The 144,179-nt window shown below is 46.8% G+C and overlaps 2 protein-coding genes and 1 long non-coding RNA gene across 17 annotated transcripts in view; 1 reads left to right on the top strand and 2 right to left on the bottom strand.

Annotated features, from left to right (window-relative positions):
* The window catches only part of Smco4 (single-pass membrane protein with coiled-coil domains 4), a 53,797-nt gene extending 7,510 nt beyond the window's left edge, over positions 1-46,287 (top strand). For 3 of the 11 annotated variants that reach the window (XM_052189075.1, XM_052189065.1, XM_052189071.1), the window contains exons 2-3: positions 25,951-26,027; positions 45,577-46,287. In XM_052189075.1, coding sequence (XP_052045035.1) covers positions 45,654-45,833 — 180 coding nt within the window. In that variant the 5' untranslated portion in view covers positions 25,951-26,027; positions 45,577-45,653 and the 3' untranslated portion in view covers positions 45,834-46,287. The other 8 variants (XM_052189066.1, XM_052189070.1, XM_052189067.1 and 5 more) reach the window with 8 other exon arrangements.
* Positions 46,288-63,530: 17,243 nt separating this feature from the next.
* Deup1 (deuterosome assembly protein 1) lies at positions 63,531-118,131 on the bottom strand. 5 transcript variants are annotated; one of them, XM_052189060.1, is made up of 12 exons: positions 117,967-118,131; positions 116,310-116,405; positions 114,571-114,702; positions 108,850-108,963; positions 103,854-104,096; positions 96,537-96,682; positions 90,439-90,544; positions 85,476-85,670; positions 83,910-83,996; positions 75,890-76,086; positions 67,120-67,231; positions 63,531-64,339 (listed from the first exon to the last, which is right to left on the bottom strand). In XM_052189060.1, the coding sequence occupies exons 1-12, from the start codon at positions 118,102-118,104 to the stop codon at positions 64,163-64,165; spliced, it is 1,743 nt and encodes a 580-aa protein (XP_052045020.1). In that variant the 5' UTR covers positions 118,105-118,131; the 3' UTR covers positions 63,531-64,162. The 5 variants fall into 5 exon arrangements, with proteins under 5 accessions (XP_052045020.1, XP_052045022.1, XP_052045021.1 ...); XM_052189062.1 differs by lacking the exon at positions 85,476-85,670; XM_052189061.1 differs by lacking the exon at positions 116,310-116,405.
* LOC127689413 (uncharacterized) lies at positions 67,404-67,776 on the bottom strand. The gene is made up of 3 exons (XR_007978906.1): positions 67,707-67,776; positions 67,547-67,626; positions 67,404-67,506 (listed from the first exon to the last, which is right to left on the bottom strand). It is a non-coding gene; the product is annotated as an uncharacterized LOC127689413 (long non-coding RNA).
* Positions 118,132-144,179: the final 26,048 nt, after the last annotated feature.

The raw sequence follows: 144,179 nt of genomic DNA, 5'->3' as shown, positions 1-144,179 counted from the left end.
GATAGGCCCAGAACTGGTGCATCCAGGGATGGCAGGTTGAGGGTAGGAAAGGCCACAGCTCTCCTTAACCCTGTCAATCCCAATTTGACTTGTTGTCAAGGCTCAGATATTAGGCAAGGATCTCTTTAGTTTCTCCTTGAGTACAGTGTGGAAACATGCGCTGCCTTGGGGTGCAAGTCGACAGAGGGGGAGTCTGTCTGTCTGGAGCTGTTTACAGGAGGCCACTTGCTTTCATGGATGACCCAGGTGGTCTGTGCGAGTCTGCTCCCATCCTCCACCCCTTCCCATGTGGAAGGAAGAGCCACCGTGTTGACACTGCAACCCTCTCCAGGTGTCCCCTCCCCCTCCAGCGGTCCGTCTGCCGTAACTGGTTTTAGCAGTTAGGTGAGGAGCTTGAAGCTGTTTGTCTGCCTATTTAGACACGTGGGCATAAGAATTTCTACGTTTTACAAGCCTAGATCTGATCAGATGCACCGGCCCACCATCTTCCTTATTTTTATATTGCGAAGTTGTTTACAATGTAGCTAGTTTCTGTTCTTTTGCCTACAACATATGATACAGGTGTATCGTTTCCGAATTGGTTTCCTGTTGATGGACAGGCAGATGAACTAGCTCATGAGGTTTCCACTTACCCATGTCTCTGCATCAGGGTGCCTGCGTTTCTCTGTTCTGATTCGTCAGACATTTACGTTAATCCAGCCCCTCGGAGCAGCTGTACCCGTGGTGATCTTAGATGTCCTGATCTCTACTACAGTTTACGAGTTTGCCCATTTTCCTACTGGCTGACATGCTGATCGGAAGAAGTAGATTGTGTTTTGTAAGCATTCTGTCGGTTGCCAGTTAAGCCGGGACACCCATTGCTTAGCTTTGGATCTTAGTGCTGAGATCTCAACTTGCAGAGTAGGCGGGCCTGTAGGAATCGCTGTGGGAAGCCCAGAAAGACTTGGAGTAGGCACCGTGTCACCAGGGGTGGCAGTGTGGCACCTGGGAGCCAGACCTGGTTTCACATTCCTTCCATTTCTGCTAGAGGCTAGGTATGGTGACAGGGACACTTGGAACTTGGTGTAGGGCCCCTGGGTGTGTCTTGAAGTGTTCCCCTGAGGAACTGGGTTTGTGTAAGTACCAAATGAGACGGGTCTTTCCGGAGACTGTGCATCCGAAAACCAGATGCTGTGGCGTTCATAAAGCCTGGTGGTGGAGAGTCTGTGTGAGGCAGATGGCTTTCTACCTGTGTGGCTATCTTCCCTGCTACTGGCTTGCTATGGCGTGTTGTGACAGTTTGCCATGTACTGGGGTCTTTGGGAGACACTGGAGTCTTAACAGGTAGCCGGCAGGCTGATGGATGAGATGATTGGTACCCGAGTTTGACTCCTCTGGGCTGTCCCCACAGCCTGGGCCCTGGACTTTAGAGACTTTGGCTTACTGGAACATTTCAATCTTCTGCTGCTGAAAGAGGTTTGGAGTAGGGGTGGCGGGGGCAGAGGGGTGGGAAAGGGACTCTAGAGCCCAGATTTTTTGCAACCCAGTTCCTGCTCAGTCTTCATCAAGTGGGAGGGCTAAGTCTATTATATCCTAGTACTAGAGCAAAGTTAGTTCTCTTTCTGGCCTCAGTTTCCTCACTGGGGATCCGGGCTTACCTAGGTCGTAAGTTGCAGGGTCATTGAGGATTCTCTGTGTTCGTTCATAGAGCTTTGACATCTCCCCAGCAGGTACTCAGTGACCGAAGCCACTTCTTCTGTGTGTAGACTCCTTTCTTAGCAACGGTTTTAAAATCTTAATTGTGTGTGTATGCGTGTGCATGCGTGGGTCCCATGGTGCTTGCGTGGAGCTAAGAGTAAAACTGTGTGGAGTTGGTTTTCTCTTTCCATCTTTGTATTGGTTTCAGGAATCGAAACTCAGGATGTCAGGCTTGTGTGGCCAGCGCCTCTACCTCCTGAGCCATCTCAAGTAAGTGCCCAGTAAATGCTTTTAAGTGAATGAGTGTACATTTGGTTGGTTCCATATGAAAATATATACGGCCTGCTAGCATTGAAAGGGCTAGGACTGAAGATGTCTGCCGAGAGGCAGATGGGAGCAGCGAGGGGTGCAGGTGGGAGGGTGTCTGTGAGACTTGGCAGGAGAGGAACGCAGGCATCTCTCTGCAACCCATCGGTTACCAGCAAACAACTCCTCTGTGTACATCAGTGCCCCAGGTGCAAGGGCCTTTTCACTTTCGTTTAGAGAGACTGGGTGTTGGAAGGCCCAGAACAAGCTCTCTAGTTTGTTTTGAGGTGACTGGTAGAACCTCTGAATGGTGACGAGTCTCATGTCACACAGCTGGCCAGACTGAGACTGAGTAGGGACTTTCCACATCTTCTGCTTGCGTCCACATGTTACCTGTTTCCAGATGTAGACGGTATTGGCTGTGTCATTTATTGCCCGAGGCTCTAGTGCTCTGGGTCTACTTGTGCCTTGAGGTTACTGAAGTCCCAGGGAGAAAATTGTCCCTGGTGTTGGAATTCCAGCTCATATCTGCCTGATTATCACACTCACACTTCCACCAGCAGTCCCCAGTCAGCCACCATGTCCGTAATGTTTGCACCACTCTGTGTGTGCATGTGCACGCGTGCAGACAGGTTCATGCAAAGCCCCTCATTTGTTTGCTGATTTTTATCCCCCCCAACCGGATATCTGAGGCCTGCAGGGTGAATGTGGAGAAGGCGGTACCTAAGGCCAGCATTCCACCGTGCAGCTAGTGTCTCCATGGGAAAATGACAGCCCTGCTGAAGGTCCTGCTTAGTGTGTGGGCCTGTGAGGTCCTAGTGTTCCCTGCACAGATGGAGAGGTCCTCTGGAGGAGGCAGAGTTTCAGTCACAGAGACTGTGACATGACTGCACGTGCATGATAGTTAATGCTACAGGAGGAATAAGATGGTGTACACCTTTAAGCCCAGCACTCCAGAGGTAGAGGCGGGTGTTCTCTGAGTTCAAGGTCAGCCTTGTTTCTAGTCTACTGTGTGAGTTTCTGGACAGCCAGAAACCTATCTCCCTCCCCCACCCACAGCCTTAGACCTAAACGGAATAATAGTGGCCTGCGGCTCGAGAGAGACTTGAGAGCAAAGTGCAGGAGGTGTCAAAGGTATTGCCCTAAATAATAGTCTGCGGAATCAAGGCCTCCCCTTGGCGCGGGCTCCTCTGAACGAGCACAGATTAAAATGGCTAACCTGTAGAGAGAGAGCAGATTCACTCTGCTTTTCTTACACACTGCATTTGACAGATAAAGACACTGAGCCGCCCAGGGCAAGGTGCCTATTCAAGGTCACGGTATAACGGAAGGAGAGGCCAGCTGGATCCTGCCCTCGACCCACTGCAGTCTTTACTGAGACAGCCCTCAGGGAGGAAGGAGGTGGCTGCTTGTGGGAAGTGAGTGTTGTGAATCGGATGAATGAGTTCCTGGTCCAGTTCCTGACCTGTCTGTCTGTCTCTGAGGGGCATTAGAACATTAGCCTCGCCGCATGGACCCGCTTCCTGTTAGACAGATTGTGTTTCACCCAACACCCAGCAAGTTTTTACGGAGTCTTCACTGTGCTTGCCATAGGGAATCTAGAGCGCAGGAAGGAAGCCAAGGTCCTGGTCCTGCTGACGGCTGCCTAGGGGAATCTTGTAAGTGTGCTGGTGTCCTACAGCTGCTGTGACACGGCACCGTGGTGGTTGCTTAAGCAACATAGGTTTATTCCGCCTCAGTTCTCAGGCTCAGGGTATCTGCTCCTTGTTCCTTCTCCTGGCCTTTGTCATCTGCTGTCACCTGAGGTTCTCCCGGCCTCTCGGGTGTGAGGGTCTCCAGAGGCACAGAATGGGCAGTTAGTACGGGGTTAGTCTTGCCGTATGAGGGCTCTTCCTTAGAGCTAGAGACTGTGTGTGTGTGTGTGTGTACTGTGTATGGATGCACTTATGCACTTAGGTATTTTTGCCTATAGGGAGAAGTTAGATTTTTCTTCACCACAGATCCACGCTCTTCCTGACTCTCGCCTGCCCACCTCCCCTCACATACGCTATGTGCGCGAGGATGCGGCTTGGCTGGCATGTATGCGTGGACAGAGCTTGCAGGGTGTTGCACTGAGGGTTTGGTGGCCATACCCTCCCCTGCCCTACAGGCTACAGGAGGAAATTCCTTGTCAGTTAGACACAGCGCCTTCCCTTCAGCTCTGAGTTAAGTCCTCAGCACATACACAAACTGACCAGTCCATTTTAGAGCGGCGGGCACTGTCCTTAGAGTTCAGGTGGTCAGTGTCTCAGGCAGAAGTCGGAAATGCTGCACTCAGTGTGCAAATTCAGTTCAGCATCCAGATCTTTGCAAGCTGAAAAGCCAAGATGCAGCAAACTCCAGTCGTCTCCCTTGGTTAGTGGGCCGTGTTTAGCCTTGACCATCCAGGGATGTTCGTAGAGACCCGTGGAAAGAGCAGAAATGTCCTGTGTTCTTCGCTCATGAGCCTAGGACCGTCTCACTTTGTAACTCATATAGTTTTTATAAAACAAACAAAACAAACAACCAGTTTGTGTCATTAAAAAGAAGAGCCTGAGGTGAGGTTTGGCTTGGCCTGCTTGAGGCCTGTGGGGTCAGTTTGTGTATGTGCTGAGGACTTAACTCAGAGCTGAAGGGAAGGCGCTGTGTCTAACTGACAAGGAATTTCCTCCTGTAGCCTCGGAAGGAAAGGGCGGCCTGGCGCTGTGTGAGGAAGGCCCCTGAGCGGTGGGCTGTGGCTGGGCCTGCTTCCTGCACTCACAGAGGGGGCTCCCCGTGTTTGGAGGCTATCTGCATGGTGCTTCTGCCCAGGCCCCTGTGGAGAACATGGTTTTAGAGGATAATTACGTATAAGTGGGGATGGAAATAGAATTGCCTGTGTCGGGAGCAGCTGCCTTTGGGGAGATACACACTCATTCCCCAACTCCCTCCGGAGCACAGCACTCTAAAGAGTCAACGTTGTCGACTACCCATGCGCGCTGTGAGAGGGTTATTTTGGGGTGTGTTCTCCTAGCATATCCAGAGGGCTTTCGTAGAACTGCTTTTTTAAAACGCATTATTTCTCTGCTAGAGGCACTCAGGAAACTAGACTTGGCGGTGTCCTGTAGATGCTACTGGGCCAGTGTTGTTTCTGTGTTATGTATACAGTGAGGACCCTTGTCTCAGCACCAGATGATGATTCATTGTGCCTCTGAATCAGCTCCGGATGGCTCCTGGTTCTGTCCTGAGCTCCTAGTAAATAAGTAACTTTTGTTGGCCAAGATAGGATTGGGAGCGGGCTCTAATATGCTTGTGGGGCTTAGTGCATGCTGTGAGATCAGAGATCAGGGTCCCAGCTTCGGGCTGAAGGACTGACGTCTGCCCTCATTCCTGCTGCTCTGGGGAAGCCACTTGCTGCTCTGCCTTGGAGACATTGTTGGGGGCTACTTGCCAGAGCATGGGTGACGCGGGGACACCACCCTGCCATGGGTGACAGCACAGAACTTAATCCTGGAGCTCAGTGCACGACTGGCAGACAGCTTCCCCATAGAGCCTCTCCCAAGCTTACCGCTTTTATAGTTTTCTCACCTTTAACCTGCAGGACATGAAGAGACTAGAGTGGTCCTCTCTGTTCCGAGTGGTCCTCTCTGTTCCTCGTGCTCCTCTCTCCTGACTGGGCAAGCCCTGGGCCTCCTCACCTAAGTGGGAACCCATTGACACCTATACATTCAGACTCCTTAGAAGTCAGCGTCTCTCCTCCATGCTGTCCCCTGCTGTCCGGCCTCCCAGGCAGGGAGGGAGGCCAGGTCACAGGTCAGGAGGCCTTGGCTGAGCCTCCACTCTGCCCCTGGGCGCAGGGGCATCAGTTGCTCAGCTGGGCCCTGCGTTCTCCCAGATTGCACTCGCGCTCTGTACCTGCCTTCAGCAAAGGCCCCTTACTCCTGGGGATTGTTTTCGTAAAACAAGTACGGGAAAGAAAAAAGGGTCATGACTACAAGATTGTATACATATTACATTGTAAATTTTTTTTAAGAAATAGTATTTACATGGAGAAATACTAAAAAGTTATTTCCCCAGTTATCTCTGTATTTTGTCTTCTTGGAAGTTTTCATCTTTATTTTCTTTTTGAGGCAGGGTCTCGTGTATGCCAGGCTGGTCTCACACTTCCTGTGTAGCTGAAGTTGACTTCCATCTTCTGTTCCTCCTGCCTCCTCCTACCAAGGGCAGGCCTTACAGGGTGTGCTATCATGTTGTGCATGCTGGGCCGCACTCTACCAACCAACACACATCTCAGGCCCAGACAGGGTTTCTTCTGTACACGGTAAAAACATCAGCGCTAATAATAATTTACTACTTACTAGAGAATTCAGCAGGTACCAGACATTGTCTGACAAGCCTTAAAATATCTTATGGAATCCTACTACTAACATTATTTATAAAAATATAAACCTTAACTTATTTTTATTATTGTGATAAAGTATAAATAGCATGAAACTCATCCTTTTAAACTTTTTTTTTTTTGCAAACAGTCCAGCCTGGCCTTGAACTTTTGATTCTCTAAGGTAGGTGTATCCCACTAGCAGCCGTTTATTTACTTTCTTTATCTCTCTGTGTGTACACGGCTGTGAGAGTCCCTGGGACTAAGGCTATAGGTGCTTGTCTGCTGCCTGATACAAGGCTGAGAACTAAATTTAAGTCCTCTGGCAGAGCAGGGAGTGCTCTTAACCACTGAGCCATCTCTCCTTCCTGGGTGCTCCGGGCTGTGGCTGTGGAGCCCCCGAGTCCTGTGCTTGCCCAGACTGGCTCTGCAGAGCCATTCGCTTGTGTGTTTCTCTTGAGGCTTCCAGCATTGGGGTAGCAGGTCAGGCTGTGCTGGTCAGCCTGGCTGTGTGGGGGTGAAGCTGGTGATCACTGTATTTCTGCTGTGGCCGAGAAGGTGGAAATGTGTAGGCTGCCCACCAGGATGCTGTTTGCACAATGATCTAGCAGGCAGAGGGGCCTGGGGCATCAGGTGACTGCCGTGTGTAGAGATGTGAACCTAGTAAGTGGGTGACCAGAGAGCAAGCGTTGAACTTGGCGTCTGCGCCTTAGTCCTCTTGCTTGGGCTCTTTTCTTCTCTCCCAACCTTATCTTTATCTTTAGATAAATATCTCAAAATCTCCCCATAGCCCAGGAGATGAGGAGTCAGGAGGTGAGAAGGAAGCTGGCTGGGAAGGGTGCTCGGCCCAGAGGCAGAGGTGGGCGGTAGATCAGAAGGGTTGGGAAAGTGAGGTGCTGGCCTCCCTCTGCGCTGCCTTGGCGGGCTCCTCCTACCCTTGCTTCGCTAGGGAGGTGAAGCATTCTTCTGTGCACCCGCCCGCGTTGTGCACCTTGTGCTCAAGGCTGCTGTTTACTTCCTCAGACCCACTCTGCAAGACTCACCTTCCTCTGTTGACTGAATTGTCGTTTAGATCCATCCCTGCAGCCTTGTATGCTTGGCAGTTGTAGTATACGGTGCCTTACTCTGGCTACCTGTCTTGTTTCAAGCCCAATCCTGCTTTGTTCTCTAACAGCCTTTGAGTGTCTGGGAGCTGTGCTGTTTCTCTCTCTCTCTCTCCCTCTGTCTCTCTGTCTGTCTGTCTCTGTCTGTCTCTGTCTCTGTCTCCCCTCTCCCCGTGTGTCCGTGTGTTCACCTTGGTAGACTCTCTGTGTGCAAGACAGTGAAGATCAAGCGGAGAGAAGACAAGCTAGCTCTCATAGCAGCCTTGGTTTTGTGAGGGAAATCCTAGTTAGGAGGGCTGAGCGTCGGTAGCATGAGCAGGCACTGCAGAAGAATGATGACCCCTGGTCATCATCGATGAAATATGTGCGGGGGTCAAAGGGCACGAGGAATTGACAGCCTCTGCCCCTCTGCTTCTCAGCAACTCTCCGCTTCAGCAGTTTGTAGCTGAGTGCCTGTCTCAGCACCTTGAGCTGACTTTGGAGTCATCTCTTCTGTATGCTTTATGTGACACAGGGGACAGTCTCTGTACAAGCTCTGCTGAAGTCACCTCATCTCACCATCCACTGGTTTCTGGTTTGAGACTGCTTTGCTGCTGGAAGACTAAGTAGGCCATGATACCTGTTTGGAACTGACTGTGGCTGTGCTCCATGGGTTCTTAATTTCCAGAAAAAATCCAGCCCGCCTCTTTGGCCCAGGAGACTGTCCGAAAGCACTCTGGTTGGTTTCAGGGTTTATTTATAGAGTGTGAAGATGCTGGAGTAGGAGACACTGTGACCCTCCGGGCCTTCTGGGGAGCAACCGCTAGAGGCCTTGGAACCCTTCAGGAAGTGGGGTGGTGGGCGGGGTCTTCCTCCTCTACTTTGCTGAGTTTTCTGAGGATCCTCTGTCCTCGTGGATTTCCCCATGCACTAACTGGGTGAGATCTTCTCCGGAGAAGTCGAATTTATTTGGTAGGGACTTACCGTGCTAAGTCAGTGGCTGCAGCTGTTGGTTGTTGCTTTGCTACGTGCTGAGCTTTTCCTGGGGTTTCTCTCACAACCGCCCACCCCCAACCCCCCAGCCATCTTGGAAGGCGAGGGCTTTCTCCTTTCCGTGGAGGAATGACTGGGGATCGAAGTGGAGCAGTCATTGGCTCACATTCTGTGTGGAAACAGGGGAGTCGAGGACCCACACAGGCCTGCTAGTCAGAGGCTAGCTTCTTTTTTTTTTTTTTTTTAATAACAGTTTTGAGCTTGGAAGGCCGGTACCCGGTGTGGGATGTCTACTTGGCTGAGGCATTGTGGCCTGTTTTGACCTTCCTTGAAGGAAGGGTGGCTCTGGGTACCGGGGACCTGCTGGCAGGTCCTGCTGGCTGGAGGTAGTGTGAGGTCCCGACGCCTTGTCACACACGGTTCCTTGACTTTTCTCTTGCTTTGGTATTTTGCCTGGTGCACGACCCTGAAGCCCCTGAGTGTGGCGGTGAGGGTTAAGACCAACACACGCACGCGCACACACACACACACACACACACGCACACACACACACACACGCACACACACACTGTTCAGATGTGATGTCATTGCTCCCCGCTAGCCCGGTGTGTGCTCCAGCTGTTAACAAGCATTCCTCAGAGCCACTACCATCTGTCCCCAGTTTACGAATGCATTTCTTGGTAAGTCGGAACTTAAACGGCCTGCTTTCTTTATGTCGTGGTTTCTTCTAAAAGAGTTTTTAGGTTCAGTACACAGCAAGTCAGCTATGAGCAGCTACTACTAACTTGAAACAGAAGCAAAGTAACAGCCGTAACAAACAAAACTGAGCAAAGCAAACAAACAAAACAAAACAAAACAACTCCTAAAACAAAACAAAGCAAAACTGAGGAGATGTCTGTTTTAAGCCGACTTGAGTTGTCGGTGGGAAGCTGCCTGGGTCTGTTGGTAGCAGCAAGGGTCTCCGTCAGGGGCAGCACCCCTCTGACCCCCACAGCATTTCCTGGCTTTGTGACCAGGGGCTGGCTGTATACCTTTGCTTTATTTATCCTAAAGATTTCCAATGATAACATGCACAAGAAGCAGTGGTTAGATACAAGTGGGACTGTGTGGCTGAGTCACAGGACTCGTGGGTTGCCATTTGTCTGTAGTCTTCCACTGTCTTACAAAAGTCACCGATCTTTCTATCTTAGCTGAGACATGAGGCCTTCTCCTTTCCCAACTGAGAGCGGGAGGAATCTGCTGCAGACTTCTGCCGTGAGATGTCTGTGGAGAACCCTGACTTCAGGACCAGCTGTAGGATGATAGGAAACTGTGGGAGTCACACGGGTGAATGAAGGGACAGGGGAGAAATACATAATGATTTTTATTTTAAACAGTTATGGGTGTTTTGCCTGCATGTATGTCTGTGCATCATGGGTGCAGGATGTGCAGAAGCCAGGATCCCCCGGAACTGGGTTATAGACTAAGCTGCCAAGTGTGTGTTAGGACTCGAACCCAGGTCCTCCAGGAGTGTAGCCATTGCTGAGCCATCTTGCAGGCCTCTGTTTATTTATTCTTTGACACAGGTTCTTACTTTGTAGCTCAGGTTGGCCTTGAACTCACGATGATCCTCCTGTCTCAGTCTCCCGAGTGCCAGGATTACAGACCTGATTACATGCCAGGCCAAACAGCATTTTAGAAATAGTGTTTTAAACGTGCATGCTGGCCACCTGCACTTTGAACAGTCATTTACTAAGTGGTCGTCATGAGCTCACTTTAAAAGCTCCCTGGCCTCCGCTCCGATTCCTCCCACACAGCTAGTAAGTAGGTTTATTCGTACACTTCCTGCCATCGAGTGAGAGCCTCCTCCCCCCACTCACCTTCCTTTCGTCTCTATTGTTTATAAATGTTAGTTCAGGGAGCCGAGAAACCAGCGTGTAGTGTTTAGTCTTCGAGGCTCCAGGACTGTATACATTTGCCGTGTGGTCACCTTAATTCAAGGAGCTCGCAATCCAGAGGGCGGAGAGGCTTCAGGTCCTGATTATGCTCACAAGCCGAGAGGCACACTGGGGTTCTTGCCCAGAGGTTGGGCCCCGTGGGCATGGCAGTGGCAGTGGAGTCGCATTCACTGTGAAGGAGGCCGTCGGCAGGCGTGGGCTTCTGTGGAGACAATTGCAGCAGATGAAGGGCTGTGTGTCTCAGTATAAAACAGTCCCTCGTTTGACCCAGAAACTTCTGTTACCCACCTGTGCCCAGCAGCTGCCCAGCTGATGCGTGGGTCTGTCTGGGAAAACTCCTTACAGCTGAAATAACAGCCAGAGAAACATTCAGGTCAGTTTGTGGAATGGTGTTTCCACAAGGGACCAGAAAGACGCTGCTCTTGCCTTATGAATAAGGAAAGCGGGGGAAAAATGGTGGGGTCTGGAACTACCACCTCAAGCATGTCAATGTGGACTGCGCGTGTGTGTGCGTGCGTGCGTGCATGCATGCGTCTGTGTGTGTGTTTGTGTGCACATGCACGCATGTGTGGGCTTGAGGAGGTAACAGTGGCACATGCTGAGAATTAGGCAACGATAGGCAGTTTCTCCCTTGAAGTTTAGTTGCAATAGTATCTCTTCCGCATGCTGGGAAGCAACATAGTGTCTGTGCAGTAAAGCTTAGGGGTTAGGTTTGCAAACTTTCAGCCAGTCTAAGACTCTGAACGCAGTATATGATTTGGGTGAGTACTTTACTACTGTCTTTTCTTTCCCCGTGTGTGTGTGTGTGTGTGTGTGTGTGTGTGTGTATGTGTGTGTGTGTGTGTGTGTGCGTGTGTGCATGTGAGTGTTCATAAATCTGGAAGCCTGAGATTGATGGTGGGAGCCATTCCCGATCATCTTGAACTGTGTTCATGAGGCAGGTCTCTCTGACACGGCTGCTCTTGCTGGCCGCCTTGCTGGCCAGCCTGTGCACGGTCACACCCACCTGGCATTTACTCAGGCTCCACAGATCCTAACTCTGGTCCCATTTGGTGGCAGGAGATGTAACCACTGAGCCATCTCCTCCGGTTCCCTGTCAGGTCCTCAGGGAACTCCATTTCTCCAGATCATGGTGGTGGTTAGACAAAAGCCAGCATTCTTCTGGGACTTGTAAAGTCCCCTCTACCAAACGAACCATTTCCCCTACCATTGTCAGAGGGGACAGATGTCTATCTGTGGAGGTGATGATTGTTAGCATACCAAAGGCGTCCTGGCCGCAGGCTCCCTTAGAAGCTGTGGCACTTTTCAAAGGCCTTGCTGACGTCCTGAGTCTTCTCAGCTCTGCTAACTAACTCATCATCCCTGAACCTTTCTAGCTCACGGCTTCTGTCCTCAGCTCCTCATTCTCCTTGTGGCCCTCCTGGTTGGGCTGTGCGCCCACCCTCCGGGCCCGCCCTCCGGGGCGTGTCTTCATCTTGTCCCACCCCTCTGCTCTGCCCCTGCTTCTCTCCTGGCCAGGCCCAGTCTGCTGGCCATGCGCAGTCCACACTTTCTCTCCCTGCTCTGGACTTTTCTCTGGCTGCTCTCACCCTCCGATCCACAGTAACCTTCCCCCAGCACGTCCTGGAGTGCCCATGCCTCCTGTTGACATACCCTTTTTGCACCTTTTCTGTGACACAAGGTGTTGTCCATCTGCTGTGGGCCTGCTTGTCCCTGCCAGTGTCTTGCTTTTTTTGAGATTGAGTGGCTTGGCACCAGCCGCAGCGCTGTGGGGGTCCCCTCTCTAGAAAGGACTTGTAGCTACTTTGTCACAGGTTGGCCCTCATCCCCCTTCTCTTTTCTTGCCTCAGTTTAACTCCACAGTATCTTTCTCTTTTCTCGGCTATGTGGAGGGAGGCACCTCTTGTACGCGCTTTCTGCTGACGTGTTCTGATGCTTGGCTGGCCTCGTGTGTTTGTGTCAAGTCTCAGCTTGGCGGAGTTTACAAGTGAGGGCGAGCCCACGGCCGTGCTGTCGGCTTTTCCATCTTGCCTCTTTCCCCTGTGCCTCCTTGGAGGAGCCCCTGATTAGGATTTTGTGATCTGCAGTCTATTGCTCTCTTCTGTGGTTGCGCCTGGGCCTCCAGTTGGAAAGAGCTTGCAGAGTCAGTCTTGTGTGATCTTCTCCTTTATATGCGTTTCTCTGTCAGCCCGCGCGTCTGCAGAGTCGGTCTCTGGCCCGTCGTCGGTATTTCAGGCTTATCTCCGGCTCTGCTGGACAGGAATGCACAATGAATTAATTGAGTTGTTTTCACCCCGCTTACTGCCTCACTGAACACCTGCATGGTGGATGCTGCCAACTCCCCTGCCTGCTACCTGATTGGCCAGCTCTCCCTGCCGCGTTAGTTTCTTGCTTATATCAGAAATGTCAGCCTTGTCTTTGAAGTCACTCGACCGTGTTGCTTTTCATTTAAAGACGCACAGCATGCTCTTTGGTGCCATCCCTGTGTCCCCACCATGCTGTCGGCTCTAGGATCACTGGTGACCACAGCCCTGTGACAGCTGCTGAGGGCTACAGATGCAGGTGCGACTGTGCGCCATGCTGGTTTCCAGCCCTGCTCTTCCTTCCTGTGGCCTCTGTCTGACCCTGTCTTACCTAATCTGCTGTCGCTGCTCCAGGTGTGACCTCTGAAGAGATGCGGCAGATGTGGCTTTAAAGACTGAAGATGCATCTTGATCAATAGTTGGGGTTCGTATTATTCCACAGGCAAATGTGGTTTTACCAAGAACGAGAGAATGTGGACAAGGAATGAAGACCACAGATGTTGTCCTTGTCTGTGTCCTGTGCTGTCCCTTGTTGGTTTTCTTCTGTTGAAATGTCCCAGAGCCTGCTTTGTGGTTCCTGTAGTAGTTCTAGTTTTATTTTTTTCAGAGGCATCCTGTGGTGGTTTAAATCAGAATGGCCCTCATATTCTCATTTGTTTGGTTTCTTGGTCCCCAGTTAGTGGACCTCTTGGGGGAAGGACTAGAAGGTGTGGCATTGTTGGAGAGTGTGGCCTTCATGGAGGAGGTGTGTCCATGAGGGTGTGGTTTGAGGTTTCAAAAGACCAGGCCAGGCCCAGTTTCATCCTCCCTTTGCCTTTGGATCAGGGCGTAAGGTCTCAGCCACTGCCCAGCACCAGGCCTGCCTGGTGCCATGCTCCCACCATGATGACGATGATGGCCTAACCTCTGCAACCGGAAGCAAGCCCCCAGCTAAATGCTTCCTTTTAGAAGTTGCCTTGGCCACGGTATCTCTTCACAGCAATAGAACAGTAACTGGGAGACCTCCACTCTTTCTTCCATAACGGCTACACTGGGTTACACTCCTGCTAGCAGTAAATGGGGTTCTTATCTTGCCTCAGTTGAAAAAATTCAGAGAGATCGCTCCACATGTGTTCATGGAGGTGAGATTTTGCAAGGCCTCACAAGGATTGCCCTGGTGAGGCTCTTGATTCTGGGTGCAGGAAGGAAGTTTGGAGTTGGTTGGCCGGCTGGGGTCCTGACTCATCCCCCTGTGCCATAGGCAAATTAAGGAAGGCCTGAAGTTAGTGTGTACCACTGGGACTGCCAGGAGAGAGTGGGTGGGAGTCTCTGGGAATGCTGCAAGTGCTCTTCAGATGATGGCCATCTTTATCTACGGTTGTGAGGAGGGAACAGGCTCTATCTGGAGAGATGCAAAAGCCAGAGACCTAGGGACGGCATTAGCCATCCACCATTAGCCACCCACCACGGCCAAGGTTAGTCCTTGGAGAAAAAGGTTTCTAGACTTCTAGAAGCCTCCATAGTCCTGTGACATCGCGAAGGACTATCTGTAAGACACTGTACCTGGCACAGCCGGTTCTCCAGAGTGATGAAGTCAAATGAAAAGCCAGACAGGTCTCAGTTAAGGGAGCAGGGAGTCAGGCATGGAGGCACATACCTGTTTGCCTGTCACCTGGGAGACCGAGGCAGGAGGATTCAGAGATCAAGGTTGGCCTGGTTCTATACTTACAAAAGGAGGGAGAAACCCAAGAAAGGAAGAGGAGGGGCCAAGAGCCTTGCTTGGTCTCTCTTCCCAAGGAGCTCAGCTCTTACAGCCTGCCCACCACAGTTAGGCAGATACACACACCCCTCGCTCCCTCCCCACATACACATACACTCCCCCCCCACACACAAGCATATACACACACACATGCAAACACATAGACACATTCACCCATATTCACCCCTCCTCTTCCCCTACTGTTCTCACAGATCCTGCAGCTTACTCAGGCCTAAGGAAGGTTCCCTTGGTCCGTGGTGAGGGGAGGGGTGAAGGTGACAGGGTGGAGTCTACTTGCATGGGCAAAGACATAGTTTTGCCTTGTCTAAGGTCTGCCACACTGGTGGAGTGGGCGGTCTCATTCTGGGATATTGTTGTTCGCAGCTGAGTCCACTGAGCCTTTCCTCTCACCTCGTTTGTGCCAGACCTCCCAGCTGCTGTCTTGTGGAAGGCTAAGTGGTTACCATCACTGCTTTATGGTTAGTGCCTACCTGTTGGATCTGGTAAAGGAGGACTTCAGTGGGGACTTCAAGGGTTATCAGGAAGGGTATGGCTTTCGCTACTTCTTCTCTTTCAGCTATATCCTTTCTTTTTGCCCCAGCTGAACATAGTTTTTTCGTCTGTGACTTACACACACAAGGGTTGTAGACAGTAAGCACTGTGGCCTTTAGTGACTCCCTGGGCTTGCCTTTCTTTTAGTGACTACAGCAGGAGATGAGGGGCATTTCAACTTTCACGATTATTTTATTAACTGCCTGGCACTAATGAATCCACTGTCCTGAATATCATTAATTTTCTAAACAAATTGTGCTGTGAGCACAGTTAATCTTTCAAGTTGTAATCCCGGAGTTGCTTGACCTGACCTGTGTATTTGTAGGAAGTGAATGAGTGGCTCTTGATGAATTGTGGCCTTTTGTGAGCGTAAAGAGGGTGTTTTTCTGGTTAATTATGTCCTGGGGAGCAGAGAGTGCCATCTCTAAGTCAGACAGGGTGCTCTCCATGTCTCTGTAACAAGGATAATGGCGCTAAGATTTCAGAAGAATTGCATGTGGATCTGGCTTTGGGGTTAAATGGGTTTGGTTTGAGTGCTGGCCTGACTGCTTACTCAAGTGCATTGTTCTGGGTGTCATTGTGTCACTAGCACAGTGGGAATGGCTGATGATGACAGGAACTGACATAGGATGGGGGATGGGTAAGTCAGTGTTCCCAAAGCCCTCGCCAACGTCAGCCCAGGTTTACAAAACCACTGCTACCCTTGAGTCTCACCTTCTAAGTCAGCCTCACTGCGTGCAGAGCCACTGTTACCCTTGAGCGGTAACAGTGCAGCAGTGCTTAACAGTTGTAACCCCTGCTGTAAAAATGGTGGCTTCAGGAGCAACATAAGGTTGCGACTGTAGAAACTGCATCTGAATGTGGTCTTTAGAACCCAATCAATTAGTTTTTGTGAGTCAGCCTCTTCCTGCTGGATACTGTGCAGGTGACAGAGTGTGGGGGAAGAACCTTCTTCTTCTGATCCCACAGGCTAACTTGCTCATCCTTCTTGGACCGCCCACTGATGGTAGCACCACTGCTGCAGACACTTGAGAGGGTCTTTCCGGTCCCTCACTAGTGCTCACCGAGTGAGTCCTGTGGGCTCCGCTGCTCTTGGTCACCCCGGCTTCAAACCAGCATCTCAAAACTTAGGTCACTGCACTTGTCACTAGATTCTGAAATCAGCTTTTCAAAGACACAGGAAGGAAGAGGTGTGATGGAAAGTGTTGGAGGTTCTGCACGCAGTGAGGCTGACTTAGATGGTGAGACTCAAGGGTAACAGTGGTTTTGTAAACCAGGGCTGACGTTGGCGAGGGCTTTGGGAGCACTGACTTACCCATCCCCAGCGACAGCACAGAGGACGGTGCTGTTAGGGTTGCCAGTGTTGGACAGTTGGTAAAATCATCTCAGAACCTTAAGGCTGGCCCAGGGTCACTGGCAAAGCCACCGTTCTGGTGCAGGCTGTGTGTGCTTGTGAGTGTGTCCTGTGTGAATGCTGCTATTAAGTACCGATTGGAATGGCTCTGTGTGACAGAGCCCTGTGCATCCATACACACTTTTGAAAAGTTCAGATTGAGCAGAGCCTTCCTTCAGGGACTCTCGAAAGAGCCGTTCACGTCAAACAGTAGGAAGTCTGTAGTGATGAGGCCCCAGATGTATCTATACAGATGAGGCCCCGTGCCTCTGGTCTCTACCTGCTTCCTAGATTCTCCGCTATCTTTCTTAGCACTGTTGTTTTTTTATTTATTTTTTTAGTACCTAGATAAACTACCCTTTGAAGGACCTTGGGGCCTTTGCATCTGTACTGGTGACCTCCGACTTGGACCTCTTTGTGACTTGCCACCATTACAATTTGGCTTAAAACAGCCATAAAGAAAGTTCCCTGCTCACTTACTGTCTGTCTGAAGGCACTGGGGCAAAAGCATGCCAAGGAAATACAAGAAATATTCCAGAGCTGAGGAAGGAGGGAACAGCTAAATAGATCATTTCTGTCGAAACAGTCTTTGATCATCTTCCTGCCTGGCTTTTCTTTATCTTGTTGACTCGGTCAAAGTCTTTTGGGTTTTATCCATTTGTTTACAGGCCTTTCAACACCTACCCTAACTGGATGCTGGCCCACACCCATTGGGCATGATTTCCACTTTGCTGGGCTCTGGGGAAAGTCTTAGACCTTAGCTCAAGAGAGCAGTTCGGATCTGGGGAGATGGCTCAGCTGGTAAAGTGTTTGCTATGTGGTCATGAGGACTTGAGTTTGGATTCTAGTACCAACATAAAAAAGGCAGATTTCTGTGGTACACTCTGGGTAAGACATAGGAGACCATGTATCAGAAAACAAGGTGTAGATTGACTGAGGAAGACACCTGAGATTTACCTGGCCTCTCATACACATGTATGTACACATGTGCACACACACACACACAGCCGTTTGCTCCTTAAGCCAGCAGGTAGTAATAGCTGGCAGCTCACATCTAGGTGATCCTGACACGGGAGTGAGTGGGGCCCGAGTGACGCCTGGCTAATGCCATCCTGTTGTCCAGGAAGCCAGTTATTTCTTTAACCTTTCCTGTCTTGGGTCTCTTGCTAGGCAGAGTGGCCTTGTGACGCAGGCTGCCTGGCACCACAAAGGCCACGTAGACTCAGGCCTTGGTCAAGGGCAGCTCTCTCAACTGGCATGTACGATCCTGGCCAAACCCATTCAAATTCCTTCTCTGTATCTAAGATTTTAGTGACTTTCAAAACCTTGACAGTTGGCCTTGGGGAGTCCTCTGGCCTACAATCAGGTTGACGGGGAAACCTAGATTCTGCTTTGGCCCTGAAGAAGAAGCAAAAGTGATAATCTCAGGCATGCTTCCGTTGCGCCAGACTGGGCTCACAGTGCCATCCTGCTATGACATCTCCGTCCGCCCTCCTACAAGAGGTAATGGAGCCCTCATTGTGAGAAGAAGAAATGGAGTCCCAGGAACCTTGAAGAAGTTGCCATTGTGTTCCATCAGTAGCCTTTGCGCGTTAGCAGAGAGCTGTTGTGAGCTGCTTCAGAGAGTTTGTCCCATGCACTCTAGGTTGGAGTAAGCAGATAGTTCCCAGGGGACATTCTTGCTCAGGAGGTCAGCCAGACCTGGCTCTGTGGAGCAATCCTTCATGCTGAAAATGTTCCCTCTCCATTCCTCCTCCCTCTTCCTCAGCAGTGGGTGCAGTGTGTGGAGCCTGGCTGCCGCCCACAGCCAAGCTCTGCCACAGAGGCCGGTGTCCTCTCCTCACTGTCTGTCCTTCCCATTCGTCTCCTTTGGTTAGGTCTGTCTGTCTGTCTGTCTGTCTGTCTGTCTGCGTGTGTGTGCATACTGATCTACTCACCTATCCTTTGTCTGGCTTTGTTCTTGAAGCAGTGTCACTCTGAAGGCCAGGTTAGCCTCTAGCTCTCAGTGTTCCCACTGCCCGCCTCCTGAGAGCTGGCTTTGCAGCAGTGAGCTTTCTTGTCCACTGTGCTGCTCCTTGCTCACTCGCTCCTGTAATTTTGTTTCGCAGACATGCCTGAAATGCATCTTGATTTGGACATCTTGAGACAGTTGAAGCCCTGTGTTTTGTTGGCACGATTTCTTTCACTTTGCAGGATTTTATTTGGATACAGTCTGTTTTGCAAGACCTGGCTTTTCTTATTTCTTCCATCATTAAACTTTAATATTTCCCCCATTTCTGCTCTTTTATAGAAATTTATATTTCATTTTCTAGGGTGTAATAACGGGCCTTCGGTGCCCTGCAGTTTGACTTCCCGTCAGATCTGTTCTTAGAATCATGCATCTGTGGGCCACAACGCACCTTTGTTTTCTTCTCTAAGGCGTCTGCCAGTGGCAGTGCGGGAGTTAGCACTCCTCTGTTGCTTGCCTCTGGGAAGATCAGTGGTGAGTGTCCCCCCCTCCCCGCCCCGCCCCCCCCCCATCCCGCCCCCAGTGTCAGCCTCTGTTCTTCCATTCCCCAACCTTTACAGCACCGGACTGTTTGGTTTTAGGACTCTTCTACCTAAGTCTCAGAGATTGCTGAGATTTTCTTGAACAATGTGTGTGTGTATGTGTGTGTGTGTGTGTGTGTGTGTGTGTGTGTGAGAGAGAGAGAGAGAGAGAGAGAGAGAGAGAGAGAGAATGAATATATATGGCAGGGGTCTCTGTATTGAGAATGCCTGAGGATAACCTTGGCTATTGATCGTCAGGTTCCTGCTAACCTTTAGTTTAAGATCGTCTGTCATTGGCCCGGACTTGGCCATGGCGGTCGGGCTGCCCCACCCGCAGGCCTCCAGGGATCAGCTCGTCTGCCACTCAGTCTTGCACTGTACCCAGCTTTGTACTTGAGTTCTGAGAATCCAAGCCAGCCCTTCTGTTTTCAAGGGTTCTCCCCGACTAAGCCATCTGAGGACCTCTGGTTTATACAGACCATTCTAGAAACACTTATGTATTAGAATTTGAAGTGATTTAGAATATTGATTAAGTTAAGTTTAAAAACAAGCAAATTTCATAATATCAAGACATCCACTGTGTAGTTTTGCATGGGTGGTACGCATGTTTGCACATCTGTGTCTATTCATGGTCATACTTGCATGTGTGTTGTACGTGTATGTTGTATGTGTATGAACAGGCATGCACGTAGAGGCTTGAAGTTGATGGTGGGTATTTGCCTCCATCTTGCTCCACTATGTTCACTCAGGCAGAATGTCGTACTGCAGCTCACCAGTCCCAGCGAGCCCAGCCAGCTTGCCAGTCTTCGCTTTATCAGGGCTGGGATCTCAGGATCATGGCTGACAAGCTTCGTGTGGGCTTTTGGGATGGAAACTCCTGTTCTTGTGCTTGTGTGGCAAGAGTTTTATTCCGCAAGGTGGCTCTCCAGCCTGATGTCACATTCCTAAAGCAATAACTGTTTCCAGCACAGAGCACTTAGTACAAGGAGTGGCTTTGTTTACTTCCCTGGAATCTGTGGTGGTCGCAAGGCTTCTGTGTTCATCCTGCTTCAGGGTCGCCTGACGACCGACTGTTTGTGGGGTGGCGCTTCTTCTCAGCTGCCAGCCTGACACACTGGGGAGAGAGGACCTCAGCTGAGAAATTATCCCCATCAGATTGCACGGTGGGCATGTCTGTGGAGAACTGCCTTGATTAAGGATTGCTGTGGGAGGGCCCGGCCCACTGTGGGCAGCACCATGCCCAGGCACGTGGGCCTGGGCTATGTAAGAAAGTAAGATGTCGACCTCCTCCTGCTGCTCCACCACCCCCTCCATCACCACCTTCTCTTCTTCATGGTAAAGGCTAATAGCTGGGTTTGGATGAAACACTTAGTATGGTATGCCAGGGCTCCGGGAGCCTTTTTTTTTTTCTTTTTTCTTTTTTCTTTTGGTCATACCACCAGGTGTTAAGCACAGAAGGATTTGGGAATGCTCAAATAGGTTGTTAGTTCACGAATGTATGTGGTTTTTGTTTTGTAAAACTTTGGTGGCGTAAGAAAGCTGTGGAATGAAACATATCTCAAGCTGTGTGCACAACTAACCTGTGAAACTTGTTTTGATGGCATGGCTCATAGGATTAGGGTCCTTAGGATGTTCTTCAGGTAGTAATCATGGACCCTGGATTTTCTCTTGAATCCCTGCATCTGGAGTCACAGGTAGTTGTGAACCTGATGTGGGTGCTGGGAACTGAACTCAGTCCTCTGGAGGAAGTCTTTCCGGCTCTGGCCTTTCCTTTTTACCAGATGGTAAAATTGACTGCTCGTGTTTGTTCTTGCTTCACCCCGTGTGTTTAGCCACCTCTAAGTTCTATACACCGTGAAGTGTGTGTGTGTGGGGGGGTGAGTTGGAGACACCAACACACACTGGCCAGTCACTGAGACTGCAGACTGTCCGAGACTGCAGACACTGAGACTGTCTGGGGATTGCTTTGAGGGAGGTGTACCACACTAGCTATCTGTTCTCGGCTGCCCTGCCTCTGAAGCTCTGGCTTGCCCGTAGGCCCCTCTCCTGATCCTGCTGCTGCCATGCTTGTGATCCAGATAAGGACCCAGGCTGAGCCAGCCTCCAGGGCAGCATGTTGAATTTGACTTTTTGGCATGTGAGACAGTATAGGTGATCTACTCATTGACTGGTCAGTCAAAATATTCATAATTTCGCTTAGGAAAACCTGGACTCTAGGGTGCTCCCCTGCCCCTCTGAAGTCATGTAGCATGCGTGGCGTGTTCTGTGAACCTGGACTGGCCTCAGTCAGGAGGGAACCAGCAACTCTTGGTTTCCCCTTCTTGTGAGGAAATGCAGATCAGAAAGACACATCTTCCTGTCTGGTTTGGTCCAGTGCTGCCTACACTTCGGGGTAGGGGGTGACAGGGGGAAGGACAGTCTGTCATGTACAAAGCACAGGTGTTGTGCAGTGAAGTTGGCCGTGGCTGTTGTGACTGCACACCTGGCAGCAGGAGCCTTGTGAGAGTAACCTTGGACTGGGGATGGGTGAGGAGATTAGGGTGGCATTTACTGTTTCCTTCTGTGACGTAATCTACGGGGAAATTAAACATTTACATTACATTTACTGGTGCTTTCTGTCCTTGGCATGTGGCCGCAGACTTTGGCAGACCTAACTCTGTGAATGAGTCTCTCTCCCCCACATTACAGGTCTGGTTAGATGCAGGCAAGGCCTAGTCTATCCTTTGCTACCTTGTTTCCAAAGCCTGAAACTTCCTCAGTTACAGTTTGCTTCCATTAGAGTCCCAAACATTAGGTTTTGAAAAACTGAGGGCTGGTGGTTCTCACAGCATGGTGGACCTTGGCTGATGATTTTCTTTTTCAGGTAGTGGCCTGAGATTGAATTAAGATGATAATTAGGGAATTTTGGACCTCTTGATTTTTAGTCTTTGTGGTTGAGTTAGATTTTGCAGAAATATCATGAATTGCTAATTTAAAAACCTTTCTTTTCTTTGTGAAAATGACTCAGGCTAATTATGGAAATTGAAAAAGTATAAGAAAGCATAATGCTAAGCATTATCAGGGACAATCGCTGACAACAGTTTGTGGTGTTTGCATGTATTTTGTATACATAATTAAGATCGTTGTGTGTAAATTTTGATCTCTGTTTTCTCTCCTGCATTGGCTGCAGCACACTACAGGGGTCTGCGTGGGTTTCTTGTAACTGCTGTGACTGTCTTCCCACTCGTCAGAGTGGCTCTAAACAGAGTGGCATGTACGGCTAGGGAGCAGAGAACCAGATCAAGGCGCAGCGTCTGGGCCTCAGCTGCCGAAGGGCTGCTTGTGGGCCCCTTGCTTCTGTCAGCTGTGACAGTCAAGACTCATCCAGATTATTGCTGTTTTTATTATTATTATTATTATTATTATTATTTGCAGCATTGGGATTTGAACCCATATCCTGGTTTCAAGCATGCTAGGCAAGCACTCTTTCTGAGCTGTGACCCCAGACTCCTTTTTTTAAAAACTGTGTTTCTGATATTGAGTAAGGCTCTCACTAAGTTACACAGACTTGGTTTACTCCCGTTCCCTGGCCTCTGTTGGCCTTGAGTCTGTTCTGGCTTGATCTCAAGGTTATTGATGATATCTGCAGAGTGCTAGTTCACAGAAGGTCCCATTACCACTTTCAGGTTGGGGCCTGCCATCCTCGGGGCTCTCGCTCAGGTCTGTAAGAAGGGCTCTGAGGCGGGACTGTGGGCTCCAAGCCCAGAGCTGCCTCACACAGGCCAGATCACCTTGGGCAAGAACCTTGATTCTCTGCCAGTCATTTTCTGATTGAGAAGTTGAAATGAAATACCTGCATGTCTGAGTTGGCATAGTGTGTGTGTGTGTGTTACACTACTTTACATGCTTAGTGTAGTGCCTAGCTCAATTAAGTATTAGCTGTTATTGCAGTTGTTTTTATTAAAAATTCTGCATAACATGATTTTTTATTTTAATAGCTTAATATTTTTTATGAGTCAACCACATTTATTTATCCAGTGATTTCCTTTTGTTGGCAAGAAGCCTTTCTGATTTTCACCTCACGCATAAGGCCGCCGTGGATATCCTTGACTGTCTAGTTTTGTTTTGTCTCAGGTCTGTTGTCTACTGTAGAATTTGGGAAATGGAATTGTGGTTTGAAAGGGTGTGTGCGATATTTTAGCTTTTTAATCAGTGTGGTGAGCGGCCTTCCAGAAGGCTCACACCTGCTGAGTTCCCGTGGTGGCTGAGAGATGAGAGAGGCCAGCCGTCCTGTCAGGGGTGGAACACTAGCCCTTCCCAGGCTAAAATGTAGACACTCCTGGTTCTTCTGAAGCTGTCTGCAGTTAGGGCTGGGGTGTGAGTTTGCAAAGGGACCAGTGGCCTTCTGTTCTGACGTGCAGTCTTGTTCTGCTGTCTCCGAGTTCCTTTTCCATTCCATTCAAAGCCTGAAGGCTTCCGGAGAGCGGGTGAAGCCAGGGAGGATGAGTGTTTGTGAGATCACATGCTAGCAGCAGGGTGACTGCAGTCTACAGCCTTGTTCTTGTTTTCAGACTTGGACATTTAAAACTCTGCTTGGTGGTATCGAACAGAGAACCAAGTGATTTAGCTCTGTGGCTAAAGCCGTGTGAGGTCCCGAGGGATGGATGGGTGAGAGGGCAGCTGTGCAAACCTAGAACCTACCTAGAACCTACCTCCTTCCCTTTCCTGAAGTGAGAGCTGTAGCCTGGGCCACCCTCACCCTGGCTTCTGGGTCATCGAGGAAGAGTGGGGCTCTGAGCATGAGTCCAGGGCCCGCCTCAGAGGCCCATTTGCCCCAGTGCTGCTTGGGCTATCGAAACTGGAGTGGGCTTATTCTCACCGGGCGTGATTAATATGAATGTACAGTAAATCAACAACTTTCCTAAGAGGAATTCAGTAATAACCAAGCCACTTGGGGGCGAAATGGGAGTCTTTGCCAGCATGAAGACCTTGGGGTAGAATCACCATGGCTTAGTCAGGAGACCCCATAGGCCAGCTCGCAGACTCAGGATGCCTAGGAGAAAGCAGTGAGAAGATGGACGCAGAGGTGCCAAGGAACGCCTCTGTCCGTCAGCGCTGGCCCAGAGGAAGAAGCCTGTAGGGAATGTGTGCCCGCTGACTGCTTGCTTTCAGACATCCTGTCTCAACACTGAGAATAAATCTCTGTTTGGAACTCCTCGTTTGGTGGCAGTCTGTGTTCTATACAACACAGTGACTCTGATGTAGTGCCAGCCTGGTAGCAAGAAAGCTTCTATCCACTCCATGCTTGCTTTGTCACACTGTCACACGGGGTTGGTGGCGGATAGTGCTGGTTTGAGCATTATTTGTTCCATGTGTAAACCTTTTCATCCTCTTGTTTTTTGGCTAGGGAAACTGAGTCCTGGGCAGAAGCAGTGGCAGGACAGAGTCTTTGCTTCTTGGGATAAGTTAGGCAAGGGTGGGCAGACAGCAGAGCTACCCCAGGGCTTACTCTTGCAGGCCAGCTGCTGTCCCTGTCCACCAGCATCTGCTCACGAGAGCTGAATACCGGAAATCATTGGGCCACTGAGCTGTCCCCAGGCACATTAGCTGGGCACACGGTAGCCAGTGAGCCAACTTCAGTAGAAAGTGGCCCTGCTGAGGCTGAAGACCAATCAGGCCTCTTCCTTCGGATTTCCAGCCCACTCTTCTGACCTGGCAGTTTTGGCGATATCTTCTTTTTGGAGCCGATGTGAACTACATGTTTTCTGATGGTCATTGTGTTAGAACAGTGAGGTCACTCCAGTTCTTATAGTGCCCAGTAGAGTGCGGATGCCTTGATGTGACGTTTGCGGCTGTCGGAAGAGTCGATTGCCTTCTCTTTCCTAGTCTTTCTAGTCTTGCTTCCTAATCCTGCCTTCAGTATCTTAATCTCGGAGCCTTACCAGTCTGCCCCACAACATATGGCAGTTTGGGTTCTTGAAGTGTGTGTGATCCTGAGTGCCCAGCGCTACAACTAAAGGGGAAATATGTCAAGTGGTAGAAATTGGCCAAAAGTCTGGGATGTTCTTATGTGTGTATTTGTGTGTAAGTGTGCGTGTGTTTGTACATATGTGTATATGTATGTGTGTATATGTGCATGCATCTGTATATGCATGGCTGTGTATAGACATTCAATAAAATGGAAAGTATATAAAGTAGTGTTGTTTACCATTAGGTCAGTGAATTCACGTTAGACCGTCCTTCCTGGCTGAGCAGCCGAAAGACTGACAGCCACATCAGTAAGCCAGGCTACACCAGAAACAGAATTAGCCATAGCCGAACCATAACCCTAGAGGCAAATCAATGTTTATTCCTTAAGACAGAACATCGATTAGGCAGGAAAGGCGGTACATTAAGTCAAGGTTTAGCTTTGAGACCGGGGGGGGGGGGGGGGGGGGGGGGCTCTGTTTGGTTCCATTACTTAGTTACTCTTCTCAGGTTCTCCTGACCGTGTTCGCAGTGGAACCCTTCCATTGGTGTTTTACAGGCCCCGCCCCTATTATAATTCCCCCTCCCCCCCCCACCCCCGTCTTCCCTGAAGTCGGGCGGGGGTGGTGGTGGGGTAGGGGTTAGGGGGGTGCAGAGCATACTAATATCGAATGTTTCTGGGGTTTTAGGAACCATTTTTGAATACTCTTGAGACAGTGGTGTGAGACCCAAGCCATTGCCCCCTCTTTTCTTCTCCCCATCTTTACTTCAGAAGCTCCTGTTTTCTCACTCTCTGCTTCTATTTCCTTTCCGGCCCAGCCCTGGGTCTCTTACAATAGTGACTGCTGGTCACAGGAAACGGGAATGGTCTCATGCCAGTGTAAGTTGGCAGAAGGTTGCTGAGGATTCTCTGGAATGCAGGGAACAGTCTCACCAGTCTGCTGGGAGTGCTGGTAGGAGGCCTCCTTGGGCGCATCTCTGTGACAGGGAAACTCACTGGTCACCCGTCACCTGTTGCTTAGGGGAGGAAGCCTGTGTTTGCCTTCTCAACACTGGGAGCCAGGTCGGATAGCTCATCTCCAGACATCTCTTACACTTTCCCTTCTAATTTCCCAACAGGAATAACTCAGGTCACGCTGACTGGAAATCGGTTGACTGACATCAGTGAAACGGTGGTTCCTGAATTTGAAGAAAAGGTAAAACCTCTACTCATTCTTGGGGAGATGGCAAACATGGCCCCTCTGCTGGGCCTCATCTTGCTTTATCAGAGACCTCCCTCAGATGTCTGCCCAGGCGCTAGTTTTGAATTCAGGTTGCACAGGGGTCAAAGGTGAGGCTTTAAGCTCACTGGTTGCGCTGGCACCCCTGTCCACGTGGGCCTCTAGGCAGCTCAGTAAGCAGCTGCATATAACTGTCTCCCTAACAAAACATTTTACTTTAAACCGTCCAGATGGTTCCTTTTCTCAGACTGTTTATGCGCCTGCTACTTACTCGAGAGAACCTTCTGATGCCTCCGGCCATTTTCGTGGTTGTGTGCCTTGGTAGACAAGTCCTAGCTCTTCCGTGGTGACCACAGCCACAGCAGCCTCTTGGGTCTAGAGTTCTTACCTGCTTGCTTGCAGGTAATTGTACACATACATCCATTTTCCTTCTCCCAGCAGTCTTGGGACACAGGCAGGCAGATGGTAGCCTTTTGCTGTGAGCGAGCAAACAGGTTCAGAACCTCAACGTTTGCTCTGAGGCCACGCTTCAATGTGGAGATAGTCTGTTTCTCGGTTCCCTGCAGGCTGCCTATGTCAAACCCTGGAGTCCCACCCTTAACCACTTCAGGTTCCTTTCAGGGCGAGTTGCCCTTCTGCAGACCCTGCTGTTTCTCCACCACGGCTTGGTACCTTTCCTCCACATCCAGTGTCCTTCTCCTGATCCCTCCCAATCAGCATTGAAAGTGGGCTTGTTTAAACGCTAGAAGTAGAGTTGTTTCATATGAGTGCTGCGTGGGTGACACTTCTTAAGTCAACTCGAAGACAGTGTCAAATCAACTTGATCCTGCTGCATCTGATGATGTTTTCTTAAAAAATAATTGCAAATGATCCTGTCAATCGCTGCACACTGAATTTGCCACGTGGTATTGTTCACTTACATGGAATTTCTAAAAAAAGAAAATCAACTTTTAATTAGAAAGCAGATTGCCCACTGACATTTGATTTGTCCTTTGATGGGGCAGTGGGAAAGCAGCCGCCACAGTGCGAGGCCAGGTTGTGGTCCAGAAGGAGGCAGATTAGCTTGGGAGCAGGACGCAGCTTCAGTGAGCCATTGTTTCCTGAAATAGGCTGGCCTTTCCGGTCTTCTCTCGGAAGGCCTTCCTCTGTTTTTGATACAGTTGCCCACGGGGACTGAGCAGGAGTCCTCTAAACAGGCCATACCCTGAAGGTGTAGCTGAGTGGCGGGGAGGAATACCAACGCTCTCCTCCTGGGAGGGTTTGCAGTGAGAAGTCTCACACACACACACACACACACACACACACACACACACACACACACACACACACCGTGATGCCGGAACTGAGAATGTATGAATGTATCAGACTGTGTATTTCCAGCTGTCGCATAAAGCACATTTTAAAAAGTTTTCGTTGTTCTTTCCACTGTGTACTGTGCTGTCACGTGAGGCTTTTTCATATATATATGACTCTTCCCCACATCTCTCCACCCTCCCCTTCCGCCCCTCCTACCCATCATTCCCTTCTTCCCCTAAGCAGTCCTACTTCACGTTTATGTCATATATACACACACTGCTTTATGTATCTCCGTAAAATCTAGGAAGCACAAATGAGAGCAAACTGAAATTTGTCTTTCTCAGACTTTTTTAACCATAAATTTGCTTAATATGATTATCTCTGGTGGCATTTATTTCCTCGCAAATGATATAATTTTGTCTTTGATGGATGGAAAAATTCCATATCAGTTTTTTTCTATCCATTTCTCTTGTTGTTAGATACCTATAGGTTTTGGTTTCTAACCTTAAAGGTCTAGTATCTGTGATGCTGAGGCCGCCCGAGGCAGCCTGTGCTCCTAGTTGACTGGGTCTCATTGGCTGCACCCCCACCTCGAGCTGGCACAGCAGCAGGGACAATTCAGTCACTGTCAGATGAAAGGACCAGAGAAAGGGGGTAGTCATGAGACAACCTTGGGGTGCCCATCATTTCCCGGGGCTCCTTTGGGCTCTGTGGCCTTTTCTGTTTCCTGTTCAGCAGATAGCAACGTGGGTATCACAGATCCCTTCTCTCCCCACCGTCTCAGCCAGGCGCACAGTAGTTAACTTGTTTTTCTTTTCAAACCAACACTCAGAGGGTCTTGGTCTGGACACCTTCTCTCATTTTCTTCCTTCGCAATCTGGAGGCCTCAGCGCGTCTCTCCAAGCTGGCTCAAACTGACCTACCACCGTCCCAATCCAAACCAGCTTCCTGTTGGCCCAGCCGACTGCCCAGATCTGTCAGTGTCAGCCTGGCACCTGTCTGTCTCTACTCTGCCCCGCCCTTTGGCTGAGGGTTAAGTGACAATGCATCCATTGTCCCCGTCCCCCTTGCAGCCTGTCATGGCATCCTCCTGCTTGGATTGTATCTCTAAACCTGTGAAAAGGGCTGTGCAGACTGAAGATACACTGTGACCCATTTTCAGATGTAGTAAAAGAACTGCCAGACTCTCAAGGATGTATTGTGTGGGATGGCTGTTGTTCTGGGACATGGATCAAGGGGTGGCTTGCTTCCAACAACCCCAGAACTTCAATTCCTAGAAGTCAGAGGTGAATCATTATTTCATTTGGAACCTTCCTAAGTTCACAAGAAATAACATCCTGACACCTTTTCCATTCCTGAGTGACCCTCTTCCCCAAATTTTTGGCATAAGAATGTTCAGTAGTGTTTTAACTCAGGAACTCATCAACAATTCTAAGCTGGTGACTGAAAAGCCGGACACCCTCCAGGGGAGAAAGAAAAGCAAAGCTAGCAGTGTGCAGTCCTCCTGTCCCCAGCGTGGTGGCAGCCCTCCTGTCCCCTGCAAGGCTCTTTATATCTTGACCTTGACCTTTCTCTGATGAGTGTTTACACACACAGCACAAATCTGAAGCACCCCTCCCCCTTCTTGATCTAACACCCCATCTTCACAGGCTTCCTGTTCAAAGCAATGAACAGAAATAGTAAAATTCCAGCTGTAGTTTTGGTGGCCTGTAAGGAACACGGCTGATATATGATCTTAAATTTGACATGTGACTGGTGAATTACAGCAAAACCACCATGACATGCTGTACAAGGAAATCTATGGGTGTCACGGGCACTGAGGTCGAGTTTATGACCAGCATCCCTAAGGGCTCAGAGATGGCCCTCTTCTTCGTCTTTAGAGTAGAAAGTCATGTGACCTTTCTGGTGGGTCTTAGAGAGAACTCCCGAGTGGGTTAGACAGTCAGAGGAATAGGTCTGTCAAGATGGCAAAAGAGATAGTTGTGGGGCATGCGGGGTGGGGCATGAGCTCTCTCTCTCCAAGGTGGGTAGGAGCTAGACCATGGAGGTCTTACTTAGGGACAGTGTTATTTATATAGGAATCTGGCTTCTTTAATTCTGTAGCTAGAGGAACACTGTTGTGGAATTTATGCTAGTGAGTCCTGGGTCAGATTTTTCTCTTTGGAATGTGACTGCCTTCCTAAGACCCCCTGGAAGGCAGCAGTGTCCTTTTTTTTTTAATATAGAGTTTATTCAGGGCATGGGGAGAGGTGTTAAGAGGGTAGTAGAGGCAGAGAAAGGCAGAGAGAGCAGAGAAGTGGAGGAGTGTGTGGCCTTGAGCATGTGGAGAGAGGGGGGGGAAGGGAATGGGGTGAGGGGGCAGGGAAGCCGGGAGAGAGAAGTGAGGAACTAGAGACCAGGAGCCCATCCTGCGTCCTTTAATCTGTTGTTTATTTTACTGTGTGTGTTTGCACTGGGATGGGGATGTGCTGTGGGAGGACAGTGAGGGGGCTGGTTTTCCCCAGCACGCACTTCCTGGGGATCAAATTCAGGTCGCCTGGCTTGGTGAAAAGCACCTTTATCTGTGGAGCCATTTCTCCATCTCTCAGTCCTTTCTCATGGGTGTGAGACTCAAAATTCTAGACTCCGGGGTTGTGAGGCCTGGCTCCGGTTTAGCGCTTAACCAGATGACATGCTGCAGTGCTCCAGTGGCCTGCAGTGCTCCAGTGGCCTGCAGTGCTCCAGTGGCCTGCAGTGCTCCAGTGGCGCTCTCCCTCTTGGGCCTGCCAGGCGGGGACATTCTAGCTTCTAATTTCCTCAGATCTTAGAAACTGTACTCTAATGACGCTGTGTCGGCAAAATCTCGAATTCTTAACAGATTCTAACTGCTGGGAATCTAGATGTTTAACGATCAGTTACTGCTCGCTTGGCTTTCTCATTATTAGTCTGATGGGTTGGTTTTTGACCCTGCATATCGAGTAATGCATATTTACGCCAGTAATATTTTCGTGCTGAAAAAGTTTCCAGTGGCTATACTTTCTAACGGGAATGAGGTTTAGATGAGTCATCTGTACCTTCTGCTGAAGACATTCGCATCTCCCACATCTGCTGCTGTAGTGATTTTGAAGTTTGCCGAATGTTTTTGCCGGTAAGGGGAAAGGAGGGGGATGGGGGTACCGCAGGCTTTACCCTGCCCAGGTGAGCCGGGCTCCAGAAGGGTTTGGGTGCGCTTTCACACCTCAGGCTTGACAGAGTCGTGAGTTTAGGAGAATTCACAGCTTAGGCACCTGGTCCGGCAATCTTCAAGATCAAAGGTCAAGCCAGAATCCAAGGCTGTGGAGATAGAGAGAGAGGGCAGAAGCTGTGTCGGGAGGCAGTGAGGAGCAGCAAGGACAGAGCCTCGTGTGTGGGGGGCGCAGAGGGGAGGTCGGGGCGCGCAGTGCTTTCTGCTACAGCAGTATTAACCAGAGGAACAGGCTGACACCCGTCCGATGGGAAGGCTCGAAGTAGCTGTGTTCTCCCACTCCTGCAGACGGGCGTGAGCTGCGGGTGAGCTGCTCCCGGGCCGGGCCGCACTCAACACACCAGCATCGTGCAGCACTGGCGTGGGCGTCCCGAGCCAATCGGCTGAATGCTAAGCCAGGCCTGGGCTCTGCTGGGTTCTGACATCTGGGATTCGAGGGCGTGGGAGGCAGGTCAGAGCTGCATTGAAGTCAGTGGGGACTTCTGCTTTCCCTTATGTGGGGTGCAGTGAATTCGGCTTCTAGGCTTAGTACTGGAGGAACCTGATCATCCCCCTCAGGAGGCAGCCAGCAGCAGGGGTGGCTGTGACAAGGCCAGGGACCTTACAGCTCTCCCTGACTTCGGCTGTTGGCACGTCCTTATTGACAGAGACTCCCAGAGGTCTGCATGGATAGAGGCCATGGCTAGCGTGGAACGTAGGGAAGTCGGAGATGGGGGGAAGCCACCTTCCTTGCTCTGAAGGCCCTTTGTTCTATAGTTCACTCAAGCTCTCCACCCAGTGTTCACTCCAGTAAGTCAACTTAAAGTTTAAACCAACCGAGCACTAAGTTCAAGACCAGATATGTATCAGTGTGTTAATGACGTGAGCTTTAGTAGCCCAAGGTCGCTTTCCGATGGGGCCATTTTCCTTCTCCCACTCCAAGACCCACGCTTAGGAAATCCCCGTGAACACGCACCACTTGGTAAATGTTTATTATACCCAGTTCACTGCCTGTCTTCAGGAGCCTGGGGCTACAGTGAAGCCAGATAATAGGCCTCAAAATGCCCGCAGTCGGCTTTGGAGGTGTTTTGAACTGATCGCTCTGGTCCTGCTGCTTTCTGGGCCGCTGACCGCATCAGCCCCTCTGCTCTGACTGCCGTGGCCATCTTTCTGAACTTGATACATTTCAGGCTGCTCCTGCCTCAGGACCTCCTCCTCACTGCACAGTACCCTTCACACAGCACATGGTTACTCACTGCCGTCTTCCTCGGTTAGAACTCCAGTGCCAAGAGGCCAGGTTCCACCGCCAGGGTCAGACATTTGCACACCAAGGCTGCCTTGTGTGTGGTGAATAGTGACTGTTTCCTAGGTCTGCCGGGTCAGTCCTCATGGTGCCACAGTGGCTCCGCCCTGCTCTGAGGGATGCCGCTGGGAACCAGCTCATTCAGGTTCCGCGAAGTGAATTCTACTCTGTCTTCATCTCCAGGTCCAGCCCTGAAGGTGGCCTGAGTGCCAGTTTCTTTAGCGAGAAGGGCCCACGTATAATTTTGGGGATAAGCAGTTGCTATTCTTTAAAAAAACAAACAAACCACAGGCAGCCCATCCCCCCCCCCCCCCCCCCCCCCGTCTCCTTTTTAATGTATCTGCACCATCCGGTGCTATAATTTACTTACTATACTTTAGCTTAGAGGTGGCTTTTCATTTTAGAGGGTCTACTGATACTTGTGGTATTTTAGTTGTTAATGAAGTCTATGCCTGTAAGAACATGAGGGCTGTAGTCATGTCTAAGAAGGAGGGGGAATGTGCCCAAATCTTGTTGCAAGGACAGGCTAGCAAGTCTGGTCAAATGACATTTTCCTTTTTTTAAAAAAAAGATTTATTTATTATATGTAAGTACACTGTAGCTGTCTTCAGACACCACAGCTGGGATCTGAACTCAGGACTTTTGGAAGAGCAGTCAGTGCTCTTAACCACTGAGCCATCTCTCTAGCCCCCCACCTTTTTTAAAATTTAAACTAATAGTATCTATTTTATTTTATTTATTTATATTTTTTATTTATATGAGTATACTGCAGCTGTCCTCACACACACACTAGAAGAGTGCATCAGATCCCATTACAGATGGTTGTAAGTCACCATGTGGTTGCTGGGAATTGAACTCAGGACCTCTGCAGAGCAGTCAGTGCTCTTAACCGCTGAGCCATCTCTCCAGCCCAAAACTAATAGTCTTTGTGACATTTTCTTGTTGGGGGTACAACATAATGCATCAGCCACAGGCAAGGCAGAGCCACAGGGTGATGTGCCAGGTCCTCTCGGGGACCACAATTCCCTCTGTGGGAGATGACGTATAAAAAATGTTAAACGCTGATAGTTGTTGGATGAGAATGTAATGGGCTTACTAGTGAAGAGCAGGCTGGAGCCAGACCGCTCAAGTCTGACACCCACACATTACCTACCTGTGTTCTGGACCCGGGCCAACCCCAGAACCTTGCCTTCCTTTCTCCGGGATGAGGGCCTAGTGACCAGAGAGAGCTGGGGGCCTGAGGACGTGGTCAGGGGTCCATGAGAGCCACAGGAGGCCTCTTCATGATCTGTGACAATATGCACAACGAGGCTGACGCTGCAGAAGGCTCCCTGAGGTCTGATGCCTCAGAACAGAGAAGAATGAAGTTTTACTATTAGACTGATTGTGCCCAAACCTAGCCCAAAAGGAGATGATCACCCCATTCTGTCTATTTCAGATGGAGAAATTAGAGAAATGACTTAAATTAAATATATGTAGTTTGGTCTACACTTATTAGTGAATTCTCCCCTGAACCTTGCCTTAGTCCTAAGCGGATATATCGTTAACCAAGAGACGATTTGGTCTTGCTTTGGCATGCCTGCTGTCTTCAAGTGTCTAACTGAATAGCAGATGAAGTTGAGGACACCTATGGCTTTGAATAGGGTAGGGGCTGGGGAGTGCCAGCCAGGAGGGCCCAGTCACAGGAGGGACTGAGGGGTAGCAGGGATCCTCTTGATATGTTAAATAGGCACCTCACGTAATCATCCAGGGGGTCTCTGGGTCAGGCTAAAATACTCCAGACATGCCCACCAGGGCTGACCCTGCTCTGCTATCCACGCGGAAGGTCACCCCAGACATCTTAACGGGCTATTCCTTACCTTCTTCCAGACTGGTCCACAGTCACTTTCTCCACCATTCACCACAAGGTTAGCAGCCTCCTGGAGGCTGGTGTCAACTCTCTCACATTCCCGTGAGTGTGAGAGAAGACAGTGCCCTACCTAGGGCAACATTTCTTCCCGCTTCGCTCACAGCCGGGCCTTGCCCTAGTGTATAGAGATAGTTGAGTGAGAGGTATTTTTATCTCTAATTTACAATGGAATAATTGAAGGTCTAAGAGGCCAGTGGTCTACAGGGTCCCTGTCCCCGCTATGCCCCGAATTGCTCTGTTGTGCTGTCTGTTCTGTAAGTAGGTGCCATGCAGAGCGACTGTGAGGAGAAATGAATAATGTGCAGCAGCCATGCACCCTGCAGACCTCAGGTGCTAGGAAATGTTATCCACCGAAGTCACTGAGACCCTGGGATTGCCGGTCAGCCCCCGCTCTGTTGTGTTCTTGGATATCTTCTTACACATGACTGATCCTGGTTTTCTTGATTCTTCTGCCCTCACTGTGAGGTGTGCTTCTGTCTGTAGTTCTGTCCGCAGTCCTCTGGTTGTGCTTGCCAGGTACAGCCAGAGGACCAAGGACAGAGGAGCCCTGCGTGCCTGCCAGTGTTCCTGTGTGTGTTTCCAGGAAAGCACTTCTGTTAGCAGCAGGTGTTCAGCGGGAGGCAGGCTCCCCATCTTTCTCAGTCTCCCGAGTAGCCTGCCTGTCCCTTCCCCCTACTCCGTGGCAGAGTGGAGCAAAGTGACCTCAGCAGGAGAAAAGGGCTCTGGAGACTCTTCTCTGGTGCAAGAAGTGAGGTCTACATGGAGAACAGGCAGGCTTTCTGCCCTGGGCCTGGTTCCTGACTCTCCACGTGTTGAGTGGTCATATTTAATTTCCAGTCCTCAGCAACTTAACGTGGCCCCTACGCCAGGCCGATCTGTGCTTGCTGGGCACGCCTCCACGTCCTGACTGACCACCTTCATGCTCTCACTCCTGGGCAAGTGTAGTGCTGGGCAGAGAAACCTGCGCTGACCCTGGGGCTTGTCAGAGCTGCCCAGCCCCCACTCAATCCGACGGGATGCAGCCCCATCTTTTTGCCTCCCTCAACTGTGCAGTCTACGCACCAACACGAAAAGCTAGGGTTTTCAATGAACTAAGTAACATTTCCTTAGTAGCCAAAGTTTGCAAAAAGCTTTCTGGCACATTATTTTAGACACCAGGGCAAGCCTGGGTTGAGATGGACTCTGCCAGTAGCACGTAAGATAGCCTGAAGGTCTCACACTCTTCCTGCGGCTTCGGATTCTAAAGCAGGAGCAGGAACTGTTGTCCAGAGTGTTCCCTAGACGATGGTTCGTTCTGGTTGGTTCTGGCCGTTTGGGAGCAGATGTGTGGAGCAGCACCTGAGCGGAGGAGCTAGGCTGGAAACACAGCTGGCTTCTCACTCCGGGCCTGGGGCCTGCAGCTCCCAGCCTCAGTTTCCATTTTCATAGTACAATTGCCTGCACAGTAGAGTGGCAGGAGTGGGTGCGTCTGGGAAGCCGTAGCTTCTGTTCTTAGTTGTGGGTGGTGGGCGGCTCTGTGGAGTAGCAGAGAGGATTGGGTGCTTTATATCAGGTCCGAGTGCGGATCCTCAGCCGTTATTCCCTCGTTAACTGTTTCCTATGTGTTTATTGTGGATTCCACTGCAGTTGACTTCGTTCTTGCCCCTTACAGTCTCTGACCCTGGAAGACTCCTTGTACTTATCTGACTGCCTCTCATCATCTACAGAGTAAAAGGCAATCCTGCAGGACTGTGGCGAACCCAAAACGAGTGCCTGTAGGCGGAGCACAGTGCGTTCAGAGGGTGCTGGGGAAGTTCTGGGTTACTTGTGCTATAGTGTTATAGCTGCTCCAGTGTGCCAAGGGTTATGCTGTCTGAGGGGGCTTAGGAGAGCCAGTGGCACCGGGCAGTGAAAGGCTGAGGAGTGCTGACTGTGGTGGGTGGAGCCTGTGCTGCTGATGCCCCAGGAGAGCCTGGAACTCTTTATAGCAGCATTCAAGCAGAGCAGTGTCTATGGTTAGTGTTATTCAAGCTACTAGGAAATGAAAATGTTTCTAGGAGACAAAGACAGAAAACAGGTAAAGTTAACTTTATTTAAGCCCAAGTATCCAAAATATTATCATTTCAACATGTAACCGGTATATAAACTTTTTAGTGAGGTATTTTACATTCCTCATTTTGGCATTAATCTGTCAAACTGTAGCCTATATTAAACACAGCTTGTTTTGGAAATCAGGCACGTTTAAGGGTTTGTGTTATGTCTGCGTGGGTATATGCAGGGGAGTACAGACATCTGTGGAGGCCAGAAGAGGGCATTGCATTCCCTGGAGAGGGGCTTGCAGGCCGCTAGAGCTGCGCTGTGTGAGTACTGTCAATGGAACTCAGTCTGCAAGAGCACTGCTCGCTCTTACCCATCGGTTACCCTGGCAGCATTTAAATGCTTGGGCTTCGGTGCTAGGCAGCCCGAAGTTTACAGGCCTGGGATGGACGGAGCTGGGAGTAAGCTTTGTTGTCCTTGCCTGCCCTCGATGGCAGGAGCCAGTGTTCGAACACATCTTCCTAGCAGCTGATGTCTTACTAAGGGAAAGGGAAACGGGAGGATTCTGTCTCACATAGCTATGCAGTCCATTTAAAAACAATCAAAGCAGCAGATGTGTTCAGAATTTCCAACCTTGTATACAAAGACAGCCAGTCCCCTCTGGGTAGTCAGCTTCTGTGTGCTCCCCTCTGGGCAGTCAGCTTCTCAGTGCTCCCACCGGGCAGTCAGCTTCTGTGTGTGTGCTCCCCTCTGGGCAGTCAGCTTCTGTGTGTGTGCTCCCCATTGTGCAGTCAGCTTCTCAGTGCTCCCACCGGGAAGTCAGCTTCTGTGTGTGTGCTCCCCTCTGGGCAGTCAGCTTCTCAGTGCTCCCACCGGGCAGTCAGCTTCTGTGTGTGTGCTCCCCTCTGGGCAGTCAGCTTCTGTGTGTGTGCTCCCCTCTGGGCAGTCAGCTTCTGTGTGTGTGCTCCCCATTGTGCAGTCAGCTTCTCAGTGCTCCCACCGGGAAGTCAGTTTCTGTGTGTGTGCTCCCCTCTGGGCAGTCAGCTTCTCAGTGCTCCCACCGGGCAGTCAGCTTCTGTGTGTGTGCTCCCCTCTGGGCAGTCAGCTTCTGTGTATGTGTTCCCCTCTGGGCAGTCAGCTTCTCAGTGCTCCCACCGGGCAGTCAGCTTCTGTGTGTGTGCTCCCCACTGGGCAGTCAGCTTCTGTGTGTGTGCTCCCCACTGGGCAGTCAGCTTCTGTGTGTGTGCTCCCCACTGGGCAGTCAGCTTCTGTGTGTGTGCTCCCCACTGGGCAGTCAGCTTCTATGTGTGTGCTCCCCACTGTGCAGTCAGCTTCTGTGTGCTCCCCACCGGGAAGTCAGCTTCTGTATGTGTGCTCCCCTCTGGGCAGTCAGCTTCTGTGTGTGTGCTCCCCACTGTGTGTGTGCTCCCCACTGGGCAGTCAGCTTGTGTGCTCCCTCTGGGCAGTCAGCTTCTGTGTGTGTGCTCCCCACTGGGCAGTCAGCTTCTGTGTGTGTGCTCCCCACTGGGCAGTCAGCTTGTGTGCTCCCCTCTGGGCAGTCAGCTTCTGTGTGTGTGCTCCCCACTGGGCAGTCAGCTTCTGTGTGTGTGCTCCCCACTGGGCAGTCAGCTTCTGTGTGCTCCCCACTGTGCAGTCAGCTTCTGTGTGCTCCCCACTGGGCAGTCAGCTTCTATGTGTGTGCTCCCCTCTGGGCAGTCAGCTTCTGTGTGCTCCCCACTGGGCAGTCAGCTTCTGTGTGCTCCCCACTGGGCAGTCAGCTTCTGTGTGCTCCCCACTGGGCAGTCAGCTTCTGTGTGCTCCCACTGGGCAGTCAGCTTCTGGGTGCTCCCCACTGGGCAGTCAACTTCTGTATGTGCTCCCCACTGTGTGTGTGCTCCCCACTGGGCAGTCAGCTTGTGTGCTCCCTCTGGGCAGTCAGCTTCTGGGTGCTCCCCACTGTGTATGTGTGCTCCCCACTGGGCAGTCAGCTTGTGGGTGCTCCCCACTGTATGTGTGTGCTCCCCTCCGGGCAGTCAGTGTGCCCCTTCTGGGCTCTGCTTTGGCCCAGTGAGTACACTGGGTACTACATGTAGCAGGTTGGCTTTGGTGTTTCCGTAACTCAACAAAGCAGCCTTCCTACCTGATCTACAGAGGAAAGTCAGGTCATGAAAAATGTAATGCCTCGCCTGGGGTCTCGTAACTGCGTGTGGCAGAGCTGAGGCTGCCTTCAGCCAGGCTCTTGCCTCCAGCGCTTTCCCTGCTAGGAGTCAGTGCCGTATACATTATGATTTCTAAAGTGGGGGAAAGGAGGTCATTTTAGAACATTACACACATACACAATGTCTCTATATGTATATATATATATCTATGTGTGTATGTGTGTGTGTCCATCGGTGTGCACACGTGTGAGAGAATAACGTTATAATCACAACCATAGCGGTTCCTCATCTCCCTGATCCACCCACCCCTACCTCTAGTCTCCACCCACTGGCCACTTGGAAGGTTCTAGAGTTGACCAGTTTCCACAGGCTTCCATTGGTGGGGGTGGGACCTAGCCTGTGAAGTCACTTTAGAATCAGGAAGAACTCCATGTTTGTGATGTTTCTGGTTCTTTGGGTAGGGGAGCTAGAGGCTGTGGTGACCAGCTGGTGGCGTCAGTTTCCTGCCATCTTACTGGGTTTATCAGGTATGCCCATGGGGGTCTCCGAACTGGGGACAAGGTCCGTGAAAGAATGTGACAGTTGTATGTGTAGGGAATCCATTGGGGGAGCAGTTACAAGTAAGAACATGGGCTGGGCATAGCTGCTGGGGAAAGTCTGATGAAATGGCCAGCTCAGCCTCTTTTCCTCTCCGCAAGGGGCTGACTGGTGAACCCGTCAGTTGTGGCCCAAAGGCAGCCGAGGGCAGGAAGGTGTGTGTGGTTTGCCCAGAGGGTGGTGGTGTTCTATAGTCAGCACTGCGGGCTGGCAGTGCATTGTGCTGCTCCGTCCTTGAGTATGCTGGGGTTCTGGAGGAATCCCTAAATTCTGGCTCTGTTCCATGTTCAGTGCAGAGAACATCAGAGCCAGCGTGAGGCATTTATCACCATGGAAACAGCTATCGGTAACCTAAGAACACAGGCCTTGGTAGAGCTGGGTCCTTCCAGAGTTGAAGGCTGCCTCTCTGTTCCTGATTGCCACCACATCCTGGTCCCTGCTGTTGTCACACAGGACACTGAGTAGCTTCTGCAGTTCCTTCTTCTGCGTGCCTCAAGGGAAGCGCTGCTCATTTTTGTGCAGACGCTTGTCCAACCGCAGTGGCTCCCCAGTGCTTCTCAGGCCAGCTGGCTCAGATGCTTTTGGAAGAAAGCTACCCATTCCCAAAGATGTCTGCAAGGTTCAGCTCTGGCCCGGAAGAACACCTGAGTCAGTCTCTCAGATCTGGGGTCGAGCGTGCGCACTCACAGAGCAGTGCCCAACATGTGGACCATTTCTCCCTGTTGGGTCTTTTTCCTTTTACTATAATTTTTTCAAGCCTTGCTCGCCTTTGGCCAGTTTCCTAGTCAGCTAACTTTCCAGTTCACTCCCCGAACAAACAAACCCCTAGAACTTTCTTTCCAGTTTGATCTTCCCCTCCTATGTCCCACCCAGATGGGTGGAGCCATCCCTCCTCTCTCCTTCAGCTTGACTGCGCACCCCCTCCTTCCCCCAGCTCCCACCCCCATGCTTCCCTGTGTCTCCTCCAGGTCTTATCCAGTGCTGACGGACCCTGTGTCTGTTCCTGTGTGGACCAGGAGGCCCTCCTGTGTCTGCTCCTGTGTAGACCAGGTGCTCCCATATCCGCTCCTGTGTAGACCAGGCCCTCCTGTGTCTGCTCCTGTGTAGACCAGGCCCTCCCGTGTCTGCTCCTGTGTAGACCAGGCCCTCCCGTGTCTGCTCCTGTGTAGACCAGGCCCTCCCGTGTCTGCTCCTGTGTAGACCAGGTGCTCCCATATCTGCTCCTGTGTAGACCAGGCCCTCCCATGTCTGTTCCTGTGTAGACCAGGCCCTCCCGTGTCCGCTCCTCTGTAGACCAGGAAGCCCTCCCGTGTCTGCTCCCGTGTAGACCAGGCCCTCCTGTTCCCCTTCATCAGTTTCTTCCCTGTTCTCTTTCCATTGCAAGTGCATTTCAGTTCTGTTCCTCCTCATATTCATCTTTAGCAACAGGGTTCCTTCTGCTAGACCCTCAAACACTCTCTGACATTTTCTGGTTACCCTCATCCTTAAAGTCAGAAAACCCTTTCTGGCTGTACAGGCTAACAGCAGAAACTCAAGCCAGCTCTCTGCACTTTGCTTTTCAAAATGGATGCAGTCTTTACAGTTTGGGAGACGGTGAAGGTGCTCATGTCAACATGGAAATCAGCTGTGTCTTGAGTGTGTTTAGCCAATTTTTTTTTTCATGACAGAATTCTCTCAAAGAAAGTAGCATGCTCAATCGCATTCTGAAGTATGCTCTTACGAGACAAGTAAGAAATCCTTTAGGGCGTTGGCAGATGCATGCATTTGTTGGTCACATCCAGCCTCTGACTAACAGGTGCAGCTCGTGTCGTCTTACCTGTCGTCTTAGCCGTGACCTTGGCTTTCCTGGGTCCCGTGATGAACATTCGCTTCAGTTTCTTTTCCCCTTCTCCACGTCTACTGACCCACAGCTTCCAGGCTGCAGGTGTGCAAGCAGGTTCAGTCGTGTGTCTGCCTTGCTCTGGTGACCTCCCTAGTCCCACTGAAGGTCTGCAGGCAGACTCAGCTCCAGACTCTCAGCTGTCTCCTGGATATTTCCACAGCAGCACCCATTCGACATCCTTACACATGGGCAGGTGTGAGCAGAGAGTTAATGTCTTCCTGGTCTCCCCAGTACCAGGCCTTCCTCCTGTCTTCATGGTGTTTCTCACGATGGTGTCACTAGACAGCTGGTGGCCCACCCAGTGTCTCCAGACCTTGGATTCCTCTTTGTTGTCGCTGCCAAGTCCTCCCTGGGCCGCATGTGACCTGACAGTGAGGCCTACCCACTGGACGGACTCCTGGCGAGCAGACCCAACCTCTTCATCGTGTCGATGCCCTGTGTCTAAGACTCCGACACCTACTAGACCATTCCACTATGCCTCTCACAGGACACGCTACTCACCGTGCCTCCCTGTGCGTGCTGGGGTATTTTATTTTATTTTATTTTTGCCAACTTGGCACCACAAAGGCCAGTTTGGGAAGAGACAACCTCAGTTGAGAAAATGTCTCCATCAGATTGGCCTGAAGGAAGATGGGCATTTTCTTGATCAGTGATTGTTATGGAAGGACCAGCATTGTGGGTGCTGGCACCGCTGCACGGGTGGTCCCTGAATTACATTCTAAAGGCAGGCTGAGCCAGCTGTGAGAGCAGTCCAGTAAGCCGCGCTCCTCTGCGGTCTGTGCTTCAGTGTGTGCCCCTGCCCATGCCCCTGCCCTGACTTCCTCGGTGATGGGTAATGGTCAGGACACATAAGTCATAGCCCCTCCTCTTCAGGTTGCGTTTGGTCACGGTGTTCATCAGAGCGGTAGGCAGCAAACAGCACACAGTGTTAAGCCGTCAAGGGCCTTTGCTGCCCTGGAATGAAGCCCCGCCTCACTAAGACCCTGGGAGGAGCTGACTTGGTAGCCCAGCGCCCCACCCACCCGCTCCTCCCCCACCTCCCTCCTGGCCCATGCTCCTCTTTTGCCCCTTCCCTGTGCGCACACAGGGTTTCCCTTCCAGTTACAACTTCCGGGTTGCTCTCTCTATCTGCCTGCATTACAGGTGCACCGGAGGCATCCGTAACCTGGTAAGATGCCCAGAATTTGGACTGTGCGTCCTGTGAATACAGACTGAGCTGGTGCTATCCCTGGGGTCTCAGCCTCAGGGAGCTTCTCAGTACGTCTGAAGAGTGTCAAGAGCTGGTCATGGGGGCTGGTGCCTTTGATTATTAGCTGCACATGTGTGGGAGGACCAGCAGCCGTTGAAAGATCAGGACGGGAAGTCAGGCACTGTACTGTTGCCTAGAGTGGCTACTTAATGCAGGGACTCAAGGTGCTCTTAGCCAGCCTGGGAGAACTCTGTGGGAGGGAACAGCTGTGGGGTTAGTCTAGGTCGCTTTACAGTGAAGTGCCCACACTCGGGGTACTGCTTGTTCAGGTACAGGATGGACCCTGGGTGCTGCCCCTTATGTAGCCACAGGCTACTGTCTACAGGTACTGTCTACAGACTGGGTGACTGCCGGAGGATATTTTTCCTCTTTAGTCCATGGTGTTCTTTCAACGGTAGAGAAACTAAAGCCTGTTGGGGAACAGCGCAGTTCAGATCTAATTACTCCAGCCTGGGTTTCACTGAGTCTTGTTTGCCCTCGAGCAAGCCACATCTGAGAATCCCCAGATAGCAGACGGGGCTCCGGAAAGTTCTACCTGCTCTGCCTGAGCCTGGAGCAGTTCTGCGGTAGAGCCGTCTCAGCCAGCCAGTGCCACCCCTGGTCCAGTGGGCAGGCAGAGCCTGGCCTGGACCATGCGCTTTTCCCCTTCAGACCCCTGTGGTTCTCACTGTTCAGATGATGGTGTCAGGGCCCGGGGAGGTGACCTGACGGTGGCGAACACGGTGTCAGGAAGCCCAGTCTGGAATGCCTTGGCTTTCTGAGCTTCGTGCCTTCCTCCTAATTAGCAGTGATGAGAAGTTCTACCTCAGAATCCTCCAGGAACAGATGGCCTATATAGTTACTCCACAAGAGAAAGGGGCTTATGTTGACGCACAGTTTGAAAGTTTCAGTTAGATCTCTGGATGGACACCAAAACACGAGAGGGAGAAGGAGGGAATGCCTGCAGTGACCTCAGCTCTGCCTTTTAGAGGCTCCAGCACCCTCGGCAGCACCCTCGGCTGGATACTAGGCTTGTCACAGCTGGGCCACTGAGAAGAATCGCGTGGCTGAAGCAAGCATTACTTGGTTGTGGCTGATGTCGTGCGACCTTAGCGCAGTGATGCTAGTTACCTCACACAGTACGGAGCTGCCTGATTGGAGGAAGCATGCTTTCAGGATTCCTAAGAGAGTAGGATACCTTACACTGGAAAAGAATTTAGCCTCTGCCACCTCACAGGATCACTGAGGTGTGGATGTCTGCTTCCTTGTTAAGATGATATTAAGATACCAGAGGCCACACACAGCCCCAGATGATAAGAGTGCATGGTCTCTGGCATAAGAGCCCTTGTCAGAGGAGCCCTGGGGAATAGCTCTTCCTAACCTGGTGTTTGCTTCCTGATTGCTGTCTGGCCATTGTCTTGGTTATTCTGTCCCTGCCTAGTAGCTGACTCTGACTCCTTCCCATGTTGGAGATTGCTTGCTATGAGAGCTGGAAGGTGGACCGCGGACATACTGAGCCTGAGTGTGGGCCGGAGAGTGTGGAGTTGGTCCTGGCAATCAGCATTATAGCTGCTTCTAGTGCCACGTGGAGAAGACATGGTGACACTGTGGCTGATGGAGAAGTCACAGACTGGTTCCCGTGCATTGGGAACTGAATCTGAGGAAGGACTATGGCTCCTTGGCACCCCTTCCTTCCAATGCCCATTTCCCGAGCTGACCCTCTCAGGTTTGGAGGAATCTGAGGTGTCAAAAGTTCTAGGTGAAGTTCTCAATTAGAATCAGCCAAAGTATATTTCTGTTGCTTGAAACGAAGAAGTGGAGTTCTATAGAGAGGTTGTGCTATAGTTATTTATGGGTGTTACTCATTTTTAGGTACTTGAGTATCTCCAGGAGTCTCAGAATTCAACACAAGACAGAAGCCAGTTGAGGGGTGGTGAGACCATAGCCTCGTCCAATTTCCCTTCATCGTGGATCTGAGCAGACCATGGGGTGTGGTCCCTAGAAGACAGAATCAGCCCCACTTATAGCCTAGGCTTTGGAGGGTGCCTAACACTAGTCAGGAGAGTGTGGGTGAAGTTGTCTTGCCATGACCTCTACTGTTTCTTTGCCCTTAACTTACAAGTTGCAAATATAATATGCATCCTAATTTTACTTGAACTATCCGTGTGTGTGTGTGTGTGTGTGTGTGTGTGTGTATTGGTGTGGTATGTATGTATTGGATGCATGTGAGTGAACAGGTGTGCGTTCCCATGTGGGCAGGTTGGGTAAGTGACTTCCTGGGGCGGCATGTGTCTATTTTATCTCAAATAGGAAGCCAATGACAAACAAAAGTATTGATACCATTGAAAACCAACTCAGTGATCTACTAAGTTCAGGGTCAGTTCAGGGTCATTTACAGGGACAGCAAGGTGCAAAGGAGGCTGCCTCTCCGAAATCCCACTCATTCCCAGCATGGGCGATGCCTAGAAACCACAGCCCTGGAGCCGTCTGCACAACTTACAGGCAGATCTGCTGATTAGAGCCCCTTCAGGCATCTGGTCTGAGTCTCCTCAGAAGCCCTTACTGCTCATGTAACTTTGGGGAGGGGACAGCCGTACCCATCTGGTCAATTTCTGGGACTGCCTGACAAAGTTTTTATGAATCTCCCTTTAGAACTTCCTGAGTCTTTTTATTTTATTTTAATGTTTTTATTGGATATTTTCGTTATTTACATTTCAAATGTCATCCCCTTTCTCAGCTTCCCCCCTCCCAGAAACCTCCTATCCCATCTTCCCTCCCCCTGCTTCTATGAGGTTGCTCCTCCACCCACCTCACTCCTACCTCCTCTCGCTCAATTCCCCTACTCTGGGGCATTTATCAAGCCTTCATAGGACCAAGGCCTTCTCCTCCCATTGATGCCTGACAAGGCCATCCTCTGCTACATAATGCAGCTGGAGCCATGTGTACCCCTTGGTTGGTTTAGTCCCTGGGAGGTCTGGAGGGTCTGGTTGGTTGATATTGTTGTTCTTCCTATGAGGTTGCAAACCCCTTCAGCTCCTTCAGTCCTTTCTCTAACTCCTCCATTGGGGACCCTGCACTCAGTCCAATGGTTGGCTGCGAGAATCCGCCTCTGTATTTGCAAGGCTCTGGCAGGGCCTCTTGGGAGACAGCCATATCAGGCTCTTTTCAGCAAGCATTTCTTGGCATCCACAGTAGTGTTGGGGTTTGGTGACTGTGTATGGGATGAATCCCCAGGTGGGACAGTCTCTGGATGGCCTTTCCTTCAGTCTCTGCTCTACACTTTATCTCCATATTTACTTCTCTGAGTATTTTGTTCCCCTTCTCAGAAGAACCTAAGCACCCACACTTTGGTCTTCCTTCTTCTTAAGCTTGAGAACCCAGATGTCCCTCAACAGAGGAATGGAAGCAGAAACTGTGGGACATTTACACAGTGGAGTACTACTCAGCTATTAAAAATGATGAATTCATGAAATTCTTAGGCAAATGGGTAGAACTAGAAAATATCCTGAGTGAGTTAACCCAGTCACAAAAGAACACACACGGTATGAACTCACTGATAAGTGGTTAGTAGCCCAGAAGCTTGGAATACCCAAGACACAACTCACAGAGCACATGGAGAACTTCCCGAGTCTTACAAGGAGCTTCCCTCCAGGATGGTGTGTTTGCTACACAAAAGGAGACCAGAGCAGGGTGTAGGGTGTCTTCATCTGCTGCTGTCCCGTACTGACTTGAAGCTCACTGCTGACTTGGCTGCCTGTCTCTGCTCCCCAGTGCTGGGGTGTGGGGCATGTTCAGGGGTGCCCAGCCTAGTATGTGAGTGCTGGGAGTCTGACCACAAGCCTCACGTCTGTGGCATTGCTCACACACTGAGCCTCTCCCGGCCCTGAGATTTCTTTTGTTTGATCCTTCCTGATCACATTTGTTCTCTTGCAGAGGTCTCTTGCCTGGACGGAGTAGTTTGGCCCTTCAAGCCCTCTCTGGACATATCTTCCCAGCATCTTCTAACAAAGATGCGTCAGCTCAAAGGGAAGCCAAAGAAAGAGACGTCCAAGGACAAAAAGGAGCGGAAGCAGGCCATGCAGGAGGCCCGGCAGCAGATCACCACTGTGGTGCTGCCTACCTTGGCTGTGGTGGTGCTCCTCATTGTCGTGTTCGTGTATGTGGCCACTCGCCCCACCGTCACCGAGTGAGCGCCTCCGTGCCGGCTTTCCTCGACAGAGATGTCCGCGATGCCAAGCTCTGAGCAGGAGTGCCCTGTCTCCTCTGGTCTTTGACTTGATCAATATTTCTCTACTTTTTTTGGTGGGGGGAGGGAATAGGGAACATTTTATCAGTGAATGTGCCATTTACCTGATGGTCCACTTCATGTGCCTTTCAGACTTCAAAGCAGTGTGTGTGTGTGTGCGCGCGTGTGTGTGTGTGTGTGTGTGTGTGTGTGTGTGTGTGTGCACTTGGGGAGCTCACCGCATCTCTGGGTGATGCTGCTGGGATCACAGCCGCCCTCCCTCCCAGCAGCATGCTTCCTTGCTCCAGGTCACAGCTTTCTAAGGGACAGCCTTTCCTCTCTGTGCTTGATGGGCTTTGAAATATGTCGACTCAAAGTGAAATATTTATTTTTTGAATAAAGGAGATAATAGTCTTCAACTGGGTGTTTCTGTGTTTGTGTCCCTTGTCCCAGCCTTGCCCGTGGTCTGCCCCTCTCTCCCTGGCTGCTGCTCTTTTCACTTGCTGCTAGGCTATGCTCGCAGGAAGTGATGTATTTTGACTGAGTAAGTCCAGAGAGGGACAGAGTGAGTGCTGATGACCTTTGGTCTCTTTGGTATGACCACACAGGCTTCCTTGCTGGTGAGCCTTTTCTGCTGGATGCTGCATTTGCAATGGCAACACACCACAGTCCATGGGTAAAGGGTCTGGCTAGCGTTTGTTCTTAGTGGATGGATGCAGGCTTCTCTCATTCCAGGTGGGTTTTAAATGCAAATTGGCCGAGCCTCATTTTCTTTGGGCAGCAGGCTTCCCAGTTTCTGGTGCCTGATGGAGCTGCCTCCTTGAAATCCTGTTCCTGGTAGCTGTGCCGTGGGCACCCCTCCGCTCTGTCCTGCTGAGTACAGAGAGGTTTGCTAGGAGAGAAGGCTTTTCCAAATGCAGTGCTGGTCCCATGACTTGCTGACAGCATGGGTGTTACTGGGTATTTGGAGAGATCTTGGAGAGATCCTTTCCTGGAGAGAAAATGGAAGATTCTAGCTGATGTCTGCGGATGCTGACTTGGGTGAGCGGTTGGTGCAGCCTCCTGCCTGAGTGTCAATGGCCCTGTATAGATATTTACTAACAACTTTGTCATTTAGGGTTGACAAAGTATGTGGCAAAATTTCTCAAGTGTGGGGAACTCAGGGTTCTGTTTTGAGCCTGTTCCCAATTGGTTCAGCCTCTTTCTGGGAACTGTAGTTTCTAGAGGTGGCAGAAAATATTTTTTACCTGGATCTGTTTCTTCAGTAACATACCATGGTTTCTCAAGAATTCACATACGACCCACAGTGTACCTCAGAAGATGGGAAAGGTTACTACAAAGGGGGCTTTTTCTAGAAGGGATGGTGGTCAGTGGCCAAGGGACTGCTCTACTAAAACTTGATGCTGAGGTAGGCTTTCCTGAGGGATGTTTTTCCTAGTCAGGTGATTGACAGGCTGATGTGGATTAACTCTCTAGAGGGAACAATGACATGATACGCATTTGCTCTTCACCAGAAAAAGCTTCCTGCACAACAGTAACTATGAACTTCCTTGTAGTGCAGATTGAAGCGCAGATTGATCTCTCTACTCTGGCCCAGATATCTGACTCACATCACCTTTAGGCCGCAACCAGAGTCCTGAAGTGTAAGTTCCCAATTTGACAAGCTGTGCATTCTGAGGAAAGGGCTCATGCTAATGACCTTCAAGCTGCTACCCTCAAAGGAGGTAAACCCGGGAAGACCAGCCCCAGAGGCCACTGTCTCCACAAGTGTGTTGGGTTTCAATGGATTCTCCCAACTCTGCATTGCCCACGTGTATAGGCGCAGGCCTTGCCTGCTGAGATCACTGCAGCATCTTAGATGCTGTTAGTAGATGAATCCAGCTTCCACTACAGGGTACCTAACAGGCATACTCACAAGCCTTCGTCCAGGTGAAGAGGAACCTTGCTCAGGAGACATAGAGAGAGATGTCTGTCCTGTGGGCTCCTTATGGAAGCATTTCGGGGTTCTTTGGTCTTGCAGGTTTTGAGTTATCTAAAAGTATGAGTTTGGGACAGCAAATCTCTTTGGCTTTCTAACTTAGCAGTCTCAGGCTCCCAAACCTGACCTGTGGGAGCCACATCTGTTCATTTTACCATTGAGATGGGAAGAGGATAAACTGAAATACAAAACTAGCATGGCATCTTAGCCAGTGCGACCAGGGAGCTCAATAATGCCCGTTTCTGCCATTGTCAGTGTGCGCAGACCCTCACAGGACACACGTGGAGCCCTGCCCTGTCAGCGTGAGCAGACCCTCACAGGACACACGTGGAGCCCTGCCCTGTCAGCGTGAGCAGACCCTCACAGGACACACATGGAGCCCTGCCCTGTCAGTGTGTGCGGACCCTCACAGGACACGCATGGAGCCCTGCCCTGTCAGCGTGCCCTGACCCTCACAGGACACGTGGAGCCCTGCCCTGTCAGTGTGCGCAGACCCTCACAGGACACGCAGACCCTCACAGGACACACGTGGAGCCCTGCCCTGTCAGTGTGTGCAGACCCTCACAGGACACACGTGGAGTCCTGTCCTTGTCAGTGTGCGCAGACCCTCACAGGACACACATGCAGCCCTGCCCTGTCAGCGTGAGCAGACCCTCACAGGACACGCAGACCCTCACAGGACACACATGGAGCCCTGCCCTGTCAGCGTGCGCGGACCCTCACAGGACACGCAGACCCTCACAGGACACACATGGAGCCCTGCCCTGTCAGCGTGCGCAGACCCTCACAGGACACGCAGACCCTCACAGGACACACGTGGAGCCCTGCCCTGTCAGCGTGTGCAGACCCTCACAGGACACGCAGACCCTCACAGGACATGCAGACCCTCACAGGACACATGTGGAGCCCTGCCCTGTCAGTGTGCGCAGACCCTCACAGGACACACATGCAGCCCTGCCCTGTCAGCGTGCGCAGACCCTCACAGGACACACATGCAGCCCTGCCCTGTCAGCGTGCGCAGACCCTCACAGGACACACATGCAGCCCTGCCCTGTCAGCGTGTGCAGACCCTCACAGGACACACAGACCCTCACAGGACACACGTGGAGCCCTGCCCTGTCAGTGTGTGCAGACCCTCACAGAACACACATGCAGCCCTGCCCCCAGGCTTTTCTCAGCAGCTTAGATCCCAGGATGCACATGCGATGACTTTTAAGTCCTGTTTGACTTGCTGTTTTCTTCTTGTTCTGTGGAAGCATACATGGATTTGAAATGGCTTCCCAGAGTCACCGACTAGGCGTGCTCGGGGAGTGTGGCTGGAAGTGGACTTTTGAAGTTAATATAATCTTGTGAGCAACCCCTGGCCTGCATGGAATGCTGGTTCACTGTGGGTCTGCTCAGTGGAAGTTTGCCGGTTCTCAGGGTAAATTGTGCTCACTCATGTGGCTGCACTTGATGATTCTAAATTATCCCCAGTGACTCAGTGGTTTCATGAGGGAATCAAATTATTTATTAGGAGTGTCAGATTCATGCTGATGTTTCTACAGTGGGACATGGGACTCTTGGTGCTCTGTCCTTATTACTGAGCATGTTCCAGAAGAGAAATCAGGTTGGAAATAGGAATAGGACCCATAAATGGTGTCATTATTATTATTATTTTTTTTTGTCTTTAAATCAATGCTTCTCTGTGTGTTTGCTTACCTATTTTTTTGGCTAAGTAAAATCACAATGACCCATCAGTATAGTTGCTGGTGTGTGAAACTAAGTGTGAAGAATTCAGACCCAGTCTTTTCTCAGTGTGACACTGGCAAGGTGCCTGTGTGAGTATGTATGCCTGGCTATAGATTCTCATATCACCTCAGGCACCCCACCCCCCACCCCCGTGCCAGACTTTCAGGAGTAAAATGTCATGCCGAACTCAGAGACCTGGGATCTCTGAAGATAGAAGCTTCCAGAGCCTGGCCACCTGTTCTGTGCTGTGTGACTGTGGTGGTTACTTACAAGGCTGCACTGAGAGAGCAAGGCTCAGCATGATGAGTCTGAGGCTGCCTCCTCTTACCCCTCCCTGGCTAGTTGAGAGTCGATGGCATGTTCCCCTTTGCTTCCTGGGGCAGCCAGGCTCACCTGTGAATCGGAGATGCTGACACTTGTCTTGGGTTGTTGGCAAGATTAAACAGATGGCTTCCCTCCACCCCCACCCTCCACTCCCACCCCCCTCCCCCGACTTCCAGAGGGTCTTATGTCATCATTTACTTGCTAAAGGAGAGAATAAAGGAAGCGGCTTGGCTATGTTTGCTGTCATCTGTGTCTGCATTCTGCAGCTATTTCTCGATGCTGTCTCTTGCGGCAAGTTGCTGATGTTACCAGCAATGTGGTTTCTGTCTGCAGGAGCTGTGCCGATTCTGGCTTCTCTATGGTATTTGCCACAGACCACTGTCCAAGCATCAGATATGAAATACGGTATCTTCAGATTAAGAGAAAAATACGAGAGCTGCCTTTTAAATCCTTCTCGAATGTCTAAAGAGTGGAGTGTGCAGGGTTTGTAGGTGACTGTCCCTGCCCTCACCTTCTGATATTACGGAGAGCAAGTGTGCTGGGCCCGCCTGCCCGCCTGCCCGCTTGCCCACCTCGGCTGGGCCCGCCTGCCCGCCTGCCCACCTGCCCACCTTCTCGGCTGGGCCCGCCTGCCCGCCTGCCCACCTGCCCACCTTCTCGGCTGGGCCCGCCTGCCCGCCTGCCCACCTTCTCGGCTGGGCCCTGCTCTCTTCTGACGAGTCTTTATGTCAGTATCTTGCCTTTCACAGTAAACTTCTTTGACATTAGTACGTACCAGGTGCTGGCCTGAGTTACTTCTCTGCCTGTCAGTTCTTTGGGAAAGAACAGTCTTTTCAAAAAGCTTTTATGACCAACCCCACTCAGTCAATCAGCAGGGTCTCCGGCATAAGCTCAGTCAGTCAGCATGTTCTCCAGCACAGGAGTGAGGATTAAAAAGGAAAAAGACAATTAGACAACATTGTAGCATGACCCCAGTCAGTTCTGAGGCCGAGGCAGGTTTTTTTTTTCCCCAGTCCACTTTTATACCATTTTAATTACATGTAAGCTATAGGGCCAACAGTACAATAAACACAAATAGTCAAGGAACAAGGAAGGCAGTAAGTCAAGTCCCACGATCACTGTTTCTAAGGCTTATCAGGATGACCAAGAATCTGAGCTCCCCATCCAAGCCCAATATCAGGTTCTTGCTTGAAGCTGACTTCTTTTATTCCACCCTAAAATTAAGATTCCTGTCTGAACTTACTTCCCTGCTCTAGCCTAAAATCCGATTCCTGACAGGGCTTACTTCCTTGTCATGGCCTAAAGTCAGATTCCTGCCTGAAGCCCATTTCCTTGTCCTTGGCCAATGTCAGATTCCTGCCAAGCAGCCCTCAAAGCTCCCCACACTTTTAATGACTTCAGCTGCTAAATCATAATCACGGTGAATCCCAGAGAGCTCCTGAAGGCTTGGTAAAAAAAAATGGCAAGACCCTGGCTAAGCTTCTCTACTTCCCTTGGCATTTTCCTTCCCACGCTATCGTGAAAGTTGTCTGTCTTTTAACGCTGCCAGCAAGAACACTGTTTTCAACTTTTGAATATTCCTTTTCCAGTATGGGTCACCTGACTCTTTCAGAAGGCCTGAAATCAAGTCTGGGATCAGACCTGGCTCTCATGTTGGCAAGTAGTTCAGAATGGAATAAATTAAGTAGACAGCCTGGTCTACAGAGTGAGTTCCAGGACAGCCCGGGCTATACAGAGAAACTGTCTTGAAAAACAAAAACCAACAACAAAAAGGAGTGAAATTCTTTTGCAAACCCCTCCCTTTTGAAACACATCGACTTCAGCTTTGTCCCTGGCTGCTTGATCGCCTGGCTGGCCTGTCTCAGTCTCTGCCCTTGGAAGCAGCGGACTTTAAATGCCTGCTTCACACAATTCTCCCAGATTGGACTTCCAAAGACACAGTCACATCTACAAAGACATACGTAAAGCAGAAGTGTACAACAAATGGAGACCAAGAAGATGGGGGGAGATGAGGCAGGCATACACAAACAAAACCCATGGTGACAGTTGTAAGAGCAATGAAATAAAAGGTGGATACGTGCGTCACAGGTGGCAGGTGGCAGACACGCGGCAGACAGCAAAAGCATGATGGGATTGGAAATGGCTGGGCTGATAGCCTGGCCTCAAACGAGTGTGAGGTGAGTGACAACTGAAGCAACTGGAGATCAGACTAATAAAAATAGTAGTTTTGATCTGGTAGATAAATAGACATGGCAAAGCAGCATTTCCTCAGCAGGAAATGTACAGTCTGAAGAACACACCTGGAAACATTAATGCACATTGGCTTAGTTTCCAAGTTGGCTGAAAAATATAAATCTACTGACTTCAAAAGTTTCAGCAAGAGCTGAGCAAGACAAACACAGGGAACCACACAGAGTTACCTCCATCGGTTCATTGCAACCCAAAAGTTGTGGTGGGTGTGGAAAGCACACTGACGTGGCCAAGAGCTCTGTGTCTCTTTCCTGGCCGAGCTCTTCCGTCTCAGGTGCTCACGGTGTGGGAGCCTTGTGCTGGCTACGGAGCTTGGCTTTGGCCACCTACCAGTGAGAAGACTACAGTTCCTGTTTTTCTGTGATGTGCATTCTGGTGAGTGACTGTTGACATATGACAGTCCCCTTTGTGAAGGGGACGGTGCGATTAGAGACTATTTTCTTATGTACATTTTATTGAGAAACTGTAAGATTATGAAGTTCAAACATCCAAGGAAGAAATAGCGCAAATATAGCAAAAGAATTTTCACTGGGATTTAGAATCACCTGCTCCGTCCTTGGTCATGTTTCTGAGATTACGCCTTTAGAAAAGCCGGCACCAAGAACTGTGTAAAAGGCCCTTGAAGCCTGGAGTGTGGGTTGTTCTGTCTCCATGTGCTGGGCTGCCCCAGCATGCTGGATAATAAATAAAAATCCTCTTGCTTTTTGCATCGATAAACAACCAAACAACCAAACAAAGCTGACACAAGTTGTAAGTGGGAGGAGGAAGAGGAGAGGTATCAGAAGCCTTTCTCACGTTAGGATTTTATATTATTTAAAGCTCACAGTATATACTGAATGGTAGCTACTGAAAGACAAATAGAAATGTAAACGGCTAATGGGGTGTATGAGGAGGTGAGGAGTCATGTTCAGGTGTGTGTGTGTGTGTGTGTGTGTGTGTGTGTGTGTGTGTGTGCCGGGAGGGAGCAAGAGGAGAAACGGGGTTACCAGACAAAGCTTCAAGGAACCCAGGGAGCTGCGATTGATTTGGACAAGGAGGCTTCAATTTTTGTTTGTTTGCTTGTTTGTTTGTTTTCCTTAGAGTAAGGACCTCAGTATTACAATCCACAAATTGGGGTTACAGAAATCACATGCACAGATCAGGAAACAATGAATGGCCTAAATAAACAAAATGAGAGAATATTTGCAAATTTTACCTCTGATAATGGGTTTATATCCCAAATATGTAGGGGGCACAACTCAAAAGTGAAACAGATGAGTCAGTTAGAAAGAAGACAGAGGATCTGAGCAGAAAGCCCACCCCCCAAATAAACAAAGACCCTACCGAAGGTCACTGGGCATATTGAAACCACCCCGCAGGGAATGTGACTGATTGCGAGCCACGCCACACACCTGTTGGAGCAGGACATTGTCCAAAGGATTAGGATGACAGATTATGGGGACTATGCAGCCATTTTGCTGAGAAAGTCGGTAAGCGAGGCTGGCGGCAGTGAGCCCAGGCCATCTCTCTGTCTCCCCACAGTGGTGTGGCTGTCAGCCACACTTAGCTCTTCAAGTGAGTGCTGAGCTTCTGACTTTTGTCATCACGCTTGTAGGGCAAGCACTGCCCGCCATCCAGCTCTCTCTCCCATGTCTAAACACAGATCTTTGTAACTGACTTAAAACCTTTGTCTGCTTGACTGTGGTCAAAATGACTGGATGGAAAGGCTGGAAGTGGAGACAATTCACAGTGCAAATATTAAACCACAGGGTGATTACGAGGAGCCGGAAGACTGCAAATCTTATCTACAGGAGCTTGGGTGAGCACTCAGTTACAGGAACGTGAGCAACTTCTCTGTGGCTGCCGCCCTGAAGAAGTGTCTCTCTGAAAGGCCTCATGAATCCCTCACTGTCCGGAAGGGAACATCAGTGGGTGTGGTCCTGAGTGGGTCTCAGTGGGTCATCACAGCGTCTGAGCAATCCAGAGGGCCATGGCCCACTGTACCCAGGGGCCAGCTTTCTTCAGCAGTATTGTTTGGTGAGCATGGCCTTTCCTGTTTGTACAGAGCTCTACAGAATAAACCACAGCTCATGGAGCAAATCCAGCTTGCCACCTGTTTGAACAGATGGGGGGCTCTGAGAATAGTTTGTTTTTTAAAAGTAAATCTTTATTTTGAGATAGCTATAAATTCACATGGAACTGAGGGAAATGATGCAGGGGTCCTGTGGACCCCTTACCTAGTTCCCACAGATGAGAAGATTAACTTCCTCACACCTATCCCGAGTGTCTGATACCCTGCCACTGTGCACAGAGATGATTTGCAGGTCCTCACAGGGTTTCCCTCTCCCTCTGTTCCTGATAGCTGTCACGTTATCTCTTCCCCCATTTTCACTCTTCTTTTTAAATCTGATTATTTGAATACTTTTTTGAAATATTTTTGAAGGTTTATTATTTTATGTATATTAATGTTTTACCTGTACGTATATATGTGTGCCACATACTTACCTGGTCTGGTGCCCATGGAAGTCAGAAGAGGACATTAGGTTCCCTGGACTGTAGTTACTCCGTGGGGGGTTGTGAGCCCCTATGGGGGTGCTGGGAATTGAACCTGGGTCCTCTGCAAGAGCAGCCTGCGCTGTAGCCTGCTGGGCCTCCTGTCTAGCCTTGCTTGAGGATTTTCAGCTTTTGCGTTTTGGACGCCAGTATCCTGATTCTTATCACCGTTTACTTTGCATCCCCGAGAGGCTAAAGCTCGGCCTTTTCCCTGGGTGCCTATTTGCCACCCCGTTTTCTCCCTGGTGAAGTGGGGTGAATGGGGTCTCCAGGTCTTTTAACCGCATTCTAACTAGACTGTTGGCTGTTTTGCTGTTGCGTTTGGAAAGGTCTTTATACATTCTAGACACTGGTTCTCCTCAGCCGTGTGATTTGCATGTTTCCCAGGAGATTTTCTTTTCGTCCTCCTAACAGGGCCTTTAGCTGAGCAAATGTTTTTGGTTTTGGTTGCTCCCCATTTGCCAATTTGACTTTTTATGCATCTTGATTCTTCTCTCTCATCTCTGAACCCTGCCTAGCTACAAATTCCACAGTTTTTAATCCTAGGATTTTTTTTCCTAAAAAAATGATCTATGGCTTCACATTTATTTTTATGATCTGTGTTTGTATATGTGTGACATATGCATGTCTGGAGGTCAAAGGTCAATATTTAATATTTTTTCTCTATTCTACGTAATTTGGGGAAACAGAGCCTCTCACAGAACTTGACGGTTGCGGATTGCCTGGATTGGCTGGCTGGCGGCTCTAGGCTTCTGCTCATTTCCACGCAGACATCAGGCACGTGCCACAATGCCTGGCTTTACGTGGATCCTGGAGAGCTGAATTCAGGTCTCCGTACTTTCCTGGCAAACACCTTGCTACCTGAGCCATTCCCCCAGCCCCCGGTTGTTGCTTTTTGGGAGGGTCCCACAGAGTAGTTCAGGATGACTTTGGTCAAGCTTCTCAGAATCTTGGCCTGAGCATTTCAAGTGATAGGATTATAGGCTTCTGCCATCACACCTGACACAATCTATTTTGCACAATTAATTGTATTATTTATTCATTTCGAAATTAATTTGTCCATAAGGTGCATATTTTCCCTTTTATGTCCACTCCCTACAACATTTGTTGAAAGGCTGTCTGTCCCTCCTCTGTATTCAGAATGCTTGGGCAATTTGTGCGGGAATATCCCGAGGGTCCTTATCAGTACCTGTGACGGTCCCTCTTGACTGTTAAATCACCCAGGAGAAGGGCCTCTGGGCAGGCCTGGGGGGGGGGGGGTCGTCCTGATGAGGTGGATGGAGGCAGGAAGACCTGGCCCTGTGGGTGAGCTCCTTCCCTGGGCTGAGATAAAAAAAGAAAGATGAACACAGATACCTGTCACTGCTTTGTGACTGAGGATACAATGTGAGCGGCTGCCGAGCTCCTGGTGCTGTCTGGGCCTCCCCGCCATGGTGGACACGGACTGAAATGACCATCTCTCCAGTGAGAGCCCCTGGTGCTGTGGACTGAAACCACCTTCTCTCTAGTGAGAGCCCCTGGTGCTGTCTGGGCCTCCCCGCCACGGTGGACGTGCTCCAGTCAGTCGCTTCTATCGGGCATTTTATCACGTGGCCTGCTGCCGGGAGCCATCCTCAGAACTCAATGCCAAGAACTCTCCATACCAGGAGCCATCCCCACCTGGCTCTCAATGCCAGGAGACTTCGATACCAGGAGTCATTCTCACTTAGATCTCCATGCCAAGAACTGTTCCTACATAAGTCTCAGAACCCCCTCCTTTTGACGTTCATCTGTAGATAGGTTACTGTAGCAACCCCTTTCCACTTCACCGCCTCATGACCCCTCTTTTATCATGCCAACATTCCAATAGCAATAACTAGCTTTACCAGAAATTATGAGAAACTGTTTCTTAGAAATGATGCCAACCCCCTGAGATTGTTCCCCCCTTTACCCCTCCCAAACCTTGTATGCTTCCCTTTATATTGACTTGTCTGGAAAATAAAGTTTGACAGCTTGATCAGAACTAGACAGGCTGTCCTGCCTCTCTCTTGTGTCTTGTCGCCCCATCGCCTTTCCTCTAGGTGGCTTAAAGGAACCCTGTTGACTGTCCTGCGGGTCGGGACAGCCTGCCTTGTGGTCTCTGTCATGGTGTCAAGCACTGTTCGTGAGGCTGCTGATCTCCTCTCTCAGCACAGAATCCCTTGATGTGCGTACAATATCGTTTGTCTTTATTGTAAGTAGTCGTGTGCTTGGTAATTTTGCTCGTTGCAGGACAAGGTATAAACATGTGTAAGAGAGATGTAGCTAAGCTTCCGTGGTCGGAAGGTTCAGCATATCGCCTGCATCTTCAACTCAGGCTATTTTAAATTTACAGTGAATCAGGATCTAACGCTACGGTGTCTCACAAGTTGAAAGACAGCTGTATATCGTCTTGAAACTAGACACACTCACTTCTCTTTTGTGACTTCATAGTTTTCAATTTTAAAAACCCTATAATTTCTTTATCTTTCTATCTAATCTTTAGAATGATCTTGTTCCTCTCAACCGAAATCTCTTGGGATTTTGAAATTGTGTTAGGATAGATTATCAATTTGGGGGAAATTGAGCCCTTTGCTGAGTCCTTTGCTCTGCCGCCATCCAATGCATAGTGTGGTGTAGTGGGAAAAGGTTATAATATAGCACCGCACCGCCAGGCCTCTGCCCCAAGTCCCTGCGGGTCTCTCTCTCCTGCCCAGCACCCACTCTTTTCAAGTATTCGGCAAAGCGTGACTCTTAAACTTGAGTTGTTAACCAAATATATTTATGTATATGAAACTCCCAATTTCATAAAGCCAAACTACAATGATAAAGTTTTATCCCAGTATTTCTGACCTCCCAGCACACCAGAAACACACCTGATGCCATCTGGATCTGTCTCCTCCTCTGCTCCCTCCTGTAGTTCCCAGGCTACCTCTCTCTCCGCCCCTCCTTCCCTTAGCTCCTCCTCCTCTCTCCCCTTCAATCACTGGCCTCTCACTGCCTCTCTCTCCGCCCCTCCTTCCCTTAGCTCCTCCTCCTCTCTCCCCTTCAATCACTGGCCTCTCACTGCCTCTCTCTCCGCCCCTCCTTCCCTTAGCTCCTCCTCCTCTCTCCCCTCCAATCACTGGCCTCTCACTGCCTCTCTCTCCGCCCCTCCTTCCCTTAGCTCCTCCTCCTCTCTCCCCTCCAATCACTGGCCTCTCACTCTCTCTCTCTCTCTCTCTCTCTCTCTCTCTCTCTCTCTCTCTCTCTCTCTCTCTCTCTCCGCCCCTCCTTCCCTTAGTTCCTCCTCCTCTCCCCCCTCCAATAACTGGCCTCTCACTGCCTCTCTCTCCGCCCCTCCTTCCCTTAGTTCCTCCTCTTCTCTCCCTTCCAATCACTGGCCGCTCACTGCCTCTATGTGAATGGCTAGGAAATATCTTGCATCAGCGTGGCTCCTACCACTCTTCCTGTTTTAAATAAAAAAATTGTGATTTCTGTGATTTCAGTTTTCAATCGCTTTATTGAATCCAGCTTCTACACGTATTTGTTAGGATTCTAGTAGGCCTTTCACTGATGTGATCACAAGAGGAGTATTTTTTTCTGTCAACACATTCATTATTGCTATATACAGAAGCAGTCAAATTTTGTGCGGTCATCTTGTATCCTGAAGGCTTACCCCGATGGCTTATTAGTACTAAGAATTTCAAAAATAGATTCCTTGTGACTTCCTATTATGGAATTGTATAATCTCAGATAAATGGTTTTATTTTTTCTTTCTGTCTGTCACACTCCCCTCTTACATGACTTAAAAAAAAAATAACCCATTGGGTTTGATTAGGGTTGCTGCCCTGAGTATGGACATGGGGCTACTTGCTGTAGTGGGGGAATAATCAGTGGCTACACTCCGCGGGCCCTCCCCACCCCCCACCCCCGCCCCCGGCAGCCATTAACTGGCCGTAGCATCTGTCTCACCTAGGAATGGGACCTTGCGCACCTCTCCTGCTCAGTTTGGTGCAGGTCTCACTTGTATAGGTAGCCATAGCCACTGCGAGTCGATGAATACATCAGCCACTCGACCTTAAGAAGCCAGTGTTTCACATAACTCTTTCTTTCTAGCACATCTTCTGTGATGTCCGGAGCCTTCAGAGGGTAGGTAGTAGGCCTCATTTAAGGCCGAGCATTCAACAGTCTCTTGCTCTCAGCACTGCCCACACAGAAAGAAGCCTCTCTGACTCACAGTAGTGGTATAAAGCAGCGATTCTCAACCTGTGGGCCGTGACCTTGTAGGGCTTGAACAACCCTTTCCCTGGGGTTGCCAAAGGCCATCTGCGTATCAGATTTATGCTGCAATTCATAGCAGCAGCCAAATTACAGTTACGAAGTAGCAAAGAAAATTATTGTATGTTTGTGGGTCACCACATGAGGAACTGTATTAAGGGGTTGCAGCGTTAGGACGATTGAGAGTCACTGGGATCAACATAGATATTTTAGAAGGCAGTTTGACAGCATGTCCATTTACCAAAACAACCATGGTGCCACTCTAGAGCCTAGAGCCTTCTCCAACCACGAGCTTTCGGCCAGGTTTATGGTACCAGGCATGAACTGAGCAGGGTCTAAGCCCCCTTATAAAGTTGTTGGTTATCCTTTTAACAGCCATGCCACTGTCGGAGCAGTGGACACATCTTGCCTGTTGTCGTCAGTCAGTATTGCAGCGCGCAGTCCTATGCTGGGTAAGGCCATTGATAACTTTTCTCTTCTTGCAGTCTCCACAGCACCTGCCTGCTAGCACAGTGGAAGCTGGCCCACCGGGATCGAATTTTCAGGTCAATTCTAGCCTGATTGATTCTGGTCTTCCAACCTAAGTGTGTGTTATCTTCAAGCCTGACCACCTAGCTTGGGTGGTCACACAGATAATGACAATAGCCTATATTGTTTTGAGGCCCTCTGAGGCCTCTCTGAGCAGCAGATCCTGGGGAGGATCCCACACCTGACAATGGGGTTTTCACGTAATAACCAACAGATTCTAGGAGCAGTAACATTTGCCCACGTAGACTAGCGCTGTTCAAATGCCCCCTTTTAAAAGTTATATTTCTAGTTAGCTTACAAATTGTGACTTTCTGAAAGGCCTTTCATATTGATTTGCTTTACGGACTTTGTACATTTCAAGTTGGGTTTCTGATAACAATTGTGTTTGTAACTGTACTGTTCTCATGTTGGTAATTTAGACCCTTAGACTCAACTTCTTTCTTGCTTTTATTTTATTTTATTTTATTTTATTTTTTGGTAAGTCAATTTCATTGATTTATTTTTCAGAGACATCTCTCCTTTTCTCTACATTCTTCACTTTGCTTTCTAGGCCTCATTGTTCCTATGAGTTTGGCGGCATATCTCTCTCTCTCTCTCTCTCTCTCTCTCTCTTTCTCTCCCTTTCTCTCTTTCTCTTTCTCTCTCTCCCTTTCTCTCTCTCTCCCTTGCTTTCTCTCCTCCCTCTCCTTCTTTCTCTCTCTCTTTCTCTCTCTCTCTCTCTCTCTCTCTCTCTCTCTTTCTCTCCTCCCTCTCCCTCTCTCTCTTTCTCTCTCTCTCTTTTTCTCTCTCACTCACTTTAGGCTCCTAGATTCTGGAGAGATTTGAGCCTTTTCCTATTTGCTAATGTATGCATTTAGTTACTAAATTTTCCTTTTAGCACTGCTTAAGCCTGCTTTTGAGGAAGTCCTCCTCACTGAGCCAAGGTGTGTGTCCTGGCTCTCAGGGTGCATAGCCTATTAAAGCCTCAGCTGTTTGTGATCTCTGACAGGATTAGGCTTTTCTTTTCCTGGAGAGAGGGCGGTTTTTGCTTTGATTCTTTGACAGATTTTCCAGCTCTAGTTCACAGGTATGGGGGGAAGCATTGGGTCTCTGGGGCCACCCCAACAGTGTATCACAGACTGGAGGCTCAGGTAGCTGGAATACACTGTCTCATGGGTCTGGAGGCTGAAAAGTCTGAAATCAAGGTGTTGACTGGGTTCCCACTGAATTCTGTGAAGAACCACCTGGGGTCAAGGCCTCCTTCCTAGCGGCCTGCAGTTAGCTGTCAGTCTTTGGCATTCCTTGGCTGACAGAAAGAAGCACAACAATCTCTTCCTTTACCTTCTCACAACAGTCCGCCAGTGCACATCTGTGCCTCTAGAGCTGTGAACAGCAAACTATTGTTTGCAAGTTATCTGAGCTAAGGTATTTTGCTATAGTGGCATAAATAGACCAAGACAGCAGGCCATCACACTTGAAAGAACACAAGTTGACTGGATAAGTGGGAAGCTTTATTTTCTTTTTTAAAAGAATGATCTATTGTCTGTGTGCACGTACAGGCTTGCACATGCCGCAGCCTGCCTGTGGAGTCAGAGGACACCTGCATGGACCCTGTTCTCTCCATCCACCTTTCTGTGGTTCCAGGAATTAAATTCTGGTTGTCAGACTTGTGTAGAAAATACTCTGCTGAACCATCTTCCCAGCCCTATTAATTATTTTATTACTTTTCCCCCCTCGTGTGAAGAAAAATACAACAAATTTAAGACTGAATAAAGAAAGCTGATGTCAGGTGAAGTGTTGAAGGGGCGATTTAAAACAAGCTCGTTCATGAATTGATAAACCCATGCACGGAGGCAAGTGGCCCTTAAGACACACTCTTCCGCTGTCTTTCCATCAAGGCCTAAGAATGCTCTTTCCTAGAGATCTTGTCAGCCAACAAGGTTCATCTATGAGGTCTCCCAGAGGAGACCAAAGTGGTCCAGGGCTTAGGATATAGTGAATTCTAATCATTTCTCTTTGGTTTGGGATGTACAAGATGTAGATAAGATCAGATGGCTTTGGGGTGGTTTGGCCATCGGCTCCATTGCTGAAAAACACTTTCTTCCCATCTTTTTTTTAAAGATTTATTTATTATATCTAAGTATAATAGATTTATTTATTATATCTAAGTATAATATATCTACAGCTACACTGTAGCTGTCTTCAGACACTCCAGAAGAGGGCGCCAGATCCCATTACAGATGGTTGTGAGCCACAATGTGGTTGCTGGGATTTGAACTCAGGTCCTTTGGAAGAGCAGCCAGTGCTCTTAACTGCTGAGCCATCTCTCCAGCCCTCTTCCCATCTTCTAAGGGTATCACTCACAAGCTTTTTTTCCTCTATTGTTTGGGGTTTCAGTTCTTTTTTAAAATTTTTAGCTATTTATTTGAGTGTTCTATTTGCATGTATGCCTACATAAGAGGGCATCAAGAGCCACCACTAGGTTTCTGGGAATTGACCTCAGGATCTTCAGAAGAGCAGTCAATGCTCTTAACCACTGAGCCATCTCTCCAACCCTGGAGTTTCAGTCCTTTTTATTTTTGTGGTGCAGTGCCATGTTGCTGTAGTTGATTAATCCATCCATCCACTCTAATCTCCCCAGCGGCCAATGTGTTCCTTGCTACCTTGCCCCAATGCTCTGGATTCTCAAATGAAAGACACATGGCCAGGCACATGCACAGGCAGCCTTCTATGTTAATATGACGTAAACAACTCCGTGCCGGGCCACTCTCAAACTTGCATTGCTAACACCTTCCCTACAATACTCTTGAATTATTACTTATTAAAATTTATATTGTATCTTTGCTACCTTGGGCCCAGGCCTACAGCCTTCCTGGGCCCTGACCCCTGACTCTTACATGGTTGCAGTGTCTCTGTCTCTCTGTCTCTCTGTCTCTCTGTCCTACACTGCTCAGGCCTGGACCTTACCCTCCCACCCCATCCCCTGTTCCCAGGAGCAAGACACCTTTCTCCTCCTCCTGCATTTCTTGCCTGGGAATCCTAAAAGTCCTGCCCCTGTCTCCCTGCCCAGCCATTGGCCACTGGCAACTTTACTTACCAATCAAAGCCCAGATGGAGGCGGGACCCTCAGCATCCTACATGCAGACATGCCAATTCCTGTGTAATTTCCAGAATCCAATTAATATAATACACGCAATAAATCAAATCCACAACAGTGCAGGATCAACCTCAAGGATTCAAGCAGTGTTTTATTTTCATCATGCCCAGGCTAGAAACTAGTCTATAACATAAAGGGACCACAAATCCTATGGTTTTCCTCTCAAGGGGCTTTCGTGGGCACATTAAAGGCATGGAACTCTTCTGATGTTTTGAATATATCTTTATTTCCCATCTGCCTGCTTACAGGAAGTGCTATTGTAATGAGAAGCCAAGAAATCCAGGAGTTTGCTTCTATCCTGCTTACTACAAGATAATTTTATTTATTACTGGTTTTAATGGCCTACATGTGAACGTGTGTTTACCTGTGGGTGCATGCAGAGGCCAGAGGGTGGCGTCGGTGTCCTGCTCTGCCATCTCTTCACAGTCCTTCCTGAGCCAGGGTCTCTCATTGAACCTGGAACTAGGTTGGCAGCCAGCCGGCCCCAGTGATCTTCCTGTCTCTGACCACATAGCATGAGGCTTACGGGTATGTATAGCCACATCCCGTCTCTTCACACCATTGTGTGGATCTGAATTCAGGTCCTCAGAATTGAGCAGCAAGTCCTCTTTCTCCCCAAGGCACCATGTTGACCCCTAACATACTAGTTTTTCTGATGTCAAATGCCTAAGTTTAAATGGTGCTGATATGTGATATGCGTGTGCGTGTGCATGTGTGTGTGTGTGGGGGGGGCATTCATGCATACTATAGCATGTGTCTCTGTGACTCTGTGTCTCTGTGTATATTCCATCGTTAAAGAACGGGGTATTAGCTTAGCATCCTTGTGTATTTGTTATGTGAATTTCATTGTTCATATTTTCCTATTACTCCTGTAGAAACTGGGCACTCGGAAGCAATTGACTTTTGCATTCCTTTATTATATTACAAACAGTGGTGATTACAAAGGAGACGGAGGCAACATGATGCCCTGCATTTGCTGTGTCGTAGTGGCAGCATGGCTCTGGCACAGTGCCTTCTACTGTGCACACTGCACATTCAAAGTCCTTGGTGTTAAGGCAGAATACCACAAAAGTGACTATAAAAGCAGCAAAGACATATCTGTTTACTTCTGAAACAAATCTTAGGTGTCTACACAGTCCTTTCACTTTAGAAGTCCTTGGGTTTTGTGCCCAGCACAGAGTGGCTATGCTCAGCTTCCTCACATTTTGGAGCTGAGCACTTCCTTTCCTTGCTGCCCGTTACACAGGAAATGGGGCCTTGGCATACATGATTAAAGTCAGAAATAATTCAGTTATAATCCCAAACCGTTCCTTAAACAGGAAAGACACTCTTTGGGGCTATTCATGTTTATGCTATCCTAACAGAACAATTAGTATGTGAAATGCAGAAACAGAAGCAGCTTTATGGAACAAAATCCTATTTTCTAGCTGCGTTCTAGAAGTGATTTACTTGTGGAGACTAAACCGGATTTCTCGGTTTTATGAGTCCGCTTTGTAAGTGTTTCTCGGAAGCCTTTCTTTTTCTCGTGGAGAGGAAGCACACAGGAAAGGCGCGACGCTCACACGTGTCTGCTCTGCTTGAGTCTGGTGTATTTGTTAAGCGTGAACTCGGTGTGTCTCTGCAGCTCGTCGATGTGTGTGTTGAGCAGCTTCTCAAGCTCCTTCGCCCGCTTCTCTTCCTCCATCAGGAAGTGCTGTGCAGCTAGGGAAGCCCGGAGGGACAGATCTGGAGGAGACTGGAGAGAGGAGAGGTGAGGAGAGGTAAGTGAGGCTAGACCAAGGCAGAGCCTTTACAGCTGCAGGCGCGCACGTCTCTGACAATCAGCTCCGCAGCTTAAGGAAATCCCGAGTTGTGGGCAGAGCCTCCTCCTCCTGGAACATAGTCCTTGCTAATGAAACCCTCAAGAATTTAAGGCATCTCAGCACTAACCCCTTAAAGAGCACTAGAAAGGAGACTGCAGGGACCAGCGACAAACCCAGGGTGGATGTCAGTTCCCGGGATCCCAAGCAGAGCACACTTTGTTGACTCACAAGCCAGCGACCCAGAAATGGGCAAGTCCCAAATCTCAAGTGAAGATGGAGCAGACCGCATAAAGATGGCTCGTAAGCGAACAGAAAACAGGCTAGGTTTGATGAGGACACTGAACCCCTAGGGGAGTTAGTCAGGGAGGTCTGCCTGGCCGTGTGTGTGTGTGTGTGTGTGTGTGTGTGTGTGTGTGTGACTGGTGCTTCAGTCCTCCCTCATGAGTCAGGCTTAGAAGAAGAAATCTGAGTGATGTCCTGTGTACCTAGCTGGGAGGTGTGGGTGCATTTCACAGCTTGTGATATGTTTAGTGTATATTTAAACATGAAGGAAAATGTTATGGAATAAAGGACAATATTAGTTTTATTTTAAAAAATAGAAAATTATTTAAAAATTATGTTTTGATTTTCCAGGTCTTGTGTCACTTTCCCTCTTCACTAGCCTTTGAGACAGTGTTTCATGTCGCCCGGGCTTGCCATGTAGTTGAGGATGACTTTGAATTCCTGATCGTCCTATTTTTTTTAAAAGATTTATTTATTATATATAAGTACACTGTAGCTGTCTTCAGACACACCAGAAGAGGGCATCAGATCCCATTACAGATGGTTGTGAGTCACCATGTGGTTGCTGAGATTTGAACTCAGGACATCTAGAAGAGCAGTCAGTGCTCTTAACTGCTGAGCCACCTCTCCAGCCCTGACCATCCTATTTTTAATCACATTAGAGCTAGCTACTTTCCAGGTAGGCGCCAATGTACTAGGCTGCCTTTACTGTCTTGTGCTTTTATTAGGAAGAATGAAGTTTTATGGAAGTGAACCTGGTTAGAAGTTTAGTTCATCAATACGTAAGAACTCATTATCATAGCAGGTGGCAGCAGAGTCCTGCAGCCTTATCCGAGGGTTAAATCCCAACTGTACCCCTGCACTGGGTGCAGCCTCTCCACCCCAGTCTGAGGAAACAGCCTGGAACATGCAGTGTCTGCAGACATACTGAGCCCACTGTGTTTATCCTGCAAACACAGGGCAAACACACTCTGTCCAGGACAAAGAAGATCAGAAGCGGCCGTCCATCATGTGGACTAGACACTGTTAACTCCACATTCCCACCCTGGGCTAATTATGTGTCACAGCGAATTCCATAGGTCCTGTCTGTCTGGACACTCTAAAGGCCATCCCTGTGGAATAACATTAGGCAGTGAGGCCCATGAATTCAAGGCTTGAAAATATGCAGACACTCCAGAGGGTGAAGCAAAGCCCCCCACAGAACCCAGGCAGGGGCTTGACATGTTTTTAGGTTGTGTGGGGCAGGCAGGGATATCCATGTAGGGTACAAGTCAACATGCACAGAAGTTCTGTGTTCTCGAATAGAATGACCTGATGCTGTCTATCACTGGGCAGCAGAGAAGGCTGGCGAGCCTAGAAGAAAGCGGGGGTGGGGGGATGGGGGGAGGTCCACAGTGGGTTCCGGATAGGTCAGAAATCCTGCCACTGAGGCAAGGTGAGCGGTAAATCCTATTCTAGAAAAATCTCCAGTGGAAAGAATTCCTTGTACATTTCATAAGCTTCAGGGGGAAGGTCGTGTTGCAGAAGTTTAAGACCAGAATGAGGCTGTGCCCCCTGCAGCAGAAGCCTGTGTGCGCCTGTGTGCTCTGCAGGTCACTCCCTCTTCTGCTGCTCAGCCCAGGATGACACAGAGCGTGTAGCAGTCACACTGTTACCTGTCCCATCTTATGTCCTCGGCAACCCCAGAGGATCCAGTAGCAGAGTGGCTCTCTCACTGAGAGCTACGTAGGAACCTTCTGTTGACTCCCAGGCCACCGGAGCCCAGGAGACGTGCCACCCTCCAAGAACACTGTGGTTTCTAGACCTCACAGGGTCCCGCACGCTGTGGAGAGGGGAGGGCTTTCTCTGCCCTGGACATGGTCTGTATTCCTGGCTAACCTCTCTCACCTCAGGGAAGGAGGGCTCATTTTGATGTTCTGTGGGATAACCTGGCATATGGTCACGTATAAAACTTATCTGGATTTGCTTGCTGGTGTCTGTCATCCTAACACTTGAGAACCTGACTTGGGAGGACTGCTCCAAGTTCAAGGCCAGCCTGTGCTACATGCTGAATTCTGGACTCAGCCAGAGTAACATTCTGTCTCTAAGAAACTGAAAACAAGCAGAAGCCTTAAAGGCATAGCTGTTGATTCGAGATGGGCTATCAGGTTCTCTCTGTTCGAGACAGGTGTGGTGAAATGACCTGTGTCTTCTTTCAGAAATGGTGCTGCACACCTTTAATTCCAGGGCACTGGAGGGGGAGGCAGTTGGATCATTGAGATAGCCTGGTCTACATCGTGAGTTGTGAGAAGGCTACGTAGTGAGACCCTGCCTCAAAACAGCAACAACCAAACCAAAAAGAAGTGACATTTTAATCTAGCTGTCCTTTTCTATATTAGACTTAGGATTAAATAATCCACCCTTAAGGGAAAACCAGCTTTCAGGAACTCACCAGAGGGAGGACTTCATTGTCACCAGCCAATGGGCTTGCCATTTCTTTGGTCTGAAATGGTAAAGGTGACAAGGGTGTCGGGCTTCTGTTCAGCTCACAGTCTTGGCTAATTCTAAAAGAGAAGAAATGCATATCAGTGCCCTTCCTAAGTATCTTAGTTTCCAACACCCCCCTATTTTTTTTTTTAATTTTTCTTATTGCTGTGATAAAACACCATGACTAAGACAACTTATAAAGGAAAGTATTTACTTTTACTTATGGTTTCAAAGGGTTAGAGTTCACAATGGTGGAGCGAAAGAACAGCTGAGAGCTCACATCTTGTCCACAACCACAAAGCAGACAGCTAACTGGGAATAGATGGCCTGAGACTATTGAAGCCTCAAAGACCTCCTCCAGCAAGGCCACACCTCCACCAGCAAGGCCACACCTCCTCCAGCAAGACCACACCTCCTCCAGCAAGGCCACACCTCCTCCAGCAAGGCCACACCTCCTCCAGCAAGACCACACCTCCTCCAGCAAGGCCACACCCCCTCCAGCAAGGCCACACCCCCTCCAGCAGGGCCACACCTCCTCCAACAAGACCACACTTCCAAATCCTTTCCAAATAGTTTCACCAACTCAGGACCAAGTATTCCAATATACAAGGCTATGGGAGCCACTCCGATTGAAACCACCCAACAAAGGCCGTGCTTCTTGTAGCTGAAGGTTTTGATTTCCCTGATGGTCAACCAGGGAGTTCAAACTCAATGACTGAGTTTGCCTGGGTATTTCTTTGAAAATAAATGGTCTTTCTGAATAATCTCAAATTCACTTTAAAAACTTGGAATGTAGAATAAAGAGGCAGGAAACACAATGGTTGCTAGGTAGCCTCAGTCTTCCTAATTCTGTGTGGTCATTTTGTGTTTCCAGGCCATTTAAATAATTGAGGCACATTTGACAGAAACCTCAGAATACAGGCCAGCGCTGCCAAGGGCAGTTCTAAGGAGATAGCTTACGGTTCTCTGCTGGGCTTGTAGGTGTTCATAACAAGGTATGCTTTGTGGACAGGGAACTGTATCTCTGTGTTAACCAGCTCCTCTGGATTCACTAGCTCACACTCCGATTCCTACCCACACCCCCCCCCCCCCAGATTCCCCACACACTTAATCTGATTGAGCTCTCTGCCTTTCTCTTTCGCTCATGGAACGGGGTCTCAGGACACGTGGAGGGTCCGTGCATGCAAAACACACAGACAGAGCACAGTGCCCGCCGGCCACAGGCTATACACCTGTAAGGATGAGGTGTCATCTTGATTCCTTGTTTGATCTTCAAAAAATATCACATTGTGGATATTACCACAGATAAAGAAACTAAAATGTAAAGTTAAGTTAGCTACCCAGTCACTTGTTTCTTTTTTCTTTCTGGTCCTGGGGAATTGAGCCCAGGTTTCTGTAAAAAATACTGGCAAAGTGCCTTACCACAGGCTATACCCTAGCTCTATTTGTGTCTTATTTGAGATAGGGTCTCCTTGGACTTAAAGTTCCTTTGCCCTTGTGCCTCTGCCTCCCCTGACACTCCAGGACCACTGACTGTGAGATTATATGCCTTTGAGTCACCAGGCCCACTTCAATCATTTAATTGTACAATATTTTTTGCTTTTGAGATTACAACATAACTACATCATTTCCTTCGTTTCTCTCCCCAAACCCTCCTGTACACTCCTCCTTGCTCTCTTTCAAATCCATGGCCTCTTTTTTCATTAATTATTGCATGCATATATGTATATGCTTATATACTCCTAAGGATAAACTGCTCAGTCTGTCTACTGTTACTTTAGATTGCACAGTAGGGAAGCCAGCAACAGTCCACACAGCTACGGCACCTGTGAGCCACACCAGCACGTGGCGACAGCCAGCAGCTCTCCAATTGGACTGAAGACCCGCTCAAGAGGGTAATCATGCCTGTGCTAGAGACTAGCCAATGCCCCAGGACTGGTAAAGTCATGGATCTTGGAAGAGAACTGACAATTTTACTAAATCAGCATAGCCCTCACCCTCAGGAAGGACACTTCTGTTTGCGACAATCAAAAGTTATTACAGAAAATCATCCCTAATCAAAATGTAGAGCTGTGGAGCCCCTTCCCAGTGGATACATCTACAATGTAGCTCATGCGCTTAAGGCTCAGGGATTATTGCAGAACTCGGAGCAGAGAGCCTGGGAGAGGCGGAGCATGGCGTCTGCTGGGAGACTCTCTCCAAGGAATGGAAATCACACCCATGGTCGCCCCAACATGATGCCCAAATGTGAACAGAGCAACGAGGACACCAGTGGACATGCCAGGGTGGGTGGGGAAAGGCCATGGGGTCTCAGCTCTCTACAAGAACTACAGGCAACCAAGGGAGCCTGAAGGGAGAGGTATCTTCCAGGAGCACCAACTGTTTATCCATACCAAACGCTCAGCCCTGGAAACAGTGGTCTCCTCTAGAAGTGACAATAGCTAGCTAGGAACTGGCAAATCTGAAACCAAGTGTGAGCTTTCCTGAAGGAAACCCACAGTAAGGATGAAAAACACTATGGAATTTGCCAATTGGGCTAAAATATTGGGTGGGAAATGTTAAGTAAAAAAATCACTGGCTGGATAAGTGAATAATGAAACAAAATGACAACCATTAGAATTGGACCAAAGACCACCCCACCCAGCCTGTTTGACTAAATGTCTTTCATTCAAGTGGGGCTTAAATTTAATCAAATCATCAAAGACCTTGAAAACATAAAAATCTGTTTGAAAGCTCTTTATCCTTACTACTAGACCCAGGTTTCCCACAGGTGTTAACCATTTTCAAAACTGCTTTGAAACGATTGAAAACTCCCACACTGTGGTTTTCTGTTCTCCTTCTGAGCTTGGTCTTACGCAGACAGACGTCATCCACAGAGACTTGCTTCTTACGCAGACAGATGTCAAGTCTATGCAAATGGCACTAGCATGGCGCAAGCCTCTGCAGATCAGCTCAGAGAAACAAACAAAATGTGCCTCTCGGTTTTACTTATCTTGAAATAAATCTTTTCCCCCAGTATCCCACACCATAATTACTATGGAAACAGAACAGCAAATTAAATGGAAATAACATGGTTTATGATATGAACAATAGATGAAACATCTCACAGTTCAAACTGAACAGTATCAATTGCATAATGCACGCTCATCAAATCTCTGGCTTGTGCCTAGTATCTACACTTCAGGGTGGAAAAACAAGACAATTATAGAGGTGACCTGAGAAACACTATGTGTGTGTTTAAGTATGTGTGTATGTGTGTGTGTTTATATATGTGTGTATGTGTGAGTGTATATGTGTGTATGTATATGTAATCTCAACTGCTAAAGTTTTATACAAAGTATTATTTGTTCCAAATTATCTAATTATTCCAATTATCCATTTTACTGTGGATGCAGAGACGGCTTTATGGCAATAATTACTAAGATTTATGTAGGAATATTTTTTATATTATAAGATCAATAAAATATTGAGATTGAAGGAAAAGACTACATTATGAAGTAAAGTGCTTTGGCTTAAATCATCTTTATAGCTGAAAGCTCTTCTAGAACATAGCTATTCAAATACTTCATAAAACCACCTTGCACAAAATGCTGCACGGATCACTTTAAAGTGGGCTTCAGAATTACTGCAGAAGGCTTTTACTCGCCACTCTCAGGTTGAACTGTTCAATTAGCTTTCCCACGGGCCCTGTCCTGGGCCGCTAAGTACGCCTGGCTCGTCTGCTGCATGGAGGGGAGACAGAACTCCTCATGGAGTGTGAGGTTCTGACTGCAGTTTGCAAGACCTCTCACATGGGCCTCCTGTGGCTGTGGGATGACGTCCTAGCAGGGATGAGAGCCCACTGCTGTCACCTCCTTCCAGCCTTGTCTTGTCACCGTCCCCAGGAGCTCCCCATTCTGTGGCCTGTGCTGCCTCCTGGCCTGGAACCTTCGTCTGGTCTGCTGTGGTCTGCTCCTTATCGGCTAATACCATAGTAGAGAGTTTTCATAGCTTATTTTTGGCTTCTAGATTTGTCCCTTGACAAGGGACCTGGCAAGCAGTAATGACAAACCTGCTGATTTGTGGGGTTTTCCTATTAAACAGTGTATTAGCTAGATGTGAAGCCATCTTAATGATTAATGTTTCAAATTACTAGTCTTTTCTCAGTTCATGATATAAGAGTTTAAACCATGGATTTACTTTTTAAAAGATTTATTTTTACGTGCATTTGTGTGTGGACCCACGTTGGATAATGTGCCCCCATGTATACAGGAGGTCAGAGGAAGTAAATCCCCTGACCTGCGGTTCCCGGAGGTTGTGAGCCGCCTGATGTGGGTGCTGGGAGCTGAGTCAGGTCCTCTGGAAGAGCATGAGTGCTCCTAAGCTCTGAGCGTCTCTCCCGCCCCCGGGGCTTCTCTTTTAAGTGTGTGTTTTCATATAAAGGCAAGCTCTGTTTATTACAAAATTAGTTTGTCATTAAAATTAGTTAGATAGTAATAGTTCTGGGTCCCAGTACTCTAAATTATCTAATTTACTCAGCTCGTAAATTATCCTGCAACTTGAAAACACTATCTTTTAAGAACTATTCAGAGCACCTTAACCAAATTCCATTGTGTCTCATAAGGTTTTTAGAGTGGTGAATATAATATTATTCTAGAAACTAAATGCTTTGAACCACCTGAAAGCGCTAAAAATTTCAAGTGAATGAACATTAAGATATCACTTCAAAAAGGGGTGAAAGACAACAGAAGTTAGGAATGAATAACAGGTTGTTTAAATCACTGGCCGCTCGGATCTTACGCCATTACAAGGGATAACTCCTTAGCCCATGACCTTGAGATTTGTGGGGTAATTTTGTTTTCCTTTTCCAAATACTTTAACCCATTGATATGTAAGGATGATGGGTATTTTCTGGTTAACTTATGCCTGACAAATATATGGATATATCCTACATGCACAGACCCACAACATACACATACACTTATAAACTATATATATATATATATATATATATATATATATATACACACATACACACACATATATATATACATATATATACACACACACATATATATATGCATATATATGCACGCAGATACATACAGATACATACATGCTCATGCGCACACACACACACATATATACAACATAAACACAGATACATACAGACACATACATTCATGCTCACATATACACAGATACAAATACACAACATATACATACCACTCATTCAGATACAATACACATATATACATTACACATATTTATACATACATATGCACACATGTGTGCATACACATACATGCGTGCACATGCACACATTTAACTTTCACTACTTGACTCCCGAGCCAGGCTGTAAGGGAGACCTCCTCTTCCACTGCTGCCATCAGCAGGGAGCTAGCTGCTTTCCACCTTTCCACCACTGAGCTCCCTGTGTCCCCACATTGCAACAGCTTTTCCCCATTGTGGGTTTTACCAGGCAATAATTTACTCGGGACATTTGAAATGCTGTTTCTTTTCAAAACCAGGTCACCAAAGAACACTGAAATCAGACAAAGCATTAAAACAAATGTAATGAAACTTTCAGCAAACGGAACTGGCAGAGCACAGCTTTGCAGTGGGAACAGTTTTCCAGGCTGCTTATTAAGATAATCTCCTGCTGAGCTTTTACCTCTTCCTGCCTCTGCCCCCCCCCACATGTCTTATGTTTCTTGGGCACTTTTAATACATGCTATACTGCCTGACAAAGGAAGGTGAAGCGTCAAGAAAAATATTTTTGAAATAACAGACTGCAAAGTAACGGCAGGGACCCTCACCCGAGGCTTCCTACCAGAGGTGCTCAGGGAGCCAGGAGAGAGGGAGCTCAGAGCCCTCAGCAACTCACTGACATCAGCCAGCAGCCACACAACCCCGCCTGGCATCTTCAGGACTGTGCCTTGCTCTGCGGAGACTGAAAGCAGTGAAGCACTCTGTGGGGTTCTTATTCTGAGTTAGGAGATGACCTCTTAGAGCAGGCTCCCAGTTCTACTGAGTGACTGACGTGTTCAGCCATCAGACGCCAGGGCCTCTTCATTTCCACAGTTCTTACACTGAAGCCTCCAGGTACCCAGCACAGCACCTTCACGATGACACGACCCCCCCCCCCCATGGCCCTCCAACCATGAGACTCCCACTACAACGCCTGTACCACACGGCTACCACAGGGAGTCTCCACAATGGCACCCACCATGACAACCACATGGCATTACTTTCACCATGGCACCCTCAGCTACAACACCACCAGCGCAGCATGTCTACCACAGCACCCCACCACAGTATGCTCCCACAGCACCCCACCACAGTATGCCCACCATGGAACCCACCACAGTATGTCAACCATGACACCCACCATAGTATGCCCCCACAGCACCCCACCATAGTATGCCCACCACAGTATGCCAACCATGACACCCACCACATATGCCCACCACGGCACCCACCACAGTATGCTCCCACAGCACCCCACCACAGCATGCCCACCACAGCACCCCACCACAGTATGCCCCCACAGCACCCCACCACAGCATGCCCACCACAGCACCCCACCACAGTATGCCCACCACAGCACCCCACCACAGCATGCCCACCACAGCACCCCACCACAGTATGCCCCCATAGCACCCCACCATAGTATGCCCACCACAGTATGCCAACCATGACACCCACCACATATGCCCACCATGGCACCCACCACAGTATGCCCACCATAGCACTCCACCACAGTATGCCCACCATGGCGCCTCCAGCACGGTACCCACATTGCAGCGCCCTCACTACAGTACCACCACTATGACACCCTGTCCAAGGCACCCCCACCCCAGCACCTTGACCTTCCCTCATTCTCCCCTTTCTAGAGAGGGGTTCATTTAGCACTTTGGAGAGATTGGGGTTAGTTTCAAGAAGCTTGCGAATTGTTAGAATCCATCTTTGGAATTGGAGAGGTAGCTCCAATTTCTAGAGACACTTGGTGCTCTTGCAGAAGACCAGGGTTCAGTTCCCAGCATCCAGGTAGCACTTCACAACCATGTGGAGCTCTAGTTTCAGGGGAAGCATCCCTGATGTCTGGCCTCTGTGGACACCAGGCATGCTCATGGGGCATGTAAAGACATGCAGACAAAACATACATATATAAAAATAAACCTAAAATGGACATGGATCCATCCTTCTAGTGACCATAGGATTGAGAGAGTGAAGGGAGAACACTGCTCTAGAGAATGTTGAACAAAAGCTGGGCGGTGGTGGCGCATGTCTTTAATCCCAGCACTTGGGAGGCAGAGGCAGGCGGATTTCTGAGTTCGAGGCCAGCCTGGTCTTCAGAGTGAGTTCCAGGACAGCAAGGGCTACAACAGAGAAACCCTGTCTGGAAAAACCGAAAAAAAAAAAAGAAAAGAATGTTGAACAGAGGGTGATGGAGAGATGGCTCAGTGATTGAGAGCACTGACCGCTCTTCCAGAGGTCCTGAGTTCAATTCCCAGCAACCACAAGGTGGCTCACAACCATCTGTAATGGGATCCCATGCCCTCTTCTGGTGTGTTTGAAAAGAGTGACAGTATACTCACATACATAAAATAAATAAATCTTTAAAAAGAGCGTTTAACAGACTCCCTGTGCCCTGCTTTGGTCTGTTTCATAGATTTTGCTTAGCTACCAAAATGAGTTTTGACATCACCTTCTTCAAAATTCAGGTTTAGCTTGGTCACCAAAATATGCATCTTAGCCACCATGAGTTATCATTAAGGTGTTAGCATTATTACAAATTTTGTAAATATTGCAAATAGAACATTACTAATAATATTAGTGATAGTGATCAGCGCACATGAACTACACATACCACGTGATTCCCTCCTACAATCCCCACTAACAGCCTACAGACGAGAAACCGTGAAGGCATTGCTAGTAGTTCCTGCTAAGTATCTCAGGTTTCTGAGGACTGGATCTCAGTTTCAGTGAGGTCTGGACTTTCTTAATCACCATGAAAGATGAAAGGCTCATGTCAGAGAAGTTTGGCGAAGCCAGCATACCACAGCCCTTCTCAGAAACCCACAATGTAAACCAGCATCTTCGTGGCCCTGAGAAGTTCTGTGGAAAAAAAGAATCGCTTTGCTGAGCACTTTGTAGTTTTGAGGAAGCAGTGATCTGCCTCTAGAGACCTTTTGTTAAAACTGAGTTAATTAGCACGGCTCGTTCACATAGCGACTGGTGATGTGAGCCGGCCCATTTTAGAGATCATGGGAGTAAAGTGGACAGCAGTTACTCTTCCATGCGCTGTTCTCACTGCCCGTGGGACTCTTGCTTACGTGACCAGCTCTAAGTCACCACCGCAAGTGACAACATCATTGAAGGACAGAAAGAAGTGACACCTCCTCATGTTTTCTGTTTTGCTTTAAACAGAACAGCAGATCTAACAGTAAACTCCAGTTTCCCCCATTTTCACACTGTTGAAAAGTAAGATCACTTATCTGTAGAGCATGTCTTCTTGCACGTTCTGAAGTGAGTAGCAAACAAAACTCCCCAAGGGCTCTGCAGCCGTCCCTCCCCCGCGTCCCCCCCCCCCCCCCCCCAGCTACTGCCAGTCTGTACTGGCTACAAAACAGCGTCCAGACTCCTGTTATCGCTACCACAGAACACAAGCACCTGCGGAGGTCACTTTACATTACTTCCATCTTCCCCAAGAGATTTCTAAGGGTCTGTTCTTCATGGCCGAGCGAGCATACCTGTCTCCATTGGTCTCCGTTTTCAGCTGGCTCTGGTAGACGTATGCCCCTGCTTCGTCGTAGGTGCTCTGATTGGCCCACGCTGCCTTTCCACTGATGTGGAGCTTGGCGAGGTCGCTTCGGAGCCGCTCGTTCTCGTATTCGAGCTTGTTAATTGATGTGTACCTCGAGTGCTCCTTGTTACTAAAGTCCACAGTCTAGGGAGTAAAACAGACCCCCACTGAGTGGCTGTTGTGCGACACTCATTTTCCGTGTCTAGATTCCTATATTGGCAAGGCCCTTTCATTTGAACCAGATGATGTGAACTCTCTGTTTCCCCCTAAAGATTTTAGATATAAATTTAATTATTAGTATCAATAAATTAATTAAAATATATTTTAAAAGACCTTTAATGGTTGCATTAAAGAGGTGCTAAGTTTATTTAACCACTCCTACTCTTGAAAACAGTCTGTTTCAAAGTCATCTATAGAGCTGTGACTTCCTCACACACAGACCTCTGCTGGAAGTTCTTTAGAACACAGGAGAAGCTGAAGGAAGGCCTTTGAGGCCCTCAGTAGGAAGTCATCTCCGTGCCACATTGCTGTCGTGTATTCAGGGTGGAGAGATGGCGCACAGGTTACAGTCTCTTCCAGAGGACCAGAGTTCAGTTCCCAGCACCCACTCTGGGCATCTCATAACGACATGTAATCATGTAATTCCAACTCCAGGGGATCTGATGCCCTTTTCGGGCCTCCAAGGACATATGAACATATCACACACACACACACACACACACACACACACACACACACACACACACACAAATAAAAATGAAAATAAATCCTTAAAAGAATCTCATAAATCCCCACCAGCACTAACCTACAGGTCCTATTTTATTACACCCACAATTTAATATTGCTGTTTGTCAGGTTTCCCATGGCAGGTTAAACAGAGGTGGAATATGTGTCCATGCTCTTTGGCAACTTCACTCTGTGGGGTCTCGGTTGCTTCTTGTATTCTTTGGCTGTTTTTCCACTTAGGAGTTGCTTCTTACTAATATCAAAACATGTTTTAACACTCAAGACAGAAATCCAGAGCATCTTAGGTTGGTTGAAAGTATGTTTTTTGTGTGTATGTGTGATTTTTAAAAGATATTTTTAAAGTTTTAATTGTGGTATGTTCCATGTTTTCTCTAGAAAGGGACTTTGTTGTTGTAATTTAAAAAACCTCATCTTTCCTTTGTTCCTTCCTCTTTGCTTCACATTCCAACTGTATTTTCTTTTTAAAGAACTATTAAATATTTACTTTCACTTTCTTCTATTTGTTTTATGATTTCATTATTCTACATTTAATTTTTTCGGTTATTTTGAGTTAGTTTTGCTATAAAACTAGAGAAGACAGTAAAAATAATAAATTATTCCAATTATTCAAATCGCATATTGATTAAAACATTCATGCCCCATGGCTGGGTGATGTAACAAATTGCATGCTGAACTTATTGTGGACTGGGGTTGAAATCTGGACCATTTTGCTGCATTGATCTTACAGCTGAGACAGCGGCAGCACTGCGCATTTGGAGCAGGGTCGATTCACAGGAGAGCTCTGCTTCCTCAGGTATTAATGCCCCACTCCAAGGATGTAAAGGGAATATATTTAAATTGCAAAATTAACAGTTTAAACAAGAGGCTTAGGGATTTCTCAGGCTGTTTTAATTAGACATTGTAGGAAGTTTCCAGGGCAGGTATATTTTGTGTGTGTGTGTGTGTGTGTGTGTGTATGTGTGTGTCTCTGTGTGTGCATACTTGTATGCATGCTTGCTTGCTTGAATGCACACATGTATGCATGTGTGTGTGTGTACTGTTCTTTTCATAAAGCTTTGTAAATTACACTCTATTCTCACACTCTATTCACACAGTCATAAGAGAGCTGTGCTTGGCTCTCTCTTGTCCTCCGTCCTTCCAGTCCTGTGTATTGAACGTCCTAAGATGCATTGTGGCTGATGGTACAGCAGTTCTCTGGGATCAGAAGAGCAATACCTCAGCATAAAATGCTCGACTCAAGCAACACATCGCTTCTGAAGCTCCAAACATTTGGGATTTGAGGCCTAGAACACTAAATGTTTGGAGCCTAGACATGTCTTTTGGAAATCTCTAAATTTCCAAGCATTGAGAACCATCCACATAGAATAACACTCACAGTCACCCCCAACTTCCTCACACTGTGAACAACTGCATATTGATATCATTCATACCATCATGTTAGTATTGCCTGCTATGGCAGCTTAGGAAATGCAGAGAAAGGTCTGGCCCCTGGGCGGAGACTCTCAGAAGGGCATCTAAGCATCTCACTGAGACCTGGGGAAACTTAGCCATCCATTCTGTGGCTGCCCTGGCCAATCTTTCTCCACGGCTAGGTAGGGCTCTGCCCGTGGGACAGTGGCCTGCAAAGTGGTCTTCTCACCACTGCCGTAGGCATCTTTGGTCAGCTTTCTTCTCCAAGGATGCAAAGGAGGAGCCTCAGAATTAGGCACCAGAGACATGCTCAACATGTCTGGGGCTGCTGGGGGGACATCTCACTGGTGAAGAGCACTGGCCGCTCTTGCAGAGGCCCCAGGTGTGGTTCCCAGCAGGGACATGGCAACTCAACTCATAACTTACCTGAATCCTTAACTTCTGTTCCAGGGAATCAGACACCCTTCTGGTCTCTGCAAGCAATATGTGCACATGGTAATCATACATGCACACCCCCCCCAAAAAAAGGGAAAGAAAAACCAACTACTACGTTAATATTATCCAAATATCACAAATATTAGAAGGCTGAAAATAATGTATATATTTTGTTTCTGCCTAGAGTGAAGTTTCAGTTCTAATCACTTAAGTTTATATTCATCTACTCTAATTATTCCTGAAGTAACCTAATTATGGATTTTTTATACTTATAGAATTTTTTTATTTTTTATTTTTATTTATTTTTATTTTTTATTTGGTTTTTTGAGACAGGGTTTCTCTGTGTAGCCCTGGCTATCCTGGAACTCACTCTGTAGACCAGGCTGGCCTCGAACTCAGAAATCTGCCTGCTTCTGCCTCCCAAGTGCTGGAATTAAAGGCGTGTGCCACCACTGCCCGGCTTACTTACAGAATTTTAATACACAGGAAGAATATTCATTTCATGAAATTTGAAAAGTGTATTTTACAAAGTAAAATAAACTAGCAATTAGAAACTGATAAACTCTATTAATAAATTAACTAGGGGGCCGGAGAGAGGTCTCAGCGGTAAGAGTCCCAGCTGGTCCTCCAGAGGGCTCACCTTCTGTCCCCAGCACCATAGCGCACAGTCTGCCATCCCAGCCCTATGAATCTGATGTTCTATTCTGGCCTGCACAGGGATTAAACACTTGTGGGACACACTTGTGGATAGTTGCAAATCATCATGCAAACAAAGATAACGTCTATATATTGATATGCTCAGCAGTTCACAACACGGACTCTATAACATCTGATCTTCTGCTCTTTCGCACAACCTGGAGTAAAAAGGTGCTCAGGAAATGAATTAGAAAAAAATCATAGAAAAACTCTGGTGGTTGGTATAAAAAGGATGCCTGCTTCTGAAATCTAATTGGTCAAAATTTTAATTGCTATTATAATCTTTTTTAAATGTGAAGGGGAGGGGGAGAAAAGAGGGAGAGAGAGAGGGAGAGAGAGACAGACAGACACACACATACACGCACACACACACACACACACAGAGAGAGAGAGGGGGGGGGGGAGAAAAGAGAGAACTTAAAGGTAAAATTTATCCAAGTAACAGAGTCCTCAAAGCCATTCCTTTTACACACTAGTAAGACGAACATGTGAGTCAATTATCCAAGACCAAGAGAAAGGAAAGGAAAATCAGAATTGGGTATGACGGTTCACATCTGTAAGCCTGACACACACTCACACACACACACACACACACACACACACACACACACACGGGAGGCTGAGACAGAGGTTCAAGGCTGGCCTCAGACAAGCAATGAGACCCTATCTCAAACAGGAAACCCTAACAACGGAACTTGGGGGATGGGAGAGAGTGAAGCTGTAGCTCTGACTAACTTTAGTAGTAAGGAAATAAACTGAAGTGGACACATTTTCTAAAAAGATACAGATTCTCCAAATGACCTTGGGAAAAGATAGAAATTTGAATGAAGGGAGAGGGGATGGGAAGGGCTGGTCTAAGCTTTTCAGTAGACATCCCACAGCCAGAAACCTCCCATGTGTGTTCAAAAAAAACTTTAAAACAAGTACAAGGAGCTATGCCAAACCTTACTTTAAATAAGGCCGTTTCACACCAAACTATGGTGGGTTGAAGCTCCCTACAAAAAACGTGTTCAAGTCCTAGCCCCTGGTTCCTCAGAATATCACCTTATTTTAAAACAAGGGCTTCACAGAGGGCCTGAATTGAATGCCCAGGCAAAAGGGAAAATCTGACTCATGAAAATCATGGGACCACGAGTCAGACACCGGACCACAGCACTGAGACCGAAGTAGGAGGAATCTGTACACAGATTAGAGGGAGTGTGGCCCTGAGGACATCTGTTTGGGACTTCAGGCCTCCTCCTGGAGTCCTGCTGTTCTAAGCAAACACACTGTAGTATCAAGCTAATTTAGGACTGGGAAGATTTATCCCAGGAACCTAAATTTGGACAAGATCAGGAAATATGTCAACCATAGTCCCTAACACACCAACAAAGGCAAGGGGAAAACTCACACAGAGTCATGTGTTGAAAAGGCTCAGAGAAATCATTTCACAATATGAAATCATAGATGAAAAACAAATTTACACCCCCTCAAAACTCCAAAAGTGTGATATTTGTAGTCAGAAACTAGAAAACTTTCCAGCAAGTACTGTCATGGCTCAAGATTTTCCTGTGTTAGCAAGGATAACACAGTGTGATAGTAACAAGAACAGGTGTGAGTGGCGGGGTTGGGAGGGGTGGGGGGAGCGCTGGACTCCACGGGCACAATGGCCTGTAGAAGGCAGGGAATAGGTGGGACCGTCTTCAGTGTTAGCAATTAGCTGCTTGGTGAGGTGAAAGCACAGCGCTCCATTTATAACAGTGCAGGACGTGTAAGTAACTTGGGAAATAATTTTAAAGGAAGGAAACATGAACTAGTCAAAGAAAAATTGCATTATTGGGAAATGTGTTATAGAGAAATGGGGAATCACACCATATCTTATTATAATAAAAGCGTTAAGTCTTCAAAGTTAATACAAAAATGAATCCAATTTCAGATAGATCCCACGGGAAATTACAAGGGGGAACCTGATACACTGAGCTTGGTCTGCATGAAAATTTTAACTGTGCGCTTACATATTGGATTTCAAAGTACAATCTAAATGGATCGAACAATTGGATGAAATTGATGAAACCTCTGTAAAAAACACAAAAGCATGCACGTGGAGAACCCTGTTACCAAAGAGGGAAGCTCCAAAGACATCAATCAAGAGCTGGTGACTTTTGACAAGTCACTGCTTAAAACTTCCTGCATGGTGAAAACAAAGCTACAGAAAGCAGACTGGAAAATGCTCCTAAAAATTTTTCCTAAAGAAAGGAAAACTAACATCAGAGGAAATACATAACATGTATCTAGTTCACCTTGCTACAAATCGCCAACTAATGGGGCCACCTGTTGTCAGGGAGCTGCGCATCAAAGTGCTGGGAAGACAGGTTGCCGTGGGAACAGTGCAGGCAATGGAAACAGCACAGCATAAAAGAGAGGAAGGAACAGGCTCCGATGAGTGCGCTAACCTTACAGCGCATGTCCGTGAGGGCAGCCCACGGTTCCTCCTCCAGGAAGCTGCTCATGCGGGCTTTTATGAGATATTTATTCAGGTGAAAATATGAAGTCATTTTTCAAATACGCTAGGGCTGAAATAGTTGTGAAAAAGTCTAGTAAGTTTTTGGTATATCCACAGCATGGAATGTTGTAAAACTATCACAAAGGGCAAAATATGCTTGAGCCAGGTCCTGTAGAAAGGGACGTTGGAGCAAACAAAAATAAGACACACAGAAGTATGTCTCTGTATGTGAGCCTAGTTTAAAAAGTTATATGTATCTGTATATGTGAGTGTGTGTGTGTGTGTGTGTGTCTGTGTGCACCTTGAACCTTTTGTATACAGGAGCCTGAAGAATCAGAGGTCAGTTTCAGAGCCCCTGCAACTGGACTTGGCAGGTAGTTGTGAGCAGGGAGTGGGAAACTGACTCAAGTCCTACCCAAGAAACAAGTGTTCTTAAAATGCTGAGCCATCCCTTTATCCCTGTGATCATTTTTTTTGTAAATATACTAAGTGATGGATACAAACCGAGTAGTTGCTGTCTACTGTAAGGCACGTGGGACAAGATGCAGAAGAGAAGGGGGTGGAGAGGCTACAGAACGACCGTGCTCCGACGTCACCTGCCTGCACATGCTGGGTTCATTCACAGACAGCTATGTACAGTTTGGATGAGTGCAAACTTTCCTGGCACTTACTGGGTTGTATTTCTGCCACACACAGCTGGAGGGCAGCTCTGGGCAATGTCGAGCTGCGCATCTATTTGGTGGAGACTGTCTCCCCAGCTTAGCTGTGCAAATAGTCAGGGGGCAGGAGACGCAACAGGGGCCACCACGTGCTTGTCAGCATAGCCTCCTCTGCTGCCCGCTCGGGGCTGGGGGACTCGGCGGGGTGGGGGTGGGTAATTAGCGGCTGCTTTTCTATCTGTGTGCTTTACTTCTTTAAAAAGCAGATGATGTCAATGAACAAAGCCAAAATCCTACAGGAGAAAGGGAAGCCCCTCAGCTGGGCTATGGTGACCTGGGATACATATAGACAAACACTTAATTGAACTGATGTACATATATGTGTGTGTATACATATATATATATACATACATATATACATATATAAACACACATATGTATCTAGTCACTTCAATATGTATATACATGCATATATACAAATATATATATATAATATATACACATATGTATGTATGTATGTATGTATGTGTATATCCATGGAGCTGGGATTTGCTTTTTGTGTCCCACATTGGGAATGAAAAGGCGGAGGTGACAGGCAGGTTTTTAATGTAGCAGATAGGGAGACCAGCAAGCTTCCCTTTTTATCCATCTGTGCTCCAATCACAGGATCCACAGCCATGCTCAAGGAAGAAGGGAGAGTGCTTCCAGATGCTTCTACTGTCTTGATGCTGGAATACGGACTCATGTGAGAACAGGTGCACAACACGACAGAAATAGAACATTGGCTTCAGAAGGGGCTGCCACGGCCTCGACCCACATTATTATGGCCAAAGGAACAGGTTAACTTAAGCAGCCATGATGCCAAATTTTTTTACATTACCTTTCTGTTCCTTGAACAGTTAAAAAAAATAACGGTAGGATTTTTTTCTAAGTGAATAAAAGAAAAATATAACAAATAATGCTAATATTTCAATATTTTGACCAACAAGTTCTACAAAAATCCGACCATCGACGTCTACATTAGACAATGGAAGCGAGAGGCTTGGAGCCATTTAAGTTGTTTATGAGAACAGGTAGAGCCAGGGGCTAATTCATGTATTCGGTTAACAAACACTGAACGCTTGCTCTAGCCTGAGTTGTTGGCCGTGCCAACTTCCTGCTTGTCATCAAGTTGAAAGGGACAAGCCACAAAACAAGTCAGCCAAATACAAATCAAGCAAGAACGGAACAAATCATTCTGACTCCGGTTTGTGGGCAGGGCTTCTTTGAGCATAAGGTTGGCACTGAATTCCGGCTGTCTAGGATATCTGGTTTCAAGCAACTGCAGGATTAAAAGCCAGACAACTGCATGCTTTGTATGTTTGGGAAATGATCAGAAATGAACCCAAGCCAGGTAACCCAGCCTGGGCAAGCCACTGCGGGAGGCAGCGCGCAGCTCGGCGCTCCTAGTGCGCATGCTCAGTGACCACGCCGATGGCCAGCCCTGACCAGTCAAGCCACCTCCTGTTCAGTTTGGGGGAATGAATTCAGCGTATTACCAAGTACCGTGCAGGGTCTAAATCGCCCATCATTCCCTTCAGGTGTGTGTTTTCTGTTCTGACAGCTTTGAATCTTCTATCTGAGACCTGAAAGATTAGCAGATAAAAGGCACATGTCTCACAATGGAAGCTTGTCATTTGTTAATAAACCCTGTCCAGATGGGTGCAGAGACTTTCTGTGGTATTGAGGGGCACAGCTGTCCCTATCTTAAGCCCACCCCTGCCTCTCTTCCTGTTTGAGCAGTGTGGAATTTAAAACACTTAAATCATAATTTATTTTTTCCCTACCAAATCTGAAATTCCATTTCTCATGTATAGGAATTATAATCACAATTAAGAAAAACCTTCTTGAAAATTCTCTTGCCCATTACACTTCTGCAACACCCAGTTAACATTTACAGTAAGCAGTACATGGCTTTCAGTGTTTAATTCGTTCCTTCTGGTGTTCTGGCCGCGCTCCTTTGTGTGCCTTTCCCTGATGTTGTCTACCTGAATGTTGGGAGGACAGACTCGTGCCTCCACACCTGGCCTGCTCTTTTGTATATCTAAGGCTCATTTCTATATAAAACTCTTGCGTTAAAAATATTTACTTTGTGAAATATAAGATATACGCCCATTGACAAAGTCTGGGAAACATGGTGGTATGAAGATGAAACGGGAGTGGTTCTTGTGCAGCTGCCCCTGACCATCTGTGAGGTGCCCTGCTGTGCAGTGCCCTGTGCTGGCTCCCCTGTGTGGTCAAACAGGTCAGTCTGCGGCCTCTGGCTGGAGGAAGGCCCAATTTTTCCTGTTTTTGTAAACACACAAGATTGAACTGCTCTTATGGAAATTGTCTTGATTCGTGTTCTGTGTTCTGAAATCCCCTAGACTTAGAGGGAAAAAGGCCATAAAGCCTGTGCTGTCAAAAGCAGGCCACAAATTGTCAGAAAGCAAGGAAGTGAAAGAATAAATAGGGAGGAAGGCAGGGGCGAGCATCCCTTGCTGGGTTTTAACGTGGAACCTCAAGACCTCTGCTTGTCTCTGAGGACTCTGCTGCGCGCTGAGTGGATGTCTAGTAACTATGTACTGATTTGTATGTTGTTTTTATGCTTTATGTTTATATGTTTTTATGTTGTTGCCTCCATGTTTAAAACACTACCAGCAATCTATTAAATGGTGTTTGGATGTGTGTGTGTGGGGGGGGGGGGAGGGCGGTGATTCTAGCAAGCTGGAATTGCTTTCTAAAAAAGACAGTTTAGCGGAAAGGTCCTATAGCAAATGAGTGAGGGGGGAACAGGGCAGTGTGATCTGGGAAGACAGCTGAAGGATCTTGGCATGTGACAGATCATGTGCGTGCGTGTGTATGTGTGTGTGTGTTTGTGTGTGTATGTGTGTGTGCGCACATGTGCGCACCGTCTAGTAGGTCCCTAGTGTGTCTTTGATGGTACTTTGTCCACGGCACAGGGTTTTATGAGGTGAGGCTCATACACTGACCAAGCACCGAGGCGGTTAACAGACAGGAGCGAGGCTAGGATGTGCAGGAGCAGGAGCCAGCCCCAGAGAGTGCTCTCCCACACGCACACATACCTGTTGCTTTGCTAACATTTTTTCTTTTATTTCTAATTCTATCTTTAGCTGTCTTTCCAGAAGGGCAGCTTTCTTCATGACAGTTGCTATAGTGACTTCCTTCTGATGAAGTTCCTGGGTGAGTTCGGAGATCTCATTCCTCATCCGCTCCTGTTCGGAGCACAGGCCTTCCTCCTGATAGAGCTGGCTTCTCATCTGGGGAGAGGAAGTAGAGACTTGAGCAGCCCCTCCCTCGCAGAGCAGCTGCAGCCGGCTTGTGCTGGACTCTGCCTTAGTCCTGCTGCCCAGGAAGGCCCGCGGCCCAGGCCAGCCTACTTCTGGTCATTGCTAACCAACAAGGGCACCTGGAGTCAGTTTCCTCCCAACCCCCAAAGCCTCACCGTGGCCTTATTGTCACCTGCAGTGTCCCTGCTGACTCAGCTTTCCGGCAGACTTGACAGAAACTGTTACTAAGTGCTTTATTGTGTTTTTGAGGCAGGGTCTACCTGCACAGCCTATCTTTGGCTCCTCATGTTCTGGCCTCTGAAGTTCTGGGAACATGGGTGTACACCTCAAAGTCTGGCCATCATCACCTTCTTTATGGAGAAACAGTGACCTAAGGAGGGTAAGCAGCTTGCTTGAATCATACAAAGGGACCGTGCCAGACTCTAGACCGGAACTCATGGTCCTTGGCTATATTTACATATATATTTTTTTTTTAAATGAAAGAAGCATAAATCCTGCAGTGACAGCAGCGACTCCACACTAGGTCTCAGAACCATGCTGTAGCACACTAAGCTTAATGTGTTGGTAGGAATGTCTTACTGGCCTCTCAACCCCTTAGAGCCCGCCACCATCTTCACTCGCTTGTCTTTTAGTAACAGAACCTGTGGGACTTGGACCCCTCACCACCCTCAGCCAGCAGCAGCCCAGGCCACCCTCTCCGAGCCTCTGCTCTCTCCCCATTGCTCACACCTTGACACACCCTGTTCACACCATTGCTCACACCTTGCCCCACCCTGTTCACACTCCCTGGCATTGGTTTAAAGATCTGACTCATTGCTTCTCACTTTTGAGAGTCACAGATAATTTACCCTCTCTCAGAACACACACATACCGGGCAGGGGGAGAAAAACAAATATATATCACAGGGTAGTAATTGCTGTTTGAGGGGGGATGTCCTGGAGGGTGTGTAACCCCAGTGTGGGAGGTGTATAAGGATGGTCTTCCCAGAGGAGAGGTCATCACACAAAATACTGAGGGAAAGATGGAAGCCAGAGAGGCAGGGCACAGGCTCCCTGCCGAGGGTGGGGCAGAGGGTGGGGCCGGGAGCCAGGTGTGTAGAACTCGTGTTCTGATCAACCGTGCCCTAAGAGACAAAGTCAGAGAGGGAGTCAAGAAAATCCACAAAGAACCTTCCATATTCAGACATTTAAAGGTGACAAGAGGCTATACTTCCTCTTTAAAAGTTCAGTATACATCTCTAAAGGAATAAGGGTCTCTCCGCTCCTGTCTGTCTTCCTCTTTCTTCCCAGAACCCCATGTTAGCATCTTAATGACTTCTATAGTGATGGAGTTCTATAAAAGTTCTATAGAAGAACAGACTAGTTCTTCTATATCACCAAATATTTTTCAGGCAGAATTCGGATGTGAAATTGTCCCAAATCTCCAATGCTTTTCAAGTCTGTGAAACTGGATTAGGATCTCACCAGACCTGCCCAGTTCTTTCTGCCCACTCTGGTCTGTCTTTGTGTCTGTGGCTTTTCATCCAATCCTGTAATCGTGTTCTAGTTACAGTTCTCATGAAAGGCTGTCACTTTCTAAAATGTGTGCTCCCATCCATCACGGGTTACAGCCAGGGTTCAGGATTGACCCCTAGGGGAAGAAGATGAACTAATGCAGAGTACCTGCGTCCCAGGCTGGGTACCATCCATTCCTTATCTGGTCCTGCAATTGCTAAGATTAGAAATATGACTTAGACACCACATGGTCTTAACTTTGCCAATCAGCAAACAGGAACCAGGAGCCGGTTGTCTAGCTCCCCAAAGAAAGAGTCTCAGAGATGGGGTCTAACCCCAGTGTATGTTATGAGTCTCTTTAAATTACATGTGCTTGCCTGTGCACGTGCATGCCATGGCACATGTGTGGAGGTGCAGGGAACTCACAGGTGTCGGTCCCCTCCTCCACCGTGAGTCTCGGGCATGGAACTCAGGTTACAGGCTTAGCTGCAAGCCTCTCTACCTGTTGTCCACCTGGCTCACTCCCTCTGAGTCTCTTTGGTCCCCACCCCCTTTATTTTTCCTCCTGACAGTTTCTTTGGTGAACCAGCCATATTGTTCTGCAGTTTGACAGTCTGGATTTTACTGTTTATGTCCCTGTGGTATATATTTTCACACAAGCCTCTTAAAGATGAAACTCAGAAAATTAAGACAATAAATATGCTATTCTGAAAGAGGATTAAGGATTTTTTTTATTAGTTTACAGTGGTTAGATATTAAAACAATATGCTTTTCCATGAAGTGTGCTTCTAAATGAAATTGATTTATCTGTGCTTCCAATGACATGGCTTTTTTTTAATTGTGAATTTTATAACCAAACAAGTGAATCAAAACAGCTCTGTACCCACAAAAGAAAAGCCACTCGGAAAGTTCATAATGCATGACCCGCAATAGTGTTAGCACAACGGAAGGGAAAGGCTCTTTACAGATACTTCTGGAAGCTGCAGCTCGTGCCCTCAGCCATCCACTGCTGCTGCAGAGCGCAGCTGCCTGGGCGGCCATGACATGGAGCATCTGTGCCTTGGCTTCTCCTTCACCTCAGAGTCCCCCTCAGACAGGATCCGGATTTTACTCTCTAGTCCTGACTTTGTCAGATGCCTCTGAGGTCCAGGAGACTGTAATCATACGTGACACTAGGCTCTCCTTTTACCATGACACAGTCTTGTGGAATGGCAGAAAAGAGCAGGCTTTAAAAGTTTACATAGACATATACATGTACATGTACATATACATACACATATATACACACACATATAAAAATTATATATAATTATAATTAATAATTATAATTAATAATTATATATATAAATATATATATATTTGTTTTTTTGAGTCATGGTTTCTCTGTGTAGCCATGGTTGTCCTGGAACTCACTGGAACTCACTCTGTAGACCTCAGATTCATAGGGGTCTGCCTACTTCTGCCTCCCAAATACTGGAACTAAAGGCTTGTGACACCACTGTCCAGCTGAAAGTTATATTTTTAAAAATCAGTAAGATTATGTGGTATTGGTGTTTAAAACAGGAAAACCGGAAGGAAATGACAGTTGCTCTATAACAAATTTCCTAGGCCGAACCTGTATACGTTCTCAGACACCCAGCTCTGCCAGGATCAGCCTTTAAGGGATGGAAGCTAGAGTCAGGGTCTTGATATGTAGCTTACATTGGCTTCAGGCTTGTGGCAATCCTCCTGCCTTGACCTCCACAAATATTGGGATTATTTGCGTGAATTACTACAACTAGGTAAGATCTTTCCTTCCAATGTATTCCTATTGAAACTGATAAAATAATTACTAGGGAGGTGCATTGGTTGTAGAAGAATGAAAAGCCCATGGATAGGGGGCTGGAGAGATGGCTCAGTGGTAAAGAGCACCGACTGCTCTTCTGAAGGTCCTGAGTTCAAATCCCAGCAATCACATGGTGGCTCACAACCATCTGTAACAAGATCTGACGCCCTCTTCTAGTGTGTCTGAAGACAGCTACAGTGTACTTACATATCATAAATAAATAAATCTTTGAAAAAAAAAGAAAAGCCCCTGGATAAACCCTCCTCATCCTAGGTTTTTAGCTCCTGGCAAAGTACTTGGTCCTTGCTAGGCTCTTAGAAATGTAGGTGTGGCCCCAACCATCAGTAGCCTACATCTGTCAGGTGAACCTCTGAGCCAGGTCCTGTTCTCAGAATGTAATTTGTATTAGTTCAAGAATTTTAACAATGTAGTCTCTGGGATAAGAGAGCCTACATTCAAAACTAGTGTCCATCAGTTATTATCTGTGTAATATGGGGGAATCTCTTCAACTTCTCTGCGTCTTAGTTTTCTCAAAGGCAAAAAGAGGATGATAGAGAATCCATTTTATAAGATGATGTTAAATCCTCTGGGCAGTGTCCTTGGCACAGGGTAAGAGCCACTAGAGTGTCAGCAGGCATTGGCTCATTTCACAGCCTTCATAACCTCAGGGTGGTAGAAGTTGTGTAACTATTTCCTCTGAGTTGAAACATTCTCTTTTGTACAGAAAGCAGAGCTGGTGAGGCTCAGGAAACTAACAAAACACATGGCAAGGTAAGGTTGGGAAAGCCCAGGCACTGCTGTAAGCAGTCAACAGTTGCTGGGACCAGGGGACTGCAGTGAACGGTGGCGGCCAGGAGCCCCAGGGATCAGTTTCTGTGCTGTGTGACTCTTCCTGCATGGGCTTCTCAATGATGCTGCTGCCTCTGAATCCCACACAATTCTGTAAGTACACACACACACACACACACACACACACACCGCCTCCTTCTGAAGGCAGCAAACTCATTGGTTTACCAGATGAGCCTTGAGTATAGTCCTCCGTTGGCCTGCCTATAGTCAGTGTTCCATCTGGAGTGATAGACATTTGTAGATACAACCCAATAGACACAATCCAAACAGTACTAACCATGTCCCAGATGAGGGCCCTTAGCCAAGGCGTGCAGGCGGGTCGGCCCCCCCACCCCCCAGGCCTCCCATGCGCTGAGCACATCCACACTGAATTCTCCCCATAACTGAAGATATGTGTTCACACAGAATGTCAGAATTTACCACTTGGCAGATAATTACTTTTGGAGAAAATACAGCAGGAAAAGGAAAGGAGGCTGAAGGAAGATCTCAGAGCCAACTTTATGCAGAGACATAAAACTGGGAGAGAATGGATCTGCAGACCTGGGAGAATGGATCTCGGTGTATTCCTTACCTTGTTCAATTCCTTTTCATGATTGGGGTGATCTGAGACCATTGGAAACAACTCCTTCCTTTTCCTTTCTGTTTCTTTAGTAGAAGGGGAATATGATGACTCAACTCTACAAATTACAAATAAAGCAGGTGACACTTAAGCTTACCTTGGTGGGTTGGTAATTATATTGTTAGTGTAGATCACACACTGAAGTACACACACACACATGCTGTAGAGATATATTGTTATATAATTGACAATGCAGCTAACTAAAAAAAAAAAAAAAAAAAAAAAGCAAATCCTAATAATTCCAATCCTGGCAGTATTTCTGTCTTTGAGTGAGTACAGTTTTAATGGGGGAAAGGGAGTTAATCGGTAATTTATTATATATTAAAATGAGCATAAACATTTTTAAGGATATGTATTTATATAATTTGTGCATATGAGTACTTTGTGTGTGTGCCTGTACACCAGAAGAGGGTGTTGGATCTCATTACAGATGGTTGTGAGCCACCATGTGATTGCTGGGAATTGAACTCAGGGCCTGCGGAAGAGCAGCCAGTGCTCTTAACCCTTGAGCCTTCTCTCCAGGCCCCTATGGATAAGATTTTTGAATATGAAGAAAAGACTGCTTTCTGTAATAAAAGAGCATGGGTGCCTAACCGGAAATAAACTCAACTGCTGATCTGATGCATCAAGGCAAAGAAACATGTCAGAAGAGTGAGCGTGGGGGGCACACAGTCCACAGACGTGCTCAACATGAGGACATCTGACCTTGTGGCCTGGAAGGAAGCTCAAATGTGCCATTTTTTTTTTTTTTTGGCTATTTACTTGAAAAAACGGGATGGTAGCCATTTGCTAATGCTGAGGTGGGGCAGTGAGGGAGTGGAAACTCCCAGGAGAAGAATGACCCCGACCCCTGTGATGCTCAGAGAAGCCCAGCTGGGAGAGGCAGTTTCCTAGAGGGCAAGCCAGAACCAATCAGTGAAACACAAAGTTGAATGCCAGGAGGGAGGGGCAACAGCTGTACAAGTTAGGTGAGGCCACCACTGTAGCCTGCTGGGACTCACTAGGAGTCACCTGTGAGTGTAACTGGCTCTCCAGAGATGTTCTGAGGGGGTTCCCAATATTCAAAACACAAACTACACAAAAGCAAACCACAGCTCCAAATCTCAGTGATGGCGGAGAGGGAATTAATTTAAAGATTGGAAATAAAGGAGCTCTCAAAAGGTGCAGAGTCGTGGATCCCCTCAGGGTACAGGGATTTCTAAGCCGGACTGACCTTTCTGACCATCACAGCTATCATACCCCTCCCCCACTCTGCCCCAACACACACTGCCACTATTGGGCTTCCTTAGCCCAGCAGAGCTTACGAGTGCCATCACCACTGCTGAGTACTCCTCCTGGAAGAGCTGCTATCAGCCTTTGTGAGTGTCAGCCTCTTCCCTGTATGTGCAAGTGAACATGCTTCTCGTATGACCAGTGTACACACTACATATTATTTCTCCATAGCACCAGAGTATGCACTGTATATTACTTTTCCTTATCATCTGAGTATACACTTCATGTTATTGTCCAGTGTCCTTGTGTTTCTCACTGAGTTATGCATTCTTCTGAAGCATCAATTTCTAAGTAGTCTTAAAAATTTCCACTAAGTGAGATTTGGAAAGGGGGAAAGCAATGCTCCCATTTCTAGATTTTTACCAAGCATTCTCAAGGGCTGCAGTACTGAACCAGCCATGTTTTGTGGTGGACTTGACAAGTCCACTGAGTGAATGGAAATCATGCGATTCCTGTGTGGACAGGTGCAAAGAAATGAGGTCATGCTAATGCAAACAGATAAAGGATGGTATGGTTTTCTGTTTAGGGAAAGGACATTAGAATTATTTCTTAAATGCAGATCCATTCTTATCTCCTTGTACTAAGCTCAATCCAAGTGGATCAAGGACCTCCACATAAAACCAGACACATTGAAACTAATAGAAAAGAAACTGGGGAAGACCCTTGAGCACATGGGCACAGGGGGAAATTTCCTGAACAGAACACCAATAGCTTATGCTCTAAGATCAAGAATTGACAAATGGGGCTTCATAAAGCTACAAAGTTTCTGTAAGGAAAAGGACACTGTCAAAAGGACAAAACAGCAGCCAACAAATTTGGAAAAGATCTTTACCAACCCTACATCCAACAGAGGCCTAATGTCCAATATATACAAAGAACTCAAGAAGTTAGACTCCAGAGAGCCAAATAACCCTATTAAAAATGGGGTACAGAGCTAAACAAAGATTTTTCACCTGAGCAATATCGAATGGCTGAGAAGCACCTAAAGAAATGTTCAACATCCTTAGTCATCAGGGAAATGCAAATCAAAACAATCCTGAGATTTCACCTCACACCAATCAGAATGGCTAAGATCAAAAACTCAAGGGAAAGCAGGTGCTGGCGAGGATGTGGAGAAAGAGGAACACTCCTCCACTGCTGGTGGGGTTGCAAGCTGGTACAACAACTCTGGAAATCAGCTGGCAGGTCCTCAGAAAACTGGGCATGATACTACTGGAGGACCCCGCTATACCACTCCTGGGCATATACCCAGAGGATTCCCCAGCATGTAATAAGAACACATGCTCCACTATGTTCATAGCAGCCTTATTTATAATAGCCAGAAGCTGGAAAGAACCCAGATATCCCTCAATGGAGGAATGGATACAGACAATGTGGTATATTTACACTATGGAATACTACTCAGCTATTAAAAACAATGAATTCATGAAATTCTTAGGCAAGTGGGTGGAACTGGAGAATGTCATCCTGAGTGAGGCGACCCAATCACAAAAGAACACACATGGTATACACTCACTGATAAGTGGGTATTAGCCCAGAAGCTCGGAATACCCAAGACACAATTCACATATCAAATGATGCCCAAGAAGAAGGAAGGAGAGGCCCCTGGTCCTGGAAAGGCTCAGTGCAGCAGTGTAGGGGAATACCAGGACAGGGAAGTGGGAAGGGGTGATTGGGGAACAGGGGGAGGGAAGAGGGCTTATGGGACTTTTGGGAAGGGGGGATCCAGGAAAGGGGAAATCATTTGAAATGTAAATAAAGAATATATTGAATAAAAAAAAGAGAATATAATGGGAAGAATAGTAAAATACATGCAATTTGAAAGAGAGAATCCTGGGGTCTGAAGCATTAAGTTACATGTTGGTAAGGATATAGAGAAAAGAAGGGGCAGTGGGTGGGTGACCTAACACTAAGATCCATTCAAATGCCTTATTTGGGCCTACAAATTAGTAAGCTAATCTCAAAATATAACTTAAAATACAAAACAATTCTGATGGAATTACCTTCCTCCAGCAAACAGTGCAGCTTCAAGAAAGCATGGACCATTATATAAATGTGCAATTTTCCACCCAAGCCCCAGTTTCCAACTAAAACCTCAGAGACTTAATATGAAAAAAAATGCAAAACATATCATCTCGTGGTGTTCTTGCCCTAATGAAGGGAATGGAAAGCTAACAAAATTGACTATCACTGAGAAAGGTTTGGGCCTGAACGGAGGCCTCATCAACCACCACAGCAGTGCTCCTGGCTGCTTCCCCTTAGCAAACCATACAGAGGGGCGGGGTCCAAATGGAAGAAACCCAGGCCACAGACCAGCCAGGCAGCAACCAGACTAAGAGCATCCGAGAAGTGCAGCAGGGAAGATGAAAGCCAGAGTCTGACGCAGTAGAAAGCTGTAACCCTCAACACATGGCATCATCGAGTCTCAGAAGGAACATCTGAGGAGTCCCTCCAAACCGGAAGGACATAGTTTGGAGACTAAAATGTTCATCCACTTTGACAGAAGACAGGGAAGACTTTGGATTGGCCTGATATGTAGGTACCATGTACTGAAGCACACCTGGCTACGCTTGGACAGAACATTATTAATTTTGTCCCTTTGTTGCTTATGGCTAGACTGGAACTCACTCTGTAGACCAGGCTGGGCTAGAACTCACAGACAGCTGCCTGCTCTGCCTCCCTAGTATTCAGATTTAAAGGCATGCACCACCATGCCTGGCCGGACATTGGCATTTATTTTTAAGATTCATTTTTATTTTATGCATATGGGCATTCTGTCTCCACGCATGTCTGTGCACCATATGTGTGTATAGTGCCAGCACAGGTCTGAAGAGGACATTGGACCCTCTGGAACTAGAGCTACAGAGGTTATGAGCTGCCACGTGAGTCTTTTGGAAGATCTGTCTTTGCTCCTAACTACTGAGCTATCTCTCCATGTTACCACATCCTACAACTTTGAAGAACTCATTAGTGCCTGAAAAGCAATAGCAATTATCTTTAAGTAAAATAGATCACTTAGCTATTCAGAGGTTTAGAAACCATATTTGTTTCATTAGCTTTCTGATTCTTAGAAGAAAGTTCCACACCAGTGAATTGTTAAAGAAATCAGGCCATCTCTTCAAAACCTCAAATACTGAGAATTCTCAGAAGACCCACTTTTTGGAGGATATGCGATATATGCCTACTCGTAAGGAGGGAAAAACTGGTGTTAATAATAACTTTAAGAAGAGATTTATTTTATTTTAATTTATGTGTATATATGTATGTCTATGTACATGAGTGCCCTCAGAGGACAGGGGCACCAGATCGCCTGGAAGTGTGGTTACAAGTGGTTGTGAGCCATCTAACATTGGTTTTGGGGACTGACCTAGGTTCCTCTGGAGGAGCAGCAAGGTCCCTTAACCACTGAGCCATCCATCTAGGACAAGCGAGGACTCCTTCTATGGATCTACAGGTCATGAGTGCAGAGGTGTAGTTACCATACAGAGGGGCGGGGTCCAAATGGAAGAAACCCAGGCCACAGACCAGCCAGGCAGCAGCCTCAGAAGTGAAAAGGTTAGCATCATGCTGATAGGCAAACAAGGTAGATGCAATTAGAATGAATAATAAATCCAGTTTCTCTGCAGATCTATAATTAAACACCAGCTCTACACTGTTGTTTCTACTGAAATGCACTCTATCCTAAAGACTGCATCTGAATTGAACTTTATTCTAATTCAAATATGAAGGCCTCATACGCATACACACATCCTGCAATACATCCTTTACACACATGCATGCTACACACACATGTCCTGCATACACATCCTGCATACACACACATCCTGCATACAAACATCCTGCACACACATACCCTGCACACACATCCTGCACATACACATCCTGTACACACATACATCCTGCACACACACACATCATTTACACACCTACATCCTGCACACACACACATCCTTCACACACCTACATCCTGCACACAAACTCATCCTGCACACACATACATCCTGCACACACACACATCATTCACACACCTACATCCTGCACACACACACATCCTTCACACACCTACATCCTGCACACACACTCATCCTGCACACACACTCATCCTGCACACATACACACATCCTGCACCCACACACATCCTGCACACACACATCCTGCACACATACATACATCCTGAACACATACATCCTGCACACATACATACATCCTGCACACATACATCCTGCACACACATACATCACACACACACACCCTGCACACACATACATCCTGCACACACATACATCACACACACACTCTGCACACACATACATCCTGCACACACACATTCTGCACACACACACCCTGCACACACACACACACACACACGTCCTGCACACATACATACATCCTGCACACATATACATCCCGCACACACACTCTGCACACACACACACATCCTGTACACACACACACACACACACACACACACATCTTGCATATAAACATCCTGCACAGACACATCCTGCACACACACATCCTGCACAGACACATCTTGCACACACACATCCTGCACACACACACACACATCCTGCACACAAACATCCTGCACACAAACATCCTGCACACACACATCTTACACACACATACATCCTGCACACATACATCCTGCATACACACACCCTGCACACACACACACACACATCCTGCACACATACATCCTGAATACACACATGTCCTGCACACACACATCCTGCTTTGAGAGGCTCCTCTGCTATCTTCCAGCATGAGAACTGTACCTTTTCCTGTTATCTTGAGCAGTCTGCAATTCTCCCATTTTCAGCAGTTCCCTATGCAAGTGCAGTCTTTCCATTTCTATAATCCTCAGGAGATCATCTCGTGATTGTAACTCATTCTTCACCTCTGACAGTCCTGCTTCCATGGCCTGCATTAATAATTTTTGATGTTCACTTTAGAATTATGATGCACAATACATTAAAAAAACACTTAGCATCTACCTCTTAAAACAACACAGTCTTTGCTCTTGGTTGCCCTCTAGATCCTGCTGCTGAAGTATGTACTTTGATTGCAAGACACAGGGAAATGAAACTGGTGGCTTCCTCCCTGCTGGATAGCTTTCACAGCACTAGAATGTGCTCTTCAGGCTGCAGGGAGAAAAATCATCAATGGTCTAACGCAATGGACAACCCTGAATCATACTAACATGCCAGGCGCTGTGTGCCTGCTGCTGCAATAGTGGCATGGACACTATGGGGATAACCAGTCACTGCAATAGTGGCATGGACGCTATGGACATAACCAGTCACTGCAATAGTGGCATGGACGCTATGGGGATAACCAGTCACTGCAATAGTGGCATGGGCGCTATGGGGATAACCAGTCACTGCAACAGTGGCATGGACGCTATGGGGATAACCAGTCACATCGGGATTTGAGGCTTGCTCCACAGGAAGGAATTCACGCCTGGGATTGTAAACCTAGTAAAAAGTCCACAGGCGATGGGGAGATCATAAGTCCTAGGGAAGAAGCTACTACTGTTACTTTACTAAACACACATGTCGTTGAACCGCCTTCTGAATATTTGTTTATATCTGTAAGTTAGTAGCAATGTTCTCAACCTTGGTCAGAGAAGCTTCTTTTGGCTGAGGGCAGTGCTTGTTGAGAGACTTGTTCCTGGACCAAATGCTGAAAGTAAGTCACAGTGGGTGCTCAGCCTTAAGGGGGACATGATGCCACCCACCCCCTTTAGTCTCAGGAAGAGTTCCTTGGCACGGTGTGTAGTGGATGCGGCATCACTGTTGTACCCGAGAATTCATAGTAGCTGTGGTTATCTGCGCAAGACAGGGCCTGTCGGCCTTCCATTCAAGATGAGAGGAAGCTCTTGAGGCCTCACTGCTTCAGAAGCTACTGGTTGTTAATGGCTACTGGGGAGGGGAAGTCATTTTCTCCCATGGTGTAGCCACAGGCAAGGTGCCTGGGTTCTGATAAGTAAAGCCATACCCATGCTTATGCAAGCAATCCTAACGAAACCCACAAGGTCGCAGTCTCTCTCTCTCTCTCTCTCTCTCTCTCTCTCTCTCTCAATCTCTCTCTCTCTCTCTCTCTCTCTCTCTCTCTCTCACACACACACACACACACACACATACACACACATACACACACACACAGACACACACAGACACACACACACACTTTCTCTGTCTCACACATGCTCATATGAACTCCCCCACCCTGTTTCACTCATGCACAACACTACTTCCCCCTCACAATACACACACATACTCACACACAAACATACACACACTCACATAGACATACACTGACACACAGATATACCCACACACACTCACACACTTACACACATGCACTCAGATGCACACACATTAACATACACATACTGACATACATACTCACTCCCACATTCATACACACCCATTCAGTCATACACATGACACACATACTCATGCTCACACTGACCCACACACTCATATGCACACACACTGACACACACATGGACATTCACACCTACATTCATACACAAACATTGCAGTCACACACACACAAACACAGTCACACACACTGACACACTCATACAGAGACATGAAAGTAGGAAAGGGGCTTATTAGGAAGTGTGAGGGGGAGGGGCCTGAGGGAGAGTGATGATGGGTGAAAACGACCAAATTTCACTATATACATGCATGTAACTGTCAATTTAAAAATTAAAAACACTTACCACCTAAATCAGTGAGCTGCATTTTAAGTAAAGCAGGTTTACTCTTTTCCTTCCCCAGCCTTACAGAGTTTCGCCTCGCCTTTGGACAAATCTTCACTGAGCTCCTCCTACCTTGTGCTAGATACACACGTGATACTCATTGCCCTCAGAGTGTTCACCACTGAGGATAAGGACAAAGAGCAAACAACCAAGCCACCGGCTTCGATGTGCTCACACTGTGTGTGAGCTTGAAGCAGTGATGTCTGAGTAAAGTACAAAGTGTGAGCTCTAGTCAATGCTGGTCCTTTCTGATTAATATAATAGTAAGTAAATGACAGATAATCTTGTGACCAAAGCCATCAGTGTGCTTTCCGGCAGCAGGATGCGTTACAGAAGGAAGGATGCGGTACAGAAGGAAGGATGCGGTACAGAAGGATGCGGTACAGAAGGAAGGATGCCCTTTTCCCCTCCGGCCCCAAGGTGGTGGAGCTATGCTGAAACAACTAGGAAGACCAGTGACCCGTGCTGTTGGTGCACAAGAGGTTTGAGCAGTTCACAGTGAAGCGGAAGCTCAGGACAGGAAGTAAGAGCAGTAGCAGTGGGCGGGGCTCCTCAGAATGGGGGCTTGAGGAGCCCAAAGCAGCAGTGAGAGAACCTGCAGGAGACCCATCTCCTCCTCTCTGGAGCAGGAGCGAAGGAGGCGAGTTCTGCAACAGATTAAGGGGAGCTCAGAGCCTGGCTGTCTTCTGTTGCAAGGGAGGAGGATCGGGGTTATGGACAAGCACTCTGGCAGCCGTTCACAATGCTGTGGGCCCATTTCAGGAGCAGGACCATAGCCTGTTGGGTGATCTGCAGCAGCAGGATGGACAGTTCTCTAGGAATTAAAACACAGTATGCAGCTCCCGTAGCTGGCCTCTCTCCCTCATTAAGTTCCCAGGGCATCTATTCCTGTTTATGGCTGAATTACGTCCTGTTAGTGGCTACACCACATTCTGTTCTATTCAGCAGTTGGTAGGCATTGTGGGTTGGTTCTCCTTTTGGCAATCAGAAGCAGCGATTGCTCCATTTAAATGAGGGGAGTTCTCAGGAACTTTTCTTAAAACAAAAACCAGATTACTGTGCTTTCAGACATGAGTATGATGTCTTCTGAGATTAGCTTCCATGCTCTCTGGTTTCAACAGCAGGGATTTCTCAGAGTTAAAATTTCAAAATCCAGAGACACATAAAACAATAAATTATACAGTAGAAATGCAGTTTACCTTACGAAACAATAAATTATTGTTTACTCTTTAAAAATCAGTTTACCTTGTTTAAATGTCACCTGATATGCCATGCAGTGAATGAAGGACCAGCCTGGGCTTTAAACACAAAGCAGCAGGCAGAGAGTGGGTGTGCCTACTCTGGAGGAGAGGAGGAGGAGGAGGGCCCTAACTCCAGGCTGGGGACCTGCAGGGTCAGGTTGACAGCGAGGTCTGTCCTGTAACTAGAACACATCTGTCTGTGGTGATGAGCATCCAGAAGGAACTCACTGTTTAATGATCCAGAGGCACAGGTGTGAGGATGTATGTTAAGACGGAAACATCTCATTATACAAATTGGTAATAATGATTGGATGGGTAAATAGAAAAATAGATCGTAGCTGACAGCATTCTGTAAATTGGCTGCAGAAGCATAAGAACAGTTAGAAGGATTAGTTGATATTGATAAATCTAGAATTATCTTCGTGGCATTGGGTTTAATAAGCCTGAGTTGACATGAGAATTAACGGATTTTTAAAACTAGGATGTGTTTTTAAAATTGGTACGCGTTGGTATGAAAGTCAAATCAATTATTTGCAATGTGTCAAATATTTGGTAAAATGATTTTGGTATTGGGAGATTCTCAATCATTCCTGGAACAATGTAAGCACCAGAAGCCCCCTTAATTGTGATATTTTATGAAATCTAAATATAGATTAGGCATTTAGCACTGAAATGCAGGTATGTTGTAGGCATAGCATATATGCAGACTTTTGATGATTAAATATGAAGACCAAAATATCTCGATAATTTCTACTTCTTGATTGCATTTTAGATGACAATTTTTGATATACACATATATTAGTTTGAATAAATATATGACGTACTCTAAGTTCTCTCATTTCTCTGTTGCCCTTTAATGTGCTACAAGAAGATATTAAATCAAGCTTGACTATAGAGCTCAGTTGGCACAGTGCTTTATCTAGCTGGCACCCACGAAGCCTTGGCTTCTACCTTTTGTTCTGCAAAAACTGAATATGGTGGTGTGTACCCCAAATCTCAGCCCAGGGAGTCAGACCCGGGACTATAGTCACCTTAGACTACCCAGGGGGTGTGAGGGCATCCAGAGCTACCTAAGACTCTGTCTCAAACACGGAAGCAATAAAATAGAGCAGAAACCAGTCTCAAAGACTCCAGAATTTAGAGCTGGGGGTGGGTTGCACTCTTCTGGGGGCAGTGTTGCTCAAGTTCTTAGCGATATATTAACCAGCAAATGAAGTTAACTTTCCCAGCGCAGATGTTTGAAAGATGCAGAAGCATTTATTTTTGTCATTAATCTCTAGTGGGGGGTGATTTCTAACTGCACACTTAGAAACGCGAGGGGCTTGTAGCACAGTAAATAAACATGTGCAATGGGCTGTGTGTGCTGACACATTTCAGGGCTGTAGAAAGACAAATGACGGTGTGTCTCGGAAGATGCAGACACAGCTGCCGTCCGTCAGTGTGCTGCCACATACTAAACGGCAGTGACTTAATCGGAATCGTCGTCTTTTTGCATTTTTATGAGAGATGTGGAACATCAGGTGACTAAAAAGAGACGGCTTTTTTTTTTCCAAATGTATATTCTGGTTCCAAGATTATTTACTTCTAGTTATCCTTATTTGGTAAAATGCAAATTTTGAAAAACAGATCTAAGGCCCATCTGTTTAGTTAGGCACATGTCTGATGCTCTGAAAGGAGCAGTGATTTTAACCCTTCAAATGAACTGACAAACAGTGGCCTCTCGGCATTGGTGGAAAGCATAAGGGCAGGTCGTGAGTGACACCTGGACAGGACCCAGGGAGGAGTGAGGAAGCAGGATGCTTGGTGCTTTTTCCAAAGAGAAAGTTTGAATTGCTTTTCAAAAATATTTCTCATTAGTACAATGAATATTTTTTCTCTTGAACATGTTCCACAGTAATTTGGTTTGCTTAGCCCTGGCTGTCCTGGAACTCACTCTGCAGACCAGGCTGGCCTCGAACTCAGAAATCCACCTGCCTCTGCCTCCCAAGTGCTGGGATTAAAGGTGCGTGCCACCACTGTCCGGCTGGTTTGCTTTTTAATATATGTAATGTGTGTGTGTGCGTGTGCGCCAATGACACGAGAATGCACATGTGTATACATGGAGGCCAGGCTTAGACCTGGGTAATGTCTATTGCTCTCCACCTTGCTGGATTTTAATGAGACAGGGAGACAGGGGCTATCTGAACTTGAGACTCACTATTCAGCAAGACAGTCTAGCCAGCAAAGCCCTGTGGGTCTTCATGCCAGTGCCCACTATCACAGCGAGCCCTGCAGGGAAAGGACTTGCAGGGACCAGAGCCAAAATGTCCCCAAGACAAGACAAAACACAAAGCTCTTCAGTTCATACAGCACAGACCGAAGCCCAGGGCAGAGAACTTCGGAGAGACCTAGAAAAATAATCCACGTAGTCATTGTGATGCTGGGGCGGGCTCCGTCAGTCAAGACAGCAGTGAAATGTAAGCTTCAGTTTTCTTCTGACAGAAGCTAGGACCAATGGCCCATCCCAGAGGAAAAGAGGATCCTGCTGGACCCAACAGTTGTGCAAACAGCTCTCACAGGCGGGGGTGGTGGTGGTGGTGGTGGTGATGGTGGTGGTGGTGCACCAGCAAGCTGAACACTAGGGGACCCTGGCCAACCTCCAGGAAGAGCAGGACTGATCGTAGACTGTGGTGGAACCAGGGAAGATGCTACCACCCCTGACCTGTGTCTGGAGAATGCCTCACTTCTTCAGTGTCTCACATTTTCAGTGTAATCTGCTTTGTTCATTTACATCTACATTCTAGGTAATATTAGAATAACTTCGTTCTCCAGAAAGAGCTGGAGTTCATGATGGGGGAGATACAGGTCTCTTAGAAATGCCACTAGGAGATAGAGAAGGTGGGAGCCTTGTGGTCCGTGCCCTCCCAGACTCCGGGGAAGAGAAGATTCTGATGCGGATGCTGATGCAGATGTTACAGCCCTGTAAGTAACACTGCAGTGTGGGGAAGGGGAGGTTGGACCAGGGCTAAGAAATGATCCTGGGAGTGGAAGAGCAGAAGCTTTAGGGCTGACTATCTCAGAGAAACAGGGTTTCCACAGTAGTGTGCTTTAGGATGGAGAAATGAGAGGAGCTGAGAGATGGCTGAGCTGGGTGGAGAAAACAGCAGAAAGACACATTTGGAGGTGGGGACGTTGGGGTAGAAGCAGAGAAAGGATGGTGAGGATGTCTCCAGAGTCAGAATGCACACAGGGAAGATCTGAGGATGGGCTCAGCAGTGGCCGATTTGGAAGGGTACTGGTCCCAAACCTTCTCTGCCAATTGCAAAAAATAGAAAAAAAAATTTAAAAGCTGGCTTAAGGAAGACAAAGCTGGGTAAACACCTGTCAGTCTGTCAATCGGATGGTGACTTTCAGTTCTAGAAGACTGCTCAACAGAGACTATGTCCAGCTCTGGTGATCAGATATTGATGGTTGCCCAAAGGCCTGTGTCTTAATCTCTAAAGAGTCTCTAGAGGTCAGGTGGTTGGGCCTTTGGGAGTTGGGCTCCAGTGGGGAACCCAGCCTGTCCTCCTTCCCCTTTGCTTGTGGGACATGAATTTTTAGTCTGCCTCACTCTCCTGCCATGATATTCTGCCCCATCATAGTCCTGAGGTAACCAGGTCCCTTCCAAACCACGAGCCTAAAGGAAACGTAAATCTTCATGGATTACCTCGAGTGTTTTGCTAAGTGATGGGAAGTAGACTAACTTAGTAACTAGTAACTTAGTGATTAGTAACTAGACTAACGTGGAGCAGGCACTGATAAACCAGAAAGGGTAGCTCCATGTGGGTCCCCAACTTGCAAATAAGATAGGAGGGGGAACGGTGGTGGCTGGATACTGCTGTGTGGATTTTAGGCACAAAGGCTCGTGACAGTTGTTCCAGTGCACTAGTAATGCTACACACTGTCGTCTGTCATGGTGCTGTTACAAGACTCCAGAGGCTAACATACCCGCTGGGTTACTTACTGGTGAGAAGCACTTTGACAGGGAGGTCCCTGCCAAGCCTGCATCTGTACAGCCCATCAACAATGGTGGGAGACGCAGCAGAGCGCACAGACCTCACCTGGCACTGCCTCTGGTACATCTTCAGTTCTTGCAGGAGCTTCTGGTTTTCATCCTGTAACTTGTTCCTGCTCAGCGCTATTTCACTCACGGCCGACTTTAACTTTTCGATAATGAACTCATCTCTTTGGGTGGCTTCACAGCCAGGATCCGACTCACACACCAGGCGAGGGATCTCAGGGCCACTGTCCTCTGGGCACTGCTTTTTCCCATTTAGCTGAGTTTGGTAATTTTGTGCCTGTTTCTGAGAAATATGACAATCAGGTAAATGGAGTTTAGAATATCATATTTATGCTTCCACAGAGGCAAAGGAAAAAAATATCAAAGATTTTTAGGCTTTCAGTTTCCATCTCCACCCAGAGCTAATCCTTGCCACAGCACTCCATACCCAAATAGAGCCAGGAGAGAGCAGTTTCCCAGGAGTACTGACAAGCCTGTGAGCACAGGTAAGACCATCACTTCTCAGAGGTACCTGCGTGGAGCCCTCAGGACACAGAAAGGAAGGAACAACCTGGGATAGGATCCTTCCAGTTTCCATCTGCACCGGGAGCTGATCTTGTGCCACAACTCTCCATACCCAAATTCCTCCAGGAGAGAACTGGTCTCCCAGGAGTACTGACACACAGGGTTGCAGGAGGGACAAGCCACAGACAGAGACAGCAAGACCAGCTAACACCAGAGATACTCAGATGGCGAGAGGCAAGGGCAAGAACATAAGCAACAGAAATCAAGGCTACTTGGCATCTTCAGAATCCATTTCTCCCACCACAGCAAGTCCTGGTTACCCCCAACACACCAGAAAAGCAAGACTCTGATTTAAAATCACATCTCATGTCGATGATAGAGAACTTTAAGAAGGACATAAATAACTCCCTTAAAGAAATACGGGAAAACACAGGTAAGAAGCCCTTAAAGGGGAAACACAAAAATCCCTTAAGGAATTACAAGAAAACACAACCAAACAAGTGAAGGAACTGAACAAAACCATCCAGGATCTAAAAATGGAAATAGAAACAATAAAGGAATCACAAAGGGATAGCTGGGCAGTGGTGGCACACGCCTGTAATCCCAAACTCTGGGAGACAGAGGCAGGTGGATTTCTGAGTTCGAGGCCAGCCTGATCTACAGAGTGAGTTCCAGGAAAAACCATTTCCAAAAAACCAAAAAAAAAAAAAAAAAAAAAAAGAAAGAAAGAGAGAAAGAAAGAAAGAAAGAAAGAAAGAAAGAAAGAAAGAAAAAAGAAAGAAAGAAATCACAAAGGGAGACAACCCTGGAGTTAGAAAACCTGGAAAGAGATCAGGAGTCATAAAAGCACACATCACCAACAGAATATAAGAGATAGAAGAGAGAATCTCAGGTGCAGAAGATACCATACATTGACACAACAATCAAAGAAAATGCAAAATGCAAAAAACTTCTAACCCAAAACATCCAGGAAATTCAGAGCATAACGAGAAGACCAAAACTAAGGATAATAGGTATAGAAGACAGTTAAGATTCCCAACTTAAAGGGTCAGGAAATATCTTCATTATATTTCCTGAATATAATTATAGAAGAAAACTTCCCTAACCTAAAGAAAGAGATGCCCATGAACATACAAGAAGCCTACAGAACTCCAAATAGACTGGACCAGAAAAGAAATTGCTCCTGTCACATAATAATCAAAACACCAAATGCACAAAACAAACAAAGAATACTAAAAGCAGTAAGGGGGAAAGGTCAAGTAACATATAAAAGCAGATCTATCAGAATTACACCAGACTTCTCACCAGAGCCTATGAAAGCTAAAAGATCCTGGGCAGATGTTATATATATCCTAAGAGAACACAAATGCAAGCCCAGGCTACTATACCCAGCAAAACCCTCAATTACCATAGATGGAAAAACCAAGATATTCCATGAAAAAAACAAATTTACACAATATCTTTCCACAAATCCAGCCCTACATAGGATAATAGATGGAAAACGCCAATACAAGGAGGGAAACTACACTCTAGAAAAAGCAAGAAAGTAATCTTCTTCCAACAAACCCCAAAAAAGATAGTCACACAATCATAAAAATAACATAAATAACAGAAAGCAACAATCAATATCCCTTAATATCTCTTAACATCAATGGACTAGTAGAAAGACAGACTAATAGACTGGATACGTAAACAGGACACAGCATTTTGCTGCACACAGGAAACATACCTCAGTGTCAAAGACAGACACTACCTCAAAGTAAAGGGCCGGAAAACAATTTTCCAAGCAAATGGTCCCAAGAAACAAGCTGGAGTAGCCCTTCTAAATCAACTTTCAACCAAAAGTTATCAAAATGGATAAGGAAGAACACTTCATATTCATCAAAGGAAAAATATCTAGCAAGAAGAACTCTCAATTCTGAACATCTATGCTTCAAATGTGAGGGCAACCACATTCATAAAAGAAACTTTACTAAAGCTCAAAGCACACATTGTACGTCACACAATAATAGTGGGAGACTTCAACACCCCACTCTCATCAATGGACAGATCATGGAAACCCAAACTAAACAGAGGCACAATGAAACTAACAGAAGTATGGACCAAATGTATTTAACAGATATCTATAGAACATTTCATCCCAAAACAAAAGAATATACCTTCTTCTCAGAACCTCATAGTACCTTCTCCAAAACTGACCATATAATTGGTCACAAAAAAGTCCTCAGTGGATACAAGAAGATTGGAATGACCCATGCATCATATCGGGTCACCACAGACTAAGGCTGGTCTTCAGTAGAAACAAAAACAACAGAAAGCCTACATATACATGGAAACTGAAGAATGTCTTACTCATTGATAACTTTGTCGAGGAAGAAATAAAGAAATTAAAGACTTTAGAATCTAATCAAAATGAAGACACAACATACCTAAACTTATGGGACACAATGAAAGCAGTGCTAAGAGGAAAACTCATAACTCTGAGTACCTCCAAAAAGAAACTACCAGCTTACGCTACCAGCTTAAGAGCAAACTGGACAGCTCTAGAACAAGAAGAAGCAAATGCACCCAAGAGGAGTAGACGGCAGAAAATAATGAAACTCAGGGCTGAAATCAACCCAGTAGAAACAAAAAGAACTATGCAAAGAATCAACAAAACCAGCAGCTGGTTCTTTGAGAAAATCAACAAGATAGATAAACCCTTCGCCAGACTAACCAGAGGGCACAGAGGCACTACCCAAATGAACAAAATCAGAAATGAAATGGGAGACAGAACATCAGAAATCGAGGAAATTAAAAAAAATCATCAGATCCTACTACAAAAGCCTATACTCAACAAAACTGGAAAATCTGGACAAAATGGACAATTTTCTAGATAACAAATAAAAAATTTAAATCAGGTCAGATAAACCATCTATACAGACCTATAACCCCTAAAGAAATAGAAGCAGTCATTAAAAGTCTCCCAACCCAACCAAACCAAATGATAACAATCCCTCCCCCATCTCCAGGACCAGAAGTATTTAGTGCAGAATTCTATCAGACCAACAAAGAAGACCTAACACCAATACTTTTCAAACTATTCCACAAAATAGAAACAGAAGGAAAACTACCAAGTTCATTCTATGAAGCCACAGTTATCTTACGTATTCTCCCTTGGAGATGAAATGGTTTCGGTCTAATCAAGAACTTGTCACAATTTCCTTTCATAGAGGACTTCATAAGAGATATTCTTCTACTTCTATCATGTTTAATATTTCAAATAGATTTTACAAATTGGTTAAGTGCATATTACTCTTAGCTTCAGAAGATATCATATATATTTAAGAGCCATTTAACTATTATAAATTATATTGATGACTTAAAAATGTCAATACTGATTTGTATATTTTACAATAACGTTTAATAAAAATAAAAAAGATTTTTTAGTATGAAGTTTGGCTTGTATAGTCTAGGTTATATTTGTTTCTGACCTCAACTTCAGATGATGTGAAGAGAAAATGTATCTGTGTAACTCTGGAGCAAAGCTATGGATAAGGGAAGAGGTTTGGAGGAGGAGTGGTCTTATTAATCAATAAAGAAAATCTAGAAGCTATAAAAAGAGAAAAAAATATATTGGTTTTTTGGATTTTTTTTTGAGACAGGGTTTCTCTGTGTAGCCCTGGCTGTCCTGGAACCAGGCTGGCCTTGAACTCAGAAAGCCGCCTGCCTCTGCCTCCTAGGGTACTGGGATTACAGGTGTGTGCTACCATGCCCGGCTACTTTTTTTTTTTTTTTTTAACACGAGACAGGGTTTCTCTGTATAGCTCAGGCTGACCTTGAACTCAGAAATCCGCCTGCCTCTAAAAGAGAAAAATATTAACTCAATTACATACTAATTGAAAACCGCCTCTATGGTAAAGAAATATAAATCAGATTGAGGAAAAAATAGTTGCCAACAGATAATTGTTTTTAGCAATTCTTCCTTGTAGACCCTCCACATATCAATAGGAAAAGCACGTGGCACAAAGTCAAATGCACACAACATGGGGGAATCGTGCCCAGAGGAGAAAGTGAAAAATGCTAACTTGTACACAGGACATGATCAGCCTTGCAGATAGGTGGGGCATGTGAAGTAAACCAAACAGACATATTCTTTGTTTTGGTTTTGTCTTGGATCTTTTTTTTTTTTTTGAGTCTAAACCCAAGTGCAGGCTGGCTTAAACCTCTGACCCCCCCCCCCCCCATGCCTGTGACCTCCACAAGTGCAGGGATTATAGGCATTTGCCCAAACTGCCTAAAAGCATGCATTGTCTAAAGATGTAACAGCACCTGACTTTCTCATGGTCACAAAGGGCTCACATGGCTATGCTGTCGCCACTGTCCCTCTCAGTTCACACTTCCATGAGTAAGTAGACTCCACACTGAAAGGCAAGCCACTGTCCCTCTCAGTTCACACTTCCATGAGTAAGTAGACTCCACACTGAAAGGCAAGGGCGGCAGTAACTAACCTCTGGTGGTGCTTTTTAATCTGAATGATGGTAATCGTTTACCTGAAACTGATTGCACTTTTCAGATAGTAACTTCTGCTGAGCGTCCAGGGACACCAGGTGGGTCTGATAGAGGATCTCCTGCTTGTCCCACTCCCTCGACTTTGCTCTGAACTCCTAGTAAAATGGGGCGGCAGATAATAGGAAACTATTAGTCACTAAAAGCACAATAAGCTTCCTTCCTTTGTGTTATTTGCCTTACAAAAAACAAGCCTATTCTTTATCTCTTAGGAAAACAAACAAGAAATTGATGGCGTTGTACCTTGATTAATTACTGCAGGCTCAGTATCCTGCATTGGAACCAGTTGGGACGAGGGAGTTTCAACTCAAATTTTGGGTTAGTTGCATATTCATAATGAGATGTCTTGCTGATGCCATCCAAGCTTTAACACACACTCATGCTGCACACACCCTGTGTGCACTTCGCTAAAAGGTGACCCTATGTGCTGTGTTTGATACACCCATGTCACGGCCTTCCACGCTGTGGCCTCCATTACTAATTGTGGCATTGTGTCACTGCTCAAGAAGCCTGGGATTTGGGAACATTTGGGAATCTCAAATTTTCAGAATAGGTGTGCCTAACCTGTGTATTCCAATTTCTTAAGGAAATTATGGAATGTTTAACGCACATGGAAATGCTAAACATCATTCACAGAATAGGTCTCTCGTATGGTGAGGTCGAGTAGTGACAAGGGAGCATCAAACAACCCTTGGCACCAGCTGGTGCCTCCTGCCCAGGCCCCCGGAGAGTCCCCTTTCTCTCATTCTCTACACTCAGTCACTGAACACATTCTTTCACTACTTAAGAGGCCAGGTCTGGGAGCTGGAGAGATGGCTCAGTGACTAAGAGCATGCACCCATCTTTTGGAGGATGGGGGTTCAGTTTCCAGCACCTATGCCAGATCTACGGGATCTGCTGCCTTTGGCCTCAGGCAGGTGCCAACAGCAGGTGCCAACAGCATTCACATGCACATACGCTCCCCATATTTAAAAATAAAACAGTTCCTTTAATACGATGTCTATATATCCAGCTCTATGAACTCAGGGTTTGTGCCTCTTCTAACTACATACATTGAAGCCTAATGCTCACTGTACTGAAACCTGAAAGTTGGGCCTCTGGGAAGTGTTGAGCTATGAGCCCGGAGCCAGTGTGAGATGGACGAGTGTCCTTGTAGTAAAATATTAAGAAATCCAGGGATCAGGATGGGCACGATGGTGCACACCTTTAATCTCAGCAATTGGGAGGCAGAGTCTGGTGCATTTCTGAGTTCCAGGGCAGCCTGGTCTCCATAGCAAGTTATAGGACAGCCAGGGCTACGCAGAGAAACCTTGTCTTGGAAAATAAAAATTGAGAGAGGGGTGGGGGAGGGACAAAAAGAGGGAGAGGGAGGATAAGGGAGAAGGAGAGGGAGGGAGAAGAGAAAAGGAGAGGGAAAGGACAGATAAATAGGCAGGGATCTGGGAAAGCATTTACTGGGCAAGTATGAAGACCTGAGTTCAATCCCCACACAGTGGATAAAAAAGTGGTCTGGAGAAGCAGAGGCAGGAGGATCCTTGGGCTAGCCATTCTAGCCAAATATTGTTTCAGTGAGAGATCCTAGCTTTAAAAGGGTGGAGGGAGGGTAGAAGGAGATGAGGAAGACACCTGATTCTGACTTCTGGTTCTACACAAATCATGTCTGCATGAACACATACACCACCCCAACAAAAGGCAAGAATTTCTTTTCATTTCCCCCTTTCCTGCTGTATAACCAGCAGACAGCTGTTCACGCACCTGGAGGAGGCTTTCCTCAGAATCTCACCCTGTTGGCTCTTTGTCTAAGCTACCCAGCCTCTGCGTTCTGCCACAGTAGCTTGCGCTAAGGCACTGTCTTTATTGGCCTCTGGCTTTCGAAGCCATCATGTGTAGGGTGAAGCTAAAATCTGCTCACGTGGGGAACAAGTGTCAGTTGGTGAAGAAAACGTGGGACTGGCTGGATACAGTATGCTCAGCTGCTCATGTGTAGATAGAGTGATGGTCCGTTCACAAGGCAACACTAAGAGCAAAGGCCATGGCTTTGCAGGCGCCAGGGAGGATGCCCCTGCATCGTGCTTCTCCATGGGCTGGCCTCTGCAGTGTGCCTTTCAGTCCAGGCTTTCAGAAACCAGCACAGAGGACTGAGTGCATGCTCATGCTGTGCTCGCAGTGCCTGGTGGGCCTGCTTTATGATTAACCCTCCGCCCAACTCTTAAAGGAGCAGCATGCCCACATACGCAAGCTATTTACAGCACATAAGTATAATACAACTGTCACACAAAAGCCACGGGGATATTTTTCCTTCCATGTTAAGTTGGAATGTGGTAGGGTGTTTTAAAAATGGCTGCAGGGATTGGCTGGGCTGTGCGTGGATTCTGAGAATGCAAACTGGATCTTGCTTAGAATGAGAAAGCAGCACTTTTCATATTTCCTACACAGATATGGTTTTGAAGAATATTTGAGGAAGTTTACATTTTTTACAAAAAAAATACAAGTCCTAATCAAAGAAGGAAATCTGTAATGAGGAAGACTTTATAGTGATGAAAGCAATCTGGAATTAGTGGTGGAAACATCACCAAGGAAATGCGTGCACATACCTCTGCCTACATGTATGAAAATACCTTATGACAGCCTCCATTTATTGGGGTAATAGAGACAGTCTACTTAGTGTTATAAACTGATTCTGACACTCAAGGATGTGAGAATTAAGTAGCAAAGGTAACAATGACACATTTACACAATTAGGCTCCAAACAGATGCTGGGTAACATTTAATAACCAATGTAAGTTAAATTTCAAGAATTTGGTTTTAACGTTTATGACAATGCTATGAGGAAACCCATTAGTTTCTATGCTAACTACGGGAATTAAAGTTTTTTTTTTTTAATTTAAAAAGAACTTTGGGGGAAAGATAGCAAAAAATGGAATAAGGTTGACTTTAACAGTAAATATGTCTTGTTTTCGCTTTTGCTTTTTGTTTCAGATGGAGTCTCAGTGTTCAACCCAAGCTCTTGAACTCAAGATCCTTTGCCTTAGCCGCCCAAGTACTGAGATTAGAGATATGACCCATTTGCCCTGTTTACAAACTATCTTCTAGATAGTAAATATACTTATCATCACCTACTTAACAACCACAAATAATCTTAAAATAAATATTCCCCTGGCATGCTTTAGGGAAGACAGCAACATCGACCTTAGCTCGGAAGAGCTAAAACAGGTAGAGATATGGTCCAGGAGGGCCAGACAGTGCCACAGATCTGTCAGTGGGCACTGAATCCTTGGATAATCTTTTAAGGTTAGGCAGCCATCATGCTGTATTCAGGAGTGGGGGGTTTGTATGGAGGATGCAGACATCAGCCTGTGGGGTCACCCAGCCCTCAGTGATATTCCTATGGTGATAAAGTCTTCTCTGAATGACTTAGGCTGAGAGTGGGTCATGGTCACTAAAAGGAGTGTTTCTGCTGATAAGCAGAGTACTAGATCTTTTTATGAAGAGCACTTCTAAACACTGCGGAATGGTGTTTAGTGATGTGTTAGTAACTCTACAAATCACAAAATGATCTTAACTTTTCGTTAGGATTTTTTTATACTTACCTAAAAGTACAGAGTCACCAAAATTACATGATTCTCACTCAGTTTAACTGTCATTAACAGTCTAATTTCTCACTCTTATTTGGTGAAGTATTTTCAAAGAACTTTCTGAACTCATGCATTTTCATCCTTAAATGTGATTTGTGGTCTGTCTATCTATCTACACTCTCTCAATACATGCGTGTAATATACAGTGTCTTCTTGTGTGTGTGTGTGTGTGTGTGTGTGTGTGTGTGTATGCGCGCGCATGCGCGCACTGGAAGATCAAAGGGCAGGGCACCCTCAAGTGTCATTCCTCAAAGCTGTCCACCTTGTTTTTTGACAGTATATGTCATCTGGCCCAGTGACTAGGCTCGACTGGCTGGCCAGTGTGATCAGGCATCTGCCTATTTCAGTCTTCTTTGTGCTGGGATTGCAAGTGTGTACCCAGGTCCTGCTTTTACACTTAGATTTTGGAGCTTGAGCCCAGGTAGGTCCTCACGCTTTTGAGAAAAGCACTTTACTAATGGAACTGTCCCCTGGCTTCATCAGCATAATTTACTGAAGGGAAGATGAAGGTTAACACTGCCGAAGTATCACAGAGTGAATAAAAGAGTGGGTTGGTGGATGTTCTGTGCTACAAGCTGTGTTCCCCTACTGCGTACACAGTGTCCCCAGTGATAGTACTATAGCGTCAGACACGCTTGTCCCAAAGGGGAACATGCTGCATGTTCTAAAACATGTTATTTTTCAGATGGTTGTAAGAAAAACAGCCATGAAGGATACGTTATAATCATTCAAGTTATACTGCATTTACTTAAAAAACTTTTGCATAAATATAAACATATCCATGAGAATGTGTGTGTCAGAAACATGTAAATGAATCGTGGTCCCTCCAGAAGCTCACAAAGACCAACTAAATGGTCAGCTAAGTGTTCTGACCTTCATGTCGGGAAGGGGCGAGATCTACAGAGCCTGTGCTTGAGCAGTCCTGCAAGGCCAGTCAGCCCCTTGAGGGGCTGGGAGTGGGTGTCAGGATTTCCTTGAGTGCTATTCACTGGGTGGCAGTGACTTTATATCTGAAGACCTGGATCTCACCTAGAAGGATGTAGAATCTGGGGCTTTAGAAGGTGAGACCTAGGCCTTCTACCAAACTGGCTAGTTCTCCTCCTGCAATTCCCTTGTGATGACCTTTCTGGCAGTTTAGATCCTTAAACTGTCTCTGACATGTATTTGGAGCAGAAGGAGTAAGAAAAAAGAGCAGATAGAATAAGGTAGCAGCAGTGTGGAGACGGAGAGATGCGATGGAAGGTCAAAGGTAGTACAGGTGAGACAATGAACAGAAAGACTGTCAATCCCTAAACTGTCTCTGACCTTGGTCGTTGGGAGGCGCAGGGTGGTCCTGAGCTCATGAGTAGGAGAAACTGAGACTGCTGGCTGGGGATGGGTCGCTGGGCTTAGGACCTGAGAAGAATGAAAGAAACGGGATGGTGTAACACAAAGGTTGAGGAGAAAGTGACCCCAAGCAGCCCTGGAGCCCAGAAAGCCAGGTGTCAGGGGCTCAGGGAGACTCCATGCCCTCAGGATTCTCCACGGGGCTTCTTGAGAGCACAGGAAGAAGACAGCCGCTCTGTGTTTCAAAAGCTCTGGAGTTGAAAGGCTGAGAAAAAGGATCTTGGCAACAAACGAAATCTTTTCAGAGATGGACTTTAGAAATTTTTGGTGATATGGGGCAACTTAAATGGATGGCCACTGTGCCTTTAAAGAGACAAAGCAAAACAAAACAAAACAAAACCTGGGATTTCTGGCCCTGGTCTGAAAAGATTTAACAGCTCATTGGGATTTAGTATCTAATAGTTAAATGGACATTAAAATATTTATGAGGTATTCAGTTTAACTGACCCCAGGGGTGTCCTCCTTCATTTACTCTCAAGAGCTGAAAAGTCTTTGTACATTTTTTCAGCTCTCTCAATTATATATAAGATATAAGATATAATATAAATCAGCTATTTTTGAATTCATTAAGTGCTTGAAGCAGAACATGCACTGAGGCCAACCTGAGTACTGTGTGCCTGGAAACCAAGTTCACACTGTAGCAGGCCACCTTAGGAACACAAGAAACTGGGCGTGCACACTCACCTCTAGTTTCTGGTTCAAACTGCTCAGCTCAAAGGGCATTTCTTCTTTGTTGGAGGGTTCCTTTCGGTGAATTTGGTTTTGCTTCATTTGGTGTAATCTCAGCTTTTCGAAGTTATTGGTTAGCTTAGAAAACTGCAGAGGCCAGGAGATAGTAACAGTTATGTACAGCAGGCTTTCACAGTGTTTCTTTGTCACATAGCTCTTCAAAAACTTAAGTCATGATGAGAAAGCACAGTAAAACTTAAATGTCCCAATTACTGAGGATAGGACCTGTTATTAAAACTGTTACTGAGGCTGAACATGATTCTTCTTCCGTGTCTGTAAATCAGGGCCTTCATTAACGGCAGTGAGCCAATAACTCACTTGATGCTTGTTTTAACTGTGTAGGCAGCAAAGCTAACAGTTTAAAAGACACACACACAAAATTTCCTTACTTTTACTTAGTCTTGTGCTGACAATTTTAATGTCAATAACACAATTGACTTAACAGCGGCTCACACTTTCATGGATGCCTACGGAATCATGTCGTGGCATCTGAGGAGGTTTCTGAGTACCTGTTGATTGTTTTATTCATTCTTTCTGTGTTGAATGACATGAGTAAGGGGGCTGCTGAGCTGCTGCTGCCAGACCCTGAGTCCTTCTCACCTGCTTCTCCTGGTGCATTCTTTAGCAGGGTGTTTGGTGAAGAGCTAATCTCTTCTATTGAATCATCTTGGCAACACACTTGCCTTAAGTTTTTAAATATAATAACACACTGTGGCTTTGTCTTTCCCTTTATCTCCAGCTTCCCTGTATAATCACTTCAGATTTGGGTTGCCATGTTGTAGGGGGGAGCAGGGGTCAGGGAAACCAAGCTTGGTTGCCCTAGGTCTTAGATGCTGTGATCTCAGCTCAGAAATATTGTAATACAAGCTGCCTTCTAGTGGAACATGCCTGAATTGCAGGCAAAATGTAGACCATTAGTTTTGTAAGACCTTATCAGCTAAGTGGCTTCAAATGTTTCCTATTCCATTCTTAATGGGCGAACCCCCCTTTCTAGAAAAGGTGCTTATGGAGGAGCATTGGACGCTTCAGGCTCCTTTAAGTAGCTCATTTCATATGAAATCTTTGCTTTCCAAGAAAAGCTAGTGGTAAGAGTTCTCAATCAAACCACCTCCCCTGTTGACTCCTACGCTAGGTTAAACCCAAGCAACTTCTGGGTCTGCAGTACTGAGGTGTTGCCTGCCTCATGGGATACGTGTGATAGAGGACAAGACTTTGAGCCTAGGAGGCTGCAGTGACGGGTGACAAGGACATCGGCACCCCTCCATGGCATGTGTAGAGGCATTGCCCTTGATAAACGGCCAATCAGTAGCAAGAACAGCTTGGTTCTTTCAACTACTTCCTTCCCAGTAGCAAGCATCTGTGCTTTAGGTTGCTGTGGAAGCAAGCCTATCCCTATCAGGAAATAGCCACAGAAGAGAAGTTTGGCTTTTGTTGTTCTCATAACTAATAATTATAAGAAACTGCCTGTAGAAAAGCAGAAAACTATTTGTTTAGTTCCCTGCCACACTAATGAAGGTAGTGCAGGTGGTATCTAAGCTGACAATCTATTAAGAGAGACACATCAGGACCCAGAAGATAACCAAAGTCAGAGATAAACATGCAAGTAAGACTCAAGAGCATTTGCTTGTATATAAAACGATTTTGCAGGTTAGAATACATATTAAAACAAAGTTACGTTGAACAGATTCTCTTACTTGGGCTTTCAGGGTCTGTAGCTGCCCCTCATAGTTCTGAGTCATGACTAGATTACATTTTTCTAGACTGTCCAGCTTCTGGCGAAGTAACCCCACCTAATTAAAAACAAACTTTGCATTAGCTCTTTCTGAATTTGACCTTAAAGAAAACCAGGAAAAAATGTGCAAAGGAGAAGCGCCGTCCACAGAAAGGCACCACGCGGAGCCAAAAGCAACGGTTTGTCCTGTGGTTCTTAAGATAGCACTAATAACTGAGCTCACAGAAACCAGACAGCGCCAGCCCTTCCCCTGGCTGTGTGTCAGGACAGAATGGAAGTGTGTTTAATAGAAGATCCTTGGCACTGTTGCATTTTTAAATTAAGATTTAGAATTTACTTCATATCATCTGTTTGGGAGGCTGTGCCATTGTTACTTATGTAAAACTTCTGCTAATGTAACTCAAAGATTTCCTGTTGGTTAGGTTCCATTCCTTACCACTTCAGTGGCTCTATGCACAACTGTCATAATTTATAAGAACTAACATATTAATGGGAACATAAAAATGTTTAAGAGTCCTTGTTAAGACTTTGGGTTATTTTCTTTAAATGCTGACAAGGTGCCTACTTACAAAACTGTGCCATCGTAGGTCCCTGCATATGCCAGGGCCAGTGGACCTGCCTCTCGTGCAACAGAAACAAGAACCAACGACTACACCCACGCACAAAACACTGATCCCTCAGCTTTGCCACAGTCATGTTCCGCCCAGGAGTCAACGGAGCCAGAGGCGGCTGAGGAAAGCGTCTGCAATGGTGTGGACCCTGGCTGGAGAGCTCTCTCCTTTCATGCCTCCCCCGAGAGTCGGACATGGACATCTGCATGTGCTTTTCCTCAAGCCCAAGGCCTGTGCACACCACATTCTCCTGTGAGCACCAGCTCAGCACAGCAGCCATGGGGAGAGAAGGAAACTTTCCTAAGTGGGCACTGCAGGCCCGTGCATCCACACATCCACGGATGTGCCCACACATGCGCACACTTTCACCCATGTACTCTCCTTCGGCAATTTATTCTTGATATGTCCCCCTTTTTTCTTTCTTCCTTTATTCCTTCTTTTCTTTCTTTCTTTCTTTCTTTCTTTCTTTCTTTCTTTCTTTCTTTCTTTCTTTCTTTCTTTCTTTCTTTCTTTTTCTTTCTTTCTCTCTCTCTCTCTCTCTCTCTTTCTCTCTCTCTCTTTCTTTCTTTCCTCCCTTCCTCCCTCCCTCCCTCCCTCCCTCCCTCCCTCCCTCCCTCCCTTCCTTCCTTCCTTCCTTCCTTCCTTCCTCTCCCTCTCCCTTCCTTTCTTTCTCTCTCTCCCTCTCTTTCTTTCTTTCAAAATATTTTCTAGCAGATCAGAAGCAGCAAATTCTCCTTAACTCTGCTGAATGAAGACAACTTTGGCCACCAAAAACCGAAAGCATTTTTACTGTTGCTTCCAAACAATATTATTTCACAAGTATCTTCAACACATCTGTTTGCATTATTGGCAGCACTGGTGTGGTTAAGTCTGTCTCCATCAGTAGATACCTGGTTTAATTTGGTCTCTGCACCTATTTGATAGCGTACACTTAACCCCATCTTTGCCGACAGAACTGTGACGAATGAGTTGGTGTGTGGGCACTTTGCTGAAGTGTGTGCTCAGTACCTCCTGGCCTTTCTGGTCCAAGCAAGTCTGTGCGTTGGCCAACTCTTGATCCCGAAGGTCTAAGCGCGTCTCTAAAGCCCGCATCTTCCTTTCCCAGTCCAGCTTCTTGTTGCTTACCATGATGTCGATTTGTTCCATCAATTCCTGAAGCTCAGCTTCACAAGGAGAAGCTCTGGGAAAAGCAGAAAAGGGGGAGGGTTGCATAAGAGGGGGCCGAGGCAGGAAGGACTCTGCATTACTCCACATAGCTCCACCACTTCCTTAAACGGAGCAGGTGGTTAAGAGGGAAGAAACCCACTGGCTACTGACTAGTCACTTAAATAAAAAAAGATAATTTCAGAGCTGGCAGTACTTGTCTCAGTTAGGATTCTATTTCTGTGATGAAACACCATGACCAAGAAGCAAGTAGGAGAGGAAAGGGTTCATTTGGCTGATGCTTCCACCTTGCTGCTCACCATTGAAGGTAGTCAGGACAGGAACCCAAGGAAGGCAGAACTTGGAGGCAGGAGCTGATGCAGAGGCCGTGGGGAGTGCTGATGGGAGGTGCTTCCCATGGCCTGCTCAGCCTGCTTTCCAATGGAGAAAGGACCACCAGCCCGCAGATGGAACCACCGTGATAATGGACTGGGCACTCCCCGATCAATCACTAATTAAGAGAATGCCCCCAGCTGGATCTTACAGAAGCATTCTCTCAGCTGAGGTTCTCTCCCTTTGGATGACTCTAGGTTGTGTCATAAGACTAGTCATAAGACTAGCCAGCACTATATATATATATATATATATATATGTGTGTGTGTGTGTGTGTGTGTGTGTGTGTGTATGTATGTATATATATATATATAATCTTGTTGCCCACCTATAATCCCAGAATTCAGGAAGCAGACCTAAGAGGATTGCCAAGGTGGCCAGCCAGGACTACATAGTGAGTTCCAGACACTTATCTCAAGAATATAAAAACCAGAATTGAAACCAAAACAAATCTAACAAACAAACACCATCTTTTTAGAATATACTAATCCTAGGGGCTATGGTAATTCTGAAAAATGCTGAGCACTTAGGGATCCAACCAGTGCCAACACACATAGGCATCATAGTTTGACAGGCACAGTGGGACATCAGTCAGGCCCACGGGCTCCTGCTCATCCGTGGAAGGGTCAGGCACTGGCCTCAGCTTCTTACCTGTGGAGCCCTGTGTGCAGGACCTTTGACAAGAACTGGCTTACAATCTGTGGTACTGACCAAAATAGCCCTCCAAGTCTCATTTTTCCAGAATTACCCAGATCATCTGAGCAATGCTGTCTTTTTAGTTATCCCGACGACCTGACGTTAGAGAGGGGCTATGTACCAAGTAGCATTTGGAAGGATCTCATGGTAGTCCTGGAATAAGGCCTCAAAGGCTTTTTCACTTTTTGTTTAAACTTAAGCCCAGGAAAGGAAGTATGCCAATTTTTTCATAGAGAACATGACTAACTTTTAATTGGAGTCACCATGTTGAGAAGAATAGAACCATGGCCTTGCATTTTCACATTGTTTTTTCATAGCTACTTGTATTAATCTTTTGTAAATGAGATTTCTTTCCTTTGTTAGTGTAGGCTCTGAGAAAAAGCTGTTAGTCCTATTCATCACTATCTTACCATTACCCAGTGCAATGCTCCAGCACAGAGGGAGGGCTCCAGCATGTGGGGAGTGCTCCAGCATGTGGTAAGTGCTATAGAATGTGTTGAGTGCTCCAGTATGTGGTGAGTGCTCCAGCATGCGGTGAGTGCTGTAGCATATGGTGAGTGTTCTAGCATGTAGTGAGTGTTCCATTATGTGATGAGTGTTTTAGCATGTAGTGAGTGTTCCATTATGTGGTGAGTGCTCCAGCACATGGTAAGTGCTCCAGCACATGGTGAGTACCCTAGTGTGTGCATAGTACTCCATCATGCAGCAAGTGCTCAATTCTTTGGCATGTGGGAATGCAACATGCTAGTGGAATTAAAATACTGGCCAGAAATAGAATGTAGAAAAATGGAATCTACTCCATTTGTATTGTTAAATTATTGAATGAATGGCTTATGTCCTGTCTATGACTATGGTATAATAAGTTAGAACACAGACTCCCAGGGTAGAAGGAATCGCACAGACAATCTAACTTTCCTCTTGGCGCAGCGTGTGCATCCTTTCCAGATGAATTTCTTAAGAGAGTCTTTCACACAGTGATGATTGAGTAGGCCTTTGACAAGCTTGTGGGCCAGTAACAAATATCAAGTGATTCCTGCAGTTTGTCATGTATTTTGCAAAATCATCACAAAGATGTCACCCAGCACAGGTTTGAGATTTCCCTGAACAGGCAACTGTCACTCTCTGAGATGATGTTGTTCCCGCAGAAAGGGTCAGAGGCGCTGTTTTCACAATGCCTTCTTTCCCAGTCCTACTGAGATCCTAAGGTCATCTGGGATTTCCAACATAGTATGACCACACAGTTCTACTAAGTCATCTTTGTGTGGGCGCAGTTATGGTTGTGCTTTGTCTTCTCAGTGTTCTGCATCAGAACCTGGAGATTCAAGCAAATGGTGACCGGATCTCGCGGCAGCAGGTCCCTCACTAGCCAGTTCAGGAAGCCAAACCACCAAGTCTGTGGTGTCAGCCCCAGATGGTGGGATGTGGCCACTGGCCTTCTTTTTGTTTCCCTTCCCAGCTATAAAACTAGAGAAGGCTAAGTATGTTCCTCAAACCAATCAATCCCTTGGGACGCCTCACTTCTAGTTACCCTTTCTCTAACCTCTCTATGCCAAGAGCCCGCAGCCACAGCCACAGCCACAGCAGTCTTGCCTCTTCTACAAAGCTCTCCCATAGGCTTCCCTGTCTATTTGCAAATGCATGTGTGAAGTTCAGTCGTCATCATCAACATGACTAGACTTACGACTCACCTAGAGACACGGCTCTGGGTGGATCTATGTGTGTGTCTCATGAGGGAAGTTTAGCTGAGGAAGGATAATTTACCTTAATATCAGGCCAGTTGACTGGATTGAGTAAAAGGTGAACTGGATCAAGAAAGCCCAGTGAACACTGGTATTCATGTCTTGCCTTCCAGCTATAGATGCAAGATACCAACTGCACTGTCTGATTCACCATGATGAACTGAATCCCTCCAAACCACAAGCCAAACAAGCTTCCTTTAGTGGCTTTGGCGAGAATGGCTTCCATAGGCTCGTATGATTGGACTCTGGTTGGAGGAGGTGTGTCATGGGGGTGGGCTTTGGGGGATCAGAAGCTTCGTCTCATTCCTACTTAGGTCTCTGTACTTGTAGATCAAGATGCAATCTCCCAGCTGTTCCTCTCACCACGGACTCTAAACCTCTGAAACCATAAGCCCAATTAAACCTGATTTTATAACTTGTCCCAGTGTTTCGTCACAGAAAAGTGACTAAGACTCTTCCTTAGGCTGATTTTGACAGACATTTTGTCATGGAAAGTAGAAAAGGACACAGAAAATTGCTACTGAGGAGTAAGGCCAGCTGTGGGCCCTGACCTTGTGATTCAGAGGTCTTTAGATCTGTTTCACAAAATGGAACTTCAGGCCAGAGGAGAGCTGGGGTGCTGTGAGCAGAGTTTAATGGGCCATTCTGGAGGGGGTTGGAAGAACAGAAGGACAAGAGACATATTGATGATAGAGGGCATCATCAACTACAGCAGTGGTTCTCAACCTGTGCGTCACGACCCCTGCAGGGTCACAAGTCAGATAGCCTGCCTGCTCCTGCCTATCAGATATTTACATTACAATTATAACAGTAACAAAGTTACAGTTCTGAAGTAACAATGAAATAATGTTATGGTTGGGGATCACCACTGTTGGTGTTCTAAGCTCCACCCCACACCTACCTGGCAATAGCCAGGTATGCCCCGCCCCAGAGATCTGGCCCACTATAAAAGGGCTACTTGCCCCTCCTCTCTCTCTTCACTCTCTTCCACCCCACTCTCACCTCTCTGCCCCTTGGGCTCTCCTCCCCTCCCCCCTCTCTCCACATGGTCATGGCCAGCCTCCACTATACATACTCTCATTCTCTCTCTCTCTCTCTCTCTCTCTCTCTCTCTCTCTCTCTCTCTGACTTTCTCTACTTCCACTATACCACTAACTTCCAACCTCTACCCTGAATAAACTCTATTCTATATCATGCCTGTGTGCATGTGGTCCCTCAGGGGGAAGAGGTGCTGGGGCAAGGGCCCGCCTGGGCACCCCCTTCCCCCACACCGCCTTGCCACACTCCCTTAACCCCCAATCCTCTCTTTTTAAGCCCCTTCAACCACAACATGAGGAACTGCATTAAAGGGTCGCAGCATCAGGAAGGTTGAGGACCACTGCCCTAGAGGTTTCTATCGGCAACATGGCTATGTTCTGTAAGAAATTGGTCTCTCTTCTGTCTACATCCCGAGAACTCGAGTGAGGCCTTATTAAACGCAAGGGGCTGGCTTGTTTGTTGGAGAAAGTTTCAGGACAGCATGTGCTCCAGGTTGTGCCGTGGTTACTGCTTGCTGCTGATACACAGAGAGATGGGGCTTGAGGGAGGCGGAAGGGAAGCAGAAACGCAGGAAAATGTACGTTTACTGAGAAAAGGAGTGAGATTTTAAAACTGCAGTTCCAGTGAACTTTAAAATAAAAGAGTGATGTCTAGTGTCCTCCTCTCAGCTCGGCACAACTGGTCTCTGTCTCCTCATTTTTCCCCTCAGCCATACCCCAGCTATACTATGTTAAGGATTTTTCTTTACTTTCTCTCCTGGGTCCTTTCGACATCCCCCCCTAAGTAGGTATTATTATATCTCAGTTTTAGAAGAGTTGATGGAGGAGCCCAAAGAGAAGAAAAAGAAGCTCTTAGAATCACCAGACTTGGGGGCTGGATGGGCTGTGTCCACTCAAGGTATACAAACTCAGCCTTTACCTTTGGATTTGTCTGTGGAAGCAATTCATTAGAGAAGGCTCTGGGGTCAGGCTAGACCCTTCTGCATTAAAGCCTCTGACTGGAAAAGACAAAAGGAAGAGGGCACAAAGGCCTGCATGGATACTCTGGGATTAAACGTCAGGAAATGACATCTAGAAAAGCAGAAAGAGGAACACAGAAAGCTAGTGATGTCAATGGTGGGGGAGCAGCAGAGGTCAGCGGGGTGGAGGGTGCAGCGGGGGAGGGGAAGGGAGAGGTTGTGTTCAGACCTAAGGTGTGGGCCTCAGCCAGTTTGTCAGCTGTGTTATCTGAGTGAGTTTCTTGTGCATTTTCGGTATTAGTCTCTTGCCAGATAAGTAATTTGCAAATACATTTGCTTGTCCTGTTGCCTGGCCTGTGGTCTGCCGGCCACCCATATTCGGTTCATTGGCCTCTGTGCTCTGTTGATTGTGTCTGTCAATTGCTAGGAAGAAACCCTTTAGTTTGGTGGGATCTCATCTGTTAATTTCTGTTTTCGTTTTCTGTGTTCAGGGTTCTATGAAAAAAAAAATCACTGCTAAGGTCAAGGTTCCAAATATTTCTTCTTGTCTTTTTCTACTATTTTTCAAGTTTTAGGTGCCACATTTCATACTTTCAATTCACTCTGAGTTGCTATTTGTATTTGATGAGATGAAGATTCTTTCTCTTATGTGGCTACCCAGTTCACCCAGCATTTTGTTCAAAGGATTATTCTTTCCCTATGTTTCTAGCAACTTGTAAAAATTCAGTTATCTGTAAACCCATGGGATTCCTTCTGGACTTTGTTGCACTCCACTGGTCTGCACGTCTGTCTTTATGCTGATGCTGTGCATGGCTGAGTCTACTGTGTTCTGAGATATAACGACCTGAGTTGTGCTTTCTGCCCAGGACTGCTTTGTCTTTTTGGGTCTCACCACAGTGAGAACAGCTCTCTATTATCAAAAGGAAAAGGGCAAGTGATAAGATACACAAGAGGAACCTTTGTGTAGCATTGGTGGGAGTATCAATTCATGTAGCCACAACAGACCTACAAAACACAGAGTAGAGCTACTGTATGATCCAGCAACCCCACTGCAGGTTTTACACCTGAGCTGAACTAAATTTATATGTGGAAAAGGCTCACAACCCAAATGTATTGCTCCTTAAAAGAGCCAAGATATAGCCTCAAACCAAATGTCTACCAGCAGGTGGCAGAGAGAAGGAAGCAGAGAGGCCACTGGAGGACTGTTCTGGAACAAAAGCCTATGCCGTCCTGGCACTTGTGACAGTGTGGATGGAACTGGAAGGCATTAATGAAGTGAGTCCTCACAGACAGACAGACAGACACAGACAGACAGACAGACAGGCTGCATCCACTCCTGTACCCTTGGAACAGCTGCTCTCACAGATGTTGACAGCTGACCATTACCAGACTGGAGGGAGAGTGGGTGAGAAAGAGACACAGGCTGCAGACAGCAGTGAATTCTGGTGCCCTGTGGCACAGCACTGTGCTGATCAGCAGTGCACAAGGACTGACAAATCAACATGTTGTCACTTAGGAAGGACAGAGGTTTAAGGTGACAAGCAATGCTAATCACAATTGCCTGGCTTCCGCTCCCTCTACCTTGTGTGGGACTCAGTCCTTCACATTGTACCTCCCAAGTATATACAAATGTCATTTGTGAACACAAATAAAAACGGAGTTCACAGAAGACGTATGGAAGTATTGGGAAGTGACCGGGGTGATTCAGTGGCTTGTGGATTCTTTCTTCCCTCAAAGAGTTTGAAACACGGACTTCTGTTTGGGCTCCTTTGTGTTGTTTGTTTGACTGTCTCACTCTGTTGCTCAGGCTGGCCCAGAACGCTGGATAGAGCTCAGGGTGGCCTCGAAATGACAGCAACCCTTTTGCATCATTTCCCGAATCCTGGGATTACAGGCTTGAGGGACTACTTCTGTTTTCCTATTCTGGTTCTTAAAAAGAGAGCCCAACTGCATGAGGCCAGCAGCTGTGCCAGCCTTCTGCCATTACCCAAACAAGGCAGCTTTGAAATCCAAGAAAGCACTTTAGTAGTTACAGGGCTGTGCTGGGAGGTATAGAGGGATGTCACCAAACACTGGTCTAGAGCTCCGAGAGAGAAAAGGCAGCTTGTTGTAAGACTAAGGAGGCAACCATAGGAGGAAAGAGACAGGGAGAGAGCGTATCTTTTCAGGAGACATGAAATCATCTGAAAAAAAGTTTTCAAGGCTGGTGAGCAATCTCAGGAGACCTTACCTTTGTCAAAATCTCTTAAGAAGACTCATTCTGAAATAAATTACATGCCCATCTGCCTGAGCTAACAGGCACGCAATCAGACCTTTCAAAGGTGGCTCACATCATATACTGTGCCACATGAGACACAGACACAGGCAAAGGGGCTGTGAAGGTGTCCCAGAACCTGCCCGCCACACCCCTGTGAGCTCACAGTGGCCAGTGAGGCTCCTCTTCAGCAGGACAACAGAAAAGCTGTTCTTCCCAGTCCTATAGGTCAGAGCATCATGGCCCCCTCACTCAAGTCTAATTACTGAAGTGTGTACGGGCACTTCCTCAGGCACGTTCCTCGCCTTCCAAACAGTTATTTACCATCACCCTTGGTGTTTGCTGAGTCAGGGTGGTCAATGCCTCCCATACTAAGTGTGAGGGAGGCTCAGAGTCTACCCAGGCTTCTGCTCAATGTATGTGCAAGTGTTACAAACAGCCTTGTTCTGAAGGAGGGGCGCAGGAATGCATGAGCAAGGGCCTGTCCTAAGCCTTTGGCCTTAGGTGAAAGTCAGCCCCTAACAGATGACATGCTCTATGACATCTCAGTGTCCCCATTGACAGGGAAGCCTCAAACATCACTCCCCTTATTTTTTCCTGAATGGGGGATGATATACTATTATACACACATCACAGATCTCCTCTGTGATGACTTTTCCACTGTGACAAAACTTTAAATCAACAGATGGGGGGGGGCTGTGAGCAGACAGGGGTGAGCAGAGAGGGGAGTGAGAGGACAAAGAGGTGAGAAGACAGGGAGCTGAGCAGACAGAAGGGGTGAGCAGACAGGGAGGTAAGCAGATGGGGTGAACAGATGGACGGAGGAGAGCAGACAGACAGGGTGAACAGACAGACAGAGGAGAGCAGATAGGTGGTAAGCAGACAGACAGGGTGTATGTTGGAAGGTGCTGGCCTCTTCTTCAAGGGGAAACTTCATAGCTGTAAAGAGCACTCAGACTTCCCTGTCCTCACATAGTGACCCACGTAAGTCTGAGGAAACTGATAATGAGTTTATTCTCACACACACACAGTGCCTGTGCTGTAAGCCAGTCTCCAGGACAGTCACTCTATCCCTTAGAAGAAGCAGGTCGATCTGAGGAGATGGTGCCGGCAGGGGGGGAGGGGAGGACAGGACTTCCGCCTTTCCCTCTGACACCAGGGCCAGGAGGAGCCAGGTGAGCAATAGTAGGACCTATTTTCTAACACTAGACATCTAAAGAAAAATGTTTAAGAGATACTCTGTTTTCCGCACGCTTGAGATTTCCCCACAAACCTTTCATGCTAGCTTATGCTGACTTCTAGAAGTTTCTGCAGCCTCAGGCCTGATTTTCAGGCATCCATGTTCACAACTGGCGATTCCACAGGATGTTGTGGACTCTTAAAAGTCACATGTCCAGACAGACTACCTGACCCTTCTTGTTCGAACCCACTCCTGTTCCCTTCCACTCTGCATCTTTATGTGACAGACTGCTTCCAGTTGCCGGGAGTAAAATCTTTCTGATCAGAGAGTACTACTAGTGCCAGCTCCGCTCCATGTTCTAAGTTCTGACCTCTCGTCATACCCAGTGATAAAACCCGACCAAGACATCATCTGCTGTCCGCAGCTGCCAGCTGCTTTTGTTAGGTTGTGGTTGGAGCGCTTCTCCCGGAGGTGAAGTGTGTGTCCTCATATGCTGAAGCCCAGAGCTGGTGGGGCCTTTAAGGTCTGGCCTTGTGGAGGACAATCTGGCATTGGTGGAATATTTTCAGAGGAGACTTAGTTCTTGCAGGAATCTGTTCAGATCTTGGAGAGAAGCCTGGCCCTGGGTGTTCCCAGCCTGCCCCCTTCTCTTCTGCACATCTCTGTCTGATGCCATTAACGGAAACAGCCAGGTACGGCTGCCAGCTTGTGAGCTTCCAAAACTGAGCTAAGCATACCTCTGTTCCTTATAAACTATCCAGCTTTGGGTATATTGGTTTTTTTTGTTTGTTTTGTTTTGTTTTTTCGAGACAGGGTTTCTCTGTGTAGCCATGGCTGTCCTGAAACTCACTCTGTAGACCAGGCTGGCCTTGAACTCAGAAATCCACCTGCCTCTGCCTCCCAAGTGCTGGGATTAAAGGTGTGCACCACTACTGCCTGGCTGGGTATATTGTTATAGCAACAGAAAAGAGACAATAACCTCCCCAATATCCATCCTCGTATTCTTACATGTTAACAGAGTTTTCATGGTTTTCAGAATGATGGCTCCTTAGCACATGGGGTCTTTAACACCGTGAGGCGGGGCCTCAGGGTCATTGCTGCTCAAAGCGCCTCGCCCATTTTCGCCATTCCAAGGGCAGGTGTGTGTCCCCGAGACTGGCTTGGAGTGAGGTCTGCACCCTGAGCACCACTCACGTTTCATCTCCTACCTTCATTCTTTTTCCTTTGCAGTACCAGGGTTTGCACCCAGAACCCTACAATTGCAGGGCAAATGCTCATCCACCGAGCCACACTCCCAGCCCACCTCATTTCCAAGCTGTGTAGATACCAAAATTGTGACTAATCAAATAATCTCTCCTTTCTGATTTTGACTGACCAATGCTTTCCTGTTCTTGAACCACTTTAAGGAGCATGTAACTTGATCATGCCCGGTAGGTGCTTTTCCTTTGCCATGGGTAGAGAAGGTTTGGAAGGCGTTTGCATAGCAGAGCTCACTGGCTCTGTTCTGTCTCTCGTGCATTGTCATTTGCACATACTGTTGTCATGCGATGGCTTAGCAAGAGCAGCCCAAGCCAGTTACTCTGCGACTTGTGGGAACAACAGCAAACATCCCTGTTAGCTTCAAGGCATAGGCTACTTAAGCAATGCTAGGAGGTGAGAAGAGTGTGTTTCTGGGTTCAGCCTCCCGGGACCCACAGACTGGTCAGGGAACTCATGCCGATGGCTGCATGCCCCACACATTTCTGCTTCTCCATGATTCCATCATTTTTTTTTTTTTTACACCATCCTGCTTCTACCTAATTTTGAACTCCCAACCCCCTCTCCTTTTGTCTTCTGCGTGTTGCTGCTCTGCCTGACGTTGGCATTACTTCTGACAGTGTACCCTTCCCGTGTGAGGTGCTCTTCCAGGCATTGTGGTGTGACAGGAGATGCATGCTGCTGTCTCTGGGTTAAGTTCAGCTCCTGTTGGTTCTTGGTTGCCCTGGGTCAGCTCTTTCTTCTTTATAAGCTCTATTTCTGGCTTTCCGTCTTTCTTGACTTTGGTGGAAGGAAGGCATGGCGTTGTCACTAGCGGCTATCCAATAAGATCTCTCCTTTCTTCAGAGTGAGGACCCTGGAGGCTGTTCACATTACTAAGCATCCTGTGCCAGGCATACTGACTAGGAGTTTGAACATATTGTAAAACTAGGTTGGGTTAGATGTGCCTGGTGCCAGTGTTTATGGTTAGGTCTGCCTACCTCAGGCCTCTTGCCCTTTAATCTAACGAGTGGTCAATATACCCAACAGCGCCCTATAAAAATCGCAGGCAAATGTGTTTTGAGTGTTGGTATTTCTTAATCTTTTTCTTACATTGTTTCAAAGACATCTTTCTTCCCTCCCTCCCTCCCTCCCTCCCTCCCTCCCTCCCTCCCTCCCTCCCTCCCTCCCGAGTTTTCTGCCTTTGGAAGTCACTCATCCAGTCCCTGCAGTCACCTTCACCACACCATGTACCAGGAACACTGTCCCCCTCCTCCATCTCTCTTTCCATTAGTTCTTCATTCAAGACACAAGAAATTAAAGGAACTTGTTAAATGAGACTATTCTGGTGAGACCTGGATGCTGGAGGCAGTCCTGAGCAGTGTGGGGACAGCAGTGGGAGGGAAGGTGTGGCCTAGGCAGGGACAGTGTGGTCTGGGCCAGCTGGAAGCTACAGCAGTCCAAAAGAATTTTCAATTCCAGGAAGGAACTGCTGTAGGGCCTTAGATCAGGATTATCAGAATTTCTTTTTACCAACTGTAAATAAAACTGAATTTAATCAATCACAAAGTAGCAACTGAAGCTGAGACTCTGTGTCTCTCGGAGAAGAACCCCCGAGGGTTAAAAAAGCACACAGAGGAAGCAGTGCTGGGGAGGGCTGTTGGAGTCCAGGTTGGAGCTGCTCTTTAATAGCCAATCTATCTCAGTTCTCTGGAAGATGAGAAGACTTTGGTGGCTTGTGCAGAGGCATCCCAAGTTTTAGAAACCATTTGACAAGATTCTATGAAAGAGATCGATGGCTCAGGTGTTAGTTACAGAATGCAAAGTGTGTCTCAGAATGGAAGGCCAAGTAGAAGAGTCAGAGAGGAGAACAGGGCTTTGGGTAAAGATGGATGAACGCACACAATTTGCTCCTTTCCTAAGATTTACTCACATGAGGCAAATGGATATTTTTCACCTGACACATTAAACCTACTAAGGCAAAAACAGTGGAAGCCAAGTAGCCACCTGCGATAGTTACTATCGGCTGCCACCTTTCAAGGATCTAGAATCACCTAGGTGGCAGTCGATAGTAATGTCTCTGGGCATGCATGCAGGAAGGCCCACCCTAAGTGTGGTTGGTATCCACTACGGGTGGGTCCTGAGCGGAATCAGAAGTGCGCTCAGGGGCCCAAGGAAAGCAGTTGACAGGACAAAAAAGATGGGAAGCTCCACATTAGAAAGAAACTGGAGGAGAAAGGAAACTTCAGAAGTTTGTGACAATAGTATTACTAATGTCAGGGGCTAAAAATGTTGAACAGGAAAGAAAAAATGATGCATTTCAGACTCCGAGATGGACATGACTTATAAAATCATGAGATTATTGAGGCTACCAAAATCATGTCATATTGGGGGACAGGGGAGTGGAAAGTGTATGTGTGACAGAGTGGGAGAGAGGGAGGGAGGGAAGGAAGGAGGGAGAGAGAGAGAGAGAGAGAGAGAGAGATCCAGTGTAAAAGTCAATAGCTAATATCTAAAATTGAAAAATCAAAAGCAGCAATAAATACATTATTTGAAGATACCGAGTTGGTCAGCAAAAGCCTTGGGAAAGGGTTCCTGCCAAAAGAATTCATAGTGGCTGCCTTTGGGAGTAGAAATCTGGCCAGGCACCAACACAGCTAGATTTCGCTTTATATTGTTTTGGTAATCCATAGAACCAAATGAATTTTTATATTGTGCATATACCTTTTTCTTATCAGTGTTTGATATATCTTTGTATGTTTATGTCGCTTTAGAGCTACATAAGCTCACCATAGGTGCTAAGTATTTGTTGAAAGCGACCTGTTTTAAGAAACACCAGAGGAACACGTTTGTAAACTTGCTAACAAGCCCCTGGAGAACCACCCACATTTACTGGTTTCTTAACAACGTGAGAGTTGGTGGGCTCTGAGCTCCAGAGACCATGGTACAGAACATCTGGCCACACCTGCCGGGGTGAGCAGCAGTCGCTCAGAGCATACTGTTCTAAGTTCTTTAAGGACCAGTTCTGTTTTTACATCGCCGTGTCTTTTCAGGGGCTAACACTCAGGAGAAGGTACTTTGTCTTGACAGAATGAATTCAGTGGGCCAGCCAGCCTTCAGCTTTGCAGGGCTAGGACAGTCTGCCACACCTTCCGTACTGTGCCCCAATGTCACAGTCTCTCTAGGGACACAACACATGCTTACTCTGACTTGGCTGTGCTGTGAACTCTAAGCAGGAGGCCCCTCTCAACCTTGATGCGATCAATTTCCAGTGTAGAAAAGATCCAGGCATTGGAGCCAGATGTATTTCAATTCAGCTCCTGCCTCCTTCACTGACCACTACTCTACCCTGGTATAAATTCTCCATCTCTCTGAGGCTCAATGGGACAAAGTCTGCAGAGACACAGCAATGGTTATTTTTACCCTTCAACTTACAGTGGAGTTGGCTAGGTCTGGACCCGGCCATTATATACTGAAAAATGTAAAGGTTGACAATGCACTGCATTAACCTAATAAGCCTGAGCGCCAAGAGCTCCGCCCTCGTGTGCTGTGGTGTGGTGATGGTGACTGTCTACCCTCACGGCTGCACTAATATCCATGAACTGGAGCTCACTAGCATGGCCAGAGTGAGTCCACAGATTACTGGTCTGGAGAAAAGATCCAGATTAGACCCTCATTACAGGAGGTTGGGGCTGGAGAGATGGCTCAGCAGTTAAGAGCATTGACTGCTCTTCTGAAGGTCCTGAGTTCAAATCCCAGTAACCACATGGTGGCTCACAACCATCCGTAATGAGATCTGATGCCCTCTTCGGGTGCGTCTGAAGACAGCTACAGTGTACTTAGATATAATAAATAATAAATAAAATATTTTAAAAAAGAAATGACAGGATCTTTTCTACCATTCTCTCTAGCTTCACACAGGCATGCAGGTGACCGGGCATGCTGAGTAATCCTAGGTCCCACACCAACTATGTATATATGTATGTACGGCATTTCTGAACTACAGCTAAACGTCTGCTGCCCAGCTGGAGAGCACATTTCTGAGCCTTTCTTACAACTGAGTGAGACTGAGTTCTGGCCAATGTCAGTGAACACAGGGAAGGAAGCCGGACATCTCTAGGGCAGACTCCTAGAAGGAAAGCCTTTCCTGCCCTTGCTTCCCCCTCATGAAGAGCACTCACTACCAGGATGGAAGGCGCACAGGCAGGAGTTCCAGAAACCACCCTGGGTGTAGAGAGGAAAGCACTCACTCTGACACAGAGATGAGCTTTCATGTTGCTTAAGGCTGTCCATTTGGTGTGTGTGTGTGTGTGTGTGTGTATGTGTGTGTATGTATGTGTGTATATATGTGTGTGTATGTATGTGTGTATATATGTGTGTGTATGTGTGTATGTATGTGTATATGTGTATGTGTATATATGTGTGTGTGGATGTGTGGATGTGTATATGTATGTGTATATGTGTGTGTGTGTCTGTATGTATGTGTGTATGTCTATGTGTATATGTGTATGTGTATATGTGTGTATGTGTGTGTATGTGTATGTGTGTATATGTGTATATGTGTGTATATGTGTGTATGTGTGTATATGTGTGTATGTGTGTATATGTGTATGTGTGTATATGTGTATGTATGTGTGTGTATGTATGTGTGTGTACATGTGTGTATATGTGTGTGTATGTGTGTATGTGTATATGTGTGCATATGTGTGTATGTGTGTATATGTGTATGTATATGTGTGTATGTGTATGTATGTGTGTGTGTGCATGTGTGTGTATGTGTATGTGTGTGTATGTGTGTGTATGTGTGTGTATTTGTATATGTGTGCATGTGTATATATGTGTATGTATATGTATGTGTGTGTGCATGTGTGTGTGTGTGTGTGTGTTTCAGAGACTCTGGCTCTACTGTAATGTATTCTGTTTTCTTGTTGAGTCTAAGAGCTAGGTCCAGGAGGCAGGGCTCAAAATGCAGTCTTAGTTGTCCATGCTTCCCTACTTCCCTTTACCTGATGTCAGAGTCACAGTGGAGCAGAGTCACTGGGAGTGAGACGCTAGACTTGGGACTAGTGTCAAAAGCAGGCACAGTCAGGCCTGGGCTCTGAAGTAGCTCTGCTGCCCCAATCTGAGTCCAGCAGAGGTCAGCTGGCTAGTGAAACCTTCATGGTGCTGATGTAGGAGAAGAGGCAGGACAGATAATTGTGAAAAGGAATTTTGTCCATTTCCTGCTTCAGTGGATGTTTTCTCAATCCCATGCTAAAACATCCAATTCTTGCTGTGCTATGGAAAGGCAAGCGTTGAGGAGCTGTGTTTAAATGTTGAGCAAATGTGGCCAGTCTTAAGAATAGGAGCAGAGAAACACTCATCACAGCAAGAAAAGACAAAACTGGCAGGAAGTGCTATGTGGTGGGCATGTTAAGGGCTGAGGAGGGCAGAGTGGGTCCAGAACCTATAACGCCAACAGTATCAGTCCGGAATGCCGTCTTCCAGGCTACAGACACCACGTCACAAAGACTTGCACCAATAGAGACTTCGCAAATCACTTGAGATTTTCATCCACTTACCGCCCCCAGGTCAGCACGTCCTTCTTTTCACAAGTCACTCAGAACTCGTGTTTCCTCCAGGGCTTCTGGGCACAGATGAGCTAATTAGACAGAATTTCTGCAGCACTTACCCTGCTGTAGTATGGGCTTGGTTCTCCATGCCAAGAAATGTCTACATCTGGCTTGCCACTTCTTGATATTTAATCTGTGAGGAGGGAAATTATTTAGAATTATAAAACGCTTACTCATATTAATGTAAAATATGATATTTTTGCTGTTGGCAAGCCATTTAGGATGGATTCTCTAAACATGGAAGCGCTTGCTTCAAAAAGCTCAGAAGACCCACAGTGGGGATGGGGGCTTCTTTGGCTTGATGAAACCAGCAAGCATTCCTCCCTAACTCAGCTAGGCAGCTAGGTGTCAGTTGCCTAATTTGTGCAACGGTTCTAAAATTCCTAAGTCCTGGTTTGATCGTGCTGTCTAGAAGCCCTCAGAGTTGACATCTTAGTTGGAGTCCCTATCCTTTGCCTTTGTGTGTATTCTTCCATTGGTTTTTCTTGACCTTTTAAAAGAGTCGATAGAGCATGAAATTGAGTACAGAAGTCCAAGAAGAGGAGGTGGAGAATTGGTCCATCAGTTGGAGGTCATCGTGCTTAGCATGCATAGAGAGGACCCCAGCACTGGTCAGGTAGCTCAAAACCACCTAGCTCCAGGGCAATCAGATGCCCTCTTCCTCCCTGGCACCGGCATGCCCCCACCCCCCAGAGTTTTCCCATTAGTGGACTAACTTATAAGAATAAATGAAGAGAGTGTTAAAATGGACTTAACCTTCCTTAAAAAAGTGTATAAACTAAGAAAGAGAAGAAGAAGGTGAGGGAAGGAAAAAGGGATGAAGAGGAAGAAGAGAAGGAGGAGGAAAGAGAGGAGAGGGTACGGGGAGAAAGCCGAGTGTAGAAGAGGGGGAGGTGAACAGATTGGGTCCAGAGGAAGGGGAAGGAAGGGAAGGGGGAACTAGAAAAGAAGAATCTCCATTCAGACCATTTACACCATAGGAATTGCAGCAGTGGGGCAGACACTGGAGATGACAGGAGACAAAGCTAGATCAAAAAGTTCAAACAAAAGAGAGAAACTGAGGCACAGTCCCCGGGTCTGACGGAAGCAGTGGTCCAGCTAACTCCTTGTTAGCTGCTGCCTAGGGGAGGCACAGGTCCTGGGTCCAGAGAGTCCATCACCTGTTGTTACCTGTTCTGCTGTCTGGAGAGGTCTGCCCTGGCCTGGGCTGCGGGTCCAGCCCGCAGCGCCGCCCAGCGCCCGCCCAGCCCAGCCCGTTGGCCGCTGGTTCCCAGTGGGTTGCCATGGAGATGCGGCGGTCCGCTTCCCTCCAGCGGGAACTCCCCAGCCCTGGCGCAATCAATCCCCAGTCTATTGCCTCCGAGATCCGCCCACCCGGCTAGCTGCACCCAGGGGCGCGAGAGAAACGCGGGAGGACACTGCCCAACCAGAGAGCTGGTGGGCCATCAGGAGCGCTGCAGAGTCTGGATTCCTAACCCTGGGCCTCAGCCCTCTTCCCAGCCTAGACCAGGGGTGGGAAAGAAAGAACTCCAGGCAAATACCCTTTGAATTCACCTTAGTAACTACCAGCTGGGAATTGGTTAGGCTCACTCCACTGTCACTGTATTCGCACCATTTAAACTTCACTCTTCCTCACAGTTCACTGCGTCCTCAGAAAACTGCTAGTTAGGTGGATCAGGCTGTACTGGGGACAAGGGAGTAGCTTCTAATGGTGGGAACCAACCCAGGTCAACTGATTCCAAATTCTTTCCTTTTTCAGCCACATTCCAACCATAATTGATGACAGAATCTCAGTCTGACCCTGTTGATTTTACTGAGAAAATGACAGTATATACCATATATATACATATATAGAAATCACAATACACTTATACATTTACTATTATACAAGTCATATTTAATATATATGTATGTACATATTTATATGACAGAATACAGACGATAAAGAAATCACACACTGACACATGTACGTCACACACACATACGTCACACACACATATATAAATATATATGTATATGTGTATATATGACATAGAAAACACACATTATATAGTATAGAAATGATATAGAAATCACACATGCACTGATACATGTACTGTATTTTATTTATTTATATATACATATACATACATATATATATACACATACATACATATACATATATATATATATATATATATATATATATATATATATATATATATATATAAACATACATGTATAGGTGTGACAGCCAGCAAATGTTCTAGGCATTTGGGTTGGGGAATGCTGCTGGGCTTACTTAGGAACCTAACTTTCCTAGCACGTCCGGTTGATTGACCTTAAAACCTCTCATTTGCATTCTCCTTTTGACACTCATGTCACTTGGTAACTTTAAAATGGCCGTCAATTTTAATCCAGCCCACAGTCCTCCATCCAGGTCTGCCTGGCTCGCAGATGAGTCTTGTGGAGTCATTCAGGATACTAGTTCTGATTAGCGTTGTGCTGTTCTGACAGCGACTGGGGGAAACATGGTCATATCATCTTTTCCTGAAACTTCATCATTCTGAGAATGTTAGTCATACCCTTTATTCTTGCCTGAGCTGAAACACACAATGTATTTTTCCTATCAAGAAATGCAACCATCATTATTGCTTTTTGTTTTTGAGAATGTTTCTTGGTGTAGCCTTGGTTTTCCTGGAACCATCTCTAGCCCAGGCTGGGCTCAAACTCTTGAGATCTGCCTGCCCCTGCCTCTTAAGTACTGTGTGTGATTAAAGGTGTGTGCCATCCTGCCCTGCTATTTACTTATTTTGACTGTTGGTATCAGAGGGGTGGCACATGAGTGGTTCACTGAAGGGGTCTCTCCTACGTTTTGGTTCCTGGGCTTCAAGCTCATACATGCAGGCTTGGTAGCACTGCCTTCACCAGCTGAGCCATCAGATGAAAATGATCAGGAAGAGCAGAAACTGAAGGAGAAAGAAAACTTCACGATGGCTCAAATATCCACGGCTGTACCCACTTACAGCTCTTCATTGTTTCTAAACCCTCAGGGACACTGGCAGCAGATGATGCACAGACTTTTATAGAACACCAGCAAGCCCAGACCTAGAACAAAGGATTCATTGGACGGTACATCTAGCTCAAGAACACCTGAAATGTGACTTTAGATTCAGTGCTTCTCAAAATCTCTCCAGGAATTAGGGTTAGATTTCAAATGTTCAGGAACCCATATATGTAGGAGTCTAGGTCTTGTAGAAGTGATGGTTGATATCCTATTTTCAGATGAATGGATATGTGGGGTGGGGGTGGTTTAAAGCCTGAGAGGATAGCTATGATAACGGACTTTAGGAAGCTGTATATATGTAGACTAGAGCTGTCTGTAGCAGTAGTAGGTTATTCTGCTCTGATCTCCCCTGCTGTGGCAACACAAGTTCTTCACTACTAGTCCCATGCTCTGGATTCCCAAATGAAACACACATACACACACACACACACACACACACACACCCCACAGCCTTATATTTAATATGCCTTAATCAGCTCAATGGCTGGGCCACTCCCAAACTTTCACATTGCTAACGCTTCCCCTCCAATATTCCTGAATTATTACTTGCTAAAATCTATATTCCATCTCTGGGAATCTGAGAATCTGGGGTGCCTCTTCCCCGCCTCTTACACACTCTGTCTTCTGCAGCTCTCAAACCTGCATCTTATTCCTTTCTTGGCATGGTGATTTTCTTTCTTCTTCGGTCCCCTTGCCTGCGATTCCTAAGGTCCCACCTCTGTCTCCCTGCCTAGCCATTGGCAGCTGGCAATTTATTTACCAGTCAGAACCAGCTGGAGACAGGGACCCTCAGTGTCTTACATGTGGGATTCTCATGCAATTTTGGGAACCTAATTATAATACAAGCATAAAATCAAATCCATAACATTTCCCCCTTTTCATCTACTAAAAAAAGCCTTTTCTCTCAGATATACAATGAACATAGTTATAATAGTTATGTAAACTAGAAGGTATGAGATACACTATATAACATCCAGTCCATCAATTTTGTCAATTTTGGTACATTACTCTAACATCTATTCTAACTAAAAGAGTTTGCAATTCTATATTTGAATTATGTTTTGATTTTAACTTTTATTACCATCTGAAAACCATCTTTTCAAATCTATATCATCTTCCTCAATGCTAGACAACTTAAGTTTGATTATGAGATGTTAATAACTAGTCTTCAACCCTGTCAGAGATCTGAGAACAAATTAAATATTATCTGAATGTATGGAAAGCACAAAAACATAGCTTCCAAAACTTAACCAATTTGCAGAGACAGCTGACTACCTGGACAGTCCCCTATTCCTCAAGATGTTGGAACTGCTGTCTTCAGCCTTCTGGCCCAGAACCATCTGACAGACCTTAAGTGAAGCAGGAACTGCAAAGGGCCAGCTTACTCTGTCTTGGCAGAGCTAAGTTGTTGACTATCTTGCATTGTGTGCCCTTTCCTGGCGTGTGTGTGTGCGTGCATGTGTGCGTGCGTGCGCATGCGCGTGCTCATGCATTTGCCTGTAGTTGAATTAGGGCAATTCTTGCCCAGTGGCTACCGTGCCACAACTGGAGCAACTCTATATAGAGATTGTGATGTAACTTCTTTGAGCTGTGACAGAGGTTACTGTCAGGAGCAGACATGTCTCTTAGTCAAAAATCTAATAATAATGAAATGATTATAAATGCTGTAGTCTGGATTTCTGATGCTTTTGAAGACTATCTATATAAAGTATATCGGAACTGTTAAACCTTGATTACTCTTAGCTACTTCTATTTGAATAATATTAAAACCACCTTATTATATATAATTAAAACTGAATTTAATATAACCATGAGTTTACTATCTGGCCCTTAACCCTCATTACTTAATCATCTTAAACAGATTGTAATAACAGCTATAGAAGACTGGGCCTAAGCCTTGTGTTCTTAAATGAGTTGCATAGGCACAATACCTAGGGAAAAGTGGTAAGGTGTGTGGGGGGGGAGAGTAGGGAAGGAATTGGAAGGAATCAAAGATCAGCTTGGGATAGCATCTCATGGATTAAGGACACTATGTCATCCAACCCTCCACAATCCAGCTTTTCCCCATGGACTATCTGGCCCCCTCATCTGGGGTGCTGTGCTGGCATTGAACCATGTTGCCATCCCTGATAATTTCTAAAAGTGGGGCCAGTTTGTGCTTCTCACTCTGGATCAAACTCAAAGGGGAACTGGTCCGCACTCCTGAGCACTAATTACATCCTCCTGCCTCCACCTGGAAAGCACTTACACCGTGCATGCACTGCCACTTTAAAGACATTAACTTCTTTAGAATAGCTGTGCTTTTACAGAAAATCTGTAAACATAATGCAGAGTTACTGTGTTCCTTCATCCAGTAATCCCTAGTGTGGGCACCTTATACTAACCAGATCTAGTTGTTATAATTAACAAACAGAAACTGAATTTTAAAAACCAACGGAAACCTATGCTTTACTCATAAATTCTTTTCAGTTTTTGCCTAACACTCTTGCTGCAGTCCACCCAGGACACCATGCCTCGATTAATCATCTCACCTCTCTAGGTGCCCCGTGGCTGTCAGTTTCCAGAGCTTTTGGGTTGAATGAGCTTGACTGTCTTGACAAACCACAGTGGCTGTGTGTCTTGCAGAATTCCCCTTTGTAGAGTTTGTTTTCCCACTGGGGGAAGGAAGGTCATGGAAGTCATCTGCCCCAGGCATCACACTGTACAAAGGCCCTGTCACTGTGGCCTGGGTGGTCAGGTTGAGATAGTTTTTGCCACATCTCCATACAGAGCTCATAGTCAGCAGCCACATATGTGGCCCAGACTTGAGGTGTAAAAAATAGTGCTCCACCCAATGTGTGATATAGCACCTGTATAAGTTATTTAAAATTCTTTTTCATGGAAGCTGTGTCTCCCTTCCATTTGCTTTTTATCAGTTTAAAATTGTATTTACTGTGGACTTTGACTTGGAAGCTGGAGGTACAGCATTTTGTTCCATGAGGTTGCCAGCTACATCACTGAGCACACTTTTCCATGGGTCCTATGCCATTCTGACATACCCTCATCACTGTGCAAATTTTGGTTTTGTTTGGGGATTCATTGCTTGTTTTGGTTAATTTCAGTGTTTCCTCCAGTGTGGGCCAATCCAGGCTTACGTGGTCCATTATGTATCATCCCAGGGTCTACAGCAGCTATTTCCCTGGGGAACATGGTAACTTTAGTTAAGAATGTAATTAGAAACATATCTGGTCACTGAGTGCTAGTTGGATCTCATTGTTTCTAGGTCCCCTTGGCTGATAGAGGAAGGAAATATGTGTTTTTTATTAGCTTCTTAGGCAACTAGACATACAGATATCTATATGTAATCATCTGTGTCTCATTATAAAAGATTTGCTTTTGTATGCGGCTGTGAGAGTGTATGCACATGTGTATATATGGGTGCACATGATTAATATGTGTGGGGCTATCTTTCTCTTATACTCTGTTTATTTTCTTGAGATGAGTCTCTCCATGAATGTGGGGCTCATGTTTCCTTGGATAGCCTGGAGGCTATCAGACTACGGCCATCTTTCCGACTGCCTCAGTACTGACTTTATTAACGTGCTTGGGATGCCTGGCTTGTTTTATGGGTGCTGAGATCTGAACTCTTGTCCTGATGATTGTGTTGTAAGTGCTCCTATCCATTGAGCCATCTCATCAAGTCTTTATTCAGCCAAACAGTGCTTCTACAGATATCCCCAGTCCTGTTATATATACTGTCTTAGTATTCTATTGCTGTGAAGAGACTCCATGACCATGGCACCTCTTATAAAGGAAAGCATCTAGCAGGGCTTGCTTACAGAGGCTTAGTCCATTATTGTCATGCCGGGAAGCATGGTGGCCTGCATGGTGCCAGAGAAGGAACTGAGAGTTCTACATCTGGATCCAAAGGTATGAGGGGGGAAGGGAGGGAGAGGTGGAGGGAGAGAGACAGAGAGAGCCTGAGCCTGAGTGTGAGCATGTAAAACCCCAAAGCCCTCCCCAGTGACATTCCTAATCACACCTCCACAGACGCTTAAGCCATTTGAGTTTCCTTTTTTCCTCTCTGTGAGTCCTGACCACTGCTGTCTATGTATTTAGTTGTGCAACTGTAGTAGCATATAGAGCAATATTAATATAATCTAATAATAATGGAATTATTAACCTGCATCTGGGAAAAAACTTTTATCAGTCAGGGCTCAGCAGTTAATTTGGCCTTCAGTGCATGTGTTGGCCAGCGTTGTCAACTTGATGAACCCTGAATCACCTAGAGTCTGACTGAGAGATTATCTACATTGGATTGGTTGTTCTTTGTGCATGTCTGTGGAGGGTTATCCTAAGTACACAGATGGTGGAAGACATGGCCTGTTGTAGGCGGTACCATTCCCTAGGCAGGGTTTCCTGAACCATGTAAGAGTAGATACACTGAGCTGCACACAAACGGACACACACTCATTTTCTTCCTGTTTTGACTATACATGCGATGTGACATCTCAGGTTCCAATCTTCATATCCTTGTGGTAATGCACTGTAAGCTAGAGTTGTGAGCCTAATTCAACACTTTCTCCCCTAAATTGTTTCTTGACAGGGTATTTTCTAAACATCAACAGGAATGAAAGTTGGGTAGCCTTTCAGAGTCTGCGGATGAAGCGAAGATGATTATCATTCCTCTTTCTTTCGAGATCTTTGAACAGAATGTCTCACACGTGATTAGCACGATTGTATTGCTTTGCCCCATACTCTTCCAACTTCCTCAATGCTTTTAAATCTGCACACACCAAGCTATCTGTTTGTGCCCCATCTTTTGAGACCCCGATCTTGTGCAGGAATTTTCTGCTGGAATCAGCTCAGAGCAGAACTCCAGGCATGAACCACTTCTAGAATTTGGCCTTTAGTTGGCATCTTTACCTTTACCCAACGTCTGCCACCTTTGCATTACTTGCTTTCATTCCAACCCACAATATATTAATATTTTTAGATTTTTTTTGTTTTGATTCACAGACTTGACGAGGAGTATATAGTTAAGTCTGCTGCCATAATACAAGTCCTTTCTATGTTAACGTACCTGCCTCCTCTGCGAAATTGTGTTATGTATAAATATCTTTTAAATTTTCTTAGGTTTTTGTTTTTTGGAAATGGGGAGGCAAATTTAAGTAGATTAAATAAGAAATGACTAAAGACTATTTATTACAAATAATGTTAGGGAAAGACTAAAGAACACAGCACAGTTGTTTATGTAATAAGAGCTATGTCTTTAAGATTTAATTAGAAAGCTGGGTGTAGGGGCACACATCTGTAACCCTAGCACTTCGATGGTAGAGACAGAAGATCAGAAATTCAAGGGTACTTATTCTCAGCAACATAACAAGTTCAAGGATAGCTTGAGCTACATTTTTTGAGCTGTCCCATCTCAGAAATAAAAACAACAACCAGCATGTGAGTGCATAATGTATACTTTTGCAATTATTATTATTTTCATAAGTTACTACGTAACTTTGCTGAGACATCTGCCACAGGTTGAGAATCACTCTGTGACCTCCGAGTTGCACAGTTTTTGCCACCCTACCTACAACAGTGGTTAACCAAGAGGAACTGAGACAGAGACATTTGACCAGTCCTGAAAACAAGCGTGGGCAGATGAGCTTGCTGTAACAGGAGCAGTGCAGAGTCTGCTATAGAGAGAGACCAGTGCTGTGTCCATTCTGACGTCATCTTCCAGTCTGACCTGGCTGAAGAGAAATGGGGATTGTCATTCATGTCCCTTCATCCTGTATTGTTGTGTGGCTTTCCGCTGCTTGTTTCGCTCCTGGTTTGTTCCCATGGCCACCACTGCCGCTGCCACTGCTGCCGCCGCCGCCGCATATAGGCTATTTCAGAAATAAGTCATTATCCTAGGTTACAACCAAATTAAGCATCGAGGGACCACAGATTTGCCACATAGAGCAGGAAAACAGAAGACAGCAATTTTTCTTTTGCCCTTTTTCCAGACTGAATTTTATGAAAACTCATGGTCAGATCTTAGAAAAAAAAAGAAGTATGGAAATGCCTGTACATAAAACTTAAGTTACAGTGCCCTGACACACAGTGCCCTGACACACGGTGCCAGAGACACCCACGCCTGAGGCCCGTCATGCGCTGGTTCTGTTCAGAAATAATTTTTGACATTACTAGGAGTTATCATCCCTGAAAAAGCAAAAAATCATTTTGCAACATTCTCATAGAATGTGCAAGGTGTCAACCCTAGTCCATGGTGACCTCAACTTCCTAAAGCCCAAATTATCTCTGAAAGTTTGCAAATTGCTTTTTAAAGAAGCCACCTGTCTTATCTATATGGTGTTGTATTAAGATTCATTATTCCGTTTTATTTCGGACTCGACTGAGAGAATTTTCACAGCTTGACATAAATCCTCTGACAGTAAAGAGTGATCACAGGGAGATTTTTTTGAATTTCATTTTTTCTCCCTTTGTAGTTAAATGTTTCAATCCTACTTTCTCATTTTGAGCTATGGGTCAAGCTGCAGCTTGGATATTTTGTAATGGCCTAGAAGGTTTCAGTTGGGGTCTATGGGATATCAGTAGGTCACAGGTCACCATCCTTGGAAGGATTTATGTTTATCTCATGGACCTGGAGCCCAGTAGTGGAGCAGTTGTTTTAAAGTTGGAGTTTGTCTACTATGCTAGTGGGTTCTCTTACACATATCCCTACCGTGTGGGACCACCCACCATGGTGTAGCCCAGCACATAAGTCCCTCAAGGACCAGGTGGCTGCCCAGGCTTGAAAATTCTCAGTCTTCCAAACAATCAGTCAAAACAAAGCTCTTTTCTTTATAAAGTGTTCAGCCTTCAACATTTTGTTGTAGTAACCATAAATGAACTGAGACAGGTCATTAACTCACCAATGGCTGTACCGAGCTTCTAAACTACAAAGGAGATGAAAACATATTTTTTCCTCATACAATCTTTTATTTTTCTTTCTAGAAGTTAATGAAAACATAAGCAATAAGAATAAGAGGCTGCTGTCTTTTTTTGAGTTATTTAAATTATGGAACTTATTTATGGAACACCCCCACTTTTCTTTTCAGTATGAGAAAACAACAGTTAAGTGGTTATGTCTAAGTCAGCTGAGGACTGTGAGAAGAATCTGAATTTATGCCGACAAGAGTCTGGATCTAAACTCTACCCTTAGCAGTTACCCGAAAGAGTTAACTTTCTCAGCTTTATCAAACACTATTTTTCCTCATTTTCATGGTGGGGACAGTTTTAGAGCAAATATATAACAAAGATTATATTTGGTCAGTTATGTACACAGTGCACTGTCTATAAGTCCCAATAGTTTAGTATTAGCATAACTAATGATGTCTTGGCTATTTGTTTTATGATTTTTCTAGTTCATGGCCACTTTTAGAAGCAGATTAAGATGAGTGTCTGTGTTGCTGTTTTTCTTTAAGGATAATGATCTTAGAGAATACACAAGTGGTAACTGAATAGTGAAAAGTGGGAAGGGAAAAGATAATTAAATTAAGTAAATGCTTTCAACAATTAAAGTCAATGGCACAGAGATCAGTGGCAACTGTGTATTTCTGAACATCATTTATTCAACCACTCATCCATTTTAAACTGTGTTTGTGTAATATGAACTGTATGGGCTAAGAGCATCCTCTCTCTTGATCTCCATAGCCCAGTTCACAACCTCAGCAGGAGCCCCCTCCTCTACAGGGGATCATGCAGTACCCAGAACCTCAGTAGACCCCACCACAGCCAGCAGACATCCAAGGCTTCCTCAGAGTCCTCTCAGATTTCCTCAACAGCCTTCCTGCCCCTCATATCTGTATCTTGGCCCACAATTCTAGGAGCCCCCTGCTCCCTAGAGTCCATACCAGTACCTGGAGCCCCAGAGGGCATGCCAATTCCCAGAGCTCCAGAATCCCA

This window comes from Apodemus sylvaticus, chromosome 7, assembly GCF_947179515.1.
Source record: "Apodemus sylvaticus chromosome 7, mApoSyl1.1, whole genome shotgun sequence".
In the NCBI taxonomy this organism is placed as follows: domain Eukaryota; kingdom Metazoa; phylum Chordata; class Mammalia; order Rodentia; family Muridae; genus Apodemus; species Apodemus sylvaticus.
The sequence above is the reverse complement of the archived record's forward strand: the minus strand, read 5'-3'. Positions and strand labels throughout refer to the sequence as shown.

Coding starts and splice junctions, on each gene's coding strand:
- Deup1 (XM_052189060.1), bottom strand. CDS start 118,104: ATGGAACAAATCGACATCATGGTAAGCAACAAGAAGCTGGACTGGGAA. Junction 90,545..96,536: donor GCTCAAGATAACAGGAAAAG/GTACAGTTCTCA, acceptor TGTAATTTGTAG/AGTTGAGTCATCATATTCCC. Junction 67,232..75,889: donor ACGGAGACCAATGGAGACAG/GTATGCTCGCTC, acceptor CTTCTCTTTTAG/AATTAGCCAAGACTGTGAGC.